Source organism: Pan troglodytes, chromosome 22 (genome assembly GCF_028858775.2).
Source record: "Pan troglodytes isolate AG18354 chromosome 22, NHGRI_mPanTro3-v2.0_pri, whole genome shotgun sequence".
NCBI lineage: Eukaryota > Metazoa > Chordata > Mammalia > Primates > Hominidae > Pan > Pan troglodytes.
The window spans coordinates 31156510-31300688 of record NC_072420.2 but is presented as its reverse complement, the minus strand read 5'-3'; the positions used below and the strand labels follow the sequence as shown (position 1 = coordinate 31300688).

The window sequence follows — 144179 nt, the reverse complement described above, 5'->3', positions numbered from 1 at the left end:
CGTGTTGGTGAGGTTGTGCAGAAAAGAGAATGCTTATACACTGGTGATGGGAATATTAAATTATTCCAGTCACTCTGGAAAGCATCTGGAGGTTTCTCAAAGAACTTAAAGCAGAACTACCATTTGACCCAGCAATCCCATTACTGGGTATATACCCAAAGAAAAAAAAATTGTTCTACCAAAAAGACACATGCACTTGTCTGTTCATCGCTGTGCTATTCACAAGAGCAAAGACATGGAATCAACCCAGATGTCTAACAATAGTTGACAAAAGATAATGTGTTTCATGTGCACCATGGAATGCTATGTAGCCACAACAAAGAGTGGAAATCATATTCTTTGCAGCACCATGGATGCAGCTGGAGGTGATTATCCTAAGCACATTAATGCAGGAACAGAAAATCAAATACCACAGGTTTTCACTTATAAGTAGGAGCTAAAAATTGAGTGCACATGTATATAAACATGAAAGCAATAGACACTGGGACTCTTGGAGTGGGGATGGTGGGGGGTGGTAAGGGTTGAAAAACTACCTTTCACATATTACCTCAGTGGCATGCAATTCACCCATGTAACAAATATACACATATAACCCTTGAACCTAAAATAAGAGTTGAAAAAAATAACGATAAAAGCAAAAAATCAAAGAAAAAATTTTTGGACAATAAATAAGATACAAACACCAAGATTTCTCTTGTGGATTAAATGTGTTTATTAGGTCAGCAGAGAAACAAACTACAGCATGAAAGTCATCAAAGGAGTCACTGTGACACCATCATCCTGATAAAAGGAGAAGTGACAGGTGAACTTCACCTTATCCCACTTCATGATGGAAACTCAGGGTATTTTTGGGTTAGATGGTAGATCAACAACAGATCATATTAGACTTCCACTGCAGGATATCATCAATCAAGGGAAAGGCTCAGAGCATGTGGGCTTCAGAATTGGTGAATTGCAATGTCACAGGATAGAGGGTGAGAGTCTCCCATGGTGTCCTCAATAGTAGTAGCCAAAGCTGGAGCCATAGCCAGAGCCGCACCTATAGCCACAGCCACAGAAGGAGCGGGAGACATAGCCATAGCCACAGCCATAGCCACAGTCCAGGCCTCGGTAGCCACAGCCCAGGCCTCTGTAGCCACAGCCACAGAAGGAGCCATAGCCACAGCCCAGGCCTCCATAGCCACAGCCCAGGCCTCCATAGCCACAGCCCAGGCCTCCGTAGCCACAGCACCCATAGCCACGGCAGCCATTGTAGTTTCTGTAGTAGCTGCCACACATGGTGTTGGTTGTTGAGGTCGTCCTTGGGTAGGAAGGAGTGTAGGTGACTTCGGTATGGACACTTCCCCTGCAGAGGGCCTTTTATATGCCTCAGTGAATCAGAACATAGCGTGCCCCTGCAAAAATATCTCTAAAGGCCTTTCATTGTGCTGAGAAGTTCTGGCCCTTACGTATCTCTCTGATTTCATATCCTGCTACTCTCCTCCATTTATCTATAATGCTCAAACTCTGCTGGCTTTTTGTCTTTTAAAATGCAGCAGGTTTCTTCTCACAATAAGGCCCTGGCCTCTGCACTTACTGATTTCTCTTTCTTAAAATAATACCAGGAATATTTGACTCATTTTCTATTTCAATTGAAATGTTCACTTCCCAGAGAGACTTTTAATGGCCACCTTATATTAATTAGTCTACCTCCAGTAACTGAATTTAATGTAACTCACTGAGTTTTATTATTCTCACAGGATTCTTCACTGTTAGAATCTATTTCATTAATTTTTAAAATCAGTCTCTCTATCCCTTCTGTCTCATTGTAACCTGCAGAAAGTAGAGACTTTGTCTATTTTGTTCATCTGCTCAATCTGCATTTCTTATAACGGTGCCTGATACAGCAGATTCTTAATAAAGATTTGATGAATTAGTGAAAAAATAACCAAATGAATGACATGATGCAACTTTCTATACTCAAATTATGTGTAGAATAATCACAATCTTTGTTCTATGCTTGGGGTAACTGGCGATAAATTCATGTACTCTGGGATCCTTTTGGATCATATGCAAACCAGTGGAGGAATTTATCACAGTGATTTTTTTCTGGTTTGAGAATCCATGCCTTTTCCGATTGTTAAAGTGGTGGTATATATCCACTAAAGTTTATGAACTACTGTGTGCAGTTCCGAAATTCTGACTAAATGTTCTACTTGTCTCTTATTGATATGACACTTTGCTAGTCTCACATTGATCTACAAAGTATGATCCCTAGGTTGATCATTGGTAGTTCTGCTACATTTAAGAGTAGCAAATGAATTAATATGTACTATTATTTGTTTATATTTTATTCTAATTGCTTTATCATAATAAATGACTAATAATTCATTAATATTTAATAAGTGGATGGAATAAACATGACAAATTATCACAGGGAGCTTCATAGAAAGTCAGCTCTCATAATTAAGGCTATCACCAGAATGCATTTGGGCCAGAAATGTGGTTTGCTGATGTTATTCTATCCAAGTCACCACTTTAAAAAATAGTAACAGGAATTCTGCTAGAAGATGAAAAGTATTTTTACAATACTTTTGGAAATTTGGAATTAATATATTTTAAAATAAGCATATTCATTAAACATAAAAAGAAGGTAAAATATGTGAATATTATGTGTCAGGAGAGGAAAACATGAATTTTGAGATACGGTGGGTAATTGTTTGTAATTGCTTTCTCAGATGCAAAGAGAACACCACAACTAATAATATAACCAAAGTGAGGATGATGGAAGAGAAAAAACTTTACTACTCCAAGAACATAAGCTACATATGAACTTGGAAGAAAATTTTTAGTCCCATTGATTAAGAAATAAATTAGTCAAAACATACAGGCATATTTGCAAGTAAATAAAGACATTTTCATCGGCTTCCTCACTGCATAGCCAACCTTCCCTAACCATTCCTGGCCACTCTGTGGTTTAAGGACTGCATTTATGGAGGTAGAGGAGGATATTGAAAAAGAAAAAAGAAATGTTTTAAGAGGCAGGAAATATAAGCTTTATGTGATCACAGAGAAGCTAATCATCAAGTTTAAATTGGGATTTTAAGTAAGCAAAAGCCACAAAATTAAGAGAATATCTCCTTAAGGCTCATGATTTTACTTGTTGGCATCCTGACACATAGCAATATTAATATTTTCCTGGACATATGGCTAAGAGATTCTTGAGGTTTTTTTTAATCTTAATGCAAATTAGTTGTGAGAATGATTCCAATGTAGATTGTGGTTTGCTTCACATATAACTCAGGTTGGATAAAATAATTTGTACAAATCAGGAGAGTCAAATTTCAGAAACTACTATCTGCCTCAATTGAACTCCATCTTCTGACACCATGTGCTACTACCACAACTATTATGGTAGCCTGGACTATGGTTGCAGCTATGGCTCCGAAGATGGTAACTCTGGATATGCCTGCAACTTTCCATGAGTCAAATTTCAGAAACTACTATCTGCCTCAATTGAACTCCATCTTCTGACACCATGTGCTACTACCACAACTATTATGGTAGCCTGGACTATGGTTGCAGCTATGGCTCTGAATATGGTAACTCTGGATATGCCTGCAACTTTCCGTGCTCCTATGGAAGATTCCTATTGGCTCCTAGAAAGAAATTCTGATTGCTGATCACTTTGAGCCATTTTCTTGTGATGCACTAATTGCATCAACAGGGTTATTTATGGATTCATTATTGTCTCTCCAATTTTAACTAACTCTAATTATTGATTACCACAGGTCATATTTGCATTGGATTAGTGGAATTTCCTACCAGTTAGTGGGAAAATCCTTCGATATTTTGTTAGTTTTATGTGTTTATGTCTGTTATAATATTAACAATTTCCATGCAGGAAAACTTATAAATTTGCATTTTAATAAATATAATCACTTTCACAATATGTATTGCTTATCATATATATTCACTTCTCTTTATCATTTGTGTATTTGTGTGTGTGTGTGTGTGTGTGTGTGTGAAAGAGAGAGAGAGAGAGAAAGGGAGAAATAGAAAGAGAGAGAGAGTGAAATTGCTACCTGTGGCTATTTTAGTCAGTGATGTGACAAAACAGGCAACTCATGACTGATGTTTTTCCAAAAATGTTTGTATAAAAGTATTTTCAAGTTCAGTTTCAAGAATACTGTTCTCTATATTGATCTAATGCGAGTTTCATTTTAGAAAAATTCAATGTTTGACCTAGGTAATTGGCAAAACCAGTAGCACTATTACCCACCAAGCTATTTTCTACTGCAATTTTCTCTCTCCTAATAGTCTACATTTAAACATGTGCTTCTGTACTGATACAACTCCAGCCCTGCATTGAGTACTCTGACCTCTTTTCACTCACTCTTATAGATAAGAATCCTCTATATGAAGCTGGTTGGTATGCCTGATAATCCTGTGTTTCCACAGCAAAGATCACCTCATTTAGAGATCTAAGTGACTCTTTTGAGTTTTTCTAACTCTGATCATCTTCTAGCAGAATTCCTGTTACTATTTTTTAAAGTGGTGACATGGATAGAATAACATCTTGCAAACCACACTTCTGGCCCAAATGCATTCTGGTGATAGGTCTTAATTATGAGAGCTGACTTTCTATGAAACTCCCTGTGACAATTTATCATGTTTATTCCATCCACTTATTAAATATTATTAATGAATTATTAGTCATTAATTATGATAAAGCAATCATAATAAAATATAAACAAATAATAGTACATATTAATTCATTTGCTACTCTTAAATGTAGCAGAACTACCAATGATCAACGTAGGGATCACACTTTATAGATCAATATGAGACTAGCGAAGTATCTCCCAGCCCCCAAGTGCAGGCTTTCTGAAAGCAAACAGAAGTGAAAATACTGTATTGCTGTCTATTCCTTCCTCCCTGGAGTGAAAAAGTCAATCCATTAGCAGTTCCAACCCAACTTGCCCAACCAGTGACTGGGCAGAGAAGTTGGTGATCATTCCTCTGGTGAAAAATGAAAATAAGAGGGAAGTGATTCCATTTTTACTAAGATATAGGTTGGGGCTCTGCTCATTATTTGCATAAATTATCCCATTTAATGGATTAACAAATTTAAAGGTTAAACATTTTAATTTCTATTGCAGTCATGCTAAATTAAATCAACTTTTAGAAAGGTAAAGCTGAAAGATTCTTCGTGAGATTGTGCAGGATTGAAAATTTGTGTTTAGTCCTGTACACAGTTCTGATTCTCAATACAAGTTAGTGCTCTAGAATGACGGAGGTTGCTATATTTTGTATAGTATTTCATAATTATTAACTTATTGTGCAAATGGGTATCAATGCTTTCATTATGGCAGTTTGGAACACCAGATTTAAAAATCAATAAAAAATTATGTATCAAAAATGAAACAACATGCATATCGGTACAAAATATACTCATCATATGTTGTTATTTATTTAGTTATGGGAAGTTCAAAAAAAGAACAAACTAATCAGTAATAAAAGTGAGAATAGTGGTACCTCTGGGCAGGAGAGTATTGGATAAGAAAGGGCACAGTGGAATCTTCTGGGTGGAGGAAATGTTTTGTATTTTGATCTAGCTAATGGTTATATGAGTGTATACATATATAAAAATCCATTAAGTTGTATATGTAGGATTAGTGCACTTTACTATATACATATTAGGAATGAATTAAAAACTGAAACAGTGAAATGAGATGAGAGATTTAAAACTACGGCACTATCATAGGACAGAAAATTAAATTAATTAACACAGAAATTCCAGGGGGGAAAAAAGATGGACATTTTGGTACATAATGTAAGAACTGTCCAGCATTTTGAGAAAGTGTTTGTGTTTATGTATTTTTGTGTGTGTGTGAAAAAATATTTTTTTCTTCCAGTAACAACCATGATTTTCAGGGGTAATAAATATCTAAACATAAGAAAATAAATATTAACATTGCTAAAATTCTAGGAGTGACCTGCCTACTGAAAATGTAAAATCCAATCACTCTAAGTTATTGATTGACTTTATTTTATAAAAATATTAACTCTTTCCTCCATTGCAAAAGTCAGTTACACAAGACTAAAAGAAAATCCTGGATTGTAAAAAGTTAATTATTATGTATCAGCTATTTTAAAAAGGGGAACAACACACACTGGGACCTTTTGGAGGGTAGAAGGTGGGAGAAGAAAGAGGACCAGGAAGAATAACTAATGGGTACTAGGCTTAATATCTGGGTGATAAAATAACTGTACTACAAATCCCCATGACACAAATTTACCTATGCAACAAACCTGCATTTCTACCCCCGAGCATAAAATAAAAGTTAAAAAAAGATAATCTCTATAATATATGCAATTTACAAAAGGAAAAGATGTGAACAACCAACAATTACATACAAAGGTTTTTACTCTATCTAGTAATGAAATATACTGATATTGAATCACAGTACAAATTTTTTTCTACTGACTGGTTAACAATTAAAATAACTGATAATATATAAAAGCACAGATAGAGGAAAATGAGTGTTTTATTGTATTTTTAGGATATAGAATTTTATAAACATGTGGTGCCAATTTTCAATAATTTTAGCTATTTTATTTATTATTTAGTTATTTATTTATTTTGAAACAGGTTCTCACGCTGTTGCCCAGGCTGAGTGCTGTGATGCAATCATAACTCACTACAACATCTAACTTTTAGTCTCTGGAGATCCTCCTGCCTCTGACTCCTGAGTAGCTGTGATTACAGGCACAAGCCACCATGCCTGGCAATTGTACCTATTTTAAAGAAACATTTTAGGAAGACCTTCCAGAGGAGCATTAACAAAAGAATAAATATTATATATGAACACACATATATATAATATACATACATAACACATTATATAGACACATTATACACCGTATATATGTCTATAAATGTATATGTATGGCTTATTCACTTAGGAAAATACCAGAAATTTGAAAATAAACTTTATTGGAATATGGTTTATATAAAATAAAATGCACTCTAAGATCAGATTTTTCTGAACATAGACAAATATATAACTGTATAACTGTCACCACCACCACAATGAAGATATCAAAATTTTCCATAATCCCAAACTTTCTCTGATACATCTTAGAAGTAAATCCTTACCCTAAACCAGTCCCCAAGTAGCCACTGATATGATTTGTACCACGATACATTACTTTGGTCGTTTCTAAAAGGACATAACGATGATATAATGCAGAGTACTTCTATGATTTATTCTTATTTTGGTGTGTGTCTGTACTCCTTTTGTTATTATGATTGAGAAGCATCCCATTGAATGAATTAAATAATTTATTTATCCATTTACCTGTTTCTGACTTTTTTTAAAGGTTGAAGTTAATATGAATATGATGGACATATGCTTTTTGGGGGCGTGGGTCATATGGTAAAAGCATGCTTGACTTTATTTGCTAAACTTTTGTTCAGAGGATGTACAATTTGCATTCCTTAATCAATGCATGAGCATTCTAATTCCTCCACATTCTCACCATCACTTGGTATTGTCATTCTTTTGCATTTCAGTCATTTCATAAAGTGTTTAGTGTTATTTCATTTTGGCTTTAATTTGAAGACTCAAAATGTTGTGCATCATTTCATATGCACATTTGCCATCCACATATCATCTTTTGTGAAACACTTGTTTAAATCTTTTGCCCTTTTCTATTGAATTGGTTTTCTTCTGATTATTTGGTTATCCAAGCTTTAAATAAGGGGGAAAAAGGAAAGAACAGATGAGCCAACAAATAAGTATAGATTATTTTCTCAGTTTGTGGTTCATCTGTTTTTTCCTTTTTCCTCTTTTTCCTGTTTTTATTTGGATTAATTGATATTTTAGCATTTTGTTTTTGCCACTATTTATTTATTAGATATGCCTAAATTTATTACAGTAATGTCTGCTTTAAGAACTATGATGTGCATCTTAATTAACACACTGTGCCATTTCATGCTTGATATATTAACCTTGTAGCAGTATGCTTACTTGCCATCACCCTTTGCTATCATTGTTATAAATTTTACTTTTATATGTCATAAACCCCATAAATTATGATTATTCTTTTTGATTAAGGTTGATTATTCAAGAAATTAGACATTTTATAAAGTGTTTTCATTTTACCTGTATATTGATTATGATAATCTCCGTGTGTGTGTGTGTTGTGTGTGTTCTTGTTACTTGGTTCCTGTGCAGCTTCTTTGCTCTTCAGAATTATAGGTGTTTTTTGGGAAATATTTCAGCCATTTATTTTTCAAGTACTTTTTCTGATCCCCCCTCTTCTAAATGTACACAATGTTTCATTTTGTGTGTCAAGTTGATTGGGTTAAGGGATACTCAGATTACTGGTAAAATGTTATTTTGGGTGTGTTGATGAAGGTTTTCCAGAAGAGATTAGCATTTGAATCAGTAGACTGAGTAAAGAAGATCCCTCTCAATGGATCTATGTCTCAACGCAGGTGGACATAAATCAGTCTGTTCAGGGACTAAATAGAATAAAATAGCAAAAGAAAGGCACATTCACTCTCTGATTAAGCTGAGACATCTATCTTCTGTGCTTGGACATGAGTGCTCCTGGTTCTCAGAGTTTTGGACTCAGACATAGACTTACACCACGCCCTCTCACCCCAGTTCTCAAACCTTTAGACTTGGACTAAATCTTGCCACTGGATTTTTCTGACTGTCCAGCTTACAGATGGCAGGCGATGGGACTTCTGAGCCTCCACAGCTGTATGAGAGACAGTTTGTACAATCAATCTCTCTTCCTCATTCTCAACTATACATAAATAAATATATATGTACATATGTAAATTGTCCTGTTTCTCTGTCCTGTACATGTTTATACAATGTATAAATACATAGTCCACTAGTCAATATTGTTCCACAGATAACTGAGGATCTGATCGTTATTTTTGTTAAGTTCATTTTTTCTCTCTGTATGTAAGTTTTGGTAATCTCTATTGCTCAATTTTCAAATTCACTGATCTTTTCTTCTGCTGTGTTAAATACGATTTTAATATCATCCTTTGAATTTTTACGTCAGTATGACATGTATTTTTGAGATGTAGATTAAAAATTTTTTTATCTTTCACTTATCTTCTCATTTTCATGAATTCCTTTACATCCTTCAGCATATTTATGACACTTCTTTTAAGGTCTCAATATACTCATTCTATCATCTCTGTTATTTCTGGTTTTGTTTTACTGACTTATTTTGTTTCCAAACATTCACAACTATTTTCTGTTTCTTTGCTTGCCTAATATTTAATACATGCCAACGTTAGTGATATGTTGTTTAGAACGTAGATTTTGTTGTCTTTCTTTAAGTAGTGTGGATGTCGGTTTTGCTGGTAGTTAAATTACTTTTGTATTCTTTGATAGTTTCACAACTTGGTGCATCCAATGTAACCTTCACTGCAATGCCAGTTGACCTAACTAGTGAGGTGCCCTTTTTTGGGGGTCTGCTTTTCAATAAAGTCTCTCCACTCCGATTCGAAGAACTCAAATGTATCTCCCAGTCCTCCATGAGTTCTGGAGATTATTTGGCTTGCACATGCTCAGCTGTTCTTTTCTCCTTCTCAGGGAGTTTCGCTATTCACTTTGTGTCTTAGTGTTCAACAAAGCTTGCTCGTGAGGACCACTCTGTAAATAACTAGATGTCTTTCTTTGTGCAGTCCTTTTTTCTGTTCTTACTTTAAATGTACAGACACTCTTTAGATTTTGACATCTTTGTCCTCAACACAGTAAGATCATTGTGCTGTCACTGGGTTTTCCCTCCCTGAAATGTAGGTGCCGTGATTTGAATGTGTCCCCTGAAGTCCATATATTAGAAACTGAATCATCAATGCAACATTATTGCGAGGTGGGACCTTTAAGAGTTTGTTAGGTCATGGGGGCTCATTGGTGAATGAATGCTGTTAGTGTGGGAGTGGACTCCAGATAAAAGGATGAGTTTGGTGCCCTTCTTCACTCTCACATGCCCTCTCACCCTTCTGCCTTCTGCCATGGGATGGTACAGCAAGATCTTCCTTGCCAGCTCTGGGACACTCAACCTCGGACTTTCCACTCTCCAGAACTGTGAAAAATGAATCTCTGTTCTTTGTAAATGCTCCAATTTCAGGTATTCTGTTAGAGGAGCACAAAATGAACTAAGGGAGTAGGCCTGAGAGAATTATGGGTAGAAAGCTTGGTGATTTTAGGACTCAAATAGCTTGTTTCCCTTTTTAGGGCACTGTTGTCGTAAACTATCTGAGGTACAATTTTTGAGAATAATTATTTCACATATTTTGTCTAGCTTAATGTAGTGGGAAGGCAAGTCCAAGACTAGTTATTCTGATGTGGCTGTAAGTTACAGTTTTTCTTCTATATACTTTTTTAAAAATAATGAGATAGAATTCTATTATCATTATTTTGAAAATTACATTCTATTTTAAGTCAAAAAGCAGGCTGAATAATACTATGTAAAATCACACAATTTTCATAAAACAAATGTAATATTTAACATTTATTGAGACATAATTCATATGATTGATTCCTTAAATGGTAATAAGATGTAATTCTTAGAACAAGAGGGTAAATGTCAAAAAAGTATTTTTTTGTCCTTTATTAATACATTATTTCTTACCAATATTGAGCCTGTTCTCTCTTTACTTCAATAACTCTGCATGAAGACTGGCTTTTCCAAATGTGTCTAGCATAGGAACAGCATTTATCCTTCATTGGTTAGGGTTGTCAGCAGAAAGATTTTCACACTGTGCAGCTGAGACTCTGAAAGTTAAGTGAGTTCATGTTCTGAATAGGGGCCTTTGTCAGGCTCTCCTCATTACCTTCTCTTACAACAGATGTGGTGTGCCCTTGTTGACATCCAATTTCAACTCTCTTATTTCATGTGGTATTCTAAAAAGCATCGTTAAAATTCTTTAACAGAAAAAATATATATAATCTGCAGGTGTTTCATTGTCTTCTCCCTCAAAGTTTTCTATCTTCTGGGAGAAGAAAATGCCCATCTTGGAGCAGCCTGCTAATTAATACTAGAAAATTGTCACAGATGTTCGTCTGTTTAAAGGAAGCAAAAAACATGGCTCAATGTGATGACAGTAGGTACTGTCCCCAAAGGGTCAATTTCCTTGTTGTTTGAAATATAATGATATTCCACAATATGGGATTGATTCAAAAATCATTAAATCATAAAATATTTTGGGAATCTTATACAGTCAACAAAATGATCTTTTAGAAAATGTTGATGCCATTAGAAAATATTAATACCAAAGAAAAAGCCCAGCCTAAAAATGTGTATGCAGAATAATTTCAAAATGTTAAAATAGAAATGGAAAAATATAGGAAGAATATACATGAAAATATTGGTATTGATTATTGTAGGGCAATGGAAATGCAAAAGTTTTACTTCCTTTTCATTTATTAGATTGGTGCGAAAGTTCTTGAGGTTTTTGCTATTAAAAGTAATGACATAAAACGCAATAATTTTTGCGCCAATCTAATATTTTCTATTTTTTCCTAAAATAAATCTCCACATTTTACTAATCATAAATTGTATTTATTAAACTCACACATCAGCCTTAAATTTTATTTGAATTTAAATGACAGCACATTACGTACCAGAAAATAAAAGAACCATGATATTACGCATTAAAATGAGATTCTTCTTACTAATACTAACAGTTTTTTAACTATATATAAGCTGATATGAGCAAAATGAATGTTGGTTTGTACTTATTTACTTCTTTTTCTTACAATCCTTTTTCTTGGGATTTTAAAGTTCAATAAAATTTTTTATAGATGTAAAATATATCTTCTATTTATTCACCTTTTCCTCCAGAGATAACATCACAAGAAATAATAGTGGATAAAACAAGGAATTTTATAGCTGGGCATGGTAGTGCGTGCCTGTAATCTCAGTTACTCGGGAGGCTGAGGCAAGAGAATTGCTTGAGCTTAGGAGGCAGACATTGCAGTGAGCTGAGATCGCATGCCCCTGCACTCCAGCCTGAGCAACAGAGTGAGACTCTGTCTCAAAACAAAAGAAAACAACAACAAAATGACAAAACAAAACAAAAACCAAGGAATTTCATTTGTTGACATAAAAATGAAGTTAATTACATAAAGTTTTTAACAATTTAATACCTAATAATTCATGATTTATTTCTAGAAAGTTAGTTATAGCATATTAACCTCTGATAACACTGCAAAAAGTTGACTAAATGGAAAAATAACAACAAAGGCACAGTAATGCATTCTGCTTCATGATCTCTTCATCTGAAGCCAGAAGTTCATTTCCGTCTTTCAAAATTATTACAAACCAAAATTCTACCAAATATTTTGCACTGTGTAAAATGGGTCAACATTTTTCTACCTTCCACTTAGAGCTTTCTCCCCTGCCCACCACATTAATCTAAAAGCAATTACAGATATCTCTTTTTAAATATATTAACATTCTACCTTTTGTAACAATTTCTGCATAGTAAGCTTTGCTCAGGTGACAATTTCAGCCTCACAGCTAACTACAAAAACAAGTCATTGTTTTTCACTCATGTTACATGTTTGGGTGAACTGCTGTGTGTCTTCTTTTCCTGTTTTCCCTGCCTGGGACCCAGGCAGAAGGAACAGCCTTGCTTGAGGACATTTTGTGGCAACAGAGAAAGGCAAGATTGCTGGCAAAACTAGTTGTATCTCTGAAAGGGTGTGTTCAGATGTGATGTCAATTACATCTCCTTGTATTCCTTGAGCAAACAGGTCACATAATAAACCCAGCTTCAGTGGAGTTCTGAATGTATACTTTTTTTACAGAGCAAACAAGAAAGAATACTTGGGAATAATGATACAATTTACTACACTTGCACATTCATGTGCAGCTGTAGATGCTGGTCTGGTGAAAGTTTGATCAAATACACTTGAGATGTGGGTAGCAATCTGTCTACACAGTGACTTCTTACTGTTCACTTAAATAGCAGATCCTCCAGGCATCTGGGCCTCAAGTGCTCCTTGGTCTGTTCTCTGCTTTTTCCCATCTAATCTATTCTCCCGCTGCTGCCTTCTCTTCCAGCCCTTTCTACACTGACTTTGGGTATTCACAACCCATTCAAACACAACTCCCTATGTGAGTGGCACATGCAAACTCTAGGCTAGCGAGAGGGAAAGGCTTGCAGACCCAACACTCAATGTGTGATGACAAATGATGGTGATGATGATGATGATAAATGGTAATACCTGCCACATGGCACTTACTATTACATGCAAATCTCTCATCTAAGTGCTTGATGTCTATAAACTCATTTCATATTTTCCATAACCTCATTAAGTAAATCCAAATATTACTGTCATTTTATAAATAAGAAAACCAAAGCATAAGTGTAAAAAACAATGGTCCAGATGACACAGAGTTAGCAACCTGTGGTAGGAGAGTGGAATGGAGAATGATCGTTTTGTTCTCTACTTTTAATGTTTACCTCTTCAACCACAAACTAGCTGCTTTCTGTACCCTATGCTGAGTCAAAAAGCAGGGAAGAAGGAACAGTAAGGGCTAGGACAATCTTCTTTGGCTGGCTGCCTTTGTTTTCTCTGTGCTTAGCAGATGGATAAAGCTTAGCAGATGGATAAAGGCTTGGGTTTGCTGGCAGATAACAAAGATGACTTCCTGCTCATTGGGCACTATCAGGCTTTTCTTTTAGGTACCTTATATATTTACTTTATTTGATCCAGCACCTTATCACAGTTTCCAGTAACTGCCATCTATTATACCACCATCACAGTCTCTAACTTACATACTTCAAAGACTATCGCACCGGGCTCCAAATTCTATTCTTACATTTAGTTCATCAAATTATCAGGTAGACAACCAATTTAAGCACTCTGGCCTCAAAATTCCTCAATCTCATCACCTCTGTTCTACTTTAGCAAGTCATTCCCTGAGCCATACTTAATATCAGACGGTTCTCTTTTTCTAAAAATGAAACCCAAGTCAGTAAATCTTAATTGTCCCAGTTCTTCACACCTCTATTATAGCCATGCCATTTTATTGAAATAATATAGATTGATTGTTCCTTATCCGACACCTCTTTTAATCTGTCATGTTCTTCACTTAATTTCCTATGTGTCCTTTGGTTTATATCTACTGTCCTGACATTATTTTTAATAGTGCACCACTCATATCCAGTTTAAACCATAAACTATATGGCCCTTGATCTATCCTATTTGTCTCATCAATCACACTTCTTTCAGCAAATTATCTCCTCTTCCCATTCCCCTACGCTGCAAACCTTCATCTGTGCATTAATCCAAGGCTTCTCTCCTCCAAACTCAGGCTCCTTGCTGCTATTGGAGGAAATCCCAGAACCTCATGGAATGTTGCCACCATGCATTTACAGGATTCTTGTTTTGGCTGAGTCCTTGGTGCTATTTGGGAATCCTTTCACTTGTTTTCAGGACTCTTTCTTTCTTGCTTTCAGTGCAGCTACTCCACCCCTTCACTATTATCTCTAAAGCCCCTTGTTCAAAGCTTACTTCTGCCTTCTGCTCCTCCTTCTGCTTGTAACAATTGCCTCTTTTTCATGGAGAAAGGAGAATCTATCACGGGAAAACTCTATCAACTCCCTTCCCACACACTTATCTATATTTGCACCTGTCTTTTAGCCTTTTATCTTAGTCTCAGAAGAAACTATATCCTCTCTCCTCTTCAGAAAAATCATTCTTCCACTTTTGCTTTAAATGCCATCTCCTTCAACGCCTTGCTTGATAAATTTTCCTCTCTGTCTACTATATTTTAGCTCTTTTGTTTTTCACTGACACCTTACAGTCAGTCTATAAACATGCTCAAGTCTTTTGATATTAAAAAAGCCTGTCTCAACACCAGATCACTCCTGGCTAGCTTTCTCTAACCTTCTTTAAATCTAAGGTTTGATATAGTTTTCTCTGATGCTTCTCATTCAGTCTTCAATACACTCTAACTTGTCTCTTCCTCTCACTGTAACCCAAGGATTGTTCTCATTTAGGTCACCAATGGCCCACTAATTACTCAGTCTTTTTGATATCTCATGTTTGCCCTCCTTGTGTCATTTGGCACTAACGGCCACTTCATTCCTTGGCTTCTATTATATGCTTTTCTTACTTTGGTTCTCTTGCATTTTTGGTGCTTCTTACTAGTCTACCTGAAAGACTGTTTTCCTTCTGTCAGTGGGAGGTCTGTCCTTGCTCTTTGGCTCCATCAATTAATGCACAAAATCTGACCTTATAAGCAGGGCATAAGACTCCTTCATGATCCAGTCTGGGTTAGTGTTTGTATTAGTCTGTTTTCACACTGCTATAAAGAACTGCCCAAGATTGGGTAATTTGTAAAGGTAAGAGCTGGCTTCTTAGTCTCAGAAGAAACTATATCCTCACCGTTCTATATAACTATATAGAAACTATATAACACAGAAACCATATAACTCACAGTTCTGCATGGCTGAGGAGGTCTCAGGAAACTTATAATCATGGCAGAAGGTGAAGGGAAAGCAAGGCACATCTTACATGGCAGCAGGAAAGAGAGAGCACAGGGGAAACTGCCACTTTTAAACCATTAGATCTCATGAGAACTCCCTCACTCTCATGAAAACAGCGTGGGGGATACCACCCCCATATCTACCTACTTCCCACCAAGTTCCTTCCTGGACTCGCGGGGATTACAACTTGAGATGAGAATTGGGTGGGGACACAAAGCCAAACCGTATCAGAGTCTGGTGTCATTTTCTGCTTCTCCTTCATACACCAACAGTCATTTTATCATGTTTTTTCTACTAAAAATTTGCTGACCATGGCATGCATTCTCAGTCCTTCTTATCTGTGGATAACTCACAACATCTATGAGAAAATCTATTCTGCCTATCTGATGAGCTATAGCTGAGTCAACTGTGAAGTCTTCACTGGAGCACTGCATTATCTGAGAAGTGTTTCTTTGCCTGCCTCCCACAGAACCTACTTAGTCATGTCAGGCAGACCCAGATGATCTCTTCACTCATTGCCCACAGAACTCTTCCCTTACTTAATTATAAGACATAGACTTTGTTTTTTTTTACCATTTATTTTAGGTCTATCCCAATAAGATTTATTCATTCATTCATTTACACACATGGTGTAAACTGAGCATCTATTATAAAAAGAGAAGCAAGACATAATCCCTACCATGAAAGAGCTTATAGTTTAGTAAGTTAGTAGACAGGTGAGTCTACATTACAGGTAAGCTCTGTGAGAGGAAAGACCACAGGGGTGTTATGGAAACATAAAATATGGACAAGAGATAGAGGATACGGTGACTCATTCAGGGTGCAGAGACAAATAAAGGGGGTTTTCTATGACAATGATGAAGTAGCCAGATGAAGTCAAGATGGAAGGTCATTTCAGGTGGAGAAAACTGTGTACATAAAGGCACAAATGTACAAAGCAGGAAGTATAAATCATAATTACGAATTATTGAAGCCTTTGTTCTTGCCTGATATATGTTTGTATTCTCAGCACTTAGCAGAGTCCCTGTTAACAGTGTTCTGGCTCCTGAGTTTGTTAACTCCCAACTAATGAATTAACACATCAATTACAAATTATAAATATATAGGCTGGGTGCGGTGGCTCATGCCTGTAATCCCAGCATTTTGGGAGGCTGAGGCGGGTTGCTTGCCTGTGCTCAGGAGTCTGAGACCAGCTGGGAAACATGGCAAAACCCTGTCTCTACCAAAAATACAAAAAATTGGCTGGGCATGGTGGTTCACGCATGTGGTCCCAGCTACTCAGGAGGCTGAGGTGGGAGGATCACTTGAGCCTGGGAGGCAGAGGTTGCAGTGAGCCAAGATTGCACCACTGCACTCCAACCTGGGTGACAGAGTGAGAACCCATCTCAAACAAACAAACAAAATATATATGTATATATATTATATGTCAGCTAAAAATACCAATACACGAATGAATGCTTTCTTCCACAGAGTCTGCGTTGTTAAGAACCAGGTCCTCCACAGCACTGCAATAATTTATATTGATTAATTTTAATCATGGTAGATTTTCAATCTCATTTAGTCATTTTAGTCACAGCACAACCAATGCTATTATCCAAAACAGTAGCTTTATTTTCCTTACATACCCTGGCTTTTGGCCTTTTCAGTCAGACTGTATGTTCGCTGCATCATCTCATGTTGAGCTTCCCTGCAGCCATAATTCGTGTTTTGTACTTCACATCCTTTTGACTGTTGTTCTTCAGCTTATTTGCAGAAGATCTGAAAAACCATGCAGTATGTCTCATGGTTCATAGCTGGTCAGCTTGTTGTAATCCCTGTTTACTCATGCCCAGTGTGGTATTCCCTTATTTGAAGGTGATTTTTAGTGTGTCTTTATAGGATAGGTTAGAAAAAAAATCTGGTATCACTCCAATTTCAATCTTTCTAAATGGTGAGTGGAGTAAATTTCAAGGCACATTGTGTTCATGTCTGCTCTAAAGAGGTGTGCTGAGAAAACATCAAATATTTTAACCCTTGATTTTTCCAAGGAAAGGATAAGTGATATGTATGGTGGTAGGCATTTTTTAAGTTAAAAGGAACAGATAAAAAATGAATTTTTATAAAGCGATGCTACCGTCACATAGCTGGGTAGGTTTGAGTTTGGACCATCACTGTTCTCCTTACTTTTCATATGACTTTTAGCCAATTACTCAACTTCTTTTTGCCTCAGTTTTTTAATTTGTAAAAGTGAGGATATATTTATCTCTTTGGATTGCGTGATGTTTTAATGATATAAGAAATAAAACTGTACTCAACAAGTGTTAGTTCCCCAATAGTTCTGGACATTAATATAAATTTTTCATAAATTCAAAGCCAGTGGAATAGGGAGATTCATTGTACCTCACATGCCAAGTTTGCTATCATCGCTTCCATGCCAAGGGATAGATGACTTTGGACTTGCTGTATCACTAATGAACCAATATGGTAGAACTTCACTTTAGTGGGATGCACAAGAAGCTACTATATAGATTTTGTATTACATTTGTAAACATATGGTGCAAACATGCCTCTGTTGTTTCACATGTCCTTCTTCTTAAATCAAAGCACCCCTTTTCTATTTTGCCAGAATGAGCTGTCTTGTCATTGAGGACTGTTAAAGGAGATGGCAGGCTGAAAGGGCTCTATGAATAAAATCCAGCAAAGCCTTAGGGTCTCTGGAGGAGAAGTTACTTGCAAGAAAGAACTGCTCTTAGTCAAATGTGTTGACGTAAATAAATTAATTAGATTGAAAAGGAACCTGGGCTCTGAGCAAAATGTTAGTATCTAAAGGTATGTTTCTTTAAGAAATTAACAAATAACAGACTAGAATAAAATTATTGAGCACATATTTAACAATAATTAAATTTATCTTGGTGCAAGATATTTCCTTTTTGTGCCAATTACAAGTCACATTAAAATACTATGAAATGTTTTTATTTTTAAAGAAAATTATCTTATTTTTTCTTAAAGCTTTTAAACTATCTTTTTCTAATTGTTTTTATGTAAATATGTTTGAAACTTACTGAAGTATCTAAGCTGTTTAATCACAGCTATCCAAGCACCTGTATCTTGCTTTTCTCCTGGTATTAAGGCCCAAGAGCATGAGGTAATGGGCTTAACTAAACATTCTATTCTCCAGATATGACAGTAAAACATTCACAACAATAACAATTATGCTTTTGAGTGACAAAACATGGTCAGCAGTACTGGAATCCTAAATATAAATTATGCGTATATCAAGATCTCATAAATGATGTTGGCCATCCAGGTCTTCGATCAATGCTTAAATGTCTGAAAAAATAAGGTCACACAGGTGGAATTCATACCAAGTAATCAATACCTGTTAAAATATAAGCGCAGAGGAGAATCTTCTGGTTGTACAACAATTTTGGTCCTAATGCTACAAAACTGTTTGCCAAACTTAGCTTTATATGCCTTCCTTCTACCTATAATCAAATAAGTACTCCAAGCTGTAAATCACCTTGTAATCTTGGATGTTATTTACAAACTGTCTCCTTAAAACGGGGTTATCAGGATACATGTAATGCTGTGAAAACTACTAATGAATTCAAAAATTGAAATCTAAGTGACCAAAACTTTAAAGGAGGGAGGTAATCTCATTGAGGGCACATGATTTAACTGTCAACATTTTACTGCAGAGATTAGTTAATATTTAGTTACCCAGTATAAAAGATTTCCTTTTGTTTAAAATCATTCTGAGCCATTAATACGCTTCTTGTAAGAATTCATCTATTCATTCACACATCCATGCATTAATTCATTCAGCAAATATGTGTTTATTTATTTTTATTTTTATTTTTTGAGACAGAGTCTCCATCTGGCACCCAGGCTGGAGTGCTGTGGCGTGATCTCAGCTCACTGCAACTTCTGCCTCATGGGTTCAAGCGATTCATGTGCCTCAGCCTCCTAAGTAGCTGGGACTACAGGTGTGTACCACCATGGCTGGCTAGTTTTTGTATTTTTGGTAGGTTTTGCCATGTTGGCCAGGCTGGTCTAGAACTCCTGGCCTCAAGCATCCACCTGCCTCAGCCTCCCAAAGTGCTGGGATTGCAGGTGTGAACCACCACACTCAGCCCATTGAGCAAATATTTAAGTGCCTATTATGTGCCAGATGCTTTGGTAGGCAATGGGGTATAGGGACGGATAAGATAGAATCTGTGCCCTGAAGCAGCTCATAGATTTTTATGTGAGAAAAGAATATAAACAAAGTCATAACATAATCATAATATTAAGGTGTCAGGGTGACACAATGTCAACATGTTGAACTGTTTAAAGGAAAGAAACAGAGAAGAATTCAGAAACAATGGGTTATTCAAACAAAACAATAGAAGGCCAAGATGCTGTACCCACTACTGAGATGATGTTCAAACTAAGGAAACAAATTTCTGTCTTGGAGTTAATCCTCCACTTCTGATACCACGTGCTACTGTGGTAACTGTGATGGTCCCTGGGCTATGGGCATGGCTGTGGGTATCGTGATACTGTTACAGTTGCTGCTACTCTTCTTGCGGTGGCAGATACTATGGATTCTACTGAGGAATCAACCCTGAGAGCCACTTAGCCCACTGGACTCACCTTCCTGTGAAGTGCTAGCTCTCTTTCCACTGTTCTTCATCCCATCAATGTTATCAAAAGTTAGCTCATAGCCACATTTTAAATGACTTTAGAATATTAGCTGCAGGATCTGGATTGAGCGAGAGAAATTTCAAATTTTTAATCTATTTTTCTGCAATTATACTATTTTAATAAGTCCATATATTTCCACTTAAATTATTCTTTTGAGAAAATTCATGTTTTTTTAAAATGTAATATTATATGATCTTATGAAGGTGAATTTGACTTTATTTACATTTGCTTATTGCAATAATTTTGCTTCCATGTTTTTATATTTGTTTTTGTGTGACTGATGGTATTATTGGTACTTCCAAGTCAATTTAGTTTAATTACACAAGTATTTACGGAATGCTTGCTTGCAGTGTAAAGTTATCATCCAGACACCAGAAATGTACAGATGTACAAGGTGGATATGGTCTCTCTTCTCTTGGATATACAGTCTACATGGGAGGATACTGTTAATCCACTAGGCAATACAAGTTGATATTTGTTATTCTCACAATCATATAACATATCCTGTGATCATTGATTATGAGACGGTGAAGTGGAAGGAGTGATTTCTGTAGACAAGTAGATGAGTAGAAGCATAGAAGTAGAAGTAGATGAATAGAAGTGAGTAGAAGCTAGATGAAGAAGATGGGTACTGTGTGTGTGTGTGTGTGCGTGCATGCATGTGCGTGTGTGTACAAGTGTAAAAAGAAAGAGAAAAAGTGACAGGCTTCTCAGGAGGAAGTGACAGGAAGTAAACAGAAAACATAATGAGTTCTTGTAACTTAAAGACATTCAATGTGAGTAGACCCTAAAAACTTCATTAAATCCTGGGCACCTATCAGGCTCTTCTTACTTTAAAGTCGAAGGGATATAGTAGAAAGAAAAGGCCGTGGTCTACCAGGCCAGATGCCGATACTAGGTAAGCACGCCAACTGCCTGAATAAAAGCAAGTCCACAAGGAAAACCAATAGCCAGGACTTTCATTGTTGGCAGGAATCAATCAGAACAACTGTTCCTTAATCTTATCAAATGGAACATTTACTTTTCTTCCCTTGGGGAGTTTATTAGTCTGAGAAATCTAGCTGATAAAACAAAGCCCCCATATTTCAGTGATCTCTTTCATCTTAATGAAAAAAAAACTATATCTCTGTGCCTATGAATTGTGTTTCTCCTTTCCAGCCCAGGACTCCCACCTGAGAATGAGACATGTATCTATCTATCGCTACAAATCCGATATGTCTTATAGTCATCTTAAGCTGAATATGTCTAAAATTAAACTTCTCCTCTTTATTCTAATGAAAATTTGCTGTTTTTACCCTTTTGCCATATCAGTTTATGACATTTCCATATCTTTAGGTATTCAGGCCCCAAACTTTTGATTTTCTTGACTCTTTCTCTTGAAGCCTACTTCCAACTCATCAAAAAGTTACATTGACTGTACTTTCAAAATATACCAAGAATCCAACCACTTCTTGCCACCTCCACCATTACACCATTACAAACATCAAAGAGTCTTTGTTCAAACTACACATAGTAGATGCATTTAAAGTTCCGCCCATATCTCCTTGGATCTCTTTCCTAGTTGTTCACAATGGCTCCTAGATTACCTTCATCTCTCAACAGTCAGCACATGTCTATTTATAGGCAGTTGCTGAAACCTATTGTTGCCTACCCACAGGGAGAGCTAGACTTGCCTGGCAATTTATGCAGACTCTTCCCCACCCCCTCCTGCCACCCTCCTCCACCATGGGACTTCCTTGACCACCTCTTACCAGTGCCCATTCCTCTGACCACCTTTGTCCCCCTGCTAATTCTGAATATGCCAGACATATGCTTCCCATCAGTGTCTTAGTGCTTGCTCTTCCTTCCAACTGGAGAGCTCTTCTCTCAAATATCAACAGAATTTGCTTTCTCATCTTTCCTGACAGTTGTCTCAAAATTTTCTTCTCTGTGTTCCTGACCGTTGTCTCAAAATTTCATTCTCTGTGAGGTTTCCCTGACCACTCTGTAAAATTTTAACTCCCTTGCTGCACTTTCTAGCCCACTGCTTGCTGTTTTCTTCGTGTACTATAATATCTGATATTATTGTTCTCACCTGGAATAACGTATGGTCCATAGGAAAGGGACTTTTTTCTCTTGATATTTTTTTTTTCATTAGTGTATCCCCAAAGCTTAAAACAACCCTTTTCAGTACATGCACAATGTATATATGCTGAATGAGTAAACTTGAGAATGACTTAATCGAAAGCTACTGTGGTTTGCTCATTTTATAGTATTTTGTATTAGAGGACCAACTTTTGATATTAGCAGATATATTTTCAAAATGTCATCAGAATTTCAACATTTAATCCTATGATCTGAGGAAAAGTAATTCCATGAGTATTCCTAATATGCTGTATAAATTATATATACAGTATATAGTATATATGATTTATATATAAATTATATATAAATATATAATTTATATATAAATCATATATTTATATATAATTTATATACAATTTATATATTTATATATAATTTATATATAATTTATATATAATTTATATATTTATATATAATTTATATATAATTTATATATTTATATATAATTTATATATTTATATATAATTTATATATAATTTATATATTTATATATAATTTATATATAATTTATATATAATTTATATATTTATATATAATTTATATATAATTTATATATTTATATATAATTTATATATAATTTATATATAAATATATAAATTATATATAATTTATATATTTATATATAAATTATATATAATTTATATATTTATATATAATTTATATATAATTTATATATTTATATATAATTTATATATAATTTATATATTTATATATAATTTATATATAATTTATATATTTATATATAATTTATATATAATTTATATATTTATATATAATTTATATATAATTTATATATATATACAGTAAAGAGAACATGACGTGACAATACAAACTCTTTGAAGTCAGATATTATTCTCCCTGTAACTACAAAAATAAATCGCAGCCCGGGCGCTGTAGCTCACGCCTGTAATCCCAGCACTTTTGGAAGCCAAGGCAGTCAGATCATTTGAGATCAGGAGTTTGAGACCAGCCTGGCTAACATGGTGAAATCCCATCTCTACTAAAAAAAAAAAAAAAAAAAAAAATAGCCTAATGTGGTGGTGGGTGCATGTAATCCAAGCTACTTGGGAGGCTGAAGCAGGAGAATCTCTGGAACCCGGGAGGCAGAGGTTGCAGTGAGCTGAGATCATGCCATTGCACTCTGGGCTGGGTGACATAGCGAGACTCCAACTCAAAAAAGTAAATAAAAATAAATAAATACATAAATAGCAGAAAACCGTTTCTTCACAGAATCCTCAACAACGGCAAATGGTATAAGGACAAATAAGTAAAATTCTATTGTGGTTGGACAAAAATGTTATAGTACAGATATTTAAGTCTGGTACTTTGAATTTATCTTAATACATTTTAAAGAACATAAAATACATGTTCTACATTAAAAAGTTGGAGCATCACATTCAAGAATCCTGTAAAATTTTGTTTCTCTCTCTAAGTTCAGACAACTATTTCAGCCCACTAAATGTGAAGTTAAACTTCTAGAGGAGTACCAGAAATTGAGGAATCTGATATTGCCATTAACTGGAAAGCCATGTACTTCAACAGCCAGTTACACTAACTGTAGAATTTTATGAAAGTCTCTGAATCTAACTCTTTTAAGAATATGATAATTACATTTGTAATACTGCAATACTGTGAACTTTGAACCAACCTGTTTTTAAAGAAAACTCAAAATTAACAACTGCGCTAATGATTTTGATGCAGTTTATATTTTGATTTTACGACACCGTTTAAATGTGAACCATCTCATTATTTACTTAAGCATAATTAGACTACCAGGATACCAACATGGGAGTAATTGTCCTTGTTACAGCACAAAATGTTTCTAATTAATTAATAGAGAACAAGGGAAAATTTTCAAATATGTAAAGCAAAAGCCGAGGTAGTTATGATGGTTCGTTTATGAGGTTAAAAAGAGGCAAAGACAGATATAAATAAGCTTCATAAATTAAACAAAGACTTCTAGTTGCAGAGTAAAATACGATATTTAACCTACAAATATTGAAATGGGAGAGTTCCCTGAATCCTCTCACAGGACATGTGACAGGGGTGTGACTTGCTCAAACCCCAAGCGGGAGCATGCAGAGGTACAGGTGCAGAAGTCTGAGTGACAACTTTTGGGCTCCGGCCCCATAGCAGTGCCAAGGGCTGGGTGTCTGCAACTCCAGAAGCCCAAATGGGCATGGGTTACAAAGCTCTTTCTGATTTGCCATCTGCAGGCGACTTGTGTGTTAATCAGTTCAATGGACCCTCTGCCTTATCACAAGGGCAGAGGACCAGTGTGACAGCCTTCTGTATCCTAAGTTCTTGCCCCGTATCTTGAAATAATTGCATCACACGTAGGCTTGAAGGATGAGTACAAGGTTTTATCGAGTGATGGAGGTGGCTCTCAGTGAGATGGATGGGGAGCCGTAAGGTGGAGGGGTTGGGGAGATCATCTTTCCCGGCAGTTCAGCTGTTGTTAGACGAGCTCCTCTTGACATTCAGGCACGTCTTCCTTCCTTCTCTGCCATATCGCCTGGCTGCTCTCTGCTGCTCTCTGCTGCTCTCCACCACTCCTCTTGACGTTCAGCTGCTTGTGTGTGTGTCCGCTAAGGTCTCAGGTTTATATGGGCACAGGGTGGGGGTCATAATGGGCCAGAGTGGTCTTGAAAAATGCAACATTTGGGCATGGAAACAAGAGTGCCCGTTCTTACTTACGTCCACGGGCACAGGACCACAGCTCTTGCCAGGGACCCCACCCTTCTCTACCCAGCACTTCCCTGCCCCCATCCCATATCAACATTTTAAAGGAGAAACTAGTAATAACAAGAGCAGAAGCAGTCTGTGGTTGGCATAGAAGCTCAGGTAATGAGACACATCAATGAAGCATGTACAAGGCTCTGCAATAACAGATCACCTGTATCTTCATGGTTATGTATCTTGGATAGCCCAGAACATTGTTCAATAGATTCATTAAAGAAATGAGCTGGGTAAGGATATTTTCTGGAATACCACTGATACAGAATTTAGCCCCAGGTATGTGTTGACAAAAATAATTCCATTGCATAATTAATTCTTATCTCATGGGGAACAGAGAGACGTTTCCAGAATCTCCAGAGAAGAAAAAGTCAAATCTCTAGGAGGAGCCTCCTAGGAAAACATTAGTTACGCTTAAAAATGTATCCCTATCCAAAGTCTAGCTCTTTAGCTTGTAGGGTTGGTTAGATGGCTCAGTCAGTACACTGAGAACAACTCCATCTCTCAGGGCCTGACTGCCATTAACAAGTTAAAGTGGCTCATCTATAAAACAGAATGCCTATTCATTAATATACAACATGAAATCATTGTTACAGGAACTATAACATTTGCGTTAGCTTGATTTTTGAATTATCCCTATAGTTAACCTACATGGAAATCCAAATTATAATCAGATCATTTTATTAATTTACAGAGACAAATTACTATCACGGGGAAATGGAAATACTCAAAGCCTATTTTATCAGCATGTCATCTTTATTTTATATGAGAAATGAAATCATAATCAGAGGCCAATTTATTAATTTACCCTGAGAAATCACTGTCAGAGTGGCCAAAGGGCTTAAACTTAATATAATTAACTTACCCTTTTCCTGTAAGGAGTGGTGAATGTCATAGTAATCAGAAAGCTGTGTACCTGGCAAAGAATCAGAACACGGGAAGTTATGTAAACTGAATATTTAATGACATCAGGAGAAGACAACTTATTTAATTATCCCAAGTTTATCAGAAGTATTTGAAGCTTTATTAAGGTCACCTTTGCCCTGAAAAGCACTTGAGTCCCTCAATGTGACTCCAACATGCCAAAAACATCACTACAGCCTTGATGCCCCCTTATCAGCAAATATTTTGACTCTGTTAAAAGAACTGTTTGTCCTGTATGCCCAGGAAACTAGTCAAGGCTTCCTTTACCAATTAGAGCTGTTACTAGAGTTAAGATCCCAGTCCTAAGCTCATCAAACAAGAAGAGCAATTTTCTTTCTGATAATGACTTAGATTTTCAAATGGCTAATCTACATAGTTCTTTCGGGAAGTAATATATCTCAAAGAGTTGACTCTTAAACTGTATATGAGAATGATTATCATACTTTTATCTATGGGTAAAGAAAAACTAGAAAAATAAGGTTATTAGTTTTTGCTACTTAGTTAAAAAAATCCTTCAATTTCTCAATCCTAGTAATTTCAATGTTCCACACTAGGCATCAAGATTCCTGGCCTATGAAGCCATCTAACTTAGCTTTTAGGTTTGGATTTCAACATATAAAGCAAAATATGGGCAGGCTGTTAAATATTTTCATCATTTAATTTTATGTGCCTTGAATTTTTGGTGTTCATACAGATCTCAAGATTATATTTAAAATGCTGTATAGATATATATTTTTTCTGACAAATATTCATAATTTGCAATGATTTGACTCACTGAATAACACAAAAGCTTCAGAACTTTGTGACATTGCCTAAGGCATCATTACTTTATTGCTCCGAATGTAATATTTATCTAATTAGTATTAGATCTAGCCAATAATACATTTTTCACCCATTTGTACTGTGGTCACCAAATATCAATTGTGGTCATCTGCTTTAAACACACAAAATAGTTAAAACAAGAAAAAAAATTGGCGAAAGATATAAAAAGCAACGCAGGCTGAAAACAAGTGCAACAAAAGTCTTATGAAATAAAGTATAAATTAAAAGTATTATATTGTACAAATTTTAATTATACATTGATAAGACTGCTACAAGTAATAAGGTTACAACAGCTATTATTAACTGTGAGTCAAAAAATAGATTGACATAATTGAAAAGCAAATATTAGAAATAAGCAAATTTAAGAGGAATACAGTAGATATTAAATAATTTATCACACTTCTATCAATTTAAGAAAATGCTATATAAAAATAATAAACATAGGTCAAATAAAAATGACAAATGATGATGTAGAAAAACAGAAATGTTCTTAATCATAGGTCTTTTAAACAATTTGTACAATATTTAGAAAAACAGCATAGTCTGCAATCCAGAAGAATTTCAATACTTTACCAAACATTGCATTGCCAACCCACGATGCTATAAAACTAGAGATTAGTTTAATAAAAATTATATCGAAATATGTATTTTAATTATGTAATGAGTAGAAGAAAAAAGCCTAAGACAGTAAAATACTTATAAAATAAAGAAAATAAGAACACTGCACATGAAAATCTAGGTTGGATTTCAACATATAAAGCAAAACATGGGCAGGCCTTTAAATATGTTAATAATTTTACAGTAACAATAAAAAGAGCAAAACTGGAGATATGTGCTTGTGGACCTTGCAAGTTAGGATGAGGCCAGATAGGCAATTATAAAGTACATAGAAAGATGAAATAATAAAAATTAAAGCAAACACTACAGCATTAAAATATAGAATAAGAGCAGAATTGGTAAATTAAATATGAGCAAGAAGATATAACAATGGCCACAGACTTTTCCCCTGAAATTGTAGGACATTATTCAGATTGCATGCTAAGAAACTGAAAATATCTGAAAAAAAGTCATACTTTACTCCAACATATTAAAATGTCTTAAATATTTCACTAAGAAATGAATAAACTTAATTAGACAAGCAATTCTGAGTCAACAAAACTATTCTCAATAAACTTTTCTTCCCAGTGAACAATGTTTTTGTAGTAGCTTTCAGGTACTTTCCACTCTATGTCATGTAAGAGTTAGCACAAGACGTTATAAACCTGGAAGATGATTTGGAGGAGATTTGATGTAAAAATAACATCTAAATACAAAATAATAAACTAAAATAGTACCATGTTCCTCTAGAGAGTTCATGTTATGTTTATTTCAAATAAGCGATTAATAATGATGGGAATGGTACTGTTCTGTTTATATGTTATTATTTTTTGTTGTTGTTTAACTGCCTTTTTTGCCTATAGGTATGGTCATTTGAAAGCCTTTTGGAAGCATCTGCCTAATGCTAATTATTCTTTCTAAAATTATTTTTAAAGTTTTATTTTTAATTGACAAATAGCTTTATATGTTTATGAGGGCACAGTGTTATATTTTGTTATATGTTTACATTGCGGAATGATTACACCAAGCTAACTCACAAATCTACTATCTAACATAGTTATTTTTTAGGGTGGTGAAAACATTTAAAATATACTCTCTGATACTTAATTTAACATATACACGTTTGCTAAAAAAATTGAGTTGCAGGCAAAATTGCAAATTATGTAGTCTTAAAAAGTTAATTTATAGGATTGAAAATAAAACTGGCAAGTAAATTTCTCATTCATCAACCAGGCTTTATGCTACTGCTGCCTATTTTCTTTCAAGTACAAAGGTAGAGAAATCACCTTGAATAAAATATTATAAAATAAACAGCATATTCTCTAACCCTTTAGATACTGAAGAATGTATGTACTTTTTAAATCAATAGTTAAGTGTGTCAAATTATTGTGAAATAAAATGGAAATTTCTTATTGAGAAAATTAGTTTGGAACAACAGCGAGTCATCCCAAGTTTATTTTCTAGATTGGGGAAATATAAAACAGACTTATTAGTGCCCATTTTAGTTAATGATTATAGATTGTAATATGATTATTAGTTTTTGTATGTGATTGTATGGGTTTTGCAGTCAGGATCTTTAGGTATCCCTTGCATTAATATGATGCCAAACACACAGCAGGTGTTCAATGAATATTTGTTAAAAGAAAAAGAAAACATCAATAACATAATAGAATATTGGGATTCAAGGAAGTTATTGATTAGGACTGATTGGGACCTTCAATGACAAAGTTAAAGTACAAGCTGAAAATGGGAAAAACACTGACAAATTGATTTTCAAACCATTTTTACAAACAAAAATATTTTAACTATTATATTTCTGTTTCACAAAAATTCACTTTTGATAGATTCTCTCTAGACACACTTAATTAACTGCAAAGCTATATAAGTCAAAAGCCTCAGTTATTTGCTAATATAACCTTAAAAAATCTCTTGGCCTTTTATAATCTATTATGAACTTTCATAATTCTACTTCCAAATTCTATTTTTATTCTATAGATGAAAAGCATATTTTTAAAATGAAGGAAATCATGTTTTCCAGCAAAAACTCAGGCTTGTTGATAATACAAAGGATGATATACATGTTTTTATAAAACGACTCGTAGAGCTGGGGTCCCATCTGTAGAAAACCTGCAAAGAAAATCTACCTATTCTTAGCGACACTGAATCCTTTTCATTGATTTATATTTGCTTTCACTTAAAACATCCAATAGGTCACAGACAAAGTAACACACAAGGATAAAATAACATACCATTCCAGTTACATTTTTCTAAGGAATCAGAAAAAGAGTCTTGTGTTAGAAAAAAAATTATTTTTCTTTGCAGATAATTTTGAAAACTCAGGGTCAGTGTCAAAAAGAGGAATTTTGTGAAACTCATATATCCCCGATATGAGTCAATTAAATATGGAAATTTAATGCTAAATTTAATTCTTTGAGAAGATGTTAATAAATTAAGTGTATTGTGAGCAAAAAGAATACAATTTCTTTTTTTTTGAGACAGAGTCTCACTCTGTCGCCCAGGCTGGAGTGCAGTGGTGCGATCTTGGCTCACTGCAAGCTCTGCCTCCCAGGTTCATGCCATTCTCCTGCCTCAGCCTCCCGAGTAGCTGGGACTACAGGAACCCGCCACCATGCCCAGCTAACTTTTTGTATTTTTAGTAGAGACAAGGTTTCACCGTGTTAGTCAGGATGGTCTCGATCTCCTGACCTCGTGATCCGCCCGCCTGGGCCTCCCAAAGTATTGGGATTACAGGCGTGAGCCACCACACCTGGCCAAGAACACAATTTCTTAAGAAGAGAGTAGATATATAATGATGGCCACACTTTTAAAGAGCTCAATTTTGGTTAAAAACATGTTAAAAAAAACTTAGAGTAAACTGGAAAAGTGGCCTATTTTGGGATTTTGAACAAGTATCACCAGCTTGCTTTAGTTTTACTGGCAAATAAGCTGTAGTTTCTTATGATATTGTCTTCATTCAGTAAAGAGTGTATCAATTATTTTGAAGAGTAATGAGATGCTATGATGCCTGGCTAAAGAATTTTAGAGATGGCAGTCACCTCCTGTGTGCTCTTTGAAGATACCATAATCATTGTCAACATAGACACAGTGCATTTTATTGGAATTTGGACAAATGGCCCTCAATTAGACATCAAAAAGATTAACGAGATTGTCTTTTATGTCATTGAGGTCATGGATTAAGGATTATTCAAGTTTATTTTTGTTACCACACCCTTTTCTGAGGTATGCAAGAGTTCCTGGGCACATGATGTCATTTACACTTCCGAAACACAGCTTTATCGTCAAACAAAATCCCCACTCTTGATACCATGAGCTGCTACTACAACCAGGGCCTGGACTATGGCTATAGCTTGGACTATGGTTCTGGCTATGGAGGCTACGCATATGGCTGCTGACAGACATTATGCTATGGAGAATATGGATTCTCTGGATTCTATTGAAAAGGAAAAATTACCTTGGTGCTTTGGGACATTGGAATCTAGGTATCACCCTACTGTTAATTTTCTCAAGATCAACAACAGCACTTCATTCCATGACATGATTGCAGATTTCACAAATTGGGTCACTTCTGACATTTCTGTGCCAATTTTTAAGAAAGCTATTTTCTTTGAATGACAAAGTCCACTTCAAATTTATTTCATAATAATGTATACTAATTTTAACATTACCACACAGGCTGAATATTTTGCCTTAGAGATTATTCTTTTTGGGATGACCTTGTAAGAGGGCTTCGTGTTATATTTTTATTATAGGTGTTTTCATTTTTTAAAAAAAATAATCCTTAAAAGTTATGTTCTCCTCTGGTTTTTAAAACATTTTTCCATGTATTTTGTAACAAAAAATCATCCTTATAGAAAAAAGTTATTTTTTTCTTAGTTATGCTGAGAAAGCTAACTTTTCTTCGCAGAGCCGATTAGAAAGCCTCTAATTATCACACCGGAGATGGCAAGGGAAGCTGAAGTAAACAAGAGTTCAGAAAGAAGGGAGGGTGCTGATTTGAAGAAGAATTGTCCTAGACTATTTATATAGGATAGGATAACATGTTAAGTGTGTGATTTTTCTCTCCTTTTTCACAAGTCATAATAGAATATGGATTAAAAATGAGATATTTTGTTGTTCTTTATTTCTTTGAAGATTTATACATATTTGGGTGAAGATTAATTGAACTAAAGAAAAACCAAAGACTAAAGGGAAACGCTCTACACGTGGTTTTGAGGTTAAGCTACCCTACAGTGAATGGTTTCCTAGAACTGAGCCTAGCACCTAATATGAGCTCAGTAAATATTTGTTAAATAAACTGAACTAGTGAAGAAAATGAGATAATTAAAATTTCTGACCTAATATTTTTCAAATATTTTGAAAGGTGCCTTATAGATTGATAGTTATTTTAATTTTTATAATACACTCCAAAATAGGAACTAAAGTAAAAAGAGGTATTTTAAGTCCTCAAACTACTCCAAAAAGTAGTTAGAATAGTGGAGAAAATATAAATTTCTGGACACAAAAGTGATTGAGATTGTATTTTCTATTTACTGTTAACTGTGTGATATAAAACATGTTTGTTAATTTCACTGATATTTTCAAGATTAAGCCTGATAATTTTATTTTATTTTTAAGAAATGTTGCGAAATAAACCAACTGTCCTCCACATATGTATGCAAATACATAAGTATTATACATCATGATGTGTGACACATAGCAGGTGATTGTATTAATTTCCTAGGGCCAACAAAGTTCCGTTAACAGGATAGCTTAAAACAAGAGAAATGTATTGTCTCGCAGTTCTGCAGGCTTAAAGTCTGGGATCAAAGTGTCTATAAGGGCCATACCCCCTCTGAAGCCAAGAGGGGAATTCTTCCTTGCCTCTTTCTAGCTTCTGGTGGTTTTCTGGGAATCTTTGGTACTTCCTTGTGTGCAGGTATATAACTTCAATCTCTGCCTTTGCGATTACATGGTGTTCTTGTACTTCTCTATGTCTTCTTCTCTCTTTGTTTGAGTTACCTTTTTTATGAGGACACCAGCATATTGAATTAGGGCCCATCCTAATGACCTCACCTCAATTTGATTAAGCTTGCAAGGACTCTATTTCTAACTAAGGTCATACTCACATGTTCTGGGGCATTATGATTTCAACATATCTTTTTGAGAGAGGACACACAACTCAACCATAACAGTAATCTATATTTTGTGTTTAATATTACTTTGTTCAGATTATATAATTTATAAGTGATTGAATAGAAATGGGGATTCAACATAAGACTTTCGATTTCAGTCTTAAAATTCTTTCCACAATTCTAAGCATGTATTTCTACAACTAAAAGAGATTTGGAAGCAGAAAATGATGTTTTTGATTTAGAATGGATTGCGTTTAAACTGACATTTAGAGGGTCATTTATAACTATCCATTAGAGAACCTGTAATTTTAATCTATATCTTCTCATAAATGTGTACAGTCAAGCAACCTCATCAACAAAAGCCGAGGCATTACCCCAAGGCAGCTTATAATTGATTTCAGAGAACTGGTTTGTGATTTTTACTATCTGCCTAAACTGACTATTCAAATTAAGATCTTTCCCCAAATGTTCATTGCCATAGAGATTTCAGCCTCTTTAATGTATATATGTGCTTTCCTCCACTTCTTTCTTCTCACCTCTTAGACAAACCTAGTCATCCTGAAAGCCTTCTTCAAGCTTTCTCCAAATGTATACTCACAGGAATAACAAAATAAATATTTTCATCCAATGAAAATTAAACCTTCCCCACTTCCAAAGAATTTTTCAATTAATCTTTTGACTTTTCAATAAGAAACAGGTAAATCTGTGTGTTGGGCCTTTGAGCAAGATATTTTGTTGCTCTCTCACACATAAATGCCATGTACAAGATTTTTACAGTTTAAAAAATTAGAATGTATTAATACAGTGCTTATTTCCAGCTGTATCACTTTACAAAACTTAAAAAAATTCTGGCAATTAAAAATCAAAGTTAAATAAACTATCTCGGATTTGGGGTAAAGGAGGGGAAACGTTAAGATTTCTAGCACAATAGCCTCGTCTCTATACACGTAAGCAAGTCTATTGTTTTAACAAATTTCTTATTGGATATGCTCCATTGGTTGACGAATCACTGCAGAACCACCTTGTCCTGCCTTTTGATTTAATAATAGAAACTACCACTTCCCATGTACAAGGCCATTAGTATTCACGACTTGCAATACTTCCAACAATTTTGTCGGTCTAACAGTGAGAGTCATTATCCCCACAGATTTACCATTTTGTGTATTAAACTCTAAAGATTCTCTAAAGGTTCACAAGAACAGAACTTCATAACTTTAGAAAATAATTTTCTAATTACTTTATGTTATTGTTCACTTGAGAAAGCTAGAGGACAAGGAGATAAATAATTTTGCAAACGTTTCCATAATTAAGGACACTTAGATACGCCTGATGAATGCTAATGCCATTCATGAATTGTGTACTTTGAAAACTGTTTTTTAAATAATTTGAACTTGTTTTCCCTTTACTCAATCTCTGTTGATTTACATGCTTTGTTATTATTTATTTATTTTACATTTGAAATCATTTGAGACAGTGTAGAATACATGGTTTAAAAACCGCTAAATGACCATGAAGGAAATTATCAGATTAAAACATTTTCATCACTTTTATAAAGAGGAACATAGTTTTTTGGTTGCATCAATTTTTGTAGTTTGTAGACAATTTTCTTGAATAAATTGTATGCTATTCGTTTAGCCATAAAGTAAAAATAATGTAGATAGTGTACAAGATTTTATACTTTAGCAAGGCAATGTAATTAATGGTTGGCAAAATGTCAGGTTATTTTACAAAACTACTTGATGTTTTGAAAGCTATTTACAAAATTCTAAATGTAGAAAAGATTGCTTTGGAGATATAACCATCATTTCTTACCATAGCTGAGGTTTCTTTTGAAGAATGTAAGCTAAGCAGAAAGAAAACTAATAGAATGCTTTTAAGAGCAAGTTCAAAACGACCTCTTCTCAGTTATGAAAGGAATGGTTTTATTGACTTTTTTGTACTATTTTTATTTGAAAGGAGAGCTTGACACATCTTTATGGATTCTTAAACCCACCCTTCAGTGGATATGAAAGTACCACATAGGTACTTACAACAGCTACTGCCCTGTTTATCAAACAAAATCCTTAATGTCTGATGTCATGACCTAAAGAAATTTCTACAGAATCCTTTGCTCTGACTGAAGGTTTGGATGTGGCAGCTTCCACAGTCTGGCCTGTAGTCTGACTCCAGATATTTTGTAGTTTGTTTTCTGGATTATCCTTAATGACCATTTTGATCACCCAATAACTGGGTCCCTGCCAGGCACAGCGGCTCACACCTGTAATCTCAGCACTTTAGGAGGCTGAGGTGGGCAGATCATGAGATCAAGAGATCAAGACCATGCTGGTCAACGTGGTGAAACCCCATCTCTACTAAAAATACAAAAATTAGCCAGGTGTGATGGCGGGCGCCTGTAATACCAGCTACTCGAGAGGCTGAGGCAGGAGAATCACTTGAACCTGGGAGGCAGAGGTTGTAGTGAGCCGAGATCACACTACTGTACTCCCGCCTGGCAACAGAGCGAGACTCCATCTCAAACAAAACAAAACAAAACAAAAACAAAACTGAGTCCCCCAAGTGGTCTTGACAAAGTAGACTGCAGACTGCAAGATAACCATAAACCTTATTGGTCCAAATATTTAACAGCTGCATATTTAAGACAACCTTTCCATAAGATGATAGCATTACACCATGTCTTCAGACATCCATATTTGTGTATTATAATGGAGAAAAAAATAGATGAGCACTAAAACACAAAGGTTTGGCTTCAAAGAGACTTGGGTTTGAGTTTTGGCTCCACTATCCCCTAACTAGGTGAACTCGGACAAGTTAGCCTCTGTAAGTTTTCGTTTTCTGTCCTCCAAATTGTGTTTAGCGCCTATCTCACAAGGTATTGATAGTTATGTGGGACTGGTTCTAATTCACAGGATTGTCATGTTCAGGTGATAATATTTATTAAGGACTTGGCAATGAATGATCACTATGAGTTTTGTTTTCTTAATAAGAAAGACTTAATTAGGTAGATGGAGCTCCATGTGGCTGTAGTCATAACTTCTGCTACCAAACTTGTGTAATAGAATTACTAGATTAAAAGTTTCTAATAGATAAAGAATGGGTAAAGAAAATGTGGTATATATACACAATGGAATACTATTCATATCCTAAATATATAAGGAGCTCACACAATTCAATAGCAAATTTAGCTGACCATTTTTTGGTCAGCTAAACAATGGGCAAAGGACATGAACAATTTTCCAAAGAAGACATACAAATAGCTATGATGTATATGAAGAAGTCCTCAATATCGTAAATAATCAAATAAATGAAAATCAAAACCACAGTGAGATACCACCTAAGATGACTATTACCAAAAGGGCAAAGATAACTAGCACTGCAAAGGTGTAAAGAAAAGGGAGGCTTTGTACACTGATGGAAGGAATGTAAATTTGTATAGTCACCATCGAAAACAATATGGAAGTTCCTCAAAAATTAAATATTGAACTACCATATATATGATCCAGCAATTCCACTTCTGGGAGATGAAATCAGAATCTCAAAGAGATATCTGCATCCTCAGGTTCCTTGCAGCATTATTCACAGTAGCCGAGATATGGCCACAATCTAAGTGTTCATGGATGGATTAATGAATAAGGAAATTTTGGAATTTTATATATGTATATAAATTTATATACATATATAAAATGTAGCCATTGAAAAGAAAGAAATTCTACCACATGGGGCAACATGGATAAACCTGGGGGACATTATGCTATGTGAAATAATCCAGATGCAGAAAAACGTAGTATAAGTGAAATTTTTTACAGTTTGATAGATCCAATGAGTAGAAAGAATGGTGGTTGCAAAGCGTGCGGGGTAAGCACAGAGGAAAGGGGTAGTGTTGGTTAAAGTGAACAAACTTTCAGTTATACGATGAATAAGTTCTGGGGACCAAACTGACAGCACGAGTAAATGGATGTGTTTATTAATTTGATTGTGGTAATCATTACACAAAGTGTGCTTATACCAAATTAAATATACCAAACCATCACACTGAATACCCTGAAGATATGTAATCTCTGTCAATTCAATATTTTAGAAAAGGAACTCTTGATGTTTTTACAATCTGCCTGTACCCAAGCTTCCTGTTAAATATAATATCTAAAACATTCAACAAATTTCTTAAGCGCAAAACTGAGGTGTTACTCTGCATTTCTCGTTTTCTTATCCCCCTCATCTGTGTCCTATCCACCAACAAGCCCCATATAGGGTCTACCACCATCTCTTGCCTGAATTACTATAATAATCTTACACTCTAGGCTTCTATTCTAGAACTCTTACAATTCATGAACCACACAGTAGCAAGCTGTCAATCAGATCACTTCCTTAACTGGAAATCTTTAATGTCTTTCTATTACACCTGAAATTTCATTAAAGAATTATCATCAAGGCCCTGGAGCTCCTGCATAATCTAACCCCTTCCTAACTTTATCTCCCAATATTGTCTTTTTCATTAACTAAAATATAGCCACAATAACGTTTTCACTACTCCTTCATCACGCAAAAATAATTCCACCTTTCCACTCCCTCTGGGGAGCTTTTATAAACATTGAGACCTAGACCATAAATAATAATTTATGGACATGATTGGCCTCTTCCCTCCATGAGAGAATATTAAAAGACCCACCTTTGGGAGGCCGAGTCGGATGGATCACGAGGTCAGGAGATCAAGACCACTCTGGCTAACGCAGTGAAACCCCGTCTCTACTAAAAATACAAAAACAATTTAGCTGGGCGTGATGGCGGGCGCTGTAGTCCCAGCTACTCCGGAGGCTGAGGCAGGAGAATGGCGCGACCCCGGGAGGCGGAGCTTGCAGTGAGCCGAGATCGCGCGCCACTGCACTCCAGCCTGGGCAACAGAGCGAGAGTCCGTCTCAAAAAAAAAAAAAAAAAACCCAAAAAATCACAAGCAAGCAAACAAACAAACAAAAAACTCACGTAGGTGGTGACATCATGAGCTTCTTTGAATCTACTGTGGTCGCCTGGGTTCTGTCTCTGTCTCTGATCCTAAGTATGGATTAATGGTAACAGTACATATGGCTGTGGTTTCTACTGTACCTGTTTCATGAAACGTACCTGTACCTTTTATTCTACTAAAATAAATTTCTGATGTTTTATGAACCTCAGATCTTTTATATTAATAAAGTCTAAGCATTCTACTGGTTTCCTTAATGTTATCAATGTAATTTTCTATTTAGACTTATTAATCTCAACTACTTTATTTACAGCCCAGCTTTGTCTACAAAAATCAAAAACCCACCAAAGCTATTCATCCTGGCACAAGGTTCAATACTAAGGGCTGATTTTTCTCATTATTGAGGCTTATTAAAATGGTGCTACTTTCCTTACTTTAAGGTAATAATTCTATTCATACTTCTAATAAACATTTTATTGCCATTGCAAATTTGATTTCTTGTCCATGCATTAAGATGAACCTGTTTTATATAAGTTTTGCAATATCTAAGCAATATATTTTTGTATCAAACAATTATTTTCCTTCAGGATTGTTTTACCTAGGCCAAGTCTTTGGATATTATTTTCATAATAATTTTGCTAAGACACTTTTTTGAAGTGCTTTTAGGACTATTAAACTTTTTCTCACCCTTGACAAATACTCTAATTTTAGGTGTGAGGCTTGACTAACTTGAATTTAGCCATTTTTTCGCAATTTACATTCACAAGTCTTAGGTCTTCACAATTTCTACTTTCTTGCTCTAAGTAACACAGAACTGTGAACTTTGGGATTAATGTGTAACAAGTGCCATTATGTACAGTTGACCTTGAACAATATGGGTTTGAACTGTGTGGATCTACTTGCACAAATAATTTTGTCTGTCACCCCTGTCACCCCTGTGACAGCAAGACCAACATCTTTTCCTTCTCTTCCCCAATCTACTGAATGTGAAGACAAAGATGAAGAACTTTATTATGATCGACTTCCACTAAATGAATAGTAAATATGTTTTCTGGTTTTTTTTTTGTTTTTTTTTTTTGAGACGGAGTCTCGCTCTTTCGCCCAGGCTGGAGTGCAGCGGCGCGATCTCGGCTCACTGCAAGCTCCACCTCCTGGGTTCCCGCCATTCTCCTGCCTCAGCCTCCAGAGTAGCTGGGAGTATAGGCGCCCGCCAGGGCGCCTGGCTAATTTTTTTTTTGTATTTTTTAGTAGAGACGGGGTTTCACCGTGTTAACCTGGATGGTCTCCATCTCCTGACCTCGTGATCCACCCGCCTGGGCCTCCCGAAGTGCTGGGATTACAGGCGTTGAGTTTTCTGTTCTTTATAATTTTTTAAATAACATTTTTTCTTCTCTAGCTTACTTTATTGTAAGAATATAGCATGTAATACATGTAACATAAAAAATGTGGTCAACAGTAGCTTATGTAAGTAGTTAAGTTCGTAGAGTGTCAGCAGTTATAGGTGGATTTTTGACTGTGCAGGGTTAATGCTCCTAACCCTCATGTTGTTCAAGGATCAACTGTAAAATGTTCTTGTGGTCTCTGACTTACAAGGACTTTTCACTCATCTATCAATCTATCAAGGGCTCCGCCCTCATCATCCTGCCATAATTTTGAAGATTCTGTTGGGAATAATTGCTATCAAGTAAATTCACTGCGGCTGTACACAACTAGAGAATAAGTGTGTGTGTTTCCTTAGCTTCCAGTTATTAAGGGTGCATTTTATATAATTAAATCCTTAACTATTCAATATTTCATTAAAAATTATCATCATAATAGAGACAAGAATACAGAAATAGTTTAAGTACTTTTTAAAGGTCAAATAGTAAGGATACAGCAGCAGCAGAGTTTGAAAGAAGCTGAGATTGAGAATTCTGACTATGAAAAACATTAAATGAAATAAACTGTAATAAAATTAAATCACAGCTTAAAATAATAAAGCAGCCGGAAACTTGTTTTGTGCATTTTTCTCTGGAAATTTACAATAAATCTTGGTAATGTTGGCCACTCTTCTCAAAAATGAATTATAGATATACTTCTGTGGTTGGTGTCCTTTGGACTCAGAAGGCACCTTCACCATCAAAACTAATCTCTAGCCCCTGTAAGCCTCGATGGTAACAACTGCAGCAAATGGGGCTATGATGGGTCCTGATGATTTGATGGTCAGAACTAGGATCTGGTGGACTTCATGGCCACCAACTACTTTCTTTCTATGGAAGAAATTGGTTCCTTACATTCCACTCAAATATTTGTTGGTCTTGTAATCCTTCACACCTTCATTATTTTGTTGATCGTGTGCTTTTTTTGTTCCTTCAGTGTCATCAAAACCATGCACAGTCTTGGCCTCTTTAATAACAACTCCTTTTCTGATAGCCTAGCATGAACCCCTAATGAAGCAATCATACTGCAGACTGCATACTCAGGGCCAAGCTAAAACTAGAGGTTCTGTTTCTCTGATTTAGAATTTCATTAATCTAGTCAAAAAATTGTCATCATTGCTACATTAGTAACATTGTGCTAACTTCCTTATTCCGTGGAAAAAAATATCTGTACATGTTTCCAATAAAATTGCTTTACTGATATAGCAAACATAATTTAAATTTTATTTATTCACCTCAATAGACATTTTTCATTTAAGTTTTGCCAATATTTTTGCAATTAACAATATATTTTCCTTTTGAATTATATTTCTTATTAATGCTTACTTATAAAAGACTTAACGTCTTTCCTTCTTAGAGTGATACTCCCTTATTGTACTTCAAAAACTTTAGAATTAAGCACAGATTTTCCCAATAATGAAAAGGCCATTGTCCCTTTATTTACATTTCTTCTTTCAATTTGCTCACATTTAAGGACCTCAAAGCTATATAAGGAGGTAAGCTTTCACAGTGTAATATATTTTTCTTTCATATAATTACATTTATGAGCTGACAGAGAGGTAAGTTATGAAGGGTTTGTTGCTCTATGCTTAGGGGGCTTTGCAGCAAATGTCGAAAACAGAGATGTAAATTATTATTGTCTTTGCACATATATGAAAATAGATATTTTAAAAGATTGAGAATCTCACTCAAGTGGGTAGAAACAGGACTTTGAAATAACAACAGGCATTGCTGCATATACTGGGCTCTCAACCAATGTGCTCTAACACCTTCAAACTCATGCCAATTAATAAGTAGGAAACTGTAATTTCTGGATTAGGAGGAGAGCGGTGGTTCTTGATAAAAGGAGAGAATGAGAGACAAGGACTAACAAAATTAGATATGATGCAAGAGGTCAGATTGCATCAAGTAATCCAGTTAGGCTATGTTAAGCACAGTCATAAGCTTTGAAGAATTGGCAGTCATTACATTTTATTGTAAGAGCTGACACTAAGAAGTCCAGAGAAAGCAAATAAGTAAATATAATTATACATGAGTAGCATTAAAACTTCACAAATTGGCCGGGCGCGATGGCTCACACCTGTAATCACTTTGGGAGGCCGAGGCCGGCGGATCACGAGGTCAGGAGATCGAGACCATCCCGGCTAATACGGTGAAACTCTGTCTCTACTAAAAATACAAAAAATTAGCTGGGCGTGGTGGCGGGTACCTGTAGTCCCAGCTACTCGGGAGGCTGAGGCAGGAGAATGGTGTGAACCCGGGAGGCGGAGATTGCAGTGAGCCGAGATCGCGCTGCTGCACTCCAGCCTGCGTGACAGAGTGAGACTCTATCTCAAAAAACAAAACAAACAAAAAAAACTTCTCAAATCACAAAGCAAGAATATACTTGGGCTGTTTTGCACATTAGTGAAAGAAACAAAAATGAGAAATATCTATGTAGTGCCCCCCCACCCCCGAGAGAATATAAAAGTCTAGGCGTGGGTGGTGATATTTATTCTTAGGAAATTCAACTTCAACATCAAACCAATCTTCAACCCCCAACATAATGAGCTACTAGTACAGCAAGGACTACAGTGGACTTGGCTATGGCCTTGGTGGTTTTGGTAGTCTGGACTATGGCTATGGGTCTAGCTATGGGCTTGATGGTGGTTATGGCTGTGACCATTCTTATCCCTCTTTCTATGGAGGGTATTGGTAATCTTCACTCTTTTTGAAAATATAGTCTATTGCAAATAAATTCAGAGCTTTTATATTATTTTCATCTTCGTTCTTTTGTTTTCTTCACTGTTATCAGTGACATATTTCAGAGCCAGTCATGAGCCCCTGAAGACATCATAATGGAGACCAATTCTCCAAATCTGCAGGGATTTGTTTCCCTTAGCTGGAATCTTAGCACCAGTCTAGTCGAGGTATCCACATTCCCACTGTGTTATTAGCATGAAGCTTTTCTTCTTTATCCCTTTGATGATATTTCTGGACATATTCCCTAATAAACTTTGCTTATGGGAATCTAAAACCATGCTCCTCTTTCCATAGAAGTTATTGGTCCTCTGGATTCTACTGAAAAGAAAAAAAATTGATCATCACATTAGAACTCAAAATTTTAGGATTCTTTCCCTGATAGAAGGTTTTATGCCCTTCAGTATCACCAGTGATATTTTCTGAGGGCTTTTCTTAATGAAGATCTCACCATGCAAAAGGCACATTTGTTTCAGTGTGGACCTACTTTTCTGACTTAGAATTTCATCACTCAAGCTAGGTATTGTCTTCTCTGCTACAATAATAAAATGCCACTGACTTCATTCTTATGTGATATTTCCGGAGACACTTTCTAGTAAATTTTCTTCATAAGCCTATAAAGCCTGACATCATTTTTAAATTCATTCCAATGCATTTGGGTTTTACATTTTAAAAAATCCTCTCATTTAAAAAATTTTCCCTATGAAAATATGTACTTTATACCTATTATTCCTTATCTTTGAAGGTGATCAAAGTTTTAAGAGGACACATTGTTTAGTTAATGTGGTTTTTTGCTAAGAGCAGACTTCCATTATTATGATATTCATGGAAACTAAATAATTTAGACATTTCAAATTCCAGTAAGTTTGGCATTTCCCTTCATGTACATTTTTTTTTCATTGGTTTGCTGGGGCCATTTCATACCAGCTCACAAAAGGCAATTTTGAGCATCTCTTTCCAGCTCTGTGTTTAGAGGCGTCACATTGCTAAGTTGAAAGAGAACGTGATGGGAGTATTTATACTACAGAGATCAGCAAATGCTACAAATTAGACTTTTTTCAGAGAGCCTTTTTTTTTTTTGTCACGACTGATGACATTTATTCTGAATTAGGTACAACATTGAGTTCCTAAAAATCTTCATTATATAAGAAGAGGGTGATGTTTTGATGTTTTCCATGTGGATTTTGCATTTCTCCCATAGTCATTTGTTTGCTTAGTTGTGCAAGTGAAAGATAACTTCTGCATCCTTTCCTGGTGAGACAGAATATTATATATGCAATAAGTTACATAAAACAGACCTGTTACTTACAGATAGGGAGCAAGGGACAATGGAAGCCTAGTGTTCATTGTAAGTTCATCCCCCAAGTCTCAGAAAAGCTGCCTGGAGAAGATGGAGTCTTCACTGTATGCACCCCACTTGTACTACAGCTTAGGGATCCCCCCAAAGCAGCCCACTCTGAGTTTTATACCCCAGGGTCACATTAATCATGGGAATAAAGCATGGAAGGAACTCTTGTGTCTAGGGAATCAGTAACAAATCCTAGGCTGTTCTGGATGGCTAGGGAATAAATGTGGAAAGGGAATAAATGCTTTCTCAGACAAACAACAACAACAACAACAATAATAAACAATGAAATGAAGTATCAGTAGCCTTCCCTGCAAGAAATGTTAAGAAGAAGATTTTCAGTCATAGGAAGATGGTTAAAAACCTTGGATCTATGTAAACAAACGAGGAGCAACAGAAGAAATGAACGGAGAAGAAATGAAAGAAGGTAAATTGTTTAATTTTTCTATCCTTAATTGCTTTAACATAACTGTTCAGTTAAGGCAAAAATAGTCACAAGGTATTGGTTAAAAGAGAATATAGATAAGTGAAACATTATAAAGAGAGGTGAAAGAAATTTGGGATATTCTATTAGTAGGTACATGTAGTAAATGTGAATTGCTATGCTATTATTTGAAGGTGAACTTATATTAGTTAAGAACATATATTGTAAACTCCAGGGAAAACACTAAAAATAAAAATAGAAATAAGTATAATTGATATACCTTTCAAGAGGGCAGATAAAATTCAATCATATAAATTATGCATTTAATACCATAAAAGGAAGAAAACATAGAAAAATAGAAATAAAGACCTAATGCTATGAGTAGAAAATAGTCACAAACATAACAGATATCAATCTAACTATATTAATAATCACCTTAAATGTAAATGATATAAATAAAGCAATTATAAAACTAAGCTTGCCAGCATGGGTTAAAAAAAAAAAAAAAACTTCATACACTCAGGACCCAACTACATGGTGACTATAAAAGAAAAACACACTTTGACTACCAAGATTCAGGTTGCGGTAAAAGTATTAAAAAAAAATTCCATGAAAACATTAATCAAAAAAAAAAAAAGCTGAGGTTCCTATATTAATTTCAAGTAAAGAAACTTCAGAACAAGGAAGGTTATCAAGAGAAAAAAAAGCATTAAATAAAGGTTGAAGGATCAATTCTTTAAAAAAGTATAACAATTTTAAACTGTATATACTTAACGTAAGAGTGTAAAAACATATAAGGCAAAAATTGATTAAAGTGAAAGGAGAAATCGTCAAATTCAATATTGTAATTGGAGACTTCAGTACCCTTCTGTCAATAATTGATAGATTGAGATAGCAGGAAGTCAGTAAAGATACAGATGGTGATATTGTTTGGCTGTGTCCCCACCCAAATCTCACCTTGACCTGTAGTTCCCATAATCCTCATGTGTTGTAGGAGGGACCCAGTGAGAGGTAATTGAATCCTGGGGGTGGCTACCTGCATCATGTTCACATGATAATGAGTGAGTTCTCATCACATCTGACGGTTTTATAAGGGGCTTTTCCCTGCCTTTGCTCTGCACTTCTCCTTACTGCCACCATGTGAAGAAGGACATGTTTGCTTCCCCTTCTGCCATGACTGTATGTTTCCTAGGGCCTCCCCAGCCCTGGGGAACAGTGAGTCTATTGAACTTCTTTCCTTTATAAATTACCCGGTCTCAGGTATGTCCTTATTAGTGGCATGAGAACAGACTAATACAGATGGTGTGAAGAGTACACATAATCAATTTGCTATAATCCACATTTTTAAAGCATTCCATCCAACAAAAGCAGAATACATTTTTTCTCAAGCTTACTCAGAACATTCATCAAGATAGGTAACATTGTGGGCCATAAAATATGTCTTAACAATTTTAAAAGAATAGAAAACACACAAAGTATGTTCTTAGATCACAGAATAAATAAACTAGAAATCAATACTGGAAAGATACATTCCCATATGTTTGAAAAGTAAAGCAGCACATTTATAAATAGCACACAAATTTTTTAAAGTCTCAAGTGTGCGTGAAAAAAGATACATTGAAACAAATGAAAAAAGACAGTGGAACTTGTTAAAATGTGGATGTAGCAAAAGTAGTACTTAGAAATGTAAAGCATTATATGTATTTATCAAAAAAGAATAAAATAAACCTTACAATCAATAACTTCAGTCTACCTTAGTAAACTAGAAAAAGAACAATTTAACCCTAAAGCAGATATCACTAAACTTGTAAGCAGAATAACAATAGGAAAAAATCAACAAATCCAAAAGCTGTTACTTGGAAAAGATCAATAATTGCTAGGCCTCTGGTCAGGCCAGACAAGAAAAAACATTAAGAAAAAAATGACTAATGTTAGAAATGAAACAGGTGTCATTACCACTAATCCTATAGACATTAAAAGAACAATAAGAAACTTAAAAACAATTCTATACCCACAAATTTATTAATTTTTACCTTTTATTTTAGATTCAGGGGTACAGTGCAGGTTTGTTACACAGGTAAACTCATATCACGGAGGTTTGTTGTACAGATTATTTTGTCACCAAGGTACTAAACCAGGTAACCAGTTTTTTTCTACTCCTCTCCCTCCTCCCATTCTTCACCTTCAAAGAGGCACCAGTGTCTGTTGTTCCCTTCTTTGTGTTTATGAGTTTTCATCAGTTAGCTCCCACTTATTAGTGAGAACATGTGGTATTTGATTTTCTGTTCCTGCGTTAGTTTGCTAAGGATAATGGCCTCCACTCCATCCATGTTCTTGCAAAAGATGTAATCTTTTCTTTTTAATCTATGCTCACAAATTTAATAACTTAAATAAAATGGATGAATTCCTTTAAGCCACAAACTACCAAAACTCACATGAAAGGAATAGATTATATATATATATATATATATATGTGTGTGTGTAACTCAACCAATAATTGAAAACCTTCTGAAAATAAGCACTTGGTCCAGTACCTCCCTGATTTCACTGGGAATTCTACAAAACATACAACAACAACAAAAAAATACCAATTCTTCATAATGACTTCCAGACTTCCAGAAAATAGAAGCAAAGAGAACACCTACAAATTTATTCTATTAGGACAATATTGTTCCATTATCAAAATCAAAGACGTTAGCAGAAAAGAAAATTACAGAACATTGAACATTGTCTCTGATATTTGTTGTAAAAATCCCAATCAAATAATGGCAACTCTAATTTAACAATCTTTAAAAATAATCTTATGACCAGATAGGATTCACTTATGTATGCAAGGCTGATTCAACATTTGAAAATGTGACCCACCATATTAACAAGCTAAAAGGGAAAAAATTAGATTATATCAGCAGATGCAGAAAAGTTATTTAAAGATATGATTCCCTATTATGTCAAAAACTTTTCTCAAACTGAGAATTAAGGATAACTTCTTCAACTTGATAAAGTTAAAAAACTACAGCTAATCAATTAGGAGAAACTACATACTTCATCTCTAAGATGTGAACAAAGCAAGTATGTCCTTTCTTATCATTCCAATTCAACATCATATTGGTGGTTTTAGCTACTGCAGTAAGATATACAGATCAGAAAGGAAGATATAAAACTGTCTTTACTTATAGATGATCTGATTGTCTAGTATATCTAACCCAAAATAATCTACAGAAGAAACTCTTGAGAGTAGTAAGTGAGCAGAGAAAAATTACAGGATACAAGTCCCATATATTAAAGTCAATTGCTTTCATACAAATGTGTGCATATATATTTGCCATTAACCTCAATAAACAATTGACATTTGAAATTAAGAGGAAAAAATACCACTTACAAAAACATTCACAAATGTTTAGGAAGTTATGAGAATCTCAGGATGGAATATAGATGTAACAAAAGAATCTGTTTGTGAAATGTGAGATAATCTCCCTTAATAGGTGGAACGTTGACCTTAGAAACTTTGCAAATGAGGGGAGTTTCAAGTCCTAGCTATTTCATGAGTCCTCCTGTAGCCATTTGTTGATTGAATTAATTATTCCCTTCTGTTTGAATCCACTGCTTTTTCAAGAACACTTATTACAGTTTTCCTTCATTAGATGAGGTTATACTCATGTAACTCCCTTACTAAATTATAATCAACTGGAAGAAAGGGAGTTTTTTCTTTTGCATCCTGTGCTATCTATAGAATTTTCTTTAGAGAGTCATTCATGTGGCTATATTATTCTTTAATCAGGCCTCAAATGAGGTATACATAATATTTATAATTTAGGCTTCTCTGAAAAATTCAATTCAGATGGTTACATAGACTATGCCCATACCAATCTCAATGTTTATACTGGAGATGATTAGAAAATCAGATGGTCTTTAATTTCACTGTTATTCTTTTTTTTTTTTTTTTTTTTTTTTTTGAGTTGGATTCTCTCCGTGTCGCCCAGGCTGAAATGCAGTGGTGCGATCTCGGCTCACTGCAAGCTCTGCCTCCCGGGTTCATGCCATTCTCCTGCCTCAGCCTCCCGAGTAGCTGGGACTACAGGCGCCCGCCGCCACACCTGGCTAATTTTTTGTATTTTTTAGTAGAGACAGGGTTTCACCATGTTAGCCAGGATGGCCTCGATCTCCTGACCTCGTGATCCGCCAGCCTCGGCCTCCCAAAGTGCTGGGATTACAGGCGTGAGCCACCGCGCCCGGCCCTTCACTGCTATTCTTAACTGATTCAAAGGAAGATTTCCATGTCACAAGGAATAATTCGTTGTTCCTCTCATTTTTGTGTTCACTGTGAGTTAAAGTAAGGAGATTTTCCTGATAAATGTCAAGTGAAAATATCTGATACACGTTAAATTCTTCATCTTTCCTGTTTGCTAAAAATTTGTTTCCAAATTCTGTCTTCAAAATGAGCTCCTTCTTAAGCCATGCCCCCCAAAGCACAGAAACTCATAGTGGGTCATTTTATACAGATGGACTCAGTTGCTCCTTTGGGGAATAAAATAGAACTCACACTGGGTTTGGATACTCAGAGGCTTTTTTCCACAACAGTTAATTTTGAAAAACTATTGAGATGCTTTTTTCCTAAAATTTCCTTTGTTCACATGAGTTCTCATTCATGTTGGTTCCATATTACAGACTTGGGTATATTATTACATTACCTCTATTTCCCCTAGGCCTATACAAACAAACAAATATTGCCAAATCTCTTTTAATATATCGAGGCTACTTATTTTTCCCATTACCTACCAACTCTGATCTCTCTTTTAAGCATTTTACGGAGGTATGAAAAGAGTTACAAAGTGGAAACATTGAAGACAATAAGTTATTTCAAGGATGAATCTCACTTAAAGGATAAAAAGTCAAGTAATTCATATTCTGATTAATTACATATTGAGTAGATGACCTGCTGGGATATTAGAAGTTTCTTTACTGAAATAAAGAAGACTTGGTAAGATTGATTATGTACTTCTCCTAGGATACCTCTGAGGGCTTTCTGATTACCTGGAGTAAGAGTCTGGCAAACTTTTTCTGTAAAGGGCCAGGCAGTAAATGTTTTAGAATTTCTGGCCAAATATTCTCCAGCAAAACTATTCAATTCTATTGTTGTAGTAAGAAAGCAGTCGTAGATGATGTACAAATAAAAAGCATGCCTGTGTTTCAATAAAACTGTATTCATAATTATAGGGACTGGCAGGATTTGACTCTCTGGCTATAGTTTGCTGACTTCAAACCTAGATGATAAAATTAGAAAAAATTAATGGACATACAAATTTTTAAAAATGTGACCTTTTTTGCCTCATCTTATGCTAATTTCTCACACACTCTGTATTCTGTCATTATTTAACTCTATTCTACATACTTTCATGGCTCCACAGTATGACACTTACTTTTTCTCTTATTATGAAAGGTCATTTTTCCTTTTTTACCCCCAACCTGTTACATTCTTATTCATTCTTCCTGAAAGATCTAATGCATTCATAATTGAGTTCATAGAAAGTTTTCTGGGTTGACTGTCTCATGTATGAGTTACTTCTTGGGTGACTAATCATCCCAGTTTACTTGGGCTGAAAATCTTTCCAGCACTTGATATAGCCGGTGCTCAAACTGGCACAGTCCCAGCAAAACCAGGATGGCTGGGCACCCTAGCTGCTCCACCTTCAGCTCTCTTAAATATTTAGATTTTTAGATTCTACCACAACTTTGACAATATTGAATTATAACACACATACTTTATTTCCTACTGATTTTAATAATAGTAAACTCTGTAACAGAAGAACCAGGTATGATTCACCTTTTATTGTATATATATACATACGTATGTGTGTATATGTATGTACATGTGTATGTAAATGGCATTAGAACAAAGTTGAGAGAAAGGATGGAAGAAAGAAGGGAGAATAGAAAAAGGGAGGAAGAAAATATCTTTTAGTAAATAAACTATAAATGAAATAATAAAGTATATTTTGCTTCAATAACCAAATAAAACATAACAAAATTATAAAAGTGTTTTAAACTTGTAAATCTAAAGAATATTTTGGAAGAAACAATTTACTTTTTTACTACTTTTTAATATAAGAAATGGAAGTATCATTGACAGAAGAATATGAAAATGTGCTATTTCTTGATTTTACCTGAACAAAAGTCATAAATATTAAATAAATACTAGTCTTATTGCTTGCCTACTAGAATTTGAAGCTCAAAATTCCCACCCGTAAAATACTTTTACCCAAAGATTAAAACAAGATTCAGGACATAATGTTAAAATGCAACATGAGCTGTTTTACAAAATTTGAACAATAGAAAACTTGTTACATTAAATGCCATATCAATGAAGCACATTATATAGCATTGCAACTTTAAGGAATAATAGACCTCAGATGTGTCTTAGAAATTGAAAAGAGAGAAATAATGCACTTCATTTGATCTAGAGAAAAATAAGTGGTCAAGGAAATAAACTGAATTGGGAGCCGCACCTCAGGTGATGTAATTAGAGGGCTACCTGATGCCCTGAAGACTCACGTGGAATTTCCTGGAGAATTAAGTCATGGTTGACTTTGCAAAGTCCATCAACTTTACTCATTATGGGCATAATAGGTTTGGTGGAAAGCAAGCTCAGTAGGAAAATTAAATTAAAAATTTAAGCTTCCTTATTTGAGTCTCTTCTAATTAAGAAAATAGTCTAATTGGATTTCTATATTACAACAGTCTTGAATAAATTTGAAGTAAATTAGTGTGGTTTGCCACATCTACCAATGAGGGACTATCAAAGCAACTCTGCAGGTGTTAGTTCACATGCAGAGGAACTTAGACAACCTTCAACCACACTCACAGATCTTGTGACACTATGGACTACTTTCTTTGGAGGCCTGGGCTTAGGCAAGAAAGGCCTGGACTCCGGTACTTGCTGTAGTGTGGGAGCATCTGATGCTTAGGCTCTAGCTAAGGAGGTCTTGGCTATTGTTCTGGCTTCAGGAGATGTGGATTTGACTTCTACTGAAAAATTTTTTCATGTTTCTTGACCCTAGAAACAGAAAGCTCAATTTCTAGATCCTTTAATCTAAGGGGTTTTCTAGTAAGTTCTTCTTGGATTCTGTAAAAGCCTACATAACCCTAATTGGAAAATTCCACAAGAACTAGGAGTGGCAACAGCTGCAGTCGCAACAGAGTGAACAGCATGATTGTGGATCCTATAGTCAAAACTCATATTTATCTCAGAACCCTTAAATTACTAATATGTAGTTATTGATTCCATCTCTGTAGTGATGTTTCATTAAAGCTTTTAATGAAATCATAAGTTCACCCCTCTCCCCACTGATTAAAAATAAAGAACATTCCCAATTAGAAAATTAAATTTCCCATTTGGAGTGGGATTTTTTTTTCCCCAGAGTTACTTCCTTGGACATCACTCTTTCAAGTGATTGAGGCAAGATATTCCAAGGAATATTTGGACTTTGCTTATTTGATAGAACTTAATTTTTCAAAAGAGTTATAGATTAAGAGTGCTAAACATTTCATGTGTTTGGAATACAAGTAATATTAATATTGACTCTTACAAATACAGTTCAGGTTTCAGGTGATCCTTCTTTTCAGTGTTAAATGAGGGTAAATAGAAAAATTGTGGCACTAAAAGAATTCCAGTTTTGGTGCATTCTTAGCAGAGTTAGAGAAACTTTGTTAAAGAAAACGTTCTTCCTTAGGAAGTTAGAAGCTTAAAGAGTAGGAAAGAAGACATAAGCTCTTGCATTTGGATGAAGGCTTACTAATCTAGCAATGTGTATTAGTCCATTCTCATGCTGTCAATAAAGACATACCCAAGACTGTGTAATTTACAAAGGAAAGAGGTTTAATGGATTCACAGTTCCACATGGCTGGGGAGACCTCAAAATCATGGCAGAAGATGAAGGAAGAGCAAACGGATGTCTTACATGGCGGCAGGCAAGAGAGCTTGTGCAGGGGAACTTCCTTTCATAAAACCATCAGATCTCGTGAGACTTATTCACTACCACGTGAACAGCATGGGAAAGGCCCACCCCCATGATTCAATTACCTCCTACTTGGTCTCTGCCAGGAAACATGGGAATTATGGGAGCTACAATTCAAAATAAGATTTGGGTGGAGACACAGCCAAACCATATCAAAACGTCAGAGAAAGAAAGTTTGACTTTTCCAAAGCAGAGCATTAGTGAACTTCTAGATGAAAAGCAGAAACCCCTGTGATATGATTTGGCTGTGTCCCCACCCAAATCTCATCTTGAAATCCCATGTGTTGTGGGAGGGACCTGGTGGGAGGCAATTGAATCATGGGGGCAGGTCTTTCCTGAGCTGTTCTTGTGATAGTGAATAAGTCTCAGGAGATCTGAACATTTTAAAAAGGGGAATTTCCCTGCACAAGCTTTCTTTTCTGATCTGCTGCCATGTGAGATGTGCCTTTTACCTTCTGCCATGTTTGTGAGACCTCCCCAGCCATGTAGAACTGTTAAGTCCATTAAACCTCTTTCTTTTGTAAATTGCCCAGCCTTGGGTATGTGTTTATTGGCAGCATGAAAACCAATTAATACACCCTACCTCTCAGAGTGCCAAATACATTGTCATGGTGATGTAGAATTGTGAACAGGTGTCCCTCTTTATCTGCAGTTTTGCCTTCTTTGGTTTCAGTTACTTGACATCAACTATAGCTGAAAATATTAAATGGGAAATCACAGAAATAAACAATTCATAAGTTTTAAATTGCCTGCCAATCTAAGTAGCATGATGAAATCTTGTGCAGTCCTGCTCCATCCAGCCTAGGACAAGAATCCTCTGTCCAGGGGATCCAGGCTGTAGACACTCCCTGCCTGTTAGTTACTCAAGAGCTCTTTCAATGAAGAGACCAACTGTGGGCGTATCACAGTGCTTGCATTCAAGTGACTCTTACTTTACTTCATAATATCCCCAAAGTGCAAGAATCCTGATGCTGGCATATTGCTACAATTGTTCTATTTTATTATTAGTTATTGTTGTTAATCTCTCACTATGCCTAATTTATCAATTAAACTTTATCATAAGTTTGCATGTATAGGAAAAGAAACATAGGGTATATAGATTTCAGTATTATCTGTGATTTCAGGCACCCACTGGGGATCTTGGAACATATACCCTGTGGATAAGAGGGAGGGGAATTCTGTATATAATCAAATCAAATAAATCACATTCATTCACTCAGAAAGACATATCGAATACATACTTTAGGTTGTAGGCAGTCTGTGCATAAATGAGAAATCCAATACACACTCTACTAGATCTACTTATCTGGTGTTTAGAGAGAAGTAGTAGATGCTGACATGTCTCAAATACCCACAACAAAACATGATATAATCAATGAAGAAAGGTAGAGAAGACGAATGAGTTTGAAATGGGTGTTAAATTGACACTAAGGAATTTTTTTCTAAAAGTAAAATCACAATACCATTTGTGCTGTGAGCACAAAATATACCAGTACGTAAATTCAGAGTTACCACAGCTTGCTATTCTAGCCATCTGCTTTTTCATACATGCTTAAGATATTCCATCAGAGAAAAAATTTCAAAATAACATTTTAAAGCATGGTATCATGCGCCCCTCAAAGACATGAAAAATACAACATCTGAACTCACAATGAGTATGTTATAAATAGTAATAAAATTTAAGAGCACTACTTGGGAAGTATTAATTGTTCTGCCAAAGCAAGCCAAGGGTTTAATAGACATGAGGCCCCCTCCTTACATAAGGAGAAACAAATCACTGAGATTGTTTCATGTGTACTCTTTGGTAAAAATGTTATATAGAGAGTATCTAAGACTTGTCACACTATCACTAAAGATGTTTAAGTATCTTTTAATATCAGACTTCAACTCTAAACAATGGGCTATTCTGGCATCGATGTTGGAGGCTGGGGTCTGGCTTTGGTGACTTTGATGCCCAGTGCTATTGCAATGTCTGTGGATGTGGCAGATTCTGCAGAGCAGGATATGGATATGACTCTGGGTATGATGGTTATGGATGCAATGCTGCCACCCAGATTGTTATGGAAGATACTGGGCCTCTGCTTTCTACTCAGAGTTGGTACCTAAGATTCTTGGGAAAATGATCCAATAACAAAATACAACTCTTCAAATGTTGTGTCATTTCAAATATATCCCCCGCTCATAGCAGGCAGGGAAGATGAATTACTGGCTTTACCAGCTTGTTCGCATAAGATTCAAGAGCTGTCTGTGTATATCCAGCTGTTCAATAGCAATTTGTATTTACTCTATAAATACTGGATATTTTCCTACAACAGTTATTTCTCCTTTCATTCTCAAAGGTACTAATTTTTCATCTGGATTTTCTGTGGTGTATTTTATATTGGGAAATGCCTCTATAATCATTTTACAATAGATGTGTTTAATGTGACATTGCAATATAGTCTTAATAAGTTTCTCCTATTTTATGATATTTGAAATGAAGGCAACTGTTTTTCTTCTCGAGGGTACCATTTATTCCTATTGTTAAATGAACAAAAAACAAATATCATAGATTGAGTTTGAAGGAGAGACATAACTGGTCTCTCCCAGTTGCTAGTCTCCTTCTCCCGGATTTCCAGTCCCAAGGAGGCTTATCAATCTTCACTGAAGGTACTTATTTGACAATAAATATGACTTAAATGACGTTGAGTTCTTAATCAAAATTTATGTTGGTGTGAACTCTAATTTATGGCAATAATATTTAGGTGCTAAAGTCCCTGGATTGGAATAATAAATAGTCTTGATCACAACTTTATTTGGTCACTTGGCCTCTGGTTACATCCATTATTCTGAATGACTTAAGGGAAATTTATATCAAGGAGCTATGTGAAGCTTCATATTATATCACAAAACCAGAGTCTACTAACCCTATCACACATTCCCTACTATTGATTCTGTTTTGACTAGCTGCCTTGTGAGTCATTCGTAGGGTGAGGATAATGTAATCTGCTCATTAGCTAGCACTTTTGGGGACTGCTTTCCTTTTCCATGGACTCTTGTTATTTTTCACTGTTTTATTGCTTTAAATGAAGCATGTTAACAGAATGTATTGAAGTACTATGCTATGTATCAAAACCTTGGATTTACTCTTTTGGAAATCTAACAGAAAGTCATAATTTCAATTCAGGCATTACCATGGTAAATGAGTTGAAAATTGCACTAATGCATGTTAGAAACATTTTGAAATTAACCTGTTGGGAAATTTTATATAAATCACGATTAATCTAAATCATAGCTTATTAATTAGAAAAAATATACCTTGTTTTTCATTTTAGCACTTCTAATGGGTGAGTAGTGTTATCCAACTGTGGTTCTTTTTTTGTTATTGTGTGTGTGTGACAGAGTCTTACACTGTTGCCCAGGCTGGAGTGCACTGTTGCGTTCTCAGCTCACTGCAACCTCCGCGTCCCGGGTTCAACCAATTCTCCTGCCTCCCAAGTAGCTGGGATTACAGGCGCACGCCACCATGCCTGGCTAATTTTTTTTTTTTTTTTTTTTTTTGGTAGAGACAGGGTTTTACCACGTTGGCCAAGCTGGTCTTGAACTCCTGACCATCTGACCTTCCCACCTTGGCCTCCCAAATCACTGGGATCACAGGCGTGAGCCACCGTGCTTGGAATTAAAAATGTGGTTTTAATTCACATTTTCCTGATAATTCTGATACCTAATGATGTTAACACTTTTTATTTATTGGATATTTGCACATCTTGCTTTCAATGAGCCCAAATCATTGGGATGCTTTTCTATTGACATTTAGGTTGTAGCTGATCTTTACAGGTGATATTTGTATCTATATCTATATCAATGTATATATTCTTAGTTTTTGATTCTCCTAATCTGTTTACTGTTAATAAAATTAATTTCACTATGTTTTATTTCATAGCCAGTGCCTTCACTGTCCTATAAAATTCTAGAAGCTTTAGTAGTTTAGCTATCATGCTTAGATCTATAAAACATTTTAAATTAATTTCTGTGTATAGTATTAAGTAGTTATTAAGGCTATTTATTTCCTTGTTCCATGTTAATATTTCATTGTTTCAGCACCATTTGATGAAGTCTTTTTTTTTTGCTTTAGAGTCTTTGTAGAAAAAAAGTCTATTTCTAGACTCTAATTTTTCCCATCGATCTATTTGTGTATCCTCACATCAATACTGCACTCTCTTGATAATTCTAGTATAATCAGTCTTGACATCAGTTAATATAAGTTGTCAAACTTTGTTATTTTTTAAAGGTTGCATTGTGTATTCTATGTCCTTTGGATTTCTTTATACATTTTAGAATATTTTGTAAATATACAGGCAGTTCGATTATGATTTTGCTAAATATATAATTTGGGAATATTTAGTCTGTTGTCAATACGTAGACATGATATACCCTCATTTTAACAGTTCTTATGAATTTCTTCAAGCATTAATTTGTAATTATCAAGGAATATGTCTTTGTTACTTTTACCTGTATTTTATGTTGTCTGAAACTATTGCTAATATTTTTGCATTTTATTTTCCAATTTTTCATTTATTATTGCATCTTGAATTTGTAGATTGAGGAAAAAACTGTGTAAAATACTATTATTTCTTTTAAAACAGTTGCTAGAATTCACCATGTTGACCTGCAGTTTTCTTTGTTAGAAGTCTGCCTTTCTTTTTTTTTTTATTTTTATTTTTTGAGATGGTATCTCACTCGCTTTGTCACCCAGGCTGGAGCTCAGTAGCCTGATCATGGCTCACTGAAACCTCTGCCTCCCAGGGGCATTATTTCCCATTCTTCTACCTCAGCCTCCCGCATAGCTGGGTTTACATATGTGTGCCACCACACTCAGCTAATTTTTGTATGTTTTAGTAGAGACAGGTTTCACCATGTTGGTCAGGCTGGTCTCAAACTCTGGACCTCAAGTGATCCACCTGCCTTGGCCTCCCAAAGTGCTGTGATTACAGAGGCGAGCCACCATACCTGGCCGGCCTTTCTTGTTTTTACATAAATTTAATTTTTTAAAGAGATGTAGTACTTTACAATTCTTTATTTCTACTTGTGTTAGTTTTAGTTAACTTTTATTTTGAGGAATTTGTTGACTCCTTCCATGCAGTTTGAGTGTATTTTGCTGCAGAAAGCAGTAGAAAACATTTAATTCCTATCTTATTTGGCATTAGTAAAGACTTTAGAAAATCAGGCTAGTTTATATTCTGTTGTATTAGTCTTGCCTGGGGTAGGGCCAGCACTAATGTTTTGGTTGACTTGGAATTGTGCTTGTAACTAGAATTTTGATATATCTCAATAGAATCCAAAATTGAGATAATAGAATAAAGTCAGAACATGAAATGTTTTGTGACTTTTTATATCACCCTAATTATCTCAATGCTGCGTGGTGATCTCTTCCCGGGAAAACTTCAAATACATCCCAAGTTATTATACAGTATGTTCTCAAAAATGAAATGTGGATACCAGGCTGTGGAATATCAAATGCCCATTGGTATCATGTGTAAACCCTTAACAAAGAAAAATATATATTTAATCTGGTATAAAAAACATGAGAGACACTTTTAACAAGATGGCTTCCATGTGGACTCAAACTGCACAGAAGTCAAGTAAAATTTGTTTGTATATTAATATTATAACTACCTGACATTTAAGTGATTACAGTTTTGAAAGAGGCATGGATTTAAGGTAAAATTAGGGCCCTGCTTATCTCATATGATAAGGTGTAGTCATGAACATGAGAAATTACAGAAAGCATATGCAGGAAAGAAGTATCACCTTGATGACAATGTCATACAGCTGCTCAACTGGATTATAGAGATGCTCGGAAGCCTACATTAGGTGGAGATTATGTGTGTCCTGATGTAAGAATAGTCTTTGAAATTGCAAATAACATTTCTCATTATAGACACAATTTAATCAGGGAAATCATAATTGAACTAGAAATTAATTTAAAAGTTATATTGCAATGGAAAGTAATTCCATGCATGCTAAACAAAACAGAGAGCCAGTAATATGTGTTTCATGTAATTTCTCCTGAGTAATGAAAATGAGGTAAATCTGAATAATTTACCACATCCATAACATAGGATATAAAACCTCTGCAGAGGTGTGGAGATTCATACTTAGAAAGCACACCATCAATAGCAAACCAAGCCTTTAACTCCTAACCTCGTGAATTACTAAGGTAACTATTACAGAGGTCTGGGCTAAGGCTGTGGAGGCTTTGGTGGTCTGGGATGTGGCTATGGCTGTAGATGTGGTAGCACTGTAAACCAGGGTATAGCTGTGGCAATGGAGGCTATAGATACGGCTGCAGCCACTCATCCTGTTAGGGAAGACATGGATTCTTTAGCTTCTATTAAAATTCTTCCTTATCAATCTAATATCTGATTCCCTGAGGGAACTTGATAAGCCTGATTTCAATCATTGGACCTACCTTTCAAAATTATGCCAAGTCTATTTGTTTAAATTAATTAGCACCTAAGACTTTCAGTACATTTATAATTGTACAAGTTTGTCTCCATCTTTTCTCCTGGATTTCTTTAATGAAGTCTCTCGAGACACAGCAAATATAGCTTTTGTTTAATTCATTTGGCTCAATTATATATGTTACTAAGTATAAATACTACTCAACTTTCAATGTGAAAACTAAAACACTGTGTATTAAATATTTATTTCACACATTGATAGACATATGAAAAGGACAGTAACTTTAGACTGAGTTGAATGATGATTCCTTGAATATATGTAATTCTTTTGGAGAGTGTCACTCTGTTGCCCAGGCTATAGAGTGCAGTGGTGCGATCTCAGCTCACTGCAGCCTCCGCCTTCAAAGTTCAAACAATTCTCATGCCTCAGCCTTCCTAGTAGCTGGGACTACAGGCATGTGCCACCACAGTTGGCTAATTTTTGTATTTTTGCTGTAGAGATGGGGTTTCACCATGTTAGCCAGGCTGGTCTTGAACTCCTGGCCTCAACTGATCCGCCCACTTCGGCCTCCAAAAGTGCTGGGATTAAAGGTGTGAGCCACCATGCCTGGCCAAATATAAGTGATTTTTATTTTGTAGCTTTTAATTAGATAATTTTTAGATTTAAACTCCACAACAAAAAAAATTCAACTCCAACATTTTGGAACTATATGTTTATGGTAATAAATAAAAGGGATTTACATGGTTTTAATTCTATACAATTATATTTATCAATGCAGTCCAAATATATAAGTAATCCATTTCTTCTTTCAAAATGTGTTGCTTATTCAGCCCTTTTGTGGTAAGAAAGGAAGAGTGATAGAACAAAATATTTCTCTAAGCTTCCAGGAAAGAAAATATATGTTTCATGGCTTTCTTGATTCTATATAATCTTCTTTGATCTATTCTCCATTGCCTGTCATTTAACTTAGAATTATCATGAAAATGGTTGTGTTATAAAGTTACTAAAAGTTTTTCAAATTAGGTGATTAAAATATATGTAGTATTAAAAATAATTGTTTTAATTAGTTTTTTTATGTCACAGTTCCTCTGTGGCATTCAATGATATGCTTTCTTTTTACAATCATCATCATCCTCATGACACTAAAGCTTTTTACAATTGCAAATGGAAAATAAACGGCTGGATATAATCAAGAAATGGGTCCCTCTGCACTTTGCAGCTTTAATTGATGACAGTCATCATTCATCCAAAAGACTTATTGTTTTGTTTTGTTTTGTTTTGGTAAAGTAGATTTTAAATCAATTACCATTCACCAGAAAGCAATTCTTTCTTTTTTTAAAAATTTTACTTTAAGTTCCAGGATATATGTGCAGAATGTGCAGGATTATAACATAGGTATACATACGCCATAGTGGTTTGTGGCACCTATCAACCTGTCATCTAGGTCTTAAATCCCACATGCATTAGGTATTTGTCCTAATGCTATCCCTCCCCTTTCCTCCCACCCCCTGACAGGCCCCCGTGTGTGTTGCTTCCCTCCCTGTGTCCATGTGTTCTCATTGTTCAACCCCCACTTGTGAGTGAGAACAATGCAGTGTTTGGTTTTCAGCTCCTGTGTTAGTTTGATGAGAATAATGGCTTTTGGCTTCATCCATGTCGCTGGAAAGGACATGATCTCATTATTTTTTATGGCTGCATAGTATTCCATGGTTTATATGTACCACATTTTCTTCATCCAGTCTATCATTGATGGGCATTTGGATTGGTTCCAAGTCTTTGCTATTAAATAGTGCTGCAATAAACATACATGTGCATGTGTCTTTATAGTAGAATGATTTATAATCCTTTGGGTATATACCCAGTAATGGGGTTGCTGGGTCAAATGGTATTACTGGTTCTAGATCCTTCAGGAATCACCACACTGTTCTCCACAATGGTTGAAATAATTTACACTCCCACCAACAGTGTAAAAGTGTTCCTATTTCTCCACACTCTCACCAGCATCTATTGTTTCCTGATTTGTTAATAATCTCCATTTTGACAGGTGTGAGGTGGTATCTCATAATGATTTTTATACGCATTTCCCTAATGATAAGTGATGATGAGCTTTTTTTCATATGTTTGTTGGCCGCATAAATGTCTTCTTTGGAGAATTGTCTGTTCATATCCTTTGCCCACTTTTTGATGGGGTTGTTTGTTTTTTTCTCGTAAATTTGTTTAAGTTACTTGTAGATTATGGATATTAGACATTTGTCAGATAGGTAGATTGCAAAAAATTTCTCCCATTGCCTGTTCACTCTGATTCTAGTTTCTTTTGCTGTGAGGAAACTCTTTAGTTTAACTATACCCCGTTTGTCAAGTTTGGCTTTGGTTGCAATTGCTTTTAGTGTTTTAGTCATGAAGTTTTTGCCCATGCCTCTGTCCTGAATGGTATTGCCTAGGTTTCCTGCTAGGCAAATAACTCAGAAGCAAGAGCAAACCAATTCAAAAGCTACCAGAAGACAAGAAATAACTAAGATCAGAGCAGAACTGAAGGAGATAGAGACACAAAAATCCCACGAAAAAAATCAATGAATCCAGGAGCTGGTTTTCTGGAAAAAAAATTAACAAATTAGATATTCCACTAGCTATACTAATAAAGAAGAAAAGAGAGAAGAATCAAATCGACACAATAAAAAATGATAAAGGGGATATCACCACTGATCCCACATAAATACAAACTGCAATCAGAGAATACAATAAAAACCTCTACACAAATAAACTAAAAAATCTAGAAGAAATGGATATATTCCTATACACACACACGCTCTCAAAACTTAACCAGGAAGAAGTTAGATCCCTGAAAAGACCAATAACAACTTCTGAAATTGCGGCAGTAATTAATAGTCTACCAACCAAAAAAAGCCCAAAACCAGATGGATTCACAGCCAAATTCTACAAGAGGTACAGAGAGGGGCTGGTTCCATTCCTTCTGAAATTATTCCAAACAATAGAAAAAGAAAGACTCCTCCATAACTCATTTTATGAGGCCAGCAGCATCCCGATACCAAACCTGGCAGAGACATAACAAAAAAAAATTTCAGGCCAATATCCCTGATGAACATCGATGCAAAAATCCTCAATAAAATACTGGCAAACTGAATCTAGCAGCACATCAAAAAGCTTATCCACCATGATCAAGTCGGCTTCATCCATGGGATGCAAGGCTGGTTCACCATATGCAAATCAATAAACGTAATACGTCACATAAACAGAACCAATGACAAAAACAACATGATTATCTCAATAGATGCAGAAAAAGCCTTCGATAAAATTCAACATCCCTTCATGTTAAAAACTCTTAACAAACTAGGTATTGATGGAACATATCTCAAAATAATAAGAGCTATTTGTGAGATACCCATAGCCAATATCATACTGAACGGACAAAAGCTGGAAGAATTCCCTTTGAAAACCAGCACAAAACAAGGATGCCCTCTCTCACTGCTCCTATTTGACATAGTATTGGAAGTTCTGGCCAGGGCAATCAGGCAAGATAAAGAAATAAAGGCTACTTAAATAGGAATAGAGGAAGTCAAATTGTCTCTCTTTGCAAATGACATGATTCTGTATTTAGAAAACCCCATCGTCTCAGCCCCAAAACTCCTTAAGCTGATAAGCAACTTTAGCAAAGTCTCAAGATCGAAAATCATTGTGCAAAAATCACAAGCATTCCTATACACCAACAACAGACAAGCAGAGAGCCAAATCGTAAATGAAATCCCATTCACAACTGCTACAAAATGAAGAAAATAGCTAGGAATACAACTTACAAGGGACGTGAAGGACCTCTTCAAGGAAAACTACAAACCAGTACTCAAGGAAACAAGAGAGGACACAAAGAAATGGAAAAACATTCCATGCTCATGATAGGAAGTATCAATATCATGAAAATAGCCATACTGCCCAAAGTAACTTATAGATTCAATGCTATTCCCATCAAGCTACCATTGACTTTCTCAGCAGAATTGGAAAAAAACTACTTTAAACTTCATATGGAACCAGAAATGAGCCTGCATAGCCAAGACAATCCTAAGCAAAAAGAACAAAGCTGGAGACATCACGCTACCTGACTTTAAACTATACTACAAGGCTACAGCAACCAAAATAGCATGGTACTGGTACCAAAACAGATATACACACCAATGGAACAAAACCCAGACCTCAGAAATAACGCCACACATCTACAACCATCTGATCTTCAACAAACCTGACAAAAACAAGCAATGGGGAAAGGATTCCCTATTTAATAAATGATGCTTGGAAAACTGGCTAGCCATTTGCAGAAACTGAAACTGGACCCTTTCCTGGGGAAATTCAATAATATAAGGGCAAAAGAAGTGAGAGCTGGACCAAACGTTAGATTATTACACATTGTACCGTGCTGCCCCCTATAGTACAGGTGAGGAAATGCCGAACAGTTAAGTGATGCCTAGAGTTAAAATCTAAGTGTCAGAATCAAGACCAGAAAGCAGTTCACCTGAACCTAATGCTCTAGTCCATCATTCTGAGTCTCTTTCACTGCATACTTCCAAATCTGAATGCCATCTGGAAAGTTCTTGTAATAATACTGTGGATGGTTTCAATTTTAGAGCAGAGTATATGGAGACTAATTTCATCTCTTAGATTAACTATGTTTTGTTGCTGTTGTTTTTAAAATTTTTCTTGTTAACTTTTATTTTGTTATATATAATACATTTCTGAATTGCTAACTTAGCTTTACTTGAAGGCAAAAACAGAACAAGTAAGCTCAATTCTCAAGATTATTTACTTTTATGAGAAATACTTGGGTTTGTTTATGCAATGTAAAGATGAAATATGAACAAACAACTCAGACAAATCTTGTTATTTCTCTCTGTAGATGCTGTACCTTCACAGGGGAGGGCAAGGTAGATAAAGTTTGGTAATTTCATTAAAGGAATTTTGACCCTATAACTGAATTTCAGATGAAACTGCTCTATTCTCATACAGGTAAATATCCTCCCAGCCTGAGTAAAAGTATTAAAAATTGCAATTAAAAGAAAGATCAATATAATTATAATGAGAAAAAGCACTTGTGGCATTGCTGGTATAATTCAATATTAACATATTTTTGTAACTTACATTTTTATATATTATTGGTTTGTGTCTGAGTTAAACGAAGTCTTTGGGATTTATAACACAAGCTTTCTTTCTTTCCAGGTAAAAGTTACTACTTATCCCAAGTAAGAACATATTTTCTTCTTCCTTATCCATTATCATAAAGTTATTAAGCATATATTCCAAAGTAAACTTCCTAAAAGTGAAAAGAAGGAGAAAATATAAAACATCATTGTTCTATCAACTTTGGGTTTAATCAACTTTGAGTCTAACAATCTCTTTCAGCATAAAACCAATATCACTACAAATGAGTATATGTCTTCATTTTACAATGGATGCTTTCATTTTACTATTTGTTCACTTCGAAAAAAGGACAAAATATTTGTTCTATATATTTTATATATAAAATATGTAGATTTATATTTTTTATTTTAGTATTAATCATTTACTGCTTACGATCATTAATTGGTCTTGTGGAAAATTATCACAGTCTATTTCTTTAAAACATTCTAATTCTTATTTGGCTATTGAGGTTTTCCATTTATATCTTGTTTGGTTTTATATCTCAGATGTATGCATTGTTTATGCATCCCAAACAAAAATTAGCTATTAAACACTCTTACATTATCAGGCTGATTTATATGGACAAACTGTGATATCCTTAATATAGTTATTTGTGATTTTGAGTTATTTGTGATTTTATGGCTTCAAAAAGACTCACTGAGAACTCAGCTTATTGACTGTTTCAAGTACAGATGAGAAATAAGAATGAACCAATATTTGGATAAAAGAAATGTAGCAAATATTGGATTAAATCATACTCTATAAATGGAAAGACTTATTGAGCTATTTTTCTGTCTTAAAAAGGTAGCTCACTAAGGCGTAGTCAGGGTTGTGCACAGATTGTGGTTGCTGTGGTAGTTACTGTCAATTTACTTAGAATTTCTTCAGTAAACAATTTTTAATTCCCTAGTCTGTTGCTTAGAAGAACTGAAGCATTCCTTTTAGGAAATTTATGTTTGATAAAATACTTATAAATCTCACAAAAACTCACCAGCATGTTCAAAGTCATGTAAATTAAATGAATTTTTAGTTGTCGAAGCCAAGAGACAGGTGCTGCATGGAGATTAATCAAGAGTAGGCTCAATGTTGTATCTGTTTCACTAACTCACCAAAGTCAGCTGAGGAACTCTATGAAGCCCAGGGCAAATTTCTTTACATATGTTTCTCTATTCTGTGCCATTTCACCATGGTGCCTTTATTTTGAAAACTTTGAAGACAATTTCAATTTTAGGATACCTTTTAAATTTCAGAAAGCCATAGGAGTTGGAGTACATTTTTAAAAACCCATCCCCTCAAGTATTTATCTGTTGAGTTACAAACAGTCTAATTTTACTCAAGACATTTTAAAATGTACAATTAAGTTGTTATTGACTATAGTCACCCTATTGTGCTATCAAATAGTAGGTCTTATTCATTATTTCTAAGTATTTTTGCTGGGGTGGGGAGTTGAGGATGTTTAGTAAGTACAAAAAATAGAAAGCTTTAAAAATGATATTTTAATGAACTATTAACAGATCAGTAGGCAGTGGTTAGAAATTACCTCAGAATAAACGAGTACAGGATAGACATAGAAGAACATCAGGATCACGCCTGTAATCCTAGCACTTTTTGGGGCCGAGGCGGGCAGATCACGAGATCAGGAGATCAAGACCATTCTGGCTAACATGGTGAAACCCCGTCTGTACTAAAAATCCAAAAAATAAATAGCCAGCCGTGGTGGTGGGCGCCTGTAGTCCCAGCTACTGGGGAGGTTGAGGCAGGAGAATGGCGTGAACCCGGGAGGCGGAGCTTGTAGTAAGCCGAGATGGTGCCACTGCACTCCAGACTGGGCGACAGAGCGAGACTCCGTCTCAAAAAACAAACAAACAAAAAAATCAGGAAAGATGTTACAGTGAATACAAAGAGGAGATAGAAAAAAAAAAAAGTGTTGAGATAAGTCGATGGAAGACAGAGGGAATGTATGCAATAAACTTCTACCTGGCTGTTTCTATAGACATTGAGAATATGGGAAGAAGAATAAAAGCTGAAATGAGAAAGGAAATAGAGGTGGTCATATATACACTACTGAAAAAGGATAAAGAAAGAAAGTAATTGACTGGAATGTGCAAAACAGAGGCAGATGCAATCTGCAATTTTACCAGGACTTTGAATAAAACCAATTATAAAGGAGAGTTTTAGGACTTGAATGGAAAACTAAAGTGACACTCTGATAAGTCTGCGTAGGAGATGGATTTTGTGCCCTCAGTTTCTGAAATTAGTTCTTATGTATTTTGCAACCAAAAGGTTCTGAAGCTGGTATGCAAAGTCAAAAATAGTATAAAAGTTATTGTGAATAAAATGCTAAAAATCAGCATACACTCTCTTTTTTTGAGTCCTTTGGCGATTGTACACAGCGGGGCATTAAAATCATTTAGATTTCAAATGTTTTCCTGTATTGTGCATATAGGCACTTTCTGAAGACCTCACCTTGATAAATAAGTTTGCTTTTTAAAACTACAGATTTAACATCTGTAAATTGAAAAAACAGCTGTAAATTTAGTTGAATATGAAGTTATCAGTTTGGAAGATGACGGACAAAGGAAATTATTCATTATAAAACGAATACCATAAAGTGTAGATGATGTAATACACCTGGTAATAGGCAATTCTGTTGAGCATTTGGAATGTGCATATTTTGAACAGTAAGCCATTTCTTTTCATAAAAACAAAGCAGTAAGTTCAATCGTGTCCTGAATAAGACATTAAGTAAGCTGAAATATTTTAATGAGAATGAGGGCCTCTCCCTACATCAGAAGACAATAGATAAATGAGTTGTAACATCAAACGTAATACAAATAACTATAGCAAAGGAGGGTATACAGATGACTCATCACACGCTCTGACCAGGGTATATAAGCCTCCTACACATGCTGGTGTTCACACTCAGGATCTTGCCTTGAGCAGCATACCAACTCACCACTCCTGACACCATGAACTACTACGGCAACTACTATGGAGGCCTGGGCTACGGCTACGGAGGCTTCGATGACCTGGGCTATGGCTATGGCTGTGGATGTGGCAGCTTCCGCAGACTGGGCTATGGCGGTGGCTACGGAGGCTACGGATACGGCTCTGGCTTCGGAGGCTATGGATACCGCAGCTGCCGCCCATCATGCTATGGAGGATATGGATTCTCTGGATTTTATTGAAATCCTTCCCTGACAACCTAACATGAGAGGACATAAGAAGATCACCCAAACCTGACTGCAATAACAAACAAACGAGGTCACCCTGGATCAAGCCAAGATCAAGAGCAGTTAGCATCTAAGAGGTTTAAGAATACCTATCATTCCATAATTCTTTGCTTTATGTCTCTGGATGTGTCTTACTTGTACCTTTATAACTGTGGGGTTTCTCTGTTCCTTTTAGAATAAATTATGCTAACTGAAAGCAAATACATGACTTTTGTTTTTTGCTTGACTCAAAATGGCAAAGTGGTTATTTGTAATTATATCCAGTGAAAAAAGAACAAACTACTATACATATAGAAGTATATTATATATAACAAAATAATTTTGTATATACATGCACCTATCTATATAGCTGTATGTATGTGTGTGCATGTATATATTCACATTCAAAGGTCACAGTTGACCCTTGAATAATGTAGGGGTTAGCAGTACTGATTCCCCCATGCAGTTGAAAATCCACATATAACTTTTGACTCTCCAGAAACCTAACTACTGGTAGCCGATTGTTGACTGGAAGCCTCACTGATAACATAAACAGTTGATTAACACATACTTTGTATTTTATATGCATTATATACTGTATTCTTACAATAAAGTAAATAAGAGAAAAGAAAATGTTATGAAAATCATAAGGAAGAGAATTTATATTTACTGTTTGTTAAGTGGAAGCGACTCATCATAAAGGTCTTTATCCTCATTGTCTTCACATTGAATAGGCTGAGGAGGAGGAGGAACGGGGACGATGGTCTTGTATCTCAGGAGTGGCAGACGTAGAACAAAATCTCAGTATGAGTGGATTCACTCAGTCCAAGCCCATGTTGTCCAAAGGTAAACTGTACATGCACAAATGAAAACCGTAACACTCAATTAAAAAGAAGGCTTTTTCTTTGGAACACTGCGCCATATTGACCATATCTTTTTCATTTCAATGCTTTCAGTGAGATCATGTTAGTGTTTAAATTCAGCCCTGAAATACCAACTTCATAAACTTTTACATTTAAATGGAGACCAACATGAAGAGTATGTGTTTCTATAGTTTGTTCAAAATGTATGTTTATATGGCCCCTTTAATGGTAAGAAAAGTGCTGATAAAACAAAGTATATATCTGAATATACACTGAAAAAGAACTTCTTTTTGTGACTTTTTTTTTTGTTTTGAGATGGAGTCTTGCTCTGTCACCCAGGCTGGAGTGCAGTGGTGCAATCTCGGCTCACTGCAAGCTCCACCTCCCAGGTTCACGCCATTCTCCTGCCTCAGCCTCCCAAGTAGCTGGGATTACAGGCACCCGCCACCACGCCTGGCCAATTTTTTGTATTTTTAGTAGAGAAGGGGTTTCACCTTGTTAGCCAGGATGGTCTCGATCACCTGACCTGGTGAACCGCCCGCCTCAACCTCCCAAAGTGCTGGGTTGATAGGCGTGAGCCACCGCACCCAGCCCTTTTGTGACTTTCTATCATGTTTTATTCCTGGTCCATCGTGGTGTGACACGAAGTTGTACTTTCATATTATCAGCACATTTATATTTTGCAACACACCTAGGAAATATAGAAATCATTGCCATCACTTGTGAAGTAATTCATATTAAGGCTGTGACTGACCTGAAGCTTTATACACTCTAGCCAAGTCTCTTTTAACCTTTAACAAGCAAATGTGGGGCCTTTTCGTGTTGGTATTTCAGATAAGTATCTTGCCCATGAAAAATATGCAATAACATATTATTATGTTTCAAGAATAATATATTTCAGTACTGAAATAAAAGCGAATGTCTTTAGTTTGAGTCAAGCAAATTCAAAAATGCCAGGAAAATAATATAAAAGAACTGTGGAGCATGCAGGGAACTACTATAAAGTTTTCCCAGTGCTTACCCTAATACCATCTTGAATGGGAAAAGATCTCCAAAAAGTGAAATCATTTACTAAGGATCAAAAATGGCATGACAAGGAGAGCCCAGACCAGAACCCAGTTTTACTGAGTATCAGGCATTCTACTTCCCCATGCTCACTGTTCCATTCATTTTTTACTTCTCTTCTTGTGTGTTGTCACATGAAGCATCTTGAAGGCTCTGTTCACGTGTGTCTGAAGAGTTTAATTATCATGGCCAAATGACCACCTCTATTTAATTTCATTTGTAAACACTCTATTGTAGAATCTTGAACTTTGCAATTTCTAATGTAGCTTTATCTGTGTAAAAACAACTTACTAATAGTGCAAATCCAATATTTTAATATTTAAAAGAAATCATAACGCATTTGAAAAACTCTGGCTTGTTTACTGAACTTATGGATGGATTTGCTTAGCTAGATGCTATGACCAATTCTTTCATTCAATTCAAGTGAGAAGTTGCAGTTTTGCCATAAATAGATCTCGGTAAAAATATCTTAGTGTCTCCATTGCAGGGCTGTACTATTTAGTTTTACTGAGTATGACACAATTTCACATGAAAACTTTTTACTCCCTAAGTGGTCAATGGCATCACAGTCTGAAGAAAGGCTGTCTATGTCAAAAGAACAATTAATATAACCATTTAGAGAAAGTACCACTTTGAGTTTAATGCAATTTTATCATATTATTACATCTCTAGTTGTTAGATAGTATTGATTTGTGTTGAAATTAAAAGAATACCTTCAGAATACATTTCCTTCCAAGGAAAAGCTGTCACCTGGTCTAGAGAAAATGCATCATAGGATCATTAGCCCCGCAACTGAGCAAAGATCTGACAGAGCAAAATAGGCAGCGTGATAACATTAAACCTGTTTATTTGTGATTTTATAGCTTCCAACTGAAATAATGAGAATTCAATATTCAAGTTAGCCACTGTCTTTTGATTTAGGATGCTCCATAAAAATGGAACAGGTTCTGAAAAGATAAGACAAAGAAATTAAGAATAAGATGTGAGGTAATCAAAAGTTTCTCAATTAGGACAAAAAAGCATTAAACATAAAATACAAATATTAACAAATTTTATCTGATATTAAGATAATCTATTTACATATAAACATTAATTGAAAGTGAAAAAACAAACCACATGTTGGGAGAAAATATTTTCAAAACCAAACTTTTACAAAATACCTGTATCCAAGTATGTAAAAAGCTCCCACAAATCAGTGCTAGAATATAACAAACCCACTTAAAAATGGATGAAATACATGAGCAGGTACTTTTAAAAAGAGAATATCTAAATGGCCAATACACATATAAAATGGTGGTCAGTATCATAACTCATCAGGCAAAAACTAAATTAAATCAATACTTGGATATTACTAAATGCCCACAAGAATAGTCAAAATTAAACAGTCTAAACATGACAAGCATTATCAAATATATGGAACAACTAGTATTTTCTTACACTGCTCATGAGACTATACATTTCTACATTGATGATGAGACTGTAAATTTAGAATACTATTGACAAGATCTTTTGAAGCTGGTGTTAAAAACTGGAAAGAAGATTATCTCTAGGGAATGATATTTGCCATAATGGAACAATGGAAACATTTTGGAGATTAGAGTGTGCTTGGTGTAGGTAGTGTATGCACATATGCAAAAATTCATCAAATTCATCACACACACACACACACACACACACACCTTTTTCTTCTCAGGAAATACCATGCTAGTCCACTAAGTTGTTAAATGTTTATTAAGGTATAGGATATATAAAAAGATAATTTAAATCTAAGGGCTCTTTGAAATTCAATAAGATACCATTAACATTAGAAATGTTTTCAGAATCTCCAAAATGTAGGTATAATATTACAAGATAACAGGCAGAAGAAATAACTGAGGGTGCAAGTCCTCAGTTGACTCCAAGAATTTAGTCACATACAGCCACAGGTGACCCCAAATATTGTTAATTCAGCTGTGCCCTTAATTTCAACTTTGAGCTTTTAAGTTCTTTTTAACCTTATATGATCTCAAATACAGTGATCAGTTATTTTTAGTCTTATAAGTAATTTCCAAATGTTGTGCTTTCACAACTGAATTTGCATGCCTCTGTGCAATAATTACCTTGTAGTAACAACACAATACATAAATGCTGAAAGGATGAATAAATTCTAAAGTCTATGCCTCTCAAAGGCATGAGTAATTCTCTGGCTACATCTGAACAATAGGGATTTAAAGATGAAATGAAGGCTGGGTGAGGTGGCTCATGCCTCTAATCTCAGCACTTTGGGGGTTGAGGGAGGAGGGTCACTTGAGCCCAGTAGCTTGAGACCAGTCTGGGCAAAATAAAGAAGACAAAGAAATGAGCTCCAATAGCATCTGACTTTAGAGGAACATATAACCTTCATTTTATTTCATTTGTAATATGCAATATGTCTAGCTATGAAGAAATCTATTTAGGATCTGGTATGCCAAGACTTGAGATACAGCAATTTCTTCTCATTAAGTGGTGTGATAACTTTTAAGGGCCACTCCAATTCAGCAACAAAGCAAACTCAAACAATTTAACGATTGTGAGGGCCTCTCCTTGTGCCAGGGAAAAATGAATGACTTGTGTTAAGTAACTAATTTAAAACACACACACAGACACACACACAACAAACAAACAAACAAACAAAAAAACAGGTAGCATGTGACTCATCACATGCTCTTATCAGGGTATATAAGCCTCCCTCTACACGTGCTGCCATTCACACTTAGGATCTTGCCTTGAGCAGCCAAACAACTCACCACTCCTGACGCCATGAGCTACTATGGCAGCTATTACAGAGGCCTGGGCTATGGCTGTGGAGGCTTTGGTGGCCTAGGCTATGGCTATGGCTGTGGATGTGGCAGCTTCCGCAGACTGGGCTATGGCTGTGGCTTTGGAGGCAATGGATATGGCTGCTGCCGCCCATCATGCTATGGAGGATATGGATTCTCTCAATTCTACTGAAATCCTACCCTGAGGACACAATATCAGAGGTCATAAGAAGATCATTCAATTTAACCAAATATTGAGTCAAACGAGGGCACACTAGATCAATCCAAGATGAAAAGAAATAGCATCTAAGATGTTAGGAATATTTATTATGTTATAATTGCCTATATCGTGTCTACTGGCATCCACTACCTATACTTTCCTAACTGTGTAATTGCTTAGTTCCCTTTGCAATAAATTGTCTCAATTTGAAATGGCACACATGGCTTCTGTTTATTTATTTGTCTATTTGTTTAAATGCTGACTCTCAATTCCATTGCATATTTCTTTTCTTGATGCTTCCCAATAATCTTAAAATTCTGGTCTTATATACGTGTAACAATCACAGCTGAGTTTTGAAGATTAGTCTACTTTTCACAGTATATGCCTCTTTTTATTTAAGATTTTGATGAATCTTGAACCTCTTAATTTCTAGCATATCTAGATCTAAATAAAAGTTATTGGTAAATAATGATAAATTCAAATGGTATAAAAAATTAAGAAGCATTAGAAAGACTCAGACTTGTTTACTAAACATAAGAATAGGTTTATACAGCCAGCTAGTAAGACCCACACTTTCAGTGAGACTAGTCAGAGTACATAACACTCTCCATGGACTGGGTCAATTGATTCCATTTGAGGACTACACTACTTAGTTTGACAGAATATGATAATAGCTCTTCCATTTTCCTGATCGTTAGTGGCATTTTCTCACAATACAGGTAAAGGCCTTCTGTAGCTAGGAACAAGTATAATAATCAATTTAACTACTTAGAAAAAGCATTTGATACTTCTAGTACACTGTGGTATGATCAAATTATTAGACCTTGAATTTATTGATTTTATGGATCGCTGAAGGATTTAAAATAAATATTCCAGAATATCTTTACTTTCAGGGAATAGCTTTGCTTTTCTTAGGAAGAATACATTACAACAATACCATAAGCCCCAAAACAGATTCATATTTGGTAGACTTAAATAGGCAGTATCTGAAACCTGTTTATTTGCGATTATGTTGCTTTAGCCTGAGTTAGCAAAAGTGTAATATTCAAATCATCAACTGCCTTTAAAAAAATCACAAAAATAGAACAAGTTTTAAAGAAAACAGACAAAAGTTTTAAATAACAATGTGAGAGGTAGTCAAAATTTTTTAAATTAGGACCAAAAACATTAAACATAAAACAAAAAGATTTTAAAATGGGAGTTTACTATATTATTGCATTTTATTTATGTATAGACACCATTTTAAGATGAAAAAAAATCTACATAGTGAATGAAAATATTTTTAATACATAAATCTGAAAAAAATCCTGTGCCCAAATATGTAAAGATCACCTGAGAATCAATAATAAAATATTACTAGCTCAATTAAAAGTGAACAAAATACTTCAACAGTTACTTCAAAAAAATCTAAATGGCCTATAAGCATATGTAAAGATGTTGAATATTATTATTAATCAAATAAAACCATATTAAAACAATAATCAGGTATCATTATGTATTCACAAAAATAGTCAATTTTTTAAAGAGTTTGCAAGTGATCAGTGTAAGTAAGGATGTGAAGCAACTGGAACTCTCATACGTCCCTGTTGGTACAGTAAATTTAACAACTGGTAAATGTAATAATAACTGCATCTTGAGATTGGTAGAATCTGTGGAAGCTAAATATATATTATATAATATATAACTGTTATTTATGATATATAATGTATAAAATAAGTATAGATATGATATAAATTAGCAATTCCTATCCCAGCTATAAGAAAGGTATAGGAAAGCCTAGGTCTAAAAATAAGGATCTTAGCCGGGTGTGGTGTCTCACTCCTATAATCCCAGCACTTTGGGAGGCTGAGGTGGGTGGATCACTTGAGGTAAGGAGTTTGAGACCAGCCTGGCCAACGTGGTGAAGCCCTGTTCTACTAAAAATACAAAATTATTTTGTATTTGGGCATGGTGATGCACGCCTGAAGTCCCAGCCACTCAGGAGGCAGAGGCAGGAGGATCGCTTGAACCTGGCAGACAGAGGTTGCAATGAGCCGAGATAGCGCCACTGCACTCTAGCCTGCATGATAGAGTGAGACTCCATCTCAAAAAAAAAAAAAAAAAAAAAAAAAAAAAAAAAGAAAGAAAGAAGAAAAGAATCTTTATAAAAAGGTACAAAACAGCTTTCTTTTCTTTTCTTTCTTTTTTTTTTTTTTTTTTGAGATGGAGTCTTGCTCTGTCTCCCAGGCTGGAGTGCAATGGCGCGATTTCTGCTCACTCCAAGCTCCACCTCCCGGGTTCAAGCGATTCTCCTGCTTCAGCCTCCCGAGTAGCTGGGACTGCAGGCACCCTCCACCACTCCCGGCTAATTTTTTGTATTTTTAGTAGAGACGGGGTTTCACCGTGTTAGCCAGGATAGTCTCGATCTCCTGACCTCGTAATCCGCCCGACTCGGCCTCCAAAAGTGCTGGGATTACAGGCGTGAGCCACCGCGCCTGGCCATCAGCTTTCTTTATTCACTCTAGCAATAAAAAACCAAACCAAACCAAAACTGAAACCACTAAACTCCTCAAATATAGGCCTACCAGAGCAGAATCATAAATCAATTGTGCTCTATTCATGTAGTAGACTACTTTTCAGAAATTAAAACAACAAAATTCACATTACATACGACAGAGATCTACCTAATAGTGACACACAGAAGAATTGGGGATGGAAATGGGAAGTTTCAGTATACTACATGAGACCACCTAAGTGAAGTACAGAACAAGAAAGCCTTATGTAGGATGTTAATTGTTACTCTACAAGGAATAATATTGACTGGTAGAGTCAAGCGCCAGACTTTGGGAATTAGAGTGTGCTTGTTATAGGTGGTCTATAAATATAAGAAAAATATCACCAACTTGTATACTTAAGATTTAAGTATTTTTAAATATGCCTTAAACAACAGCAACAAAAAGCAAATGAAATGATAGGTTATTTGTTCCTCTAAAGAAAGAAAGCTATTTGAGCTAATTTCTCTTTTAAATTCTTATTGTTGGATACATTCATAGTATTGTTCATTTCTATGAGATGTAAGATTTTTACCTGTAAGAACTTTAGAATTCATTCATCTATTCAACACTTATATATTGAGTTTCTATTGCACGCTGGTCATTGAACTGCAGCCAGCAAATCTATCTGGAGAAATGCACAATTTGAAAATTGCTTATAAACTCATCAAAAGCTTAACAGTATATTCAAAGTAATAAAAATTCAACAAGAAATTATATATTTAAGCTTAAAGTTAAGGGCATACGTGGGTGGGGTTTGGGGTCAGCCTTGGGTCTAGGTGACTAAATTCTTAGAGTCGGCTGAGGTACTCTTTGTCTTTAATTATTATTTTCTTCATCCTGTCTTTTTATAGTATACATATTTTTAGGGGATTCCTAAGACATTCACAATGCTAACAGTCTCTTACTGAATTCCCCAGGGTCTTTGGCGATGGCATCTATTAACATCTAACACTTTAATAAATACCTAACATCTTAGTAAAGCTTAGTTAGCTATTTTCTTTTAGGAAAAAAAAGAAACACACAATAGGTAAAGGTAACATAAAGGCAAAAATATCTGAAAAATCGAAGATTTTATTTATATATATATATGAATTTAAGTAAGTATTAAATGAAAATGGATGGGAGGCAAAAAGAATTGCATATATTTCACCATCTCACCTAGTCCCAGACCCTAATGGGAACTGAAAGAATATATTGAAAAGAGGAGGCCGGGCGCTGTGGCTCACGCCTGTAATCCCAGCACTGTGGGAGGCCGAGACGGGTGGATCACGAGGTCAGGAGATCGAGACCATCCGGGCTAACTCGGTGAAACCCCGTCTCTACTAAAAATACAAAAAAAATTAGCCGGGCGTGGTGGCGGGTGCCTGTAGTCCCAGCTAATCCGGAGGCTGAGGCCAGAGAATGGCGTGAACCTGGGTGGTGGAGCTTGCAGTGAGCCGAGACAGCGCCACTGCACTCCAGCCTGGGCGAAAGAGCGAGATTCTGTCTCAGAAAAAAAAAAAAGAAAAGAAAAGAAAAGAAAAGACGATAATTGTGTGGATCAGGAAAAAGGAATGAATGGGAGGAGGGCAATACAGTCTGTATTTTTGGTAGCACCTTGGATGTCTAATATGCCAGTAAGGGAGTCGGGATGTGAAAACAATTTTGAACAGTTTGTAAAGCTGCTTAGGAAATAGATTTTTGATTACTGTGATTTGACTTTAATGTTTGAGCAATATACTGTTGTGTTGTTAAATCAAAATGGTTTTTACTTTTTAAACGAGTAAAACCAAAAAAAGAGAATATTGGTTATGATGGCCAATGTTCTAGAGTAATAGAAGAATGATGGCTTTATTTTAACTTTTTTAACCCCATGAAGTTCTTTACTGTTAGGCATAGCAGGTGAGCAGATGGCTCCAGTCTTTCAAATGTTTGCTTCTCTTTAAAAAGGGACCTCACCTGAGGTAATAGATACCTCTGGAAGAATATAATAAATTTCAGAGCATTGGATTTAACCAAAGTCTGTTATTTAATCATAAATGAAGTAAAACAATTCAAGGAAAGCCAGAGATGAAGCAATATTTAATTTCAAAACATAGCATTACCAACTATGTAATGCAATATGCCTACGAAGAAGTCTATTTAAGGTCTGGTATGCACAGACTTTGAAGCTACAGCAATTTCTTCTCATAAAAGTGATGCAATATGTTAAAGGGACAGCATGAGAAGACAGCAATGCAAGCTCAAACACTTTAATGAGTTTGAGGGCCTCTTCAGATGTCAGGATTGGGTCAGGTAAGTGTAACATACACAACTACACTAAAATAGGCAGCAAGTGTTTTGTTACGTGATGTGTCAGGGTATATAAGCATGCCTGCACAGATGTCAGCATTCACACTCAGGACCTTGCCTTGAGCAGCAAACCAAACTCACTACCCCTGACACCATGAGCTACTACGGCAGCTACTACGGAGGCCTGGGCTATGGCTGTGGAGGCTTCGGTGGCCTGGGCTATGGCTATGGCTGTGGTTGTGGCAGCTTCCGCAGACTGGGTTCTGGCTGTGGCTATGGAGGCTACGGATATGGCTCTGGCTTCGGAGGCTATGGATATGGCTCTGGCTTCGGAGGCTACGGATATGGCTGCTACCGCCCATCATACTATGGAGGATATGGATTCTCTGGATTCTATTAAACTACTGCCCAGCAACACAATGTGTGAAGTTATAAGAGGACTTTCCCAGAGCTGACTTCAATCATTGGACAACAAAGATCATGCTGGAGCTATTTGCACAAAAGAATTTAACATCTCAGAATTTCAGGCAATTTTTTTTCTCTGTATACCCACATCTCTTTCATAATCCTAGTATTCTCTACTTTTGCTTTTAAAGCTGATTGAATTATCTGTTTATCTTCCAATAAAACATTCTATTTTCAAACACAATATGGTTCTGTTTTGTTCATGAAACTCAATTATACGTAAGTGATGATGTCAATGAGAGAAGCTATCTCCTTGGTGGAGAATCTATGTTTTTTCATATACCTCATAAACATGCATGCAGATAGATAAATACATCGATAGCTCCAAAGAAGAATAATTCTAGATTGAAATGAAAAGAACTGCAAAATGGTTAGTAATCTGATATTTTTCAACATTTTGCTTTTATTTAGATAGTATTCAGATTTAAGTCAACAACAAAAAGGAATACCTACTTAACATGTCTTTATATTTATATATCAAGCATATATGTTTTATTTAATTCAGATCACATTTGTCAACTCACTCTGAATGTGTAATGAATTCTTCTATCCATTCAAAATTTCTTTCTTTTTATTGTAAGAGCAAGCAAATGGTGACAGTTCAAACGATATTTCTAGGTTAATTATGAAAGTATATTTTCTTACCAAGAATTATTGTATTTGGTATAACCTCACCCTATCATACTCTTCTGTCCATTAATTTATTCGACATTTTCATTGAACAACTGATGTACGTAACTATTAAATTAGTATAGAATTTTTTTCATATTGGATTGACATATTTAACTCAAAATATTTAGATAATTTTTTCAGCTAGATTTTCTATTATCTTACTTGGTCTTCATGGTATGATATGGCAAAGTCATGGCATGATATAGCAAAGTTATCATTTGGCCAGTAGAAAACTTTATTTTCATTATTTCACACATCAACACAGGATCTGAGTTTCACAATTAACTCATGATCTTCCTGGAAAAATATCCCCAAAATAGCATAACAGAGAAATAATTGTGCAAGTCATTAGTCCACTGAGTTAAGAGAAAAAAATTGAAAAATAAACATTTCTCAGTTTCCAAAGTTAATCGCTATCCAAAAGATACTATAATTGTTCTACTTTTTAATTAGGAAAAAAAGCAGAAGTATTTGATTGTTTTGGTTCATATCTTTCACAGCATTATATGATCATATATGTGCATGTATATATATGTTAAATGACACTTTTAGTCAGTTGAAACTACACAATATTTTGCCTCATAATAATGTTTCTGTGTGTTTATAGTCCCCACTGTGTTACAAATCCTCAGTATAATATTATATTACATTTAAATATATAGGAATATATATTTAAATATTACATTTAAATATATAGGAGTATATATTTAAATATTACATTTAAATATATAGGAGTATATATTTAAATATTACATTTAAATATATAGGAGTATATATTTAAATATTACATAAATTGATATATTAAATATAAATAAATATTTTTATATTTATATGTATTATGAATAATAAATATTATTTTATTTATATTTCAATATGATTATTGATAATTTGTTATTTATATTTACTAATATATAGAAGTATATGTTTAAATATTAATGAAATATTAATTTATTTATTATATATTATATATAAAATATATAATACATACATATATAGTATATATTGTATATAATTTATATAAATATCATTTTATATATTTCTATATGTCTTATATCAATATCATTATGTATACATATTTGTCTCTCTCTCTCTCTATATATATATATATCTATACACACACATATATATATACATATGAAGATAAATTTCAGTGAAACCTCATCCTTTCAAGAAATGGCCAAAACAATATTGTTTTTCTAAAACAGAATTTCGGGCAATGATATGTGCCTACAGATGTTTTGTATAAGCTCGTCAAATGTAACAAAATGAGGACAAAAATTAAATCACACAAGGAGCAGAAAGAGGCATTACAATTCTGCAACGCTGTATTCCAATTTTGGAGGCACAGAAATTCAGAATATGTTATTTTTGTCATAATTGGTGCCAAGACTAGGATCAGAATCATGCCATCCTGAGTCCCAGGTTTTAGACTATACTTTGCAGACTCACTTTTTATGCATTTTCTTCTTGATTGTTGTCAGATAACCATTCTGAAAGTTCTGGTCATAGTTGTAAGAAAAGCTAAATTATCTCAACTGCTTTTATGAAGGTTGGCCCTTTTTCTTACATTAACATTGATGTTTCATTTTTATTGTTCTGATACAGAGAATTAAACCAATCAAATTTTAGTTTATCTACTTCTGATTGTAACTAACCAATGAGCAATGTTAACATCAGACACTAAGTTAAAAAACAAAACAAAGCGCCATGACCTCTTCTTTGAGTCAATGCTCTCAGGGCATTCTGTGTACTACAACAACGGGCTGAACAGGGGAAATACAGCTAAGTAACTCTATGGGAGGTCAGCAATATTGTCTGACCCAGTAGAATAGGATTTCACTAGAAGCATTTTCTTCTCATTTGGATAATGTCCCAGGGATAGTTTCCATGGGGCTGAAAAGCAGTAATCAATATAATTATTACTGCTATCGTTATTACTATAATCAATATTATAATTTCATGCTGTTTAAGGTTGTATTGAATAATTTCTGAGATGATAGAAAATTTATAACAAAAATTTCCTTACTTCCAGGAAAAATGTGAGAACATTTTTCACTCTTCCACCTATCAACATGAGTAGAAAATAGGGTCACGAGCTAACAGTTCTTAAAAAGCAATAATGATCCAAATCTACTTTTGATCCAATAAATGGATAGAAAAAGAATAACCCCTCAAAGGAAATTTCATTGAGACTTTTTTCACTTGCATATACAGAAAATAAATCAGATTTTTTACATATTCTTCAAATTTTTTTCTAGTTTACATGGCTAGTGGACAAAATAAGCTACGCGTGTCATAGTCGTATGTTTTATTCTTTGAAAATACATTTAGTGTTTATTGTACTATTGAAGTTTCGCATTTGTGTCTCATATTATTTCCATATAGAGACAGTTTTATGTATCAAAAACAAACAAAATAGCCTTTAATCATGGTCACATGCTCTGACAGAGCTACACAAGAAAATGTGAAATTCTTAATGCTATGTAATTTATTCATAATTCTAAGTGTTTCATTAGAAATGTATATATGAATTGTATCACGGCTGATTTTCTGAAATGGAGAATAAAAATGGAATGAAATTGGGTTACAGTAACACAGACATCAAAGAGGAAGGCTAGTGTTAGGTTAAATGCTACTCTGACAGCAGGAATCTTGTTGGAACTTGCGTTCAGCCTTACAACATCTCCCAGAATAGCCAGTAAGTTGCTCATGTTATGCTATTCATGGCCCTTGCATTGATGTCAAAGTCATATGCTTCATTCAAATAATATTTTTGAATGCCAACTAAATATGAGACTTTGTTTTGACACTCAGCAGGTCAGAGAAACACCGCATTGTTAAAAAAAAAAAAAGTGTGACTTGAACAGAAAGTCATTATGTTTAGGGAAATAAACAGGCACAGAAAGAGAGGTATCACATGTTCTCACTCATAAGTGGGAGATAAAAAAGTTAATCTTATGAATGTAGAGAAAAGAGTGATAGATATCAGATGCTGGGATGGGTGTGTAGGTGCAGGAGAGATAAAAGTTGGATGAAAGGTATAAGTTCTATTGTAGAGTGACTATAGTTAACAACAATATACTGTATATTTCAAAGTAGCTGGAAGAGAGAGCTTGATTTATTCCCAACATAAAGAAATGATAAATATTTAAAGTGATGGATATTTCAGTTACTCTACCTTGAACATTATACATTCTATGCATGCAATTAAATATCACATGTATCTAAAGTATGTAAAATACGTATCAATAAAAAATTTAAATAAAATAAAAAATTTTAAATGTGTCATTCGGTTACTCATAAATCTCAAAAAAATCTTAGTAGTATGATTATAGTCGTATAAAACTGATACCTTTCTGGAGTTCCAAGTTTCAAGATATAGGTACATCTGGATGAGGCTTAATCAGGTATGAGGTAAGCCTTGGGCATTTCTAACTCTATGGGCTGAGCTGAGGGACTCTCTGGTCAACTCTCCCTAAAGAGCTACCCCTTCTTTTCTATATTTTTCACAATTGTCCCTTACATTTAGAGAATTTCGTGTTAATCTAAGTTGCACAAATATTTTTTTAAATTTCAGATAATTTGAAGAGTTGAAAAATGTTTTAAACAAGAAACACCATAATCAATATCTTAGAAGATCTAGTTGATTTCTCAGGAAAAGCTAACTAGAAAGCGGTTAAAACAAAGCACAACAAAAAACAAGGGCACAGAATAGGCAAAGACAAGGGCAAATATTGACTATGGAGATCTAAATGGAAAGAATGAATGTTGATTTGAGTAAATAGGTTGTAGCCAGAACATTTTGCCTACTTCAAACTTTCACCTGGTTATAGTAATGAACTGTGGAGGAAAGGAAGTTGGGTGAAGTTTGAAGTGAGATCAGCAAAAGATGCAAGAGGGATGAATTAATGACAAAATGTAGAGAAAGAGAAACAATTCTGTATGAAGGCAGATTATAATCTTCATTTTTTGGTAACAGTGAGGTTAGAACATATAATGGAGAAGGGACTTGAGATATAAATAGAAAACTCTGGAAAGACCAGATGAGATGGGCTTTTGATCCCTGTAAGAGTCTCTCCATTTATGACTACAATTGTGCTATGTTCTTAAAACAAAACAAATATTTTGCATGCTGTTGTGCAAAGCCCAAAATAAATATAACAATTGTGCATGATCAAAGTTTTAAAAGTCTACAAATTAGGTGACATTTGTTTCTTTCAGGTACATACACAGGTGAATCAAATCTTTCTTGCTTCTCACTCTACAAAATATGTGTGCTTTATGAAGAAACTGATGAAAGTAAGAGTCTTGACCTTGGCTATTTCTTGAAATTTTGTGGAATCAATTATAACCACGTCCAAAAATGCTTGTGATGAGAATATATTTGAATAGAAATTCAAGAATTTTTAATGTGACTGATGTTAAGTGACTGGTAATAAAGAATTCTATTTAAGGTTTGGTATGTTTTAGACTGAAGAAGCAGCAATCCCTTCTAATAAAATTAAAGCAGCAAGCTCAGGGACAACCTAACTAGGTAGCCAAACAAGCTCAGGCATTCTTACTGAGTGTTGTCAGGGGACAATAGATTAACGAGCTGCCTCAGGCAAGTATAATTCATGGAATGACACAAAAAGAGGGACACATGTTTGTCACATGCTCTGACCAGGGTATATAAACCTCCTACACATGCTGGCATTCACACTCAGGATCTTGCCTGAACAACAAACCAACTCACCACTCCTGACACCATGAGTCACTACGGCAGCTACTACGGAGGCCTGGGCTACAGCTGTGGAGGCTTCGGTGGCCTGGGCTATGGCTATGGCTGTGGATGTGGCAGCTTCCGCAGACGGGGTTCTGGCTGTGGCTATAGAGGCTACGGATATGGCTCTGGCTTTGGAAGCTACGGATATGGCTCTGGCTTTGGAGGCTACGGATATGGCTCTGGCTTTGGAGGCTATGGATATGGCTGCTGCCGCCCATCGTACTATGGAGGATACGGAATCTCTGGCTTTTATTAAATGAATTGCTGAAATTGGAAGCAGAGGAGAAACCTCCAAATGTGTTTGGTCCTGTCGCGTGCTTTCATTCCAAAAATCCATTCTATTGCCTTCAGCATCAATGGAGAGATATTTAGCTATGTTAAATCTTTAAAATGGATTTAAGCTGCTTCTGTGAATATTTGTTGTCTTTTTACTTTCGGAATCCGTCACCTGAAATCATATTCATGTATAACTACTCTAGTTTGTTCTTCTAAATTTGCTTTATTTTTCTTACCACCATTACCGTGATGTTATCTTTCTATCAAGATCCTAGCAAAAACTTGTATTTTGCTTTTATCTAATAAATGAAGCAAAGTATAAATATTTTAGTTCTTGTCAATGTTTCCATTATCATATTTAACGTTTTATTTTGCAACTACTATAAAAAGTTTACTTATGAGGCAGTGAGATCTGTGGCTTCATGGTGGAATATGATGAAAATGTTTCTAGTTTACTGTGTTAACGGAAGCTTGAGAACAAATAAGATATCATATTAACAAGAGATAAAAATAACTTGCCTGTCTATTTACTTAGGATGTCAGCCCCTCTCAAGTGTCCCTCAAGTGTTCCTGGAATCACTAAGGACAGTGTCATTCTCATATTCTGCTGTGCAACGTTGGTTGCTGTTAGCTGAACGTCTTCTTGGTACCCCTGTTCTGGCCAGGCATGTGTTTGCTTTTTGTTCACCCTTCAGTTGAGGTTGCGGCAAGGAGATTGGGAAGTTTCACTCATTTCCTCCTCAGAACTACATTCTATGTTTAGCATCTCCCTGAAGGCCATTGTCCGATATTTGACTGAGGCAACTCCCACTGAAATGCGGCACTGAAACCCAGTGGCACAATGTTGTACAAAAAATTGGAGGTAGTTTGCAAATGTATTCTCCAATTCCATGGGTTGTCTCTTCACTTTGTTGATTGTTTCATTTGCTGTGCAGAAGCTTTTTAACTTTATGTGATCCCATTTGTCCATTTTTGCCTTGACCGCCTGTGCTTACTGGGTATTACTCAAGAAATTTTTGCCCAGACCAACATCCTGGGAGTTTCTTGTGTTAAGTGAAATAAACCAGGCACAGGAGGACAAATGTCATATGTTCTCACTTATTTGTGGGATCTAAAAATCAAAGCAATGGAACTCATGGAGGTAGAGAATAGAAGGACAGTTACTAAAGTCTGGGAAGGGTATTTGGGGAGGGGACTGGGGCTGGTTAATAGGTGCAAAAAAATAGAAAGAATAAATAATGACTTAGTATTTGATAACACAACTAGGGGACTATAGTCAATAATAATTCAATTGTACATTTTAAAATAACTTGGAGAGTAAAATTGGATTGTTTGGAACACAAAGGATAAATGCTTGAGGACAGGGCTACCCCATTTCCCATGATGTGATTATTACACTTTGAAAGCCTCTACCAAAATATCTCATGTAACTCATAAATATATGTACCTACTATGTCCCCACAAAAGTAAAAAAATTAAAAGAAAGAAAAATTGGGATAAGCTGGAGGGATGCTTTCTGATTTTTTTGTTGCACCCTATTAGAGGCTCTTAACAGTCTATATGGCTTGTCGTGAATGGGTGATGACACAAAGTCACATGAGAATAATATACAGGAGGCTTTACTGATAAGAGCCCTTCTTGGCTGTCAACTCTGGCTTCATTTCTCAGTCAAGTTCAAGGAGCCTGGCTCTCTTTTCTCTAGGAATTTATTCTCACCCAAAAAATTCTTCCGTTCCTTTCAGGCTTGTTTTACAAGTTCACCACCCGTGGCCAGGCATCTTGGAACACCAACAGTAAACACAGATAGAACCGTCCTCCGCGATGTTTCTCAGTCAACTTTCAAAGTAGCGAGAGAAGCCTGTTTCACCAGTTTGTCTGACATGACTAGGCATGTCTGAATCCACTTAAATTCAAATTTGGACCCCTACTACTTATCTTAGAAAATCTTCTTATCCTTTTGTAAATCTAAAAGAGGAACACTATTTATAAATAATTTCTCATAGAAAAAGTGTTACCTTTTTGTCTATACTATAGTTTTGATTTCAAATTAAGAAACTAAACAATGGAAGCAAAAAAATGGAGAGAAGAAAAGAAAGAAGCAAGAAAGAAGTCAAAAAAGAAAGAGAGAGAAAAATTCATAGGTTAAGGGCCCAATCACATTTAGAATGCATTCCATGTTTTATTTTATTTTATTTTTTAATTGACACAATAATGGTATGTATTTATAGGGCACAGAGTGAAACTTTGATATATATAATGTAATCAGATCAGGATAATGAGCATGGATAATTGATCTTTTGTGAAGCTGAAATGAGAACCAGATATAATACCTGTCCAAGTGCTGTTAAACTGAAAGACGTGATTCAAAGACCCTTCAGCAGATACCCTTGGCAAATGCTTAATTTTGCTAGTGAGGTTTTGCAATCTAAGTTTTAGTATGTTCTAAATTCCTTGGACAAAATAGAAGAGTTAATTAATTATTTAATTAAGCTAATTTTTAGCTTTAGCTAATTATTTTATATTCTAACAACAACAACAAAAAATCTACAGGAGAATAGCCCGTAGTCCCTGTAGATTATAGGAACTGTAGTTACTATTCTGTATGATTTCGATCTTTGATTTTTTTATTGTCCTTTGTCAACTCTAAAATTTAACAATGTGTGAATTAGTCTGCATATTTATATTTGCTCTATGAGGGTTGTAAGCATATATAAAGCTTCCCTTTATAAACATATAAAAAATGGTGGGTGCTTTTAGAGAACAATTATTTAGAATGTACTGTATGTGACTAGTCAACCTAATTTTCTCCAGACAGACATTATATCCTACTAAAGATGACCTTGTAGATAGAAAATCTGTTACCTTTTTACTACACCACACTTTCTATTTCAAATTAGAAAACCAAACAAGGGAAGCAAAAACAACAAACATCATCCTCATTAGGTTTAAGTGCTGGCCTTACTTGAAGGTCTTTTTGATTTCCGATCTGAACTGTCCAGGTGCTGTTAAATTTGATTTGTTCCCAAATATAATTTGTGATGCTCCTGAATGTCATGGCTTTTAAAAGTATATTGCAAAAGATGTTTTTATTCTTGGTTAGATCGTTAAAGAATTGGAAGCTGGGAACGTGAAAGATATTTCTAAATTGCAGTCAGTAAGTAGTTCTGCTGGGAGAACTGAATTTCTGTTGATGTCTATTACAGTATATCAGTAAGATATACTGTAGAACTCACCTTCAAAATTTAAAATATACTATGGAACATACAATTCTTATGAATGCAAGTAGAGGGGGAATTTCCTGATGAAAACTATAGATTCTAATTTTGAGGAAGGTATAATAGTGTCATGTGTACCTAGTCATGCTTGTGCATAGTGATTGCATAATTTAGGATCCAAGATTAATGTTAAAGGATAAAATTGGAGAATGAATAATTTCTTGAAACATGGATACAAAAAGTAAAATTTCTTTCTTCCACCGAAAAAGTTTTTTCAGACATAATAATCATGGTCACATCTTACTACTGCACTCAGATTGGTCACAGAAACCTCTAATAATGCAAATCAATATAAAAACTCTTTAATCAATTAAAAATGCTCTATTACTATGAAAGATCAATTGAATCAATATTGTATTGGATATGTGTATAGAATAAAAATTCAGGATACCTGAGCAATTTGGTAATCTGAATAAAAGTATTCCCTTTTATTGGAAATATGTTTGACAGACATCACTGCTGGCCTCTGAAGTTTAGAGGACTAGGTTGCAGCTATGAATCCATCTATGGTTTGAGCTACTAACTTGGAGATTCTGAGGCTTAATATTGTTATATATTTAGTTATGTTTCTGCCAAGCACCTTACTATGGGTTGTAGAGACCATGTGGATTCTATTGTTTAATTGGTTGACAAGGCCAACCAATTTGTGATTGCTACAGCCACTCAAGTCAGAATATGGAGAAGCTTCACATGTCTCCTCTGTCATCTCCATAGCCAATTGGTAGCTATTTTGTGCTATCTTCTTAACAGATACATAAAATATATAATTCTTTATAAATATATTCAATTTCATTTTACCTTTTATCTAATGCTCATGGTCATAATTTGCCACTTGGACTATGGCTGCACCTTTTCATCTATTCCTATCTGATCTCCGAAACTCAAAACCTGCCACCTTTCTTTAGTCCCTTTGTTAAAAGTTATTTGTTTAAAATGACTCCTTATATCTCTCCCTGGAATGACACATAATGCTGCTATTATGATGAAAACAATGAAGCGCTCAATATGCTGATATGGAAGGAAATTTCATTAAAAGGCAAGTTACAGAAGAGCCTGGACCATGCAGTTGGCTCATCAGGTATGATATTACACTCAGCAAACACCGACTGAATTAATATGTGTATTTACCTAAATGATCCATAATCTTGTTAAATATCTGCCTTTATACTAGCTCCTCCCTTACCTTGCATGAGCTGCTCTTCACTTCTCATGAAGAGTTCCTACTCACCTTCAAAATTTAACTTAAGGGATTTCTGGGTCAAATGGTATTTCTGGTTCTAGATCCTTGAGGAATCGCCACACTGTCTTCCACAATGGTTGAACTAATGTACACTCCCACCAACAGTGTAAAATTCCTATTTCTCCACACCCTCGCCAGCATCTGTTGTTTCCTGACTTTTTAATAATCACCATTATGACTGGTGTGAGATAATATCTCATTGTGGTTTTGATTTGCATTTCTCTGATGACCAGTGATGATGAGCTTTTTTTCATATGTTTGTTGGCTGCATAAATGTCTTCTTTTGAGAAGTGTCTGTTCATATAATTTGCATGCTTTTTGATGGGGTTGCTTGGTTTTCTTCTTGTAAATTTGATTAGGTTCCTTGTAGATTCTTGATGTTAGACCTTTGTCAGATGGGTAAATTGCAAACATTTTCTCCCATATACCCAAAGGATCATAAATAATTCTACTATAAAGACACATGCTCATGTATGTTTATTTCCACACTAGCTACAATAGCAAAGACTTGGAACCAACCCAAATGCCCATCAAGAATTGACTGGATAAAGAAAATGTGGCACATATACACCATGGAATACTACAAAGCTATAAAAAAGAATGAGATATGTCCTTTTAAGGGACATGAATGAAGCTGGAAGCCATCATTCTCAGCAAACTAACACAGAAACAGAAAACCAAACACAGCATGTTCTCACTCATAATTGGGAGCTGAACAATGAGAACACATGGACACAGGGAAGGGAACGTCACACACAGGGGCCTATCGGGGGTGGGAAGCAAGGGGAGGGAGAGCATTAGGACAAATACCTAATGCATGCAGGGCTTGAAACTGAGATGTTGTGTTGATGGGTGCAGCAAACCACCATGGCACATGTATACCTATGTAACAAACCTGCACGTTCTGCACATGTATTCAGAACTTAAAGTAAAATACAAATTTAAAAAATTTAAGTATCTTCTCTTGAGATGCCTTCCAGATTCCAGCAGTCACTTGACAGCATCATGCATAAATGTCACTTTTGCATAGAGGTCTTCCCTGAGACGCTATTGGCCTGTGGTCGTTTATATAGCCTTTTCTTCATAGCACTTATCACCAAGAGATGCTATACACTTGCTAGTTGACTCACATATTTTGTATCTCCCCAGGAAATGGAAGCTACATATGGGCAGAAATTTAATCTCTTTTACTCATCTGTGCATCCACAGGGCCTAGAATAATGCCTGGCTTACAGAAAGTATTTCATAAAATATGTGCCAAATAAATCTATCATAGTGCCAAACCATTGGTTATTAATTTATATGCCAGTATCCTCATTGAATCCTGTGTCCTTTTCTTATAATAATATGATTTTATTGATGAAAATGTAGAAAAGCTCTACTTTTATGCTAAATTAATATCATGTTTTATTTATCTTTTGCATAGGTAGACATTAACTTCTGCAATGTGCTGGATGCTGTGTTAAGTATACAGGCATAAATGTAAGCCAACTGCAACTGCAACATAGCTAGTAAAGATGGTTCATATTTATTTTCTGCCTTTCATGACATGTCACACATAAACTTCACACATTATAAGGTATATGATTTTGTTATTCCTGTGCAATAGGTGAGGAAATTGCACTTTGGAAAATTTAAATAACTTCCACACACCATGCAATAGTGAGTTGTGAGGTATTATAACCTGTGATAAATTAAAAAGTATTTTGACTCTAAGCATAAGTTTGTGCACCTGAGCAGTGAAGGCGAGGCAAATGCCCCTAAAGAAGGTCCAATGTTTTAATCATAGGATGTCACTGGTCACATTTAAGAAGTAGAGGTGCCAGTCAAAATTCTTCTATGGTATTATCAGGAGAGATATACCTTGATCTCCCTCTCTCACTTTGCAGATTTATGTTCACCCATTTTTTGTTCTCAACTGTCTCTGAGAAAGAAGTTTTCCTTCTCCCCTGTAAGACTTGAGGCATTCATTTTTCCTTTTTTTCTCTTTCTTATCTTGTGGCTTATTGTTCTATTCACTATTACCTATCCTTCTATTTGCAGTTTCCCCTTGTAGGAAGACACCTGAAATTGACCTACCTGGAACCACCATCTATATTCTGGGATACTGTGCTTCAGTCTTTTAGAAACTCTTTGAGGTATTTGTATGCTAAAAAAGTAAAGCTCAGAGAGGCTAAAAAATTCCTAAAGTTGGATGTTTATATAAGGCAAAGCTGGGTTTTCAACCCAGGAAGTCTGAGTGCAATATACTATCTTCAGACATACACAAAGTCCTATGAAAAACACAACCAAAGAAACCAAGGTTAAAACCTCAGTGTCCTCTTGGTCTATCTTTAAGTTGACTGTCATCTCTTCCCCTTTTCTTCATGTCACTGAATGACCTAAAGGAATACTTGCACCCCCTCTGCATTCTCTCTCTTCCTCTGTACCTCATTTCTAGTGCAGTCTTCCATCCTCCTCCAATAGTCTGTCACTTAGTTGAAGCTAATGCAGTAAATGTTCCAAACAACTTCTTTATTGTCAAATCCAGTGTCATCCTCAAAGTTTTGTTGAGATGCAGTGTCACTAGGTGGTTAGGCATGAACTTTCTGAAGGCAAATGCACCTAAGTCAGACTGTCAGCTCTGTTACTTCCCAAGGTGACCTTGGAAAAGTTACTTAAACCCATTGGATTTCAGCGTTCTCATCTGTAAAACTGGGGTAACAATAGCAACAATTTCATAGGATCCTTGTGAGGATTAAATGAGTAACACATACAAAACCTCAAAGCATAGCTTGTCATATAGTCTGCAATCAATATATATTAGTTATTGCTACTTTTATTTTGACATTATTATAATTGACTTTGTTTCCATTTTCTATTGCCATCATACTGCTGTGTTACACACAACGATAAGCTGTATAATAAGATGGTTCATGCTCAACCATCCAACGGCTGGGGGAAGTAAGATAGCCTTGCTGTTTGCTCACATGACTGGGGTTTGACTTACTGTTGACTGGGGTAGAAGTGGGAATTGGCTTTGCTCCATCAATCTCTCACTCTAAAATTAGGCTAGATCTACTTACTGTGTTCTCATGAAGATGGCAAGAGTATGAGAGCAAACTAGATTCTTGCAAGAACTTTCATGCTCAGAACCAGAACATCATCAATTCTGCCTTTTGGCTGGTAACACCATGTTATATGACTGTGCCAGGAATCAGAGTGAAAGAACATTTCAAAGTTATAATGCAAAGAGAGTAGATGAGAGGGGAAAGATAAAGCTTTGTATTCTACCAGAGAACCCACTGTCTAGCCTTTGTTTATTTAAAGCTAACCTCCTTTACTCTAAGCAGTAGTTGACAACTTCTCTGCAAGTTGTGGTGCTCGAATCTACATTCCCAGTCTATAGGAATGCCAGACACAATAATGAACAAATTATGAAGTTAGAATTTCAGATAAGTAATAGAAACATTTTTGGTATGTCTAAAATATTATATAGAGCGTGCTTATGCTAAACAAAATGTTATTTATTCAGAACTCAAGTTTAACTGGGCACCCTGTATTTTTATTTGCCATATATGGCATCTCTCCCAAACCGATCTTTCTTCTGATATTTATCTACCAGAAGAATGTTTCCAAATGCATGTCTCCATAGACAGCTGAGCTTAAACTTATTCAAACCAATAGATTCTTCTTCCCACACATGCACCCTTTTTGCTTCTCTACAAACCCCTTTCCAGCATTTTGATCCACCAACTGCTGCAAAATTAAACTTTTGTGAAAATAATTATCCATTTATGTCCCTCTCCTCACTTATTGGCTACTAATTCCCTTTAACCTTGGCATTTATATTTTTCTCAAAGATGGCACACTGTCTGCATCACCAATTCTTCTTTCTTATTTTATGTTTTTTCATCTCTTATCACAGTAGTCTCTATTAAGGATTTTCCTAACTCAAATTTTATTTTGCTTACATCTTAAGGTGCCATTCTTACTAGTTAGAAACTCAAAGTTCGAGTCAAACTCCTTGGATTCCAATACTAACTTGACAGAGGATTAATTCTCTGAACTTGGGAAATTTATTTTATCTCATTAAATCTCATTTTTGTTAACCGCAAGTTGAAAATAATCTCACTGTTTTCCCTGTAATGTGGTGAGGACTAAACGATCTATTATTTGCAAAGTACAAAAGAATGGCCAGGCAGAATAAATGGTAGACATTATCCGTAATAATAATGATTATTATTACTATAATGCACTTATTCTTTTATAATACCTGGTGTCTCTATTTCATCCCATCATAATACCTTTTCATCTTGCAAGTCTTAATGTGTAAAAACTACTCTGACATCATAGTTCATGAAAAATGAACAAACACCCTATCCTCAACTCTATTCTTTTCACATGTTTTCTTTTCTCACAACCACTTTTATCATATAATGTGATGTTTGCTTATCTTTCTCTCCTGCTCAATAATGAGCTTCTTCTTTGCAATCTAGATTTACTCAACTTTAATGCATTTGAATTGAAAATCATTACAGATTCATAAAGCTAAATGTATTACTTTATTATGTCAGTCATGGTTACAATGCAAGATGGCTATTAAGCTTGATATGTTCCCATTTTAAATTGTATGCCTTATATGCTCTATTTTCATGTTAAAATAATAAGGGAAATAGTTTGCTCAAAAGATTTAAACAGCTCATATGAAACACCTGGATTACTTCCTAGGCAAAGAGTAAATGGAAAATATAAGTACAGTAATTTATTAGAACTTTTATGTCAAGAGTCTGTACTGTATGAAGAGACTGAAACACAAGCCCTGTCTACCAGGCAGACTATTTAATAAGCATGGAAAAACTTTACTGAGACTATGGGTAGTTTGACGAACTGTGGGAAATCTGGGAGACTGGGTTGAGAAGTGGGATGCGACCCTGGGTTGTCAATATAGCTAATATAGCACCCAAATCAATGACACAGCAATAGTCTTGTTAGGATATTGTTTTTGTCATTACTGCCATTTTTCTTTTTAGCCAACACTAGAGTGGGGCACTGCTACTACTGACATTCCTCTTGCCATTTTTTTCTGCTTCTGGATACCTCTGCTCTAGATACATTCTGAATACCGTTTTTTGTCTTTGTGTCACTTTGCTAAAAATCCAAGACCAGTTGAGACAGTTGATTAGCCAAGCTTAATTCAAATGCCTAAGACATCGCTACTGGGAGCAATGAAAGGAATTATCTAGTCCTCTTTAAGGTCTGCATTGGGAGCCACAGTACTGTCTCCTCCTAAACAGAAACAAGTCTTAGATACTGAGTAGCCTCACAAAAACAAGTCATAAATGTCAATGACACAGAGCCCAAGTTAGAGCAAATGTCTATATTTTCTTCCATACCAGATTCAGCCCAGAATATAAATAAGCACACTCTTAGTTAAGTAACAAGAGTGCTACTGAAATCTAATTTATTTTTTAACTATACCTCCCAAACAATTTATCCAGTTTTCTAAAGTGACTAAAATTCTCTGAATTAAACCTTTGCCTAGCACATAGGGTTAAGACTTGTGGTCATGGTGAGAATTGTAAATTCATTTCCTGAGGGTTTGGGAAGAGAACCATCCTGTACATTATTACCATTTACTTCTGGAATACTTTCCACCCACATATTGGGAGGGAAAAGGGAGAGGAAAAGGAGAAAGCAGAGGAACACACATGGAACCAGAGATGCAGAGTCAAGGGAAGAAATTCACATGGATGGAGTGACTCAGTAATAAAACCTAGCCCCCAAGAGAGGCCACGTAGTGACTGACCTCTTCAGGATGGATGTGGCAGGGGCAAAGGGTGGAGATCAAAGGGACATGGATAGGAAGTCAACAAAGATAAACCATGTCTACAAAAATTATGCCCCAAGCCTTTAGGTGATCTAAGTGTGTTATAGAAAACACCATCAAGAGGTGTCTGCTTTTTCCCCTTCTGGTGAGCTCTATAAATCAGCAATTCAGTGAAGTGGAAAAGCATAGCCTCTGAAGTCAGCTTACCTAAATTCAGATTCAACACGCACACTTACTTAATAGCCATGATGACGTCGGGCATTCCATTACTTCAGCTCTCTAGGCCATCTATAAAATGAGGGTAATAACAATACTTACCTCATAGGGGATCGTGTTAAGTGAATCAAAACATCTAAAGTTCCTGGCGTATAATAAGTATTCATAAACACTTACTATTCTTAAGATTATTATTGCCAGGTTAAGAGATGTGTCTATCCCAGGGACTCAGTTTAAGTGGTTAACCCTTTAATAGAAGTTGGTTTTGAATAATGGTGGACAGACCATGATGTTTAAATAAATACCTTCTTACAGAGAATGTCAGAAGCCATCATGTATAATTAGTGAAGCAAAATAATCTTTTGAAATACAGTTGAGGGATTACCTCATGTCATGGACTAAATTTATGGGGATCTCAATTGGGGTCAGATAAAAGCCAAGGCTTTGAGAATGGAAACATTACCTCTTACAGGCACAAGTTGATTAAAGGAATACTAAATTCAAACATGTTAATATTCAAGAGGCCCTCCCTTCCTGGAATCAAGGGAATATTAAAGGGTTTGAGGGGCTCGTGTGCTATTTGAGATGTAAAGCCTGTAGGCTTTACCAGCCCCACTTCTGAGGGTTTACAATTTTACTGTACAGAGAACAGAGAGTGACATTTGAACTCAAGTCATGTGGCTTTTTCTACCCAGCTGAGTTCATTTCCCTAATAGCTGCAGTCACTGACAATCTAGGCTTCCGCAAAAGCTTTGGGGTAAGTACTGTGACTTCAATTGTTTAAATCACCATTCTCATTTTGGCTGTAGAGATAAAGACCTTGGCAAACTGGATAAAAATAAAATTCTGGCCTCTCTGTGGTCATGTAAGGTGCATATTCCCTGTAACCAGATCAACATCCATTAAGAAGATACTAACATTCCGCATTCATTGAATTAGAACCATCTTTGTGCCATCCCTGGGACCTGTGTTGATCATTTGTGAGCCAGGATATTTAAAGTATGACATTTTTTTCCTCAAACTATTTTGGAATATGACTAGTTTGGTATTTAATTGTTGTAGAATAAATCTCAACTTGGATACCTTTCACATCATATTGAGTCTTCCAGGCTGCTGAATTTCGACCTCAGAGATACCACGTGAAAGGAGGTTTCCATGGGAAGAAAGAAATAAACTCACAAGGTGCTTTCAATGAGTGAGATGTGATGTGACGGAGTTATTGAAAGGACATTATTCTTCTGATGGATTTTTTTTCATTTGAGGGGCATATCATAGTCAGGTTCTTTATGGGAGTATTTTGTTGGTATGGACAGTTTTTTTTTCTTATTCTTAGTGGTAGAAAATATTAAAAGACCATAATATTTAAAACAAGTAAAGCAAATGTGTAACTAATACTCAGGAGCAGCATGGAATGCTATTTTAAAACTAAGTCTGTATCACTGAAAATAAATTAATCCAAGCAAATGGTCAAACAAATTGATTTTATACGATGTAGAGAAATACTCATTTATTTATTAATTTTCTTTAATACTTTTCTTGCTTTATAAAAGGTTCAGTCTTTGGCAAAAAAAAAATCCATATTAATGAGAAAAGACTTGAAAGAAATGACAACCTAATCTCAATAAAGATTTAAGCAATGAACAGCAAGATTATGGCGTCATGTACAACTTATTTGACCCTTTTGATTGTACTAATCCTCCAAATGAGAAAGTCAGTTTTACCTGCAGCTCACTTAACATGGTGATTGTTTGTGCACTAACTTTTTAACATTTACTTGACCTTCACTCCAGTATTCAATTTGTAACTTTCATAATGACCATGTGAGGCATTATTTTTCCCTCTGTATTGTTTCCTTTGAATCTATTTATTATTGTTTCAAAAGGCAATAATTTGTGAGAATCATGCTTCTTTGGTGTTGATTGGGCCTTCTAAATGAAGAATGATTTCTTGCTTTTAGTAATAATATATGCTATCCCCATAGTCACCTGATTATAATGGCTGGGTATCTTTCAAAGTGAATTTAAATGATGTAGCTTATACAATAATCTTCTAACAAAAACCGATCTCATTTTCCTTTTGGAAACACCGGTCAATAATCTATGGTGACTTTATAAGTGACTTTATCAGTGGATGATTTTTTTTCAACTTTTACTCCAAAGAGTGGTATAGTACATCGTAATCATTTACAGGTGATGCTCGTGGCAGGTATAAGTTTCTATAGGTCATCAAGCTTGCTCTCCCCATCTGTAAAATATAAGTGTTACACAAGTTTTACACCCAAGGTTACATTCTATGATCTTATTTCTGCCATTACTATTGAGCAGAACTTCTTTTTGAACATTCAAATTTCACTTAGAAAATAAAGCCAAATACCTTTTAAAAATGTAAGTCCTCTTGTTTTAGGAAAAAGGGCTAAGCATACTTACTACATACTTATTACATTCTTATTTATAATTCTTATTGTTATATAATGTTTGTGGTTTTTTTGCATTTTTAATTTTGTCTTAAGAGAATTGTGTATAATGCTGCTTGCCTGTCTTATTATGCATCTGGTTATCTAATAGGTAGCTTATAAGATCTGTTAAAAAGTGCTACACGTTTCAAGTCAAATATATGTCGCCAGCTTTACATAAAGTACAAAACCATAAAAATAACTGCTCTTCAGCGTTCACTGAAGAATCTAGTAGGTATTTAAATTTATGACTTGAAATAACTTGGGTTAACTGATTTTTATTTTTAAGACTTTTCTTCCTTTCATGAATTGATATTTACTGTAAAACAAGTGAACATATGCTTTACGATGAGCTTGAATTATAATGCTTAGTAATTTGTTACTCTAGTGGGCCTCAAATCTAATCACCTGGGACAAATTTATTTGAATGTAGTAAAAAGTCCACCGTTTAAACATGCAATTCGACACTGAATATTCCATTTGTATTATATTTATATGTATCTGAAAACGCACACACACACACACACACACACACACACACACACAATGTATATGGAAGAAGCACAAAAACCTTTCCACTTCATGAAACTCCTTGAGTTTCTTGTCTCTTTTTTCATGAGATACTAGTTGTCAGGATTACCCTTAGACTCCCCAACTTTCTTTTATTTGTCTAATTTCTTTCTTCATTATACATCGTTTAGGTGACTATCTTATCTCTTTTACTCAAATTTCTCATTTTTTTCTCTAAAATTTCCATTAAGCACTTTCAAAACAAACAGAAATTTCTTTATAACATGTTTGCCTTCCTAAATTCTTCCTAGAGTATGGTATATTTCTAAAGTTAAAAAAAATAGAAGAAATGGAAAATAGAAGAATACATAAAATCAACAAAATATTATTTTAACAAATTGGACAGAAACAATAAGTGTCAAAAATATTCCTCGGTTTTGTAAATATCAAGTAAAGTGTTGACGTTTGAACAAATGCACATGTGTATTTACATCTGACTTTAAACTTTCTTCCTTATATGTGAAGGCTATCCCTGCAGGCCATTTAACATATTTGTGTCAATCTTCATCTGTATCAATATTAAAAGGAATATATTCCTTGTTGAATGCAGATAATGTGGCTGAAAGGATTTTAAGAATCTAACCTAAAATCAAGAAAGAAATAAAACAGGAATATATTTTTATATGTGTTGAAAAGTATTAAAGTTGATTGTTTCTGCTTAAGTGTTCATCAGTTAGTGTCACTGACATTTTGAAGGTATAATTTCAAATGTATCCCCTCCTGTGTATTTTCTTTGAGTCTCTAAAGGAAGAGAATTGAATCTTCAGTCATCAAACTGAGAAGTACAAAGGAAACAAAAGAAATATTTTGTTAAATTGCTTTTACCCTTGTCATACAATGGATAGGAAACAAGGAGTTTACTAGTTTCTCATATTTACCTAATTGCTCACTGAAAGTTAATCACAACATTTGTCTTTGATTTGGTGTTTAAAAATCAGCTTCTGTTAAGTTTAATAAACTCCTCTTTAGACGAGTAGGGTTTTTATCAAACTGCAAAGTACCATGATTAGGGCTAGATAATTTGTATAAATTTTTAGATCTAAGGAAAATTTTATATAACTCTGTCAGTTCTCACTTGGTGCACTTCTCCGCTTCTTTGCTTTTTCTGTTTGAGTAAAAGGTACTGAAACGTCCATGGGTGACTTTATAAAGTATTGAGTCGTTCAAAACAATTAATAGAAAAATATAGATGGAGAAAAGAGAAATGAGATTAACTAGCATTAAATATGCGAAGAAACTTAGAAGTGACAAGTATAATAATAGAAACATTGTATACCAAAATAGGACAACCATTGATTACTTAATTTAAGCACATACTTTAAATGCCTTACATAAACTCTGAAAACATTATGATTCCCATTGTAGAATAAAGAAACTGAATCAGAGAGGCTAAGTAACTTTTCCAAGACCTCACAGCCAATAGGTTGTAAAATTAGGATTAGAATCTTGATCTAAAATCCATGTTTGCTCTTCTTACTACTTCTTGTTATTGCCAGAAAGCATGCATCAGGAGTGATATCTGGATGAGTTGCGGCTGAGAGAGATGGTAGATTGAGTTTGTTGTCTTCACTGGTTAATTAGAGTAATTCACTGACTGAGTATAAGTTTGGTAAAACTCAACAGAGTTCTAAGACCCTGAATTAAAGAGAGAGAAAATGGATCTTGATTGAAATCATCAGTTTTTTTTTTACTAGAACATGCAGGGAGCCTCTAGTATAAGGCAATTGTGAAGTTATCTATAGCATTTGTTTTCAGTATACCTAATTTTAGATGGTATGGATGCCAATAATACTTTGTGTTTGGTTGTTAAACAAAGGCCATAATCTGAGTAGATAATTAACAACAAAGTCACTTTATTGAAGGCAAATTCATAAGATCCAGGGTTAAAATAATGGAACCCAATCTAGTGGAATATGGTGAAGAGGGAGCAGTCAAGTAAGGAAGCCACTTTTCTCTCATCTTCCTCATACCTTTATCTCTTTCATCATGAGCTGTATAATGCCACAAACCCTAAGGAAGGTAAATTTTACAATCCTGCTGCTGTGGAGAATAAGGCATTTCATGGGAGATGAGCTAGGCTTTGGAAGGATAAAATGTTAAAGGATAATCCAAAAGGAGGGTAAACTCTGAAAAAGGGAATTAGCAGCCCTTCACAGAACATGCCCTTCACAGAACATGCTTTCACAGAATTGGCTGCCCTTCACAGAACATGCTTTCCTAATTTACAATATCTTCTGATGCATAAAGTCCACTTTCTCTGTGCTAAAAGTGGCTCAGCATTGCTAGAGGGCAGATGATTTCACCAGTAGAGGTAACGTAAATGAGGTGTTTGTTAAACAGTTATAAAGAAGACAACGTTTGAAGGGGAAAAAATCATGGTTGTAGACAGAATCTGTATAACTTTTTCACCGTGTAACAAGCCCTATAAATATCCAATATGGATGTGATTATAGACATATCTTTGTCATTTTTTGTTGTTGCTGACCAAAGCAAAAAAAGGCTGCAGTGATTCCTTCCGTACACCAGGGGGCATCTCTTACCACTTCGGAAACTCATTTTCAGAACCTTTCCATTCCCTCACTGTCTTCCTCATCACCTAGTTGAGCTCCTGGCTGTGTTCTAAGACTGCTTCTGGTTTCTCATCATATTATTCTGGAGCCCAAACACTTGAAGTAGGCTGGGAGTTTCTACTTTAAGTATCACTTATAGACCAACTGAGAGCCATTTTATGATTGGAATAAAACTCTTCGAAAACTTTCATTATTTCTAAGCCTAAAATCTTTGTTCTATGAAGCCTGACATTTCTACTGAAGTAGAAACTCTTGCAAATTAAGATGTTCACGACCCAGTTTTCCGAGACTCACGTGCTTTGTGTGTTATGCTACACTGCTAGTTTGCTAAGAATCTTTTGGACCTTACTAAGAACAATTCGCATTAAAATAAATGACAGATTAGAAATATTTAAGAACATACAGGGCCGGGTGCGGTGGCTCACGCCTGTAATCCCAGCACTTTGGGAGGCCGAGGCGGGCAGATCACGAGGTCAGGAGATCGGCAGCATCTTGGCTAACATGGTGAAACTCCGTCTCTACTAAAAATACAAAACAAAATTAGCCGGGCTTGGTGAAGGGCGCCTGTAGTCCCAGCTACTCGGGAGGCTGAGGCAGGAGAATGGCGTGAACCCGGGAGGCGGAGCTTGCAGTGAGGCGAGATCGCGCCACTGCACTCCAGCCTGGCGAATGAGCAAGACTCCGTCTCAAAAAAAAAAAAAAAAAAAAAAAAAAAAAAAAAAAAAAGAACAAAAAGAACACATGGAAAAGAATACGGTTTAATAGTTTGAGAAAAATAATTCACTAACAAAAATTCTTTCTTAAAGTTATTAAACAGTGTAGAATTTGTAAAACTACTATAATTTAACTCCTGGTTAACAGAAGCAACTACTGCAGCCTTTTCACCTTAGCCAACTAAAAGAAAAGGGGATAGTATAATGTCAGGGCACATGGAAAATGGAAACATTTAATATGAAAATCTTTTCTTATTCTTCCTTGAGGAAGCATGCCAGAGTCTTAGTGTACAGTGCATCAATATTCTAGAGAAAGAGATTTGTCAGCCAGGTGATTTTTGACGTTTAAACTTGAAGGAAACAGAAGTTGTGTCTCAATAACAGAACACATGATTTTTTATGAGCCTTCCAGTGCATACCCTTTGTAAGGCAGGTACCTCATGCAGATCAGTTAGGCAACATAATGAAAACCAGCAACTGGTGTAATTTCTGAGGTGTGTCATAAATCATACTCCATTTGCACTTTGGAACTCTCCCTGCTGGCAATCACCTGTGTATTTGGGGGTCAAGTGGAGTGTTCATCTTCCATCAAATTCAATGCAAACTATGAAGCATAGCTTGGTGGCTATGTTGTGGTTTACTTCTCAAGAGAGTCCGGTGATTACAATTGAAAAAATCCTGGGCTGTCCTTGTGATAGAAAGTTTGGGAAAAAAATATACCAATGCACAAGTGTTGCTTAGCAACACTGCTTTCATAAGGAAAAGCCAATTGTAGAACATCTCAGAAAGTCATCACTTTGAGTATACCATATGCTCATTCCTTTAGTCAAACAATGAAGGATTGGCAAAAAAGTACAAACACTTTTTGACCCCCACCATCAATGTTAAACTAGTTATGATTACCTGTAAGTTTCAATATTTATTTATTGATGCAATAATTCACATTTCATTGAACATGTACTAAGCATGTACCCCAAATATAATGTCAGTCACTAATCCCGTTAAAACCCATTCACTATTTCTTAAAGAAATAGAAGGTTACACATACAATGATTATTGTGTCATGTAACAAGTAATTCCATATTTGTTAATGACCATAAAGTTAGAAAGGAGAGCAATATTGTAGAAATCATTACTTGAAACATTGTTTATATAGGTAACCCTCTCTAATTATATTAAGTAGAATGCAATAAACATTAATGGAGTACCTACTAAGTAATAAAAAAAAAATTGGGCTGGATGCTATATTACGTTAAAAACAAAATCTGCCACAAGCTGACTTTCTGACTTAATGAAGTTTGTACTCAAGTCATAGGAAACACAGATGAGTTCCCATGGTACAAAGAGAAAAATGGTTATCATAATGCAAGCACCACTCTCACAGAACAGCAGGCCACTTCTGGGAGAAGGAAGGTAAGAACAGGCTTGGATAGAGTCTAACGTTTCAACATTTAAAAAGAGAACAACGGTACAAACAAAAGTAAAGTATGTAAAAGTACTACATAAGGAGAAAGCAATGAACATTTTGGAGTGCGGGAAGAAATGAATCAGCAAAAGTAGCTTGGAAGCAAATCATAGATTATCATATGAAAGAACTCTAATGAAAAAGCACAGGCTTTGGCTTCAACAGAGCTAAGCGTGAGTGCTGGCTTGAAGATTATTAGGTATGGGTCCTTGGACATGTTTTGTGTTTTTTTTTTTTTTTTCTGATTTCTGGTACCTAATATGAAGAGTTGTGAGAATTAAGAAAGAGCATGCAAATCCCAAACCGCATGCTTAAACAATAATAGCCAATGAGTAAAAGGGAGCCACACCCAAAGTCTCAGTATGTCAATTTCAGATGGCATCTTAAGTTGCATTCATTTTCCACAGCGACACATTTGGTTAGTATATTCAATAGGTAGAAATCCTCTTCCTTCACAAAGAATTGTTCTCTCATTCATATTTTTAAAAAATAAAGAGCCCTTTGAGTAATGTTATTATTAGTTTTATTAGAGACTATGGCTTAATAAATATGAATGTTTACAATAGAAAGTAGTGCAAGCATACTGAAAAATTATAATGTCATTAGTGCTCAGTTCACAAGAAAGTGATGACCTGCAGTAAAATGGAAACAATATCTCAGGGTGAAAGAAAATATCTACAGATTAAATAGATTGCTGTCCTGAAAGAGTCATACTGTGCCTCACGGGTTTTTGTTTTTTTTTTTTTAAGCAAAATATCTTTTAATCTCTCCATTTAAAAATGTTGAAACCTATTCAAATTTTTAAAAATACTGAAGCAATCAACATATGTCAGTTGAAGAAACACAGAACAGTGACTAACATGCAAAGATGCTTCATAAATACTCTGAACAAATGAGTGATGAGTGAATCGATGAATGATGCAGGCCCACTTTGACCCACAGTTTTTGGTTTCTGAAGTAAAGTGTGTATCATGTGTCTTAAAAAATACTAAGTTGTCAAGAAATATTTACTATTGTTACTATTATTATTGGCAACCCAATGAATGTCTTTAAGGGGAAGAATGGTGATACCTTGACTTTTTAAGAAGGCAACTCTTGGCAGGGCGCAGTGGCTCACGCCTGTAATCCCAGCACTTTGGGAGGCTGAGATGGGAGGATCACGAGGTCAGGAGAGATGGAGACCATCCTGGCTAACATGGTGAAACCCCGTGTCTATAAAAATACAAAAAAAAAAAAAAATTAGCCAGGCATGGTGGCGGGCACCTGTAGTCCCAGCTACTCAGGAGGCTGAGGCAGGAGGATGGCGTGAACCTGGGAGGTGGAGCTTGCAGTGAGCCAAGATGGTGCCACCGCACTCCAGCCTGGGCGACAGAGTGAGACTCTGTCTCAAAAAAAAAGAAGTCAACTCTTTTGTCATCCAACTCCCTTTTATGATTCAATGCAGAGACTAAGCTGATGTGGAAAGAAATTAGAAACAGGGAAATTACTGGAACATTACCTAGCTAGAGGTCACACAGGCCTATTTAAAATAGTAGAATTTAAATGAAAATATAGGGTGGCTATGTGGTACATTTTAGGAGTAGTATAGAATAATCTGATTCTGATTGGTAGCGAAAATTAACAAAAAGATAAATATCAGACTGATACCAAGATACTCAGTCATAGTAACTGAAATAATCGTTTATATTAATTCCAATAAGGAGATGTAACCATAAGTTCAAATTTTAACAAGCCTGAGATATAAAATTTGAGATATTGATGGCTAACGCATGTGGGAAGGGATGCTTATGACTTAATTACCTGACATTTAGGACTTTTCTTGGAAGAACAGTTAAAATTTCAAATGCAAATTTTTTAATTGCCTGCCAAATTGATAGTGAAAAACAGGAAAGTAGATGGAATCATCTTGGAAGGGAATATTCTTTAAGTAAATGAAAGCCTGCTATTCCATTCTGAGAGATGTCCACATTTGAAGACTGGATAGAAGGAAATAGAAACAGAGAACCTATAGTGAGATGGATGTGGAAAGATCCAGGACGATACCTGGTCAAATAAACACTTCACAAGAAGTTCAAGGGAAAAAGGTTTTAAGTAGGGAGCAGAGAGATAGTCCAATAGCACACAGTTTAGAAAGGAAAGATAAATTTCAGAGTGATGAAAAAAACTATTACGTTTAATAACGAGGGTGGCACTGGTGAAGTCTGAACGAGCACTTCAGTAGAGTGGAAGTGGTGATGGCCAATAGTGTCCGATAATGAAGAACAGTAAACATCAGACCCAGGGGTTATTTGCAGATGACTAGAAGAGTCATTGAGGAGGAAAATGGGAATGGAACAGATAACTAGAATGGAGGCAGAGAAGGGGCTGAAGCAGATTTTAGCAGCTATTTTTTCTTTTTCATTCTTTCTGTGTTCCTATGGCAGACATGTATTTAATTTTACACCAGTTTTAATTTGTTAAAAGTTAATAGGTTTTATTGTGATTATTCTTGAATTTTTTAAACATTCATGGCTGTTTCTCTCCAAATTATTTTATTGAAAAGAAAGGATATTCTGGCTACAGCTGTGGCTATAGCCTTACATGGAGACCTGGTTACATCAATAATTTTGTGTCCTTCTGTCTTAGAAAATGGGGAAAAGGTGCAGCGGGAAGGAAAGTGACTTGCAAATGTATTGAGTTTAAATTAGAATAGTTCTTTAAAAAATATCAGTTGCAGAAATAGTATCTATAAAAAGTGTTGAAAAATACAATGTGAGTTTCTTTAAATAGCCCTTGATTTTTGGCTATAATATATGTTGTAGTCTTTATTTGACTGTGGTTTTAGGTATTTCTGAATATAGCGGTTTCTTACAGGTTTTTTATACACATTGCATGCACTCCCTCACCTAATTGTTTATATAAGCCCAACCCCAAATGAGGTTGTATATTACCAAGAGTACAGATATGACTGCAGTGATAATTCATTTATTCTCTTTATTAATATTTTGAATGATTCAACCATTGTGGCTTTGTTTTTCTTGACTGACTGATTATTTGATTGATTTCAACTCACCAAGTAATCATTAGAATTTCACTAAGCATAAGGCACCATGCTGGATGCTATGGGGGAAAATGAATCTTTTAAGACATGATCCTTGTTTTAAAGAGACTGACAACTTAGGTTATAATAAGACCCAAATATTGCAAAACAGGTTTCAAGAAATAAGTCAGATGCTTAGCACTATTAAGAACAAAAACAAAACAACATCACTTTCTGTCATAATTCATATTTGTAAAGAAAATATGGAATTTTAAGAAAATGAACGTTCTAATATTACTTACCTGATTACATTGTAATGATTTAACTAGATACTACATACGTTTAGCACAGTGTCTGGCACAAGTCATTCTTTTTTTTTTTTTTTTTTTTTTGAGATGGAGTCTCGCTCTGTCGCCCAGGCTGGAATGCAGTGGTGCCATCTCAGCTCACTGCAAGCTCCGCCTCCTGGGTTCGCGCCATTCTCCTGCCTCAGCCTCCCGAGTAGCTGGGACTACTGGTGCCCGCCACCACGCCCGGCTAATTTTTTCTTTTTTTGTATTTTTTACAAAAAAAATACAAAAATAGACGGGGTTTCACTGTGTTAGCCAGGATGGTCTCGATCTCCTGACCTCGTGATCCACCCGCCTCAGCCTCCCAAAGTGCTGGGATTACAGGCGTAAGCCACCGAGCCTAGCCTGGCACAAGTCATTCTTAATGTAAACAAGACTTGGGAAAGTTTCTGAAGTGTGCCAACTCTTCATTTCTTTATGCATTCAGCCAATACGATTAGGGCACAGACTGGAATCATGCTCTGTAGAGGCATTAAGTATTAAGCAGGGGACAAAGCAGACCCTTGTAAAGTATATGTTCTCTATGTTTTCACTTGGATTATCTACGTGGTTTGGGGGGTTGGGCTATATCTTTGTATAGTGAGTGAAAAGAATTTCCCAGACTCACTTTAAATTATGATGCTATTAATTTTTACAAGAGCCTATTTTGTTTTTAGTTAAAATTTAGTAGAGTCAAAGAGAAAGGTCAGGATGAAATACCACAGATAAGAAGGGGACAGAGATGGCCGGGCATGGTGGCTCATGCCTGTAATCCCAGCACTTTGGGAGCCCGAGGCGGGCAGATCACGAGATCAGGAATTCAAGACGAGCCTGACCAACATGGTGAAACCCCGTCTCTACTGAAAACACAAAAATTAGCTGGGCGTGATGGTGTGCACCTGTAATCCCAGATACTTGGGAGGCTGAGGCAGGAGAATCGCTTAAACTCAGGAGGCAGATGTTGCAGTGAGCCGAGATCACGCCACTGCTCTCCAGCCTGGGCAACAGAGTGAGACTCCATCTCAAAAAAACAAAAAGGGGGGACAGAGATGTAACATGAGTTTGACCAGGGCAAACCTGTTATCCAAGTCAGCAGTTCTGTGTACTAAAACCAACACTGGCATGAACACATTAGATTATTATTACTTTAGTGACTAGATCTGATAATGCCACTGGTAAGTTCTCTGAGGTCCGGAAACTTTTCTGTCTTTTTTCACTATGCAGAATGTGCCTGACACATGATGGTTGCTCAAAGTTATTGACACGTTGATTGATTGAGATAGAATTTCTCTCTGACACATTTGCTGTATTGTTCTATGTGCACATCTACTATTTCCTTAATTTGATTCTAAGTGTCTTAATGAAAAGTAGTGTAGATTGTTAATTCTTGGGACTTCCTACAGCACCTTTGAATACATGTGATATGGTTTGGATATTTGTTCCCTCCAAATCTCATGTTGAATGTGATTCCCAGTGTTGGATAGGGGGCCTTGTGGGAGATGTTGGGGTCATGGGGGAGGATCCCTCATGAATGGCTTGGTGCCTTCCTCATAGTAATGAGTTCAGTTGAGAGCTGGTTGTTGGAGCCTAATACTTCCTCCTCTTGCTCTCTTGCTCCTTTCTCTCATGCTCACTCTCCTGCCATGTGTGATGCCTGCTCCCACTTCACCTTCTGCCATGATTGTAAGCTCCCTGCTGCCCTCACCAGAAGCTGGTCAGATGCTGGTGTTATGCTCGTACAGCCTATAGAACCATAAGCCAAAATAAACCTCTTTTCTTTATCAAGTACCCAGCCTCAGGTATTTCTTTATAGCAAAACAGACAAAATAACACAGAGGGGAAGGGACCACAGCCCTCCTGCCCCCAGAATTGTAGATCCATGGGCATCTTGCATCCCAAGTCTGAAAAAGCCATAAGCACTCAGCCCTAACCTGTCAGCAGCCACGCTGGCTATATACCCTGCAAAGCCGTGAAGACAGAGCTGCCCAAGGCCTTGGGAGTCTGTTCCTCACACCAGTGTGCCCAGGACCTGGAGCCAAAGAAGATTATTCTGGAACTTTAAGATTTAATGTCTGCCCTTCTGGGTTACAGACTTGCATGGATGGGGCCTGTTGTCTCTTTCTTTTGGCTGATTTCTCCCTTTTGGAATGGGAATGTTCACCCATTGCCTATACCACCATTTTATCTTGGAAGTAAATAACTTGTTTTTGATCTTACAGGCTTATAGGTGGAAGAAATTTGAGTCTCAGATAAGACTTTAGACTTTGGACTTTTTGCTGAGTTGACGCTAGAAGGAGTTGAGACTTTGGGGACTATTGGAAACAGATGATTGTGTTTTGCAATGTAAGGAGGACAGGCAATTTGGGAGGTTAGGGACAGAATGATATGGTTTGGATGTTTGTCCCCTCCAAATCTCATGTTAAAATGTGATTCCCAAGGTTAGAGGTGGGGCCTGGTGGGAGGTGTTGAGGTCATGGGGGAGGATCCCTTATGAATGGTTTGTTGTCTTTCCATAGTAATGAGTTCAGGTGAGGTTGTTTAAAGGAGTCTGGTATTTCCTCTTCTCACTTTCTTCCTCCCTTCTCTCATGCTCATTTTCCTGCCATGTGCAATGCCTGCTCCCACTTCGCCTTTTGCCATGATTGTCAGCTCCCTGATTCCCTCACCAGAAGCTGAGCAGATGTTGCTGTTATGCTTGTGCAGCCTTCAGAACGATGAGCCTAAGTAAACCTCTTTTCTTTGTAAATTACCCAGTCTCAGGTATTTATGGCAATGCAAATGGACTAATACAACACGTAATATTTTTAAAAGATTTTCAGAAAAGGTGAGTGGCAATTAATTTATAGTGATAAAATCATATCAGAGAATTTTTGAAGAAGTACTTTTTAGGCATACATTTTCTTTTGGTTGCACAAGATGCTTAACCCTGGTACATATTTTATTTCAATGTTTTGGGAGTTAATCAATAAAATTATGTTGAGTCATTCTTTTGATAAAATAAAAGTTATTGTCTAAAAATGAAACATTGTATAAGTTTCATAACATATAAGTGGATATTCCTTATCACCAACTCCCGGAAAAGTTAACTAAATATTAATGCATGTGACATATCACTGCCAGTAATTTGGTCAATGTGATAGATTCACTCAAATCATTTTGTGTAGATGTACATCCACTTATAAGACATACAGGATAAGAATGGGGTTATATATTTTGTCTCAGACCATTTTCTTTCCTTTTGGGGGTGAGGGAGGGGACGGGGTCTCACTCTGTCACCCAGGTTGGAATGCAGTTGTGCAATCGTGGCTCACTGCGCCTTCAACCTCCCAGGCTCAAGCAGTCCTCCTACCTCAGCCTCCTGAGTAGCTGAAACTACAGGTGTGCACCACTACTCCCAGTTAATCTTTAATGTTTTTTATACAGACAGGATCTCACTATGTGGCCTAGGTTTTTCTTGAACTCGTGGCCTCAAGTGATCCTCCCATTTCGGCCTCCCAAAGTGCTGGGATTACAGGCATGAGCCACCTCACCTGACCCCAGACCACTTTCTAAAGGAGAATTCACCAAAACCATATTTTCCAATACCTGGCCTGATGGTTGTTATTCTGGAAACTTTATCTAAGTCCTTGAGGCTTCCTTGGCCTCAGCATCTCTCCTTCAGTCTTCCTGTCCAAGCCACTTCCTCTATTCTCTTCCTAGTACCTTTTGAGGTAGTTCCCAATTCCACAATGACTGCCACAATTCTTTCTGCAAGGCCACTGTCTACCAGTGCTGTGTTCAGTCCCAGTAGAGCCAGCCAAGATTTTTCTCCCTCTCCCATTCTTGCCACAGAAGTTACATCAGATTTACAATTCCAGCAATGGTAAATTTCATGCTCTGGGCAGAAAATCTCCTGAATTTTCATCTTTGAGTCATGATCTAGTTTGTGACATCTCACTGTGTGGAAAAGCTGATCATCTTGCTACTGTATTGATTCATAAGGATCTAGAACCAACTGCTATATTTAAGGAACTTTTCATCCAATGCGTTGGTACACTTAGGGACATTTTTCACTTCTAAATATTAGTAACTTACCAATTCCCTACTTGGTAGGGAATATATGTCATAATTCCCTAATTATGACATATGAAAAATGTCATAATTCAATATCTTTGCAAAAAGAGTAACTATTTTTATGACATAATAGATAGCATTCATAAGATAATTTGTGCGAATGAAATAACCATATAAACTGTAAAGAACTGTGATGGATATCTTTAATCCCAGCACTTTGGGAGTCTGAAGCAGGAGGATCACTTGAGCCCAGAAGTTTGAGACCAACTAGGCAACATAGTGAGACTCCATCTCAACAACAACAAAAAATTAAATTGAAAATAAAAATACTAGCTGGGGGTGGTGGCACATGACTGTTGTCTCAGCTACTCAGGAGGCTGAAGTAGGAGGATTGGTTGAGCCCAGGAGTTTGAGGCCTCAGTGAGTTGTAATTGTGCCATAAACTTGAGTGATAGAGTGAGACTGTGTCAAAAAAATGAAATAAATTTTTTAAAAAATTGACTGTAAAGCACTATATAAAGATTAAACTTTGTTAAGATCATAGGAAGAATTCAAACTCGAATATCTACTTGATTGATATTCTTTCTGGATCCCAAAATGTAAGTTGATATATGATGTGTTATTTTTTAAAACATTGATTTAAACTTGCATCAATGTATTTTCCTAATTTCAATTAATCTCCTTTAGGGCAGACTCTAATTTTGTCTTCAATTATCTTTCAGTCCACAGTTTGCAATTTTATCTGATAAAAAATGTGTAGGTACTTAAGATTTCTTCTGTGAGCATCTAGTGACCTGATAGTTGAACCACGGTTTAATGGGAACTTTGTTCCACTTACTGAGAAAGAGAGTGGAGTTTTTAATAAAGGAATGAATTTTTTGTGTGATAAGGTCAAACAGCACATGGAATTAGCCACCTTAGTAACTCCCATGTGGGTAATCTCTACCTCAAATGTCTTCAAAATGTGAAACTTGTACTATTGGTCACAAAATCTATTTGTTGATGGTGATCAGTATTTCTTTTAGTGAGAAATAATAGAATAGAATGGACTGAAATGGGATGGTATGAGATAAAATAGAAATTATTAGAGTCATCGAATGTTTGGGCTTTCTGAGAAAGATGAGAGAAGTTCTGAAGTAAAAGTATTTTTCAGTGTGAGTCCTGGTCACATAAATTTGAAAGCTTCTGCTTTATAGAAACTGCACTGGCACCCGTTGTTCTAATAACAAAGCGGAGTGTCGGAGAGGGTGTGCATATTCTTCAAGTAGAGCTGGTCGTGGATACAGTTTTGAAAGCTCACATAGAAGGGAAAGTAACAACATTCCCATGCAAAGCGTCCATTTTAATTTTACAGCACTTGGAAAGAATTTTCTTCTAGAGCTAGAGAAAGCCTATTCTAAAACACTTAAGCATATGAGGATCATCTTTCTTTCTACTACTCTATTTTTTAAACTGTCATGTAAGGTTTTTGAGGGTAAGAACTATATCTTTTCATCCTTTTTTTCTCTCTCTCTCTCTCTCTATTGCCTGGGCGGGAGTGCAGTGGCACGATCTCGGCTCACTGTAACCTCCGCCTCCTGGGCTCAAGCGATTCTCCTGCCTCAGCCTCCCGAGTAGCTGGGACTACAGGTGCCTACCACCATGCCTGGCTAATTTTTCTGTTTTTAGTAGAGACAGGGTTTCACCTTATTGTCCAGGCTGGCCTCGAACTCCTGACCTGGTGATCCACCTGCCTCTACCTCCCGAAGTGCTGGGATTACAGGCGTGAGCCACTGTGCCCGGTCGTCTTTTCATCTTTTTAAACCCAAAGCCAGCACAGTAACTACCACAAGATGATATTCCATAAATATTGACTATTGACAGAACGAATTTTTATGTTTTAGGACATATAAATTAAAATGACTGAAAATAATAGTGAGGATGCCCTAACATTTTTGTAGGCCTTCCATTATATTTATATATTATATCTAAGTATTAAAGAAGATAAATATATATAAAGATTATATATTTATAAATATTAATATAAATATATTTATATTTATAAATATATATTTATATATTACATATAAAATATATAATATATATTATATATATTTTATATATTACATATAAAATATATATAATATATATTATATATTTATATACATATTTATCTTCTTTAATACTTACAGTAATTCTGCCAAATAGATGATTTTATTCCATTGTAAAAATGAAAAAAATTGAGGTCATTGAAGGTCATGAGCTCATATGTCAGAAAAATCATTCCTGATAACTCAGTTTACAAGCGAAAAAAAAATTAAGTAGGTTTCTTAAGAAGAATGTGTAGAAACTGAGAGAAGGGATTTTAAGTCACCCTTTCATAATTCACCTCAGAGGATACTAAACATTCTTGTCTCTCAATAAGTACATCTTTTTCTTCTGTTTTTTGTTTGTTTGTTTATTTGTTTATACTTAGTCTTAATGATTTTATAAAATGTATTTTGAGTGGGAACATATTTTAATTTTTAACAGAGCTGATGTTAATGAAATTCGATAAATAAAATGGTTATATACATCACAGAATTAAAACATATATAGTTGTGTGCACCCATTGAAATAGAGTATATCTTTGCAGGATGGGGGCAATGGACAAAGTAAATACATTCTAAGTCTTCACAATAGAATTTGTACAAAATTGGGATATAAACAATGATATTTAAAGAAATAAAATGGATTTTCAATCAATGACCCGAGCCTCATATCGGCCTGGTACTATGATCTTTAACAATTTAGAATGTATCATTACAGAATTTCATTACTCTCTTTCAATATGCAGAATATTCTGAGCATGACATATAAAGGAGCAAAATTAAAATGTTCCATATCCTTAACTTTATGCTGGTGTTCCTTGTGTTTCTTCTAACGTTATGTAAAATCCAATTACTTAAGTCAATATCAAAATAGCTAGAAATCTCTGCCTGGTGGTTGTGAAAATGTAGCGGCTAAATGGCTATTGAGAGTGCATTGTGTCATATGCAAGAAAGCCTGCTCTATACTTACTTCTGCAGGAATCACTTTTGTTTTTATGTAGAGGTGTCAACATTTAAGTCGAGCCTCTCTTCAATTACATGAACGTTGTTCAACTCTCCACACTATTTCTTTCATATCACTGTTCTTCCATTTGTGCTCCACTGGCTCCAGTAAATACCCTTAGATACTTCATCGTGGGTGCCGTTAGCTCCTCTAAGAATATTTTTCAACATTCATCCTGCCTCTTACCAGGCTATGTAAAAAAAACTTGTAGAAATGTAATTCACTGTCAATAGAACAGATCCCTAACACCTGAATACTATGTTAGCAAGATCTTTGAAAAAGTAATGCTCAATATTTGTTTGATTTAAAAAGCTTAGAAAGTTTGACTGAGGAAAACAGGTACTTTATTACCCAGGAGATTGGGACAGTTTACTATGATGAGGATGAATGTTCTTTTATTTGTATTTATTTTTACCTCTTGCATAACGGTGATATAGCCCAAAATATATAGAGGGAGTTTTAAAAACGGACATGAGTTGACAAGACACTACTGGCTTGCTGTTTGATTTTGGACAAATAAACTTTATTTTACCTCAGATGTCATATTATGTATATAAACAAATCAAATACCCAACACATCTCCTTGTGTTGTTTTATGGATTATTAAAATATATTGCTACAGCATGTATATTGTTTTTTAAAAGCCCATGACATTTTGACTACCGCTTTTGAAAATAACCTAAAAGTGAAAAGGTGAATGACTCCAATTTTCAAAATTAAATTTTATTTTTGTCTACAATAATGGTTTTTTAATGTTGTGATCTTGTTTCCATAGAACAATCAAAGCCTAGCAATATAAGTTGGTAGTAGAGGTGATACATTCTTTGAAGTATCTTTTATCCCTTTATACACAAAGATACCTGAAACTGTCAATAAGAAACACCTGCTGCTTCTGGGATGGAACATTCATCTCTTCTAAGAGGATTCTTTCATCTGCACAAGGTTTCCTCTTTCTATCAAAAAGTATATAGTAAGCATGACCTATGTGCTTACAATGACATACACATCGGAAACACTGGAGAATACTAAGTTGGTGTTATGTGGATCAGGACAAGATATAAAGCCAGTTTTCTACACTTAATAAATAATTTATATCAAAAGTACTGCATTTCCTTGAAAGAAGAATAAATCACTTGCTAACCTTTTATTAAATGATACTCTGTAGGTAACAAATTATGTAGAAGATACAATCCTTGTCTAAGGGCTCCTTCCAGGCAAGTTGGAAAAATTCAGAAAATAGGATATAGCTTTCAAACTAAAAAATATTTCTAATATTTTCTTAGCCAGAAGGATTTCAAATAATACAACATGAACAAAGTGAATTGCAAATATTATCTCAAATAAAATATTGCCTAAAACAGTCAAATAAAAGAGCTCATTTTAAAATCTGCCCAAATAGTAAATTACATTTAGATGACAGATGGAAATTCTGAAATGATTAGTTAGAAATTTCCAGTGATCTCCTGTTTCTTATGTAATATTATATAAGTTTGTTAGTATGGTATCTTGTGACCAGTAACCTTTCTAGTTGAAGCTCCAGCTGTTGTCCTCATGCACTCTGTGCATCAGAATCCTCACCTCTGCTTGAATACTGCTTTGTAAGTTTTACCTGTGATGTTCCTTTTCTGTGATCTTACGCTGTCATCTAAATCTATGATCCTTTAGGTCCCAAGTCAAGCCTTATCTTTTCTGGGAAAAGTCCTCCAATCTTTATTGCTTTTCTCATAAGATTATATCAGTGTATTAGTCAAAGTTCTCCAGAGAAACAGAATCAATAGGATCTCTTAGTGGACAGAGAGAGAGAGAGAGAGAGAGAGAGAGAGAGAGAGATAATTGTCACTGTAGTAACTAAAGCTTTCATAAAAATGTCTGTGCATATTCACAGTCATGACTTTTCTGCTAATGAGTCCTCCACACTCCCCAGTGTAGCTCTGCTAAGAAGGCAACACTAGCCCAACTGTGCACAAGAAGCATATTAGAGCAGAAGGCAATGTTCAGAGAATTTGTTTCCAAAAATTGTTTAAATCTAGTTTACCATCTTATGTTATTTCTGGCCATCACATTCCTCATGTTTGTTTTATTTCTTTGTTACTCTTTTTTAAAAAATCTTCTTTTATCATTCTCTACCTTTCTGCTTTGTTTCCTGCACTTTAACAAAGTATTTGCTCTTTTTGCAATTTCCATAAATCTTGGCATTATTGACAGTTGGGTAGCATACTTCTTCGCTAGGTTTGCACCATCCTGAGTATTGTAAGATGCTTAGCAACATCCCTGGGCCTCTTCCCATTAGATGCCAGTAGCAGCCACCAGTTCATGACAACCAAAAATGTCGCCAGACATTGCCCTGTGTCTCCCGGGGGCAAAATTATTTTTTGTATAGAACCACTGCTTTAGATGGGTATTTTAGAAATGAACTGTGTGGGATAGTTCTGAACTGTGGATGCTAGACCCCATTTGGAATGTGGATAGCACAATATGGATGCAATATTATATTACTCCATGAATGAATAAAGTGTTATGGATGACTGCTGAATCAGTATATTTATACTTTCTAAATCTAAAATAATGGTGAGCTACCCACTTAGCAAGTATTTTTCTGCTATAGCATATGGACATAATAGCTTTGATTGTGTTTACCTTATAATGACCTGTTCAATTGTAATTAGAGAAAAATGATGACATTATTGTGACAAGCTTCTAAAATGCTTACGTTGTCTCTTGAGATCACACCCGCTCATGATCATCATAAACTAAGAGATAATGGTAAGAATTAGATTGTCTCTTCACTATATTTCAAATAATCAAGACCAATTGCTAGAATATAAGTTCTGTTTTATTATCTCTTGGGCCTTCCAAGATCTTTCTTCAATTTGTATGACTCATTCTATGTGCTCTACAACAGAGAACTCAGCTCTTTTAGTTTCTACCAGCAGTGGTAAAATGGACTGTGAACTGTGTTTCTTCATTCTGAAGCTTTGTAGCTGATATCACAGGCTTTACCCTTCGTCCCAACATTTCAATTTAGTTCATCATATGAGCATTTTACTATGAACCTCTTCAGCTGTTTCTACCAAATATTTCATGGTGAAAATCACCTACTCAAAGAGTTGATATTTCAAGTACAAGAAAGCAAATTCATTTAAATAAGTGTTTATTTGGACCTGCCTTGTGCCACGGTTTATGCTAGGTCCTGGAGGATGTAATTGAAAATAACACACATATCAACAGAATTATACACGAACTGTAGTTTTAGTTAAAATGATTGTGATAGTTAATATTTTGTGTCAACTTGACTGAATCAGAGGATGCCCAGGTATCTGGTAAAACATTTCCGGATGTATCTGTGACAGTGTTTCTGGATGAGATTAGCATTTAAATCAATGGATTCAGTAGACTGCCTTTTCCAACCTGGATAAGCTTCATCCCATCTATCGAGGGCCATAATAGAACAAACGGCAGAGGAAGGAGGAATTTGCCCCTTTTTCTTTTTGCCTGGCCACTTGAGCTGACACATAAGTATTTTCCTGCTCTTATACTGGGATTTATACTATCAGCTTCCCAGATTTTCAGTCCCTTGGACTCAGACTGGAATTACACCAACAGCTCTCCTGGGTCTTCAACTTACAAATGCAGACTGTGGGAATTCCCAGCCTCCAATTCCTCATATTCTCTCTCTCTCTCTCCATCTCTCTTTCTCACTAATTATTCCAGAGAGATCATACTGATTTTGTTTCTCTGGAGAACCTGACTAATGCAGAACCTGAGGTGATCATTAAGGACTAACCCTGTTGGGGAAGTGCAAGGCCGTAGCAATGGAGCATGGAAGTGCAGCAAGCAAAATGCAATGCAATGCTGTGCGATGTGTTAGTGGCCCTGAGTATCACTTCATAATGAGGTATAAGGCAAGCCACTTGGCAGGCATGCTTGTTAAACATTGCCAACTTCTCTGGAGGGGTTGCAAAGAAAAAATACACCTCAAAGTAATTGATGGGATAGGGAGGAAAGGGGAAACTTGTCTTTTCCTGTTCTAGCATCTCCTGTTATCACTGATCAGGTTCACTGTAAGGGTAATTCAACCACATTTCCGGTTGAAGCATGTTTTGGGGAAGCACTCGGGAAGTCAGACTCCATACTCCATCCAGGTGTAGTATTTCATCAAACTCTGAAAGTGCTGGGGGAACCCTGAGTAGAGGGCCCATTGGCTAAGAAAGTGAGAGAAAGAAGGCTGTGGTGGTGAACAACTTCTATGACCTAACAAGATCATTGGAAAATCCTGAAAGTATTTATACATAGATAAAAATAAATACACAAAATATATTTGCAATAAATTGGTTTACATATATAGGGACAAGTGTATTACCTTCATAATGTCAAAAAATCTATTAAAATCATTTCTGTGCCTGATTAGTTTTCTTTAACTACCAAGTCATACCTTTAAAAATGTGAATTCTATTTCTAATTTTAAAGTTAAACAACAGATACCTTAAAAATTAATCAATACAACATTCTCACTTAACAAATAAGGAAACTGAGGCTCAAGGAGATAAGATAATTTGCCCAAGTTTACATAAGGAATGATGGATTCAGCTCTAGAAGTTGTCTCTAGGCTGCCAATTCAATATTCTATTCTCTCTTCATCTTTCTACATAATTGAAAAGAGTTGCTTTTTCATTGAAACACAGACAGCTGACTTAATGGTCCTTCAGAAATGGCAAAACAGAGGGAATCTGGAACTCAGGTAGTCAGATATTTTCTTCTGCATCTTAGGCTATGAGTATCTTCCCTTGAGCCAAAGCTAAAGGTATGAGGCAAGTTTCTGGACAAAATAACATGTTGTAGATGACACCAGTCAGAAAAGCAAAGGATCTTTCACAGATTGGAGTGTAAATAGGAGACATCCCTTTAGGGAAATACTGAGATAAACATTTGACAATGTGGCTATGAGCTTCAGTGCTCTGTAAGTACAGAATGGCAAAATCTGTTCATCAATTTCCTCCCTAATTCGTTAACTAGCCATTTATCATGTCAGAGAAATATAAAAAGTTAATAAGACAATCTCCTAGTTATGAGCACATGTTCCAGAGGTAAACCAAATGTGGTTGCAGCCTCCATCACTTGGCCGCATTGTTTTGCTGGAAAGTTTATTTAACCTGCCTGTGCCGCAATTTCTTCATCTGTAAAATGGAGGTTATACTAGAACTTGCATTACAGCATTGATTGGAGATTAAATGATTCACACTGTGCACTTGCTATATAATAATAAATACTGGATATTATTCATATTATTATAATTTGTGAAACCTAGAAGGAGTTCTGTTTATTCATCACAAAACTCAACACTCTCAGTCAAATGCAAAAACTTTGAGAATCTGTGAAACATTTTGTTGATGTTCGTTCACTTCAAATTTTAAAAGAACACAGTAGCCATTTATTCTGATGTTGAGGCTCCAGTTGATGCTACAAAGTGTAGATGAAGCCAAAGAAAAGAAGTGAGAAGAATTAACTGATGTACCTTTATTATAGTTACCAGAAATTGGAGCATTATGGTAACAATTTTGAAGCAAGTTCCATCATGTTAAAGCAAAGGTTGGTAAACTTTTTTATTTTTTTCTGAAAGGGGCTGGATGGTGAATATTTAAGGCCTTAAGGGACATATGGTCTCTGTCTGAACCACTTAACTCTTCCACTGTAGCATGAAAGTCAGAATAGACCATATGTAAATGGATGCTTGTGGCTGTGTTCCGATCAATTTCATATATAGAAACAGGTAGTAGCTGGATTTGGCCCACCAGCCATCATTTTTCAACTCCTGATCTAGAAGAAAAGCTCTGTAGAAAATCATTTATTCTGTGACAGTATGGTTATATTCACCATGATTCTTTATTTGTGAATATCCAGGGTATTTCATATAGGAGTGTAGTTACTCATGTCACTTTCTCATTATTGAGCTTATATAATGAGTTTTCTTTTATCTTTATGTAAAATAATTTTACAGGGTGCTTTTCACATAAGTCACAAATTTGGTAGAGTCCCCAAAGCTGAGGGCAAATATTGGTAAATGACAATAAATCCCAGTCCTAGTCACATCCCCATGATTAGAGATGGCCTTGACAGCTTTACAGCTTTCCTGAGCCTTATACCCCTTAAGTGCAATTTAGACATTCATAAGAGAACGAGGTTTACTCTGAAATAAGTTTTATTCTTGTGGGATAATACTACCCATGTGACACACAAAGAGAAATACATATATCCCTGGCTTCCCTCTCTTTGGGAAGGGAGAGAAGGTGATGAGGCCCATTCATAGACAGTGTGGTGGCTGGCTAGAATGACAGAAGGTAGTCTCATTCTCTATAATAAGAATGTTTTATATTATAGGAACTCAACAAATGTTTGTTCAATGAATCCCTAACTGAAAATAACATTTTCTAAAGCAATTATATGATCAAATGCTCTATGATGGGATATAAATCTCTCAAGACATGAGATGTCATGTTTCAACTCCTCTCTCAACTCTGTTTTCTTTCCAGAAAAAAAAAAGAAGAAGAAACACATAAAGCTAAGAAAACAAGCTTACCTAATGAAAATAGTAATAAGTACAGGATGCATTTACTAAAAGTGTCACACTAATAAAAGAAAATGACATGTCTCTGGAATTGTTTGCCCACCAAGAAGACAAGGCAGAAAATTGAGTATTTCTGTATCTCCTGGAGTTTTGAGACTAGACTAGCATACTCTTAAAGCAGTGAGCCATTAGAATTAGCTGGGTGGAAGACACCTGCTCTAGGACCAAATCACTTTCATGGGCAGTGCTGTGAGTGTGTGTTTCCTATGGGCCAAGAGGGCCACCTCCAGGACAAATGGATTCTAGCAGAAGAAAGCTGGCTGGGATGGAGCCCTAGCAGGAGGGAACTCGGGATGAGGATTCAGGGAGAAGTCATGGAAGGGTGTGCTAACTCTGTCAGGCAATATTCAGTTCAGGGATTCCAGGGAGAACGGGCTGGGGTGGGAATAAGATGGTTTCTAGAAAACACACCAAAGTCTCCACTAGGAAAAGAACCAATATTCAGACATCTGTGGTGTCTTAGTTCCCTCTGTCGTTCACTGAGGCTAGACATACACCACAGTAGTATGGCTCTCCCAGACCTCTCCAACTACCTCCCCATTATCTATCACTGGCATTTTCACGAATAAATCTTTTTTATATTTAATCCCATTTGGCAGCTGCTTTTCAAGGGACTGCAATGGACACAATAGATCAGTAAGATTTGTTCTTCTAAAATTAAGTGTAACTTATTTACTCTATTTTCAATAATGGGTTTATATTATTTTCTCTGAGTGTTTTTGAAGTTCTTCTTTGTGTTCCCACTGAATCTTGTCTTCACCCTATTATTCCATTTGCCACATAATTGTATTTGTGGGAACTTCTTGAAGCAGAGAATTTGTGTCTTTGTTCAGCATAATGCTTGGTATATAAAAGGACCTCAATAAATTTTTTTTCAATGAAAGACTAAAACAAAATTTTCTGAAGCAAATATATAAAAAATGCACTTATGAGGGGATTTAAATCTCTTGAAACATGTGATAGGTTATATATTTAAATTTTCTTTGCACTTTGTTTTCTATTCAACAAAATATCAATAAAACATATGAAACAAACAAAAAGTGTACCTAATGAAGACAGTTGAAGATATGGGATGAATTCACTAAATGTATCATTTTTACTTATTTATTTATTTATTTTTGACACAGAGTCCCACTTTGTTGCCCAGGCTGGAGTGTAGTGGCATGATCTCAGCTGACTACAACCTCCGTCTCTCAGATTCAAGTGATTCTCCTGCCTCAGCCTCCTGAGTAGCTGGGATTACAGGTGCACACCAGGCCTTGCTAATTTTTGTATTTTTAGTAGAAATGGGTTTTCACTGTGTTGGCCGGGATGGCCTCAAACTCTTGACCTAAAGTGATCCGCCAGCCTCGGTCTCCCAAAGTGCTGGGATTACAGGTGTGAGCCATCATGCCTAGCCTAAGTGTATTGTATTAACGAAATAAAATGGAATGCCAGAATTAATGCCAAAGAAATAAGCTTATTTAAAATATTATAACTATTTGAAATATATTTGAGTGGAAGAGTTCTGGGAAAATAATGAGAGAAGGATTTTAGAAAGATGATAACAGAAATGATCCTGAGCATTGGCACAAAAATTGAAATTCAAGATATATCTCCTGTCAGATTTAGGAAGGGTCCTAGGTCAAGATTAATTTGTCCGTGTTCAATCATATACTTCCAAGAGGGCTAGGATGCTGAGTCCTACTGATGTAGATGGTCAACAATCACAGATATTGGACAGGCTGAGTGTTGCAGTTCCATAAAGTACAGAAATAATCATGAGAGAATGGAGAATATTCAGTAAGTTGATCCAAAAAGGCAAGACCCAAAGGCTGGTTAGTAACAAGTTGCCTGGAAATTCCTGGATGAAAAGGTAGTTGGGTGGTAGGAGCTGGACCCACAGTCCAGAGATTGGAAGGCAGTGCTTCCACAACCAAGAGATCCAAGGCCAGTGTTTCCACATCCAAGGGATCTTATGTAGTTAGTCTGGCGGGGACTGCAGAAGATGGAATTCTTTGGGCAGTAGCAGGATGTCTAATAGGATCTGGCCAAAGTGCAGGATGTCTGGCAGCTGGTGGGCTCACAGTAGGTCTCCTGACAGCCATTGTAGAGAAAGGAGCCCAGTTGGCAGGTATTTGGAGAATAGATGGCATTGCTGGGGTAGAACGAAATATAAGTGGAAACTGGATACCTCAGGTAACTTCCAAAACAGCAGGAGGAGAAGTTTCCAGAGCTGCAGTTGTAAGACATGTTAACAGGAGTTCTGAGCTCAGGTGATTTGCAGTGAGGAGCGTGTGTGTGTGAATGTTACCTTCTATACTGGACACTGACATACTCTAGCAATAGGTGTAGTCACAAGTGCCCATTCTAATGAGAACACTTAATTAGGCTGCAGTCAAAATGAAATATATTAACACTCAAAGAATTTTTTTTATGAACGCAGACTTCTACATGAAAGAATTTCATTAGTTTTTCAAAGCAATTGTTCATGAAACAAAAATGCCATTTCTCATTCATCTTGCTTAGGTAGAATGAAAACCACCATAATTTTACCTATAAGATTGACGCTTCAAAGGTTTGGGCGGAGGCTCACACTTGTAATTCCAGCACTTTGGGAGGCCAAGGCAGGCATATCACGAGGTCAGGAGTTCGAGACCAGCCTGACCAACATGGTGAAACTCCGTCTCTACTAAAAATACAAAAATTAGCCGGGCATGGTGGTGGGCGGCTGTAATCCCAGCTACTCAGGAGGCTGAGGCAGGAGAATTGCTTGAACACGGGAGGCGGAGGTTGCAGTGAGCCGAGATTGTACCACTGCACTCCAGCCTGGGAGACAGAGCAAGATTCCGTCTCAAAAACAAACAAACAAACAAAGAAACAAAAAAACAAAGAAAAAAAACTTGATGCTTCATTCATCCTGTCCTTCTAGAAATTGGATCAAACGGCTAAGACACTGAGAGTTCTGGTATTTGTAAAGATCTGAAAAATACCTTGTAATCTGGAAGGGACTTTGATCTTGCTCCAATTTTATAAATTCAATTGAGAACAGAAAAAAAATTTCAATATCTATTCCTTCTTTCAATTCTTTGAACCATTAGAAGAAATAACCCAATAATAATCCTTATTTGGTAGACATGCTAAATGAGTGCCTAACATATTTAAGTTTAGATTTCTTATAACACAAGTAGGTAAGTCACTCTTGTGCACATGAAGATTTAAGAATGAAGGGTGAAATTTTTGAACGAGTGCTTTGAAGTTTACATTGTAAAACTACTAAAGAAATCCCTTACTCAAAGGTTGATTTGCTTCTTCATAGAAGTCATCAATAAGTTTGATTATAAAAAAACGTTTATCCCCATAAGGTATAAGTAATTTTTGGTCATGTTGATGTTACTGAGAGGAAAATAATAAGCACTATAAGTAAAATGTAAATCGTTAATCTTTTCCTTTCTTTTCTCTCAGAGGGTGACATTTGTACTAGAGAGGGAAAAGAAAAGCAAGAAATGAGGAAAATGTCTATCCCATGTAGTATTCACAGAAAGATAAAATATGTAAAGAATTCATAGTAACAAATGACTTTATAAATTGAAATAAAGGGGTGGGAAGGATACATGATGATAATGTGTAATTGAGAGTGAATGCCTTTGTGACCTCTGATGTATCAGCTGACATATATATTCTGCCTAGAGTACTAGAGTAATGAGGATTTTTCTGGATTCGCTCAGAAAGTTCATCAGAGCAAACTGTAAATAGATATACGGCACAGATGCAGGAAATGCCTTAACCTGTGGGAATGGGCAAACCTCTTAAGACATCCATCTTCAGAACTGATGTATTCTACAATGGAAGTGAACTGAGACTCCCTTCTATGAAGAATTAGGATTACTAGGTAAAAGTTTTAGGGGAAGATTCAGCTAAAAATCTAAAATGAGTTGCTCTTGCAATTAATGATATTTCCATACTGAGGGCCCTGGGAAAATCTAATTAGGATGTTGTAAGTGGAATTCCAATCTGACAGGAGGCTGGAGATAATTGCTCAACTTCCTTCCAAATTGTAGACTTTATAAGTCTAAACTTTTGAGGAGACAAATTGATCTCCAATCATGTTTCCTTTATTAGGTAACATAGTTTGTTCTGTGTTTCTGGAATAAACAATTCTTATTTATTAGGCTTCTCAATTATTAATAGCCAAAAAGCATTCTAGTAGATTCCAAATCTTCCTGTTGTGTTTGTCAATAAAATATTGAATATCAAAATAGCCACACAAATATTTAGCCCGCCTAAATTGAAGTTGCTTTCTTGTTTTAATGTCATCCATTCCTATATAAGCAATTTCAGTAGAAGAATACTCTGAGGGATCAGATATTAAGTAATGTCGCACATTCTTTTCTCAAAGTATGGATTTTTTTTGCATTCAACTACTTTCGTTCAGAAGTGGAATGGAAACTTTTTTCTAAAAATGAGCAAATCAAACAACACAGAAACCACAGCAAGATAAATCTCAATCTCTCCTCTTCCTCAAGATATCAGTCTCATTACACCATTACATCAAGGTGAAATACAAGTCACAGGACAAGAGAAAATATGACCATTATTTTAGAAGTGTTGTAATACCTGTCAGAAACACCTGAAAATAATTTACGTCAAAGTCATGTATGTTATTTTTGAGGCAAAGGAAGAATCTTCCTAAGATGCTCCCTTTGTCTCACCATTTCAAAGCAGTTACTTTATAAACTTTCTTTAAAACAGGAATGTTTTCCAGATTCTGGGGAATTCTTTTAGTGGGAAACACTGACTCTGATTAGAGGTAGAAATACACTAGGCATCTTTGACCCATGATCTGTTTTTATTTTTAATGCTTTTTCAGCATCTTAGATGAATAATCTCGACCATTCCAAAATACATAAAGCAATTTATTATTTTTAATTCACTCAACAGTAAACACACACCCAAGGAAAGAAAAGCTAAGATTGGCTCCTAATAGTCTGCATACAGTTTTAAACAGGAGCACAGAAAATAAGGGAATCTCAGTTAATATTTCGTTAAAGCTGTTCCAGTTGAAGTTTGATTTTTAAAAAGACATTATATCTTGCATATCACCATTGCTGCTTTCTGATGACATTCTTCATTAAGTTAGCTTGCTACTTTGCGGTGACAGTGAATGTATGTTTCTGTTTGAAAGAAATGACTATGAATAGATTGGTTAGCTGGCAACTTTGTGCACCAGATGGCAACAATTTTGAGACAGATTGTGAAACGGGTATCAATTATTTTTAATTAAGGCAGCTTCCCTCAGCCCAGACACTGTCTACCTCTAAAGCGATTCTCTGAGTTATCTGAAGAGTGACCTTTGGTAAGGGAAGATGAGTAATAGCTTTAAAGAGTCAACACTATTAACTGAATCCCAAGGCACAAACATTACTGCACTTCCTAGCTGTAAAATCACAATAAATACATATGTCTGACTATGATTATCTTTTTAATTCATTTAAAGTTGGCAGGTAACCTATTTTATGTGCCATGTGGACAACACACCCAATGTTAAGGGCATATAAGTCCCCAGGTCCAAGAAGTGACATTCAAAGTCACAACCTTGTCATTGTAAGTCAACTCTCTCCTACAACTGCTACTCTGGAAACTTCTCCTCCCGCCCTGTGGGGCATAACTGCGCTACCCAGGCTTCTCTTGTGGCTCTTCCTACCCCAGCAAACTGGTCTACAGCACTGACCTCTGCTCTCCCAGCACCTGCCAGCTGGGCTCTTCTCTCTACAGGGGCCGTCAGGAGACCTGCTGGGAGCTCCGCAGGTGCCAGACATCCTGTGTAGTGTCCAGCACCTGCCAGATCTCCTGCTATTGCCCCAGAACCTCTGCAGGCCCTGTCAGATGACTTACTCTGGATCTCTGGGCTTTGGATCCAGGGGCTTTCAATCTTTTGGCTGTGGCTCTCCATCCCTGGGCTTTGTATCCAGTGTATTCCAATCCATGGGTTATTGTCCCAATGCTTTCACATCCCTAAATTATAGACCCAACTTTTACCACCCAACCTTCTATTCTTCTAGTAGCTGCCAGTCTGCTTCTTACCATCCAGCCTGTGAATATGACTTTTAGTAATTATGTTTGAGGAACCAGAAACTTAAACACAATACCTACTGTGTCCATATCCATATATCCATACCGTCTATTGCTCTCCTATCCTATCATTTGCCTACGAATTTGATTTCTACTGTTACCCATGATAGATGAGGAATAATCTGAATTCCAGTAACTAGAAAATATTCACTGGAGCAAGATGTCAAAACTGCTTATTTATAATTATATAGACATGCAATATCAAAGCACACTTCTCTTACTGTATCTCCTAGTTATTTCCCCTAGAGTAGTTGCTTTAAATTTTACAAAGTGAAGAACGTAAGTTTAAATAAAACTGGGTAACATTACATGTGCATATCTGCTTTAATATTCTTTGCTTACTTTTTGTCTTAAAAACTACTAAATATCTGGCTAGGTTTTTCTGTGTTTTCTACTAAAGACACTTGCGCACGAATGTTCATTGTAGCATGATTCAGAATAGCGAAGATGTGGAATCAAGATAAATGGCCATCAATGACAGATTGAATAAAGAAAATGTGGTACATATATACCATGAAATACTATGTAGCCATAAAAAAAGAACGAGATCGTATCTTTTGTGGGAACATGGATGGAGCTAGAGGCTATTCTCCTTGGCAAACTAACATAGAAACAGAAAACCAAATAGTGCATGTTCTCAATTACAAGAGGGAGCTAAATGATGAGAACACATGAACACACAGAAGGAAACAACAGACACTGGAGTCTACTTGAGGGAGGAGGGCGAGAAGAAGAAGAGAAACAGAAAAGATAACTACTGGGTACTGGGCTTAATACCTGGGTGATGATATAATCTCTACAACAAAATCCCCGTGACACGAGTTTACCTATGTAACAAATCTTCACATGTACCTTTAACCCTAAAATAAAAGTTTATTTTTAATTTTAAAAAGTAAAATTGTCCATATTCTTTTTTAATTTAGAAGACTTTTCATCTTTCATGTTGATTCCATCTATTAATATCTTCACGTGATAAAATGAAGAGGACACATTTTTAAGACTATAAACAAACTAACCACTGTGGTCTTCTTTTTCTGCAGGGAGTTAGAAACATCAATATTTTTATATAAATGATTACATTTGCAATGACTATTAAATTGATTGTATCACATAATTTTGGTAGAAAGAATACTTTTATAAAATGTTTTCTGAAATATATGAGAATTCAGAGTAAGGATATCCAGTAAAAAGTTAGATTTTAGTGAGTTAGATTTGTTGAGGACTCCAGATCCCCTAGCCTTAGTGCCAGGTAAGAAATCAATTCTCCAAATGAAAGTGCTAACATATTTCAATATTCATTAGCAAGTAGGACCAACCTGTTTTATATAATCAGTTCTATAAATTTGATGAAGTCTCAACTTACTCTTATTTTTTAAGTTGTTTGGTTGGCAGCACTTTCTTGAAAAAATAAAATTCAAAACCAATGCAAATATTCTCTTGTTACAGGATTAGGCTAAATATCCAGGTAGTTGATAATCCTTGAATCAGCAGTTAAGCCTCAAATGTTTTATCATTTAAGTCAAGAACAACATTATTAAATGGAAGACCTAGATACTTACCTACTGGGTAACAATATGGCATGGTTTATTTTTTGTTGTTGTTGTTTCAGTATCCAATACCATTTGGTGATTGTCTCAGATTTTTAACTTTTTATTTATTTATAATCAGTAACATATTAACATAAATAATGATTAGTTTAGGAAATTTCTACTTTACTTTTGTCATGGTTTCATCTAGTGAAGAAAAAGTAGCATGCACAGTGAGCAGAATTTTTACTTTATTCAATTGTTAAATCTGAAAGAAGACAGAATGCTTAGAATTGTTCTTAAAATTTCTAAACAAAATAGAACTATCATTTTGTTGTTGTTGTTGTTGAGATAACATGCGGTGCTATGGTTCAGGCTGGATTGCAGTGGCACAATCTCCGTTCACTGCAACCTTCACCTCCCAGGCTCAAACTATCCTCCCACCTCAGCCTCCCAAGTAGCTAGGACTAGAAGCACACACCACCACACCCCGCTAGAAACTATCACTTTTCTTGCAAAGAGAACATGCAGACAGAGCATTTGAGAAACAAATTACACTTACATACAAGTGACAGGTCAGCCTACTCGTTCAAGTCTTGGGGGTGGGTCATTTGTTGTTCAGACCTAGCCGGTAGTGCGATGGCCCATTCCACCCCTGCAAGACGCAGCAATACTCTCAAGCCAACAGTAGGTGGAGTTAGTGGGAAATTTGAGAATTGCTGGCTAGGTGCACGTGAAGTATGGGCATGAAATTTTGACTGCCACAAAGCCACAGATAAAGGATAATCTAAATGCTCTTGCTACAGTGATTTGGCCATGTCTTGTATTTTTTAAATCTACAACTATTTTTTATTATTCGGTAACACTTTTCTTCTTTAAATTTTGTAGATAGTAGAAAAGGAAAATAAGCCAAAAATAAAAGCTCATTTTTTAATGAAAAAAACAAAAGTTGGGTTCTGAATTTCTACCACTAAATCCGGTTGATGGTGACTGCATGAACTGGTACAACAATTTGATGATATTTATTATTCAACATGAGAGTAGGTGATATCATTGACCACATGAAAAGTGAAAGACATAGTTTTACTGAAGATACATCAGTATCTACTTCAAAAGACAGAAAAATGTTTAAGAAGACCAAGTCCTAAGATGATTATTTACTATTAAGAGTTGCAAAAAGTGTGTCAATACATCACCCTGATACAGACATTTTCATTTAGGTCAAATAACTGTTTTAAGTCATTTTCACTTTTGTTAAATTATACATATTCTTGTGCATATACAGAAAATAATTGAACCAATAGTTAATGACATGCCCCTCCAGTAGCAGGAAAAACAAATCACTAAGAATTAAATGAATTCAGTTTTATATTAGAACTGTCAAATGCTTCAAACAGAAAATAAATTAATTCCAATAATGTTTTGATTTCTTCGCCTAGTCCCCCAAAAAGAGTAAATCTATAAAAAGTTCATAATGTTCTGTTTGATAAAGCTAGTGTAAAGTTATTTTAAAAGTTCAACATTGAAGATAAGATTATCTGTTGTATCCATAATGATAAAAAGTACACATTTTGGTAAGGACATCATGGTAAAGAAAATAAGAGTCCTGTGGAGAAGACGCACATTTTTAATTGTGGTGAATACATAACTCACTTTGTATCTGAATAAGCTGCAATATTCTATCAATAAAAGTAGAAGATATAGTTTGACCAAACACTCAGAGGCGGGTCGGGTATATAGGTGTGAAAGCTCCTCAGTCCCAAGATCTCTGCAAAGGTAGAAAGGGTGCCCTAAACTCCTAATCCAGGAGAGAGGGTGCTCCAGATGCCTGGATATTTACACATATCAGTGACTCTAATACCATCTGTTGAAAAGACATTTTTTTACATTCGAATTGACTTCACATCTTTGTAAAAAAATAGGTAGCACACATGTGGATCTATTGCATATATTTTGTTCCACTAATTTAATAATCCATATTTAATTCCAGTACCATAATATTTTGATATACATCTTCCTATTTTATTTCTCCTTTTAAAGATGGTGTTGCCTATTCTTCCTCTGTTAAACTTTATACATTTCCGTCAATTTTTCAATTTTTGGCAATTTTGGCACTTTTGTTTGGAATGTTTTGGATCTGTGAATTTGAGATAATAAAAATTATCCCTAAATTCATAGATCCATGATACGATTCAAGATCTATTCCACAAATGATATGTTTTGATATTATTACAATATATTTTTAACTTAATTTTAAACTTAATTTTTCATATGCTTTTCATTTGTATAGACAAATAAAATCAATATTTCTATAGTAATTTTATAGATTACTTAGGATTTTCGATGCGAGCAGTCGCACCTGTGTCTAGAATGTTTTACCATTTATTTCCTGTTATTTTTATTTTTTGCTTTTTCATTATAAGACCAATAGTTCAATGTTGACTAGAAATGTTTTGGGAATGTGCAGTGTAGTTGATTTGCACGTGTATGTATGAGTGTGTAGTGTGCTACCTTCATTTCTGTTTATAACAATAAATATGTATCTTTTTTGTTTTAAGTGCCTATTGTTTACAGTATCAAGTGATATCTGACCAGGGAGACATGTAAAAGATGATTGATATTATTAATTGAGTTAACTTAGAAGGCATCTGCAACAACATGCCTCCTCTGCCATCCCCAGCGAGCCTGAGAACTCCATTTTCAAATTCTCTCAGCTCGGAAAGTGGGGTCTTTACATACAGCAGTTTATTAATTGAATTTCTCCTGTTCAAGATCACCACATTCAATATACCATCGTATCCTGACTACCTCACTCTTTAAATTTCATTCTAATTCAGTTTAGCTCCAATTTCAGAAGAACTTTTAAACATATATCTAAAAGTTGGGGCTATCTTGAATATCTAAATCACAAGAACTATGAGAATAGCTAAGGGAAATATGAGAAGGTAAAGTAAAATGACCAAAGCAGAGAGAAAAAAATGCATATTTTGTATTTAGGGAAGAAGTAAAATTTAGTTGGTGTACAGTAAAAGAGGGTTTATGTAGAAATGTGAGACAGAACTTGCAATGTAGAATGAGTACATACAGATAGTCTGAGGACTGGATATCACTAATCATAGGTTTTTATCCTTTTCATTCAAATTAGTGCAAAGTACCTTCTAATTGGATATGCTTATTCCAGTTTCTCACCCCAATCAAGCTATTTTTACTCACTCTCTAGACTCAGCTGATAGGATACTTTCTTTGGGAACCTTTGCTGACTTCTAAATAGGTGACATCTCTTCGTTAAGTGTTCTTATATGTTGAGGCTGCTTATTCACAGCTTTAAGAACAACTATAATTAAATAATTATTTGGTTAACATCGATTAAACCTGCTAAATGGTAAGTTCAGAGAAACGAACTGTATTTTAAAAAATTGTTTTAAAATTTTCTCATTATATGGTAGCCTATGAATGGATGCATTTTCCTTGAAAAATATAATAAAATATTTTTTCATCACGCATTCCCTAAGAACAGAGCCAGATGAATCTTATTTTGAGAAGTGACAAAATGCTACTGAGGCATGACTAATGAAAAATACAGAAGTTAAGGTTGGGAGGAACAAAGTTGTTATCTGTAATCACTAAAGTGACAAGAATAAATAAATAAAAATTGGTAAAATCAATTGCATATAAATGATTCATGATGAGCTTCCTGGGAAACTGAATACAGTAATTCCTGGAAGTCAGAACCACATGCTGGCCAGTAGCTAGATGGATGGTAATTTCTGGAAATACAGTTGCTAGGGCAGCAGGAACTTAAGACCTGAACCCCCGGATTCAAGACTCACAGAGCTAATGAATGTAACAGATCAAACAGGGAAGGCAGCAGTGGAAACCCACACCACTGGTAGAGGCAAAGCCCATGAGAGATCTAATAGAAATCTGGTAGAGAGCAGGACTGCCTTCGTAGGGAAATGGAGATCTGGAATCACTGTTGCTGAGTTGCTGGAATATAGGGAGAAATCTACCTTAATCCTGGTAAATTCAAAATGTTGCAAAACAGTCAGGGATTTCGGCTGGCCATTTTTAGAGAAACTTTAATATGGCATTGGGATAGTTTCTTGAAATAGAATGATAAAGTTTATAATGATGTAATGATAGAGTTTATAATATGATGATAAATTTATCGTTATTTCATCCTGAAATTAGATATTAATCTATTTAACTTTAGTACAAGTTTTGATATTGCAAATTTATTGTCTCCAACATTATAACTACCAGTTGTGTAAGCATGCTTCACTATATAATTGTGTAATTATTATTGAAACTATCACATTAGTCTTTAAAAGGTAGTTTGCTTTTCTAACTAGAGTATTTCCAGAGGCCAGAGAACCACTTTTATATCTAAAATAGTCATATCATTTCCATTAATCCAAGATGGCTTTGGCTTAGCCAGAAAGTATTCTTTAATGTTAATGCTATTTGTGTCTGTGTTCTAGATCTCTAAGATGGCAGAAACTCACAGATGAGAATTCTATATATAGAGCTAACTTGAATTATAACATTTTTTAAATTATGAAAGTTATAAACAAAATTAGATCAAGTTCACCAGGGAGCATCGAACATTGTCATTCCAATTTCTGTCACAGAAAGCTGAATAGAACCTTCCATATTTTCACTCATTATTTCAATCCCTTTGGATTTCCCAGTAAAAGTCTACTAACCATGATTATTACCCAAGTAATCTAGTGGTGATGAGGATGGTGGTAATAATGGGGAGGAGAAGAATAAAAAAGAGGGCCGATGAAGGGAGGGAAAATGAGACCACAGGACACAATTGAAACTGCATTAAAATGAAACTTAAGAACCAGGGTTCCATCCTCTGCTTGCTGCGTGACCTGGAAACTGCCTCTTGGCTCACGCCTGTAATCCCAGCACTTTAAGAGGGCAAGGCAGGTGGATCATTTTACCCCAGGAGTTTGAGACCAATCTGGGCAACATGGCAAAACCCTGTCTCTATAAAAAAATAAAAATAAAAAATAAAAATAAATAAACAGAAAATTTGCCAGGTGTATTAATACATTTTCATACTGCTGACAAAGACATACCCAAGACTGGGTAATTTATAAAGAAAAAGAGGTTTAATGGGACTCACAGTTCCATGTGGCTGGGGAGGCCTCACAATCATGGTGGAAGGCAAAAGGCACATCTTACATGGCGGCAGACAGAAGAGAATGAGAACCAAGTGAAAGGGTTTTCCCCTTATAAAACCGTCAGATCTCATGAGACTCATTTACTACCACGAGAACAGTAGGGGGGAAACTGCCTCCATGATTCGATTATCTCCTACTGGGTCTGTCCCACAACATGTAGGAATTATGGGAGCTACAATTCAAGATGAGATTTGGGTGGGGACACAGCCAAACCATATCACCAGGCATGGTGGCATATGCCTATTGTCCCATTTACCCAGGAGGCTGAGGTAGGAGGATCACCTGAGCCCAGAAGTCAAGGCTGCAAGGAACTGTGATCAAACCACTGCACTCCAGGCTGGGCAATAGAGTGAGACCCTGTCCAAAAAAAAAAAAAAAAAAAAGATACAGACTCTTTTAGAGCTCAAGTGCCACCTTAATACATTAAATTTAATTTGGTGATCTACACAGTTTCTTACCAGAAAGAGTGAAACATTCTCATTTTTTAAAGGAATGGCACTTTTGTTAAGTCTATGATTCTCTTAGAGACTGTATTTTCTCATATGCAAAAGAACCTTAGACTATGAGTGAATTCTCTCACAGGTCTGCTTGAGGGTGTAAGGAGATGATGCATAGAAAATTTATTTAAAGATTGCTCAGCTCTACACAAAGGTGTCATTTTGCTTTTAATTTTAGCTCATTTACAACCAGTCATATTTTTGACAACTTATTATTTTGTGAAATACTACATTCATAAAAACTTAGAAAGTAACCATTAAAAGAAAATCAAATAGCATCCTTGTTTGTGAGATATAACTAAAATAGCCATATTGGCTGCTACAGAAGGTTATTTCCAGCTACACTGAGTTTGAGCCATGGGAAAGCACCAACATGGAACCCACAGCTTCCACGTCTATATCCTTTCCCCATAGGTTCAGTTATAATCTACTTACACACACTCAGAGAAATAAATCAGTCTGGAAGCCAGTTGGTGAATGCAGGGATTCAGGCACCTTTGCACCCAAAATGGGGTGAATTCAAAGATATTTACTAAAAGCTCATAGGCAGCTGGGCACAGTAGCTCACGCCTGTAATCCCTGCACTTTGGGAGGCCGAGGTGGGCAGATCACTTGAGGTCAGGCATTTGAAACCAACCTGGCCAACGTGGTGAACCCCATCTCTACTAAAAATACAAAATTAGCCCGGCGTGGTGGTGCACGCCTGTAATCCCAGCTACACGAGAGGCTAAGGCAGGAGAATCGCTTGAACCCAGTAGGCAGAGGTTGCGGTAAGCTTAGATCGCGCCATTGCACTCCAGCCTGGGCAACAAGAACAAAACTCCATCTCAAAAAAAAAGAAAAAGAAAAAGAAAAAAGCTCATAAGCATTCTTTTCTCAATTTTGCTAACATGAGTTCTCTGTTTTGCTTAATGTGAGCCATGTCATATAAGCCTGAAGTGTCACCCTGCTCTATGTATTCCTGGTGCTTGTACAGCTTCTTTGTTCCCTCCTCCTGTTAGCAGCAACACATGGGCAATGGTTCATGGAGTGAATTAAGCTCTTCTCTGCTCCTGAGGTGTTTAGTCAGAGAATGCTTCACTGTCAAATTCTGAACTACTGGGAAATTATTACTTTAAGAGAATTAAAAACTCTGAGGATATCGGTTAAGGCTTTGTATACAAAGCTCATTCACAGAGAACTATAGATCTTTAATTTTAATACCACAAATACACAAGAAAATAACATTAGAAAATGAATAGATAACAAGCCACCACATTATTCCAGGGTTAAAAAGTTTATTACCCTTAAATCATGCAAATTTTATTTTGAAAAGAAAATTTGTTAAAATGAAATCTATCACAGGTGCTGGCATCAGACTTTAAATTTGAGCTATTATTCAGTTGAGCACTGGCAATACACTTTTTAAAGGGTAAAATATAAGCAGATGTAAGACAGAAATTAATTTCTGGTGTTTAACTTAAAAAATCTCATACAATTGTAAATTAATCAATGCCATTTGTAATAATTCAAACGTTAAAGAAAGAATTACCACAATGGAAATTAGACAATATTTTGAAATACATGATACTGATGATAAAATGCAGTAAAATTTGAGAGATTTAACTGTTTAGAAGGAAAATTTTAGATTTTAATGAGAATATTAAAAAGCTTGAAATCAAATTTTCAGTACTTTATTTGAGGATGCTAGGAAAAAAAAATAGCAATTTAAGCCAAAAGAAATGTCTGAAATTATAAAGGTGGAAAATTATGACGGCAAGAACAGAAGCCAATTAAATAGAAGTCAAACATAAAACAGAAAATCAACAGAGTCAAATTTAGGTTTTGTGAAGATCAATAAAATCAAGTAGTTCAATTTTAAAAGAAGCATAGAGAAAAAAGGAGTCAATAACTGCACAAAATTTATATAATTATCTGAAAAAAATTTTTGTTTTTACATTCCAAAGCAGAATTAATTTCTCCTCCATTTCCTTCAGTACGGTTAAATGTCTTAGCCTTCTCCATTCTTTCTGTTTTTGAAACACTTCTTCAAAATAGTCTTCATGGCAAAACATTAGGGTAGCCACATGATGAATAGAGAGCAAAACTACTCTTAGCTAAGAGTAGAAAGTTAACCAATTTGTTCTGAAAAATTATAGAATTCTAGTTCATGTTCTCTGCACCAATCAAAGAGGCTTGTAGACACATCTGTTTCATTTTATTCTAATCTCTATTTCTACACTTGTATTATTGTGTGAATGATGTGGGGGTATGAGAATAAAGAGACTTGATATGCAACCAGATGCTGGTTAATCCAGCCCCAAGATTCTATTGGTAAGGTCTGTACAGTGTAGGCATCCAGGGGTAGTTTGATTTTTCATTTAAGCATAAAAGATGAATTATTTGTCAACATTGTGAAAATAGAAAATTTCAAAATTTGTGTGCTTTTCATTGTGAAAATATTGGCTTGCCATTTTCTGGTTTGTGGATTTGCATCCCTGATGTATAGATTGAATTATTTCAGATCTGAGGGGTGCTGTCCAGAGACTATACAACTTATTTTTGCAGCTTTACCCACTTCTTCTAAAAATTGCTGATCAATTTATTACCAATCAGCCTTGGTCAAATTACTTATTTTATCAATAATTTGTGCAGATTTAAAATTTATGGGTTTTTTTCCTTCATTTTTGAAGGATATATTTAACTGTCATCAAATTCTAGGTTGATTTTTCTTTTTCAGCCTTTCAAAGCTATCATTCCATTTTTTTCTAATTTTCAATATTTATGCTGTAAATTAGCTATAATTCTTATTGCTATTTCTCTAAAAATGTGTAGTTTATAAAATTCTGGCTACTTTTAAGAACTTCTCTTTATTTCATTTTCATGAATTAATTATTGTATGCCTAAGTCTGAATTTCTTTATCTTTATTCTGACTTCAAAATCCCAAGATCCTTGGATCTGGGGGTTGAAGGGATTTTTGTTGTTGTTGCTTGCTTGCTGTTGTGGTATTTTCATCAAAAGCGCAACATTTTGACTAATAGCTTTTCTATGCTTTTTTCTGGCCCACTTCTGCTGGGACTTTTGTTACATAATTTTTAAATTGCTTAATGTTTTTCAGCAAGTCTTTAATAACTTACTCTGTCTCATTTTTCATTCTCAATTTCTTTGTGTAATCTTTTCTAAAAAATTTATTTTCAAGTTTATTTATCTTTGTTACTGTCTTGTCAAATATTTTCTTCATTCTATCCGATACATTTTATTTAAAACTTTTATCTTTCTGTTTGGGGATATTCATTGGATTACTTTTTATTATTTTCATATCTTAAAGTTTATCAATTATGTTAATATTTTCGTAAATCATTCACATATCGTCATTTTACAGTCAATGCTTGGTAATTCTAGTGTTTTTATTAAATGTGAATTTTCTTCTATTAAATGTTTTCCTTTGATTGGCTAATATTTACATGCTTTTCAAGTATTTTGTAATGTTTTATTGCATTATAGACATAATATAGAAAAGCTGTGGCTTGTGGCCTATAAATATTACTATTTATACACCCATACATTTGTGTGTGCATGCATACATACACACAAATATACATCTGCAAATATTTTTAGCATTTTCCAGAGAATATAATCCCTTCCTTGTGCATTTTAGAAAGGTAAAGAGCTTCTCAGTAAAATTCCTCAATTAATTGAGTTAAGCAAGCACTGTTACCAAATTCAATCAGCTTGATTCCACTTCCAATTTGTCTAAACTGCAACCAGATCCTGCCACTCTCTGATCGGTGCTCTTTATTATAGTCTATATTTCATCTAGCAGGAAGGTTGGTCTATAGTTTCAGAGTGTTTAGTATTTTAGTTTGCCATTGGAATTGTTTTAGAGTTGTTCATTCTAATTATTGTATTTTATATTTTTAATATTTTTGTGTTTAGTTATATAGATAATAGTATTCTGTCAAAATTCTTAAATTTGTCTTAAAATTTTTAAGAACAATAATAACCACAATTGTTTTTCTGTATATTCTAATACGTTCATCTCTTGTGGATTTGTTTGCACTCTGTATTGTCTCTTGGCTTGGTCATATCTTGCTTTTTTATAGAATTGGTCATTTTTAATTAATTACCATAGGTAATTTGAGAGTTTGAGTGGTTTTATTTGCAGACAAATTTACTTTGGATATAGCATGCTGGGATAATGTTACTAACACTCCCATATCACCAAGATCAATGCAGTTCAAAGGTTGGCTTCAGTTTCTATGAAACATACTCTATATATGCTTGCTCTTAAAAATTCTGATAGACTATTTAAGATCCTTACCAAAAATTTAGCTTGTTCACGTGTGTTCCTAGGTCCTTAGAAGGTCCTGTAGTCTGATTGCTTGTGGTCATTCAAGCCATGAGCCCATTAATATCCTTTTTTTTTTAAATCAATGAACAATTCTGGGAAGAAAGCAGCTTAACTGTCAACACTTCCTTTGATTTAAACCATCTCCTAATTTTGTTCCAGCAGTTCTTAGCCTGAGTGTGCTCTAGAGTTTATATGAGGATTGTTTTATTCAGTTTTACTAGGGATCTTATTGATAGGGTTGATTTGAGCTACCAAGATTTGCTGCTGCCAAAAGTTATATTATCTAAATAATATCATACTAAATTTCGGTATATAATAGTGATGGGTAAAAAGGTTTATTTTATTATATATGCAAAATTACTTAGAATAAGCAGAAAACCTGGAAAGAGAATTATCAATCATAGATTTGTTCCAGTAAAATGAATAAGTGGAGGTGAAACCTAGGATTATTGTCACTAAACACTCAAAATGATGAGTTTCAAAATGATGGAGTAATGAATAACCATTCTAAAGGTCTAGCCCTAGTTATTCTCTGTTTATTGTAAATTAACTGTCCAAACATTGCCTAAACATAAAAGGTGCTTTTGTACATCCTTCATTTCTCCTCCATTTTTAAAACAGACATTTATTGGTCATATTACTCTACTTTTGAATTTTTTTAATATTTGAGGACATGTATTTGTTTTCTTATATTTCTTCTTTTCTGTTTAAAATTTAGCTTTTAATCCCAGTTGCTTTGATGAAGGTAAATTTCTTTTTAAATTTTTTTCCCACCTCTGGCTGCTTTAAGTTTTTCTCTTTTTCTTTCCTGTTCCTCAGTGAGATTCCAATATGCCTAGTTATGGGCTTGTCTTCATATTTATCATGCATGGGATTTTTAGTAGTTCTTGAATATATGGATTTGATATTTCCTCTATTCAAAAATTATCTTTGGATCCCCCGTGAATTTGTTTCTATTACATATGACTTCTCTTAGATTTAGTGATATGTGGACTTATTTCTAGCCATATGTACACACACACACACACACACACACACACACACACACAGACACATAATTTTGTTTTAGGACTCCAGCAGCAACTATGTTATACTGTTTCACATGTTCCATAGTCTCTGAAACTCCTTTAAATATTTTAATAATTTTTCTTTATTTTTTTGGTTTGTATATATTCTACTGAACAATAACTAATTATCTCTTTAGCCATGTTTAATTTTGTTTTAATCTATTCACCAATTCAGTATTTTAATTTATTACATTTTTTAATTTTAAAATCTGTTTTTGGTTCTTTTAATATACTTCAGTACTCTGCCAAAATTTTTCATCTATCTTTTTATTCCCTAAGCATGTCAAGTGTAGTTATTTAACATTTAGGTCTAATATATTCATTTACTGAAGCTCTTGTGAGCCTAATTCTGCTACATATATCTATATTTTGGATTTAATAATTTCTTAACTTCTGAAGCCTGGTAAATTTTTGTCGGGTACTAGACTATATCTGCGTCTTCATGTGTATCTAGATATAACTACATCTGCAATGGTATCTATATCTATATATAAATAGGTATCTATATTTACATTTGTATCTAAATTTATCTATATAAAGAAATAATTTAGAGCTCACTGTGATGTTATCCTCCTCCTGGAAGAATTTAAATTTGATTTTGGAAGGATAGAACAAGAGCCCTGGTATTCCCATATCCTCTTAACTTAATCAAGCACTGAAATGATTTGGAGCTGGACTTCAGCCTCTCTTTTGGATTTAACAACGTTCCTATTCTAAACATAGTCATGAATTCCATGACTTTCTGCTTGTTTATTTATCAACACCTTTCTTAGATTTTGGCCCTGGTAATTTCTAAATATTTTCACATGTATGTTTATATATCAAGACCTTTCTTAGATTTTGGCACTCATAATTTCTGAATATTTTCACATGTATTTTCCTTGTCTAGATTTTCTAAACAAAAGACATTAATTATAAATTGTTTTTTCATTTGTGAGCATTTGATTTTAACTTATTTAACCTTAGGTATGAACCTAATAATTTATACCTAATCATTGGATAAAAGATTTCTTTTTAAAAGTACATAAGTGATTAGAATAGAAGAGAAAATGGAATAAAAGTGCCCAATCTCGGCCGGGTGTGGGGCTCATGCCTGTAATCTCAGCACTTTGGGAGGCCGAGGCGAGCGGATCACCTGAGGTCAGGAGTTGGAGACCACTCTGGCCAACATGGCGAAACCCCATCTCTACTAAAAATACAAAAAAATTAGCCAGGTGTGGTGGTGGGCACCTGTAATCCTGGCTACTAGGGAGACTGAAGCATGAGACTCGCTTGAACCCAGGAGGCAGAGGTTGCAGTGAGCAGAGATTGTGCCACTGCACTCCAGCCTGGGTGACAGAGCAAGACTCTGTCTCAAAAAAAAAAAAAAAAAAAAAAAAGTGCCCTATCTCAAGACTGTGTTAGTAGTTTGAATGAACATGTTTGTCATTACCACACCATATTAAATCACTTTGCATTGTAACTGAGCTAAATTTCCAATAATTCCTTGAATACACACAGACTTTCAGCCCTTTCTGCTTTGCTTATTGTGTGTAACCTTCCCAGACTTCTCCCCTCCGATATTTCTGTCTTTGCAAGTCAAAAATTTGCAGCTCCTTCAAGATATCGTACAATAAGTTTCCCTGTACATTCCTTATCATCTTTGTGTCTCCATATTTTTACATTTAACATCATTTACATGTATAATGGATCTCTTTCTCTAAAAGCTGTTGTCTAAAGGAATAATGCATGGGAATAGTTATTGAACGTTGTTTGAACTCTTTTTTTCTTCTCAACTTTAGGTTCCTTATTGAAATCTATTTATCTTCACACTTACCTGTTTCTGGAACTGCTTTGCCTGATAAAACAAAGAATGCTACCACAAAAAAGAGAATAACATTTCCCTAATTTTATGCTCAGATGTGAATTAAATCATCACTTCTGCTGATATCAAAAGGTTATTATCTTCAGCTTTACTTAGTGTGAAACACGAATACAAACCAAGGTGGAATATCAATCCTCCATTCAAGTTTCATGGTATCCCTTATTACACATATGTAGATAATTGAATCATATTGAATTCTCATCAATGAGATGCAGGCATTTGATCATGATTACCAACAAATATTGGGTGACTTCAAAAGTTACTTCAAATCACTTTTGTTTCTCTTCAATTCCATTTTTCTTTTATGTATATCTATAACCATATTGTTCTAAATAGTATTTTTTTCTCTGCAGATTCCTGATATAACTATCAACTAGTTTGCTACCTTATGCTTGTTGGCATAGACACAAGAATCCACATTTTATAAGGGGATCAAGCTAATTCCTGATTCTGATATTTTAATGAATAAAAGTCTGTAAATTTAGTAGACTTCCACTACCTGTAGTTTGAATAACAAAAATCTCTGAGGCCCCCAAAAGTTTGTCTGAATCGCAAACTTCATATGATTTTGAAACCTGTTCCTATATATATACACCAATTGTTTCATAATAATTGCCTAATACATCACAACCAAAACCCTAGCAATATAAAACCACCACAAACATAGCTGAATATGAGACCAATGGATTTATTGGATTAAAATGATTTGACTTTTTATACAATTGTGGAAGAAAATCGAATAATATAAATTCTACTTTTAATGTGTATTTCAAGATTTATTTTGAGCTAGTTCTCCAATTACAGTTTTTCAGATGAAGCCTGCCAGCCAGTATTTGGGGCCAAAGACAAACTGAGAACTTGATAATTATAGAATAAGAGGCTAATTCTTTCTGTACATGATGAAGACAATAAAGGTTACGAGTAGAGGCATTGAAGGCATTAGCCAACAAAATTAGCAATTTAACAAGATGATCAATAGTAGAAGCCTGATCCACAAGTTGGTCTGTAGCAAGAAGACTGGCAGCTCCTAGAAGCCAAGTAGGTTGGGTGGCAGAATCCAACGCCATAGCCCAGGGAAGGGAAGCCACAGCCTCCATAACCCAGGGATCTGAAGCCACTGGACCCACAGCCCACTGAGTAGCAGCTCCTCGATCCATAGCCCAGGGAGCAGCAGCTGCTGGATCCAAAGCCTAGAGACCCAGAGTAAGTTGTCTGGCAGGGACTGCAGAGCAAGGAGGTTCTGGGACGGTAGCAGGAGGTCTGGCAGGGGCTGGACTCCACATAGGACGTCTGGCAGCTGGTGGGCTCCCAGCAGGTCTGCTGACAGCCCCTATAGAGAGAGGAACCCAGCTGGCAGGTGCTGGGAGAGCAGAGGTCAGTGCTGTAGACCTGGTTGCTGGGGTAGGAAAAGCCACAGGAGGAGGCTGGGTAGTGCAGGTAGCCACCACAGGAGCGGGAGGAGAAGTTTCCAGAGCAGCAGTTGTAGGACATGTTGATGGGAGATGTGAGTTCAGCTGAGTTACACTGAGAAGATTCTGAGTTTGCATGCCACATCTGGACAGGACCATTTATGTACATTCAGCCGTGGGTGTGGCACCTTACAGGGTCATCCTTCACACATTTGAGCTCCCACATTTCATATAAGCAACTTAGTAATCTTCTTTGTCATTGCAGTTAACTAACACCCTTCATCTTATATTTATGGAAGAACTCCTTTTGTTTTTACAGCTCTGCGTCAATGAAATGCATTTATATTACAAATGCTATGACAGTATGTGATTAGTCCCTACTCCATTATGTCCAGGAAAACCCCTCTTATTTTCTCTGCCCATGATTTATACATCTGCTCCTGTTTTGGCTGGGAAATTCTTTCTGTCTTGGGTGGGGATAGCTATGTATTCATCTTTTTTCGTCAGTGGCCTAGAGGCAGAAATCTTATTGTTCACACTCTCCAAAATAGTTTGCCATCTGTTATTTACTATAATCAGTGCTTGTAAGTCCAGTCTCGAGGGCCTATATAAAAGTAAGCCAAAGGAATTGGGAGATAACTAGACATAGATATCATCTTGAACAATTTTTTAAAAAAAATTAGTATTTAGAAAAAAGAAATCAAAACAAAAGCAAAAAATAAATAAATACAAATACAACAATAAGGACCCATGTGAAAAAAAGCAAAGTAGAAGACACTGCTGAGATGAGGTAGGAAACAAGTCAGGGTAGTCAGAATAGCAGAAGGATGCTCAGGACTCAGGGTTTGCAACTAATGGATGGATATTCCATCCTAAAAGCAAATCAAAATGCTTTCAAATAAACTTATTTGATGACTTTTGTATGATGCATTCATATTTGTAAGTGTTCTGGAGCCTACCTGTCTACAACACCTCTAAACCCCCACCTCAAAATGTTGACTGCCTTCTGAGCATTTGCGGGGTAACACCAGCTTCTATGTTTTTCGCGACTCTGTCCCAGCCCTCTTTAAAGAGGTGGATTTAGGTTTTGTGGTGTTGAAAAGTATAATTTGGAGATCCTCATTAAAAACACAATATTAGGAATATAATAATAGATATAAACATGGATATTAACTTAGAATAAAAACTTCCATAGTTAACAAAACCCAAGATGTCACAAAATCAAGACAATAATATACCTTTATCATCATCCTCATCTATAATCTTTTTCTACATTTTTTGGTTGCATAGTCAGTCTTTGATCATCTCTACATATGACAATGATTTTGTCCACATGATTTTCTGTAGAACAAATGGAAGTAAAACTTGGTGTTTCTTTTAGAAATAGTACATCAAAAATACTTGAATTATTTTTTATGACACAGAAAGGTTTTTTTTTTTTAACATTGCCATTTGTTGTGAGCAACGCCACAGCTGTAACACCCTTTGTCATTTCTTTTCAGCAGTGCTTCAAGCCTGAGATTGTGCGCCTCTTGTCCAGAAGTCCCTGGTTCACCTCCCACCTGTGTCTGTTGGCAATTTGCATGAGAATCGGCTGCAAACAGCTGTGGATCCAGGGTTGTAGGGGTCTTCTAGTTTGTGACAGAGCAGTATCCTCGTTCCAATCCTTCTTCTTAAAAGGAAAACTATGGGCCGGGCGCCGTGGCTCACGCCTGTAATCCCAACACTTTGGGAGGCCGCGGCGGGCGGATCACAGTGTCAGGAGATAGAGACCATCCTGGCTAACACGGTGAAACCCCGTCTCTACTAAAAATACAAAAAATTAGCTGGGTGTGGTGGCGGGCGCCTGTAGTCCCAGCTACTCGGGAGGCTGAGGCTGGAGAATGGCGTGAACCCGGGAGACGGAGCTTGCAGTGACCCGAGATGGCGCCACTGCACTCCAGCCTGGGCGACAGAGTGAGACTCTGTTTCAAAAAAAAAAAAAAAAAAAGGAAAACTTTCTAAGGTTTATAAGGTTGACCCTGGGGACTAGATATATTAGAAGTAGTGCAGGCAGCTCTCCAGATACACCCACAGCGTAAGGATGCCACGAGGGACTCCTAGGCCACAGCAGCATAGCTGGAGCAGTGGGTTCCTCCCAGTCTCCCCAGGAGTGATAACAGAGCTTTGGAAAATGTCAGGCAAGAGAAGTACCCTCAAGCTTACCCTTCATTAAGTTACATCTGTCTCTGCCTCTGCCTAACATGCCCTGCCCAAGATGTCTGAGCATGTGCTCATGACAGTCTCTCTAAGACATCAGGGACTTACATGGAACACCAGGTCTCCCTCGGACACCTGTCAGGACAATGTGTCTCTCTGGGGCTCCAGCCTCACTTTTAGTAATTACTTTGCTGTATGTGTTGTTGGTGTTTTTCTTGTCTTTGCTGCTGTTTAATCCCAAATCAAAACAGAAAACAAAATAAGAAAATGTCTGATAGCTTTATTATGTTCTTTGGATATATGTTTTCTAAAAATTCAAGACAAATTCCCTGACAGAATACATGCCAAAGTCCAAATATGTGATGTCAGGGGCTCAAGAAGTATAAAGCCATGGCTAATGTCATGGAATTGCAAATCTATTTAATAAGAAGGTAATTATACAACAGATACTGAAAGTATCAACTTTTTCTTAATGTAAATGTATGTTTAATTGGAATTTTCTTTAGAACTCACTAGATAAAACTTGCATAAGTAAAAAAAAAAAAATGACAAAGAAGCTTCCTCCACATCAAACAGCTATTTTAACAACTTTATCTTGTGATCTTCTAAATATCTAAATTTCTGTCTATAGGCTCTTGGCAGCTGTGAGAAAAGTCCTAGCCCACAAGATGCTGTGAAGATCATTTTTTCTCAAATCCTCATTTTCCAAGGAACTTTTTGAAGATAACCATCCTATCACAACTAAGGGTAACTTTTGTTAACTAGAAATAATCAAATTAACAAAGTCAGCAAATGTGTTTATCAGGGCTTACCCTTATGACTTCCCTCCCCGCTTTGCAATAGTGCCCTTCTCCTCCCCATGCATATCCTGCCCTCCCTGCACTAATGGGGTGGTGAATGGTGCCAGTTAAAATAATAGACCATAAACTCACAGGTCCTCTGTCAAATCCAGCCCACATAGGTTCGTTCATCTCACAAGTGCAGGCCCCCCTGGGCATTTTATGAAACTATAAATTAGTTGCTAATATTCAACAATCAAAAATTCACAAAAATTTGGATTTGTGATTTCTTTTTTAAAAATTCTGAAAGTCTGGTGATCCTGGGTTTTCTCACTCACAGTTGGCTGGAACTGAAGACAAGTTGCTTCACGGATGTGGGACATGCTTCTTGTCATCCCCACAACTCTAACCACCCCTCTTGTCTCCCAGCTCTACAGCCAAATTTCAGTTGTGACTACGCATCAAGCCTGCACTATTATTTTGTTGTGCTGGTTAATGTCTCTATCATAAGTGAGAGAATGTGAGATGAATTAAGAAGCTTTGGGTTTCAAGAAAATTTCTGAAAACTATATTCTCGTGCACTTGACAAATATTCTTTCATGTTTAATAAGAAAATACATCACGTCTGTGATGATGGATTAGAATATGAAGCATCAATCATCAAACAAATCACAAATCCACTGAACCACCTCACTTATATTTATGAGCTGCCTACATCATGTAGTGGCTTGAAATGATCTCTGACTTCAAATACTTTATAAGCCAGCAGAATTTGAGTTGGTTTTTATATGCTGGGCAAATGCTTAAATCAGTGTTGTCTAACTTCTGAATATGCAACAGAATGAACAATGGGTCATTTTAGGACATACAAATAAACCAAAAAGTAATTAATTACTTAAATAAAAAAACAGATGATTAAATTCCTCCTAAGGCTGCCTCATTCGTGGTTCTGATGTACCACCATTTTTGGAAGTTACTCCCTTAAATTAAAAGGTTAACATCTAGCCAGGAGCCCACAGGAGATCCTCATAGCCCTGTGAAATCATGCTACATGCCTGACCACCATAACCCCCTCTGGACACGGCTTGTCTGTCCAAGTTTATAAAGTACATTAAAAATAGAGGAAAGGTAATCTATTTTCTGCTTGTAGTATTGTAATTTGATTGTAATGTGCAGTCTTTGATAATAATATGCTGTCTTCTGTCTTCATGCTATTGCAAAGATGTAATAGCTATTGCAAATGCTTTCATTCAAGAATGCTGAAGATGGATTTAGTGGCATTAATATCCATCCTGCAAGATGGAACATCTTAGAGTCTGAACAGAGGCCATGTCACTACCCAGTGACATTGTATAGATGGTCTCATGATGACTAGTAATGACTCCTTTCACCATAAATACCAGAGCAAATAGTGATTTTGACAGGCGATGACAGCTGAAATTGGGAGGCAGAAGAAAAAGGGCCTTCAGTTAGAAATCAAATGAATGGCATGATGAATATGCCTGTAGCACAGAAACAGTCCCTAGCATATAGTAGGCACTCCATAGATAGACGTTGATAGAATGAAAAGGGAAGTTAGGCATGCAGATGTCTTATATCAAATCAAGCATCTCAGAAGCCTATCTAAATGGTAACTATTTTG

General features: G+C 35.6%; 8 protein-coding genes and 1 long non-coding RNA gene across 10 annotated transcripts; 6 read left to right on the top strand and 3 right to left on the bottom strand.

Moving 5' to 3' along the window:
- Positions 1-996: 996 nt before the first annotated feature.
- On the bottom strand, positions 997-3159 carry LOC129138264 (keratin-associated protein 6-3). Its single transcript, XM_054675068.1, has 2 exons — positions 3140-3159; positions 997-1345 (listed from the first exon to the last, which is right to left on the bottom strand). Exons 1-2 carry the CDS (start codon positions 3157-3159, stop codon positions 997-999), a joined length of 369 nt encoding a protein of 122 aa, XP_054531043.1.
- Positions 3160-3494: 335 nt separating this feature from the next.
- On the top strand, positions 3495-3787 carry LOC100614236 (keratin-associated protein 22-2). Its single transcript, XM_003319034.3, has one exon. The coding sequence runs from the start codon at positions 3518-3520 to the stop codon at positions 3653-3655; it is 138 nt and encodes a 45-aa protein (XP_003319082.1). The 5' UTR covers positions 3495-3517; the 3' UTR covers positions 3656-3787.
- Positions 3788-65812: 62025 nt separating this feature from the next.
- LOC745572 (keratin-associated protein 19-5) lies at positions 65813-66437 on the top strand. The gene has a single exon (XM_001162325.5). It carries the CDS (start codon positions 66004-66006, stop codon positions 66220-66222), a length of 219 nt encoding a protein of 72 aa, XP_001162325.1. The 5' UTR covers positions 65813-66003; the 3' UTR covers positions 66223-66437.
- Positions 66438-70952: 4515 nt separating this feature from the next.
- LOC745539 (keratin-associated protein 19-4) lies at positions 70953-71144 on the top strand. The gene has a single exon (XM_016938666.2). The coding sequence runs from the start codon at positions 70953-70955 to the stop codon at positions 71142-71144; it is 192 nt and encodes a 63-aa protein (XP_016794155.1).
- Positions 71145-76074: 4930 nt separating this feature from the next.
- LOC745513 (keratin-associated protein 19-3) lies at positions 76075-76625 on the top strand. 2 transcript variants are annotated; one of them, XM_024352384.2, is made up of 2 exons: positions 76131-76257; positions 76312-76376. In XM_024352384.2, exons 1-2 carry the CDS (start codon positions 76131-76133, stop codon positions 76374-76376), a joined length of 192 nt encoding a protein of 63 aa, XP_024208152.2. The 2 variants fall into 2 exon arrangements, with proteins under 2 accessions (XP_003319081.2, XP_024208152.2); XM_003319033.3 differs by having other exon boundaries at positions 76075-76625.
- Positions 76626-81811: 5186 nt separating this feature from the next.
- On the top strand, positions 81812-82477 carry LOC104006668 (keratin-associated protein 19-1). The gene has a single exon (XM_009450363.4). The coding sequence runs from the start codon at positions 81862-81864 to the stop codon at positions 82132-82134; it is 273 nt and encodes a 90-aa protein (XP_009448638.1). The 5' UTR covers positions 81812-81861; the 3' UTR covers positions 82135-82477.
- Positions 82478-86427: 3950 nt separating this feature from the next.
- Positions 86428-116523, top strand: LOC107970211 (uncharacterized). Its single transcript, XR_001712597.3, has 4 exons — positions 86428-86507; positions 88096-88151; positions 88713-88807; positions 116461-116523. It is a non-coding gene; the product is annotated as an uncharacterized LOC107970211 (long non-coding RNA).
- Positions 116524-119377: 2854 nt separating this feature from the next.
- Positions 119378-119791, bottom strand: LOC112206643 (keratin-associated protein 15-1). The gene is given in 1 exon segment (XM_024352365.1): positions 119378-119791. A coding segment is annotated over 1 exon segment (414 nt).
- Positions 119792-138905: 19114 nt separating this feature from the next.
- Positions 138906-139704, bottom strand: LOC470068 (keratin-associated protein 13-1). Its single transcript, XM_525452.4, has one exon. It carries the CDS (start codon positions 139702-139704, stop codon positions 139123-139125), a length of 582 nt encoding a protein of 193 aa, XP_525452.4. The 3' UTR covers positions 138906-139122.
- Between the last annotated feature and the right edge of the window lie 4475 nt (positions 139705-144179).

Coding starts and splice junctions, on each gene's coding strand:
- LOC129138264 (XM_054675068.1), bottom strand. CDS start 3,159: ATGTGTCAGGATGCCAACAA. Junction 1,346..3,139: donor ATGTGTCAGGATGCCAACAA/GTAAAATCATGA, acceptor GGCCCTCTGCAG/GGGAAGTGTCCATACCGAAG.
- LOC100614236 (XM_003319034.3), top strand. CDS start 3,518: ATGTGCTACTACCACAACTATTATGGTAGCCTGGACTATGGTTGCAGC.
- LOC745572 (XM_001162325.5), top strand. CDS start 66,004: ATGAACTACTACGGCAACTACTATGGAGGCCTGGGCTACGGCTACGGA.
- LOC745539 (XM_016938666.2), top strand. CDS start 70,953: ATGAGCTACTATGGCAGCTATTACAGAGGCCTGGGCTATGGCTGTGGA.
- LOC745513 (XM_003319033.3), top strand. CDS start 76,131: ATGAGCTACTACGGCAGCTACTACGGAGGCCTGGGCTATGGCTGTGGA.
- LOC104006668 (XM_009450363.4), top strand. CDS start 81,862: ATGAGTCACTACGGCAGCTACTACGGAGGCCTGGGCTACAGCTGTGGA.
- LOC470068 (XM_525452.4), bottom strand. CDS start 139,704: ATGTGGCATGCAAACTCAGAATCTTCTCAGTGTAACTCAGCTGAACTC.